Raw genomic sequence first — 144,179 nt, 5'->3', positions numbered from 1 at the left:
AGCTAATAATAGAGGATATACTAGGTAGTAAGCTACGCTAAGTAGTAGATACATCCTTCCTAATAAGGAAAGGTAGAAGAACAGGAGTTATAAAAACTGTACCTAGGACTATATCTCCCTATAAGCTAAGTTATCGTAGATGCCTTAGGCTACTAGATCACTTCCTAATTATAGACTCCCTTTAAGATACTATATCTTAATAAGTTTTATAGTTATAAGCCTATAATTCCGCGTAGCTTTAGCTTACTAGAAGTAAATCTTTTTTACGTAAAATAAAGCCTATAAAAGCCTTACGGAATACTAAATAGTATTAGTAGTGTTAAATAGGTATAGTATATATACGTATAGAAGTTAGGATAGGTAATAGGGAACGAGGAAGGACTAATATAGTATTCGATGGTATATAGTAGAACAGCTTTTAGTTATAAAGGTATCTTATTCCCTAGGATTAGAGACGTAGTCTCTTATACCTATATAGGGGGAATCTAGATCTCTAGCCCCTACTCCTTTCCCGACGCCTTAGCGGTTTTACCTACGTTTTACTATACGACGACGATCTCTATAGTAGTCTCGTACTAACGCTATACTAGTGTCTCGACTAATACGACATACCTACCGACCTATATTCGTAATACTCCTACTTAGGTTATAAGGTAGGGAACAATTATTCCTACTATACTAGCTATAGCTATTATACGAAGGTCTAGAACTAGGGACCGGCTAGTAGTTTAGTTAAACTATCTATAACTATCTCCTTATTACGGCGGCACTTAGGGTAGTCTATTATCCGAAGTAAGCCTAGATAAGGCTCCGCTAGTATAAAGCTTACGAGCTTCACGACCTCGTCTTTTACCTATTTAGGTATGCCGGTAGCGCGGGTCTAAGCGGGCCGCTTACGTAGCCGTAACACTCCTTAGTATTGTAGTACTCTACTTTAATCTTTCTCTACTACTAGAGGTGCCTAATATAGTTATAGGTAACATTAATATACTTAGATCTTTCGTAGATATAGGCGTCCTTAACTCAGGTTAGAGCCGCCTAATTGTCCCCTATAGGACGTACTAGCCGTAGTTCGTCGACGGTACTCTTATTAGCTAAGACTATTAGTTAGAAAGAGTAGTCTCCTACTAAGCCTAGGCATTTCATTTCTTAGAGAACGGCCGCTAGAAATATAGGACTACTTTATAGTAGCGTTTATTACTATAAACTCTACCTCTATAGTCGAGATTGCTATAGACTTCTACTTCTTACTTATCTAAGATATAGGGGTGCTATATACTAGCTAGATATATCCTAGGATTAGGACTCTATCTACTCGATCTATTATATAGTCGGAGTCCGAGTATCTAGTTAGGATACCGCCGCTACGCCTAAATATTAACCCTAGGTCGGGGAACGACCTTAGGTATCTCGAGACCTTCTTTAGTACTTTTATATACCGCTTTATTAGATCCGCGACATATGTGCTAGTTCTCCCGAGTAGGAAGGCTAGGTCCGGTCTCGTTATAGTTATTAGCTATATCTAGGTCCTATTATCGCTCTAGTAGTTATCCTTACTACATCTCTCGTCGTTCGGGGCTATAGGACGGAGATTATCGTAACTATCTATTAGCGAGAGTATTAGGCTTGCCTTTTCTTTTACTATGTCTATTTTAGTAAGGGCCTTACGGATATAATAGCCCTAGTCGAGTTTTAGGGTACCGTTACGCCTATCGCGGGTGATCTTTAGTCCTAGTAGTTTCTCCGGTTCCCCGAGATCCTTAATCTTAAAGTATTACGCGAACTACTTCTTGAACTATTAGATATCGGCTAACCTTAGTACTATAATAGGTATGTCGTCTATATAGATAAGTAGTATAATGTCTCTCTTAGTATAAGTTAGGAGACATAGGTCTACCTCGGACTAGTAGAATCCTATTTTGACTAACGTAGCTATATAGAGCTTTTTCTAGTCTCTAGCTACCTACTTTAGGCCGTAGAGACTCCGGAGTACCTTAAGGACCGTATTCGGTAGGGTTTCGACTCCTAGTAGGGGCTTTATATAGATGTCTTCGGCTAGGTAGCTTTAGGTAAACGCATTATTAACGTCGACCTAGTATATCTCGAGATCCCGCTCGTAAACTACTGCTATAAAGACCCTTAGGGTGTTATAGCGTACTATAGGTATAAATGTCTCTTCGAAGTTAACGCCGAACTTCTATAAAAACCCTCTTACGACAAGTCTTATCTTGAACTTTTCGATTGCTCCGCTAATAAGTCTCTTGACGTCGAAGACCTACTTTAAGGTAACTATATTCGCCCCCCTTAGAGCGATAGCTATTTCCTAGGTGTTATTACTTAATAATAAGAGTAGCTCGGTATTAATAGCGTCCTTCTATAAGTAGCCCTATTTAAGATCCCCTACCGTAGCCTTCTATATCTTCGGGATAGGTACTTCCTATTAGTAGGCGATACCGGGTCCGAATGTAGTAAAGGCGTATTCTTAGACTTCGTCGAATAGTTCCTCTACCGTAGCTATTAATATACGTTCGTCGGTATTAGTAAGTCTATTATTTACCTATAGTAGTTAGTAGAACAAAGCTATTATAGCTTTGTAGTACTTAGCCTTATAGTCCTAGTCCTAGCCGTAGTTATTATCGGGATCCCTAGGCCTTTTCCTCCGGACGATTAGTTCCGGTAGCTCCGGGGTTTCCTCGATCTTCTTATAGTCCGCGATATTATCTAGTCTATAGGGAAGTTGGATATAGAGCGGTCTTAAGACAGTTAGTCCTTTGTCCTTAGCCGTAGCGGGTTCGGTCTCTACGTAGGGAGTAGGGATTAGCTAGGTCGGTTCTTCTATAGAGGACTCGGCTACTTTAGTAGTAGAAAGTTAGGGAATTTTATACCCTATCTCGCTTACGTTACTCTCGTCGGGCCTAGGTATTATACTACCCGAGGATCGTGAGATTGCTATCGGGGCATCCGCTAGTCGCTAAACTAGTAGTAGTCGCGAGACTACCGGTAGTCGACCGACTAGCCTTCGTTCGAGTACCTTACTAGGTTAGTTTATAAAGGAGACACCTAAATCTAGATCTCCCCCCTTCTCGTTTTCGAACTAATCTACTTAGCTATACTACCTAATAGCTCGTATATCTAGCTCCTAGAATAACTATCACTTAGTCGATTGACCGTATCTAACGAAAATAGCTTCCTTACCCCGGTTTATTAACTTATCCTATCGTAGCCCTTTTAGATATAATTTCGGTTCTATATAAACTACTACCCTATAACCCTATACTCTTAGGTGATCCACCGTCGGTACTTTGCTAGTAAATGCTTCTTCCGGCGAAAGTTAGACACCGTTAAGTAACGGTCCGTTTAGTAGTAGGTTACGTATAACCGCCTATACCTCTAGCGCTTTAGGCTAGAATTCTACCGGTATCCCCGATTCCTTAAGCATTACGCGGATCGCGTTCTCCGATACCTAGATTAACATTTCTACTACTCCGTTTTGTATAGAGTTATAAGTATCCGTCGTATTGTATTAAACCCCCAATTCTTTCTCCTATTCTTTTAGAACTATTAGTAGCTTAGGTATATTGTCACTCCGTACTACTCTTACGTAGCATTTCGATACTTTCTCTATAGTTAGCCGCTATTGTCGTAGTGCTTACGGTGCGTCGGATTTGTTCTTAAGCGAGATCACCTACTTCTTTCTTAAGAAGTTATCTACGATCTCTAGCTAGTATTTAAAACCTAGCCTAGATGTCGTATTTTCGAAGGGTCCGTAGATATCGATAGATATAAGCGTAAGTCTTTCGTTCTTTCGTTCTACGATAGCGCCTTTAAACTTCCGTATATTCGCGATAGAGTATACCTTATAGTTATACTCGTCCGGAATAGGAATCGGGTCCTTCTTATTACTTACCCTATAGACGTTCCGGAGTAATCCTTTACCTAGGTATACGAATCTTCTATACTAAAGCTCCTACTAACCCTCGGTAGTTATCGCGGCTAGAGCTTCCTTATTAGAAATGCTACCCTCGGGTCATATCTCCGGGGCCCTATTATCTACCTAGTTTAGGGAGTTAGATATCGAAGATACTACCGGTACCCCCCCTCGTAGTACTGTTCGTACGATAGGCTTTCCGCTCTTATACTTAAGTATAAAGTTTAGAGGTTCGACATCGAATTGCTTACTAAACTACCTCTATAAAACTAGATTAACTCCGAGATTAGGAATAAATAAGACTTTCTCTAGCGCAATTTGTTTTCCCGTTAGTCCTCCTATAGTTACTATTCCTTTATAGAATATATCTAGGTACCCCCTACCGACTTTAATTACTTTCCTTCTCGCTAGTTTCCTAAGCGATCTGAATAGAGACTTATTGTCAGTTATATATAAGGAGGTATAGGAGTCTAGTAACTATTCGGAGGCGGAAAACTTACCTTTTACTTTAGTAGTAGAATAGGCGACTTCGTCGTCGTATATTTCCTCGGTATCGCTTTCTAGTAAGGTATAGGCTCGTACCGCCTTTACCTTTGTCTTATTATCGGATTGGATTCTCCTATCCTTCTACTGTCTCCTAGACTTCTTAAGGGCGTTTTAGGCTTTCTCTAGGTCCCGGACTAGCTCTTCGTAGGACTTCTTCTCCGGTTACTTCTAGGTATTCTTCTTTTTAATAACTCCTTTACGGAATCTAGTTCCGGGTACGATATAAATAGGTAGTTACTATCGTAGATAAAGTAGCCGCTCTTACCCCCTTGTCTCTAGGAGTATAGAGCGGTCTCGCCCTTGCTCTCTTAGATCCGTAATTCGTAGGATTTAAGTAAGGTTATAGCGGATTCCTAGCCTAGGTTTAGCTAGGCTAGGATAGTGTCCCTAGTACTAGCGTAGACGTCCGGGAGGCTACTTAGTAGGTGCTTAAACCTCCGGACGGGGTCCTTATAGTAGGCCTCTTTACTATCTGTTTTAGTAATCTATATAGATAGGTTACCTAGATATGTCTACCCTTATCTAATTATCTAATCGTCCGGTAGCTTAAACAATACTAGCTGTTTTATAAGCGCTACTACGTATACCTTATAGACCTTACTATACTTCTTCTATAGAAGTTTCTAGATCTCTTTCGTATCTCGTATATCTAAGATTTCTTAGTTATCCTCCTTAGACAAATATACTAAGATAGTATATCTCGCTATACCGTTCGCCTTTAAAGTGATCTTAGGCGTAACGGGTTCTAGGAGATTAGCCGACGAGTCGTCGATAACCTAGAATACCTCCCGGCTTTCGAGATAGTCTCGTAGTATAACGAACTAGCGCTTCTAGTTCTTACGAGTAAGAGTAGGGCCGACCTTCCGGGGGCCCTCGTAACTTATTAAGTCTTCTATAGTAAAGGTAGCCTTACATATATAGTAAGCTCTACTTGACTATAATAGTTAGAATAAGCTTAGACTCTCCGAGTCTATTAGTATATTACCGTACGGATTCTAGGTATAGGGTATAATACCCTACGTCGTACTTCCTTAGTATATCGATGTCCTATTAAGCAAACTCGGGCTTATAACCTATTAAACAGGTATAGTATATATGTATACAGAAGTTAGGACACGTAATAGGGAAGGAGGAAGGACTAATATAGTATATAAAGGTATATAGTAGAATAGTGTTTAGTACTAAAGGTGTCCCTACTATCGGTATAGAGACTACCTCTCTTATATCTATATAGAGGGACCTTACTCTAGTCCTAGTTCTGTTTTACTACGCCTTATCGGTTTTACCTATATCTTAACCTACGACGGCAGTTCCTCCGACAGTCTCGTACTAACTAGCTAAGCGACTTTAGGTCCTCTAAGTCGCTCCTACTATTTGTACGGTGTCTCGGTAGTATTACCGTACTATTATCTCGACTAAACTAGTATATACTAAGTTAGTCTTAGTACTATACGATATACCTACTAACCTATATTCGTAATAGTAGTTAAGTAGGAGAGCTTACTATATATCTAAGGCTAAGATAAACTACCCGGGGCTAGTAGGAGACTACTCTTTCTAACTAATAGTCCTAGCTAATAAGAGTACCGTCGACGAACTGAGACTAGTACGCCTTATAGGGGATAACTAGGCGGCTCTAACCTTGGTTAAGGATACCTATATCTACGAAAGATCTAAGTATATTAATATTACCTATAACTATATTAGGCACCTCTAGTAGTAGAGGAAGATCAAAGTAGAGTGCTACTATACTAAGGAGATAGTAGTAGATAGTTTGACTAAACCGCTAGCCGGTCCCTAGTTCTAGACCTTCGTATAATAGCTATAGCTAGTATAGTAGGAATAATCGTTCCTTACCCTACGACCTAAGTAGGAGTATTACGAATATAGGTTAGTAGGTATGTCGTACGGTACTAAGACTAACTTAGTATATACTAAGTTAGTCGAGATAATAGTACGGTAATACTACTAAGATATCGTACGAATAGTAGAAGCGACTTAGAGGACCTAAAGTCGCTTAGCTAGTTAGTACGAGACTGTCGGAGGAACTGCCGTCGTAGGATAAGATATAGGTAAAACCGATAAGGCGTAGTGAAACAGAACTAGGACTAGAGTAAGATCCCTCTATATAGGTATAAGAGAGGTAGTCTCTATACCGATAGTAGAGACACCTTTAGTACTAAATACTATTCTACTATATACCTTCGTATACTATATTAGTCCTTCCTCCTTCTCTATTACGTGTCCTGACTTCCGTATATATATATACTATACCTATTTAACAACTACTAGGGCATAGTAGACGCCCTTAGCTAGCGGGACAACCTAAGGAATAGTTAGCTACAAAATCCGCGGTTAAGCACCCCCCGAAGCTTATCTACTACCGCCTTACGAGGGTATAGAGTAGTATAGTAACCTAACTACGAAGCGAACACATCGGCCTCTAGGGGTACCTAATATAGAGGAAGGTTCTAGGATATACGAATACTAGCTACCCCTACGGCTATTGCTCCTAGAACGTACGGTACGTACTCCTCGTCTGTCCGAGGTAGTCGCTAGGAAGGGGGGAGTAGATAGCAAAGGCGAGGAACCGGACGATTAGGGCACTTCTTAACAACGCTAAGGACCTACGGCGTATTACGGACTAGATACTAGAGAAGGGCTGGCTAGAACAGTACCGCCTAGTAGGAGTAGTATAGGAAGAGAGGACACGACGTAGCGCGACAAGACCGGCTAGGAGCGGGGGCTAACGGGGTAGTGATATAGACTACGTACGTTCAGAGGGAAAGCTAATCTAGACAAGGAGTAGTCGGGGGCGGGAAGGGTTTTCACCTATTCGGGTTTCCCTTTGTATATAATAATAGATATATACCTATATAGGCCGGATAGGGTCCTAGAATAGGGGAATAACAAATCTATCTATCTATCTATTTAACAACTACGTTCGTCAGAATAAGCTTAGACTCTCCGAGTCTATTAGTAGCGTTCCGTATAGACTCCCCGAGTCTATTAGTAGTATACCGTACGATTCCTAGTAAAGAGTACGATATCTTACGTCGTACTTCCTAAGTATATTAATGTCCTATTAAGTAGACCCGGACTTATAACCTATTAAATAGGTATAGTATATATACGTATAGAAGTTAGGACAGGTAATAGGGAACGAGGAAGGACTAATATAGTATTCGACAGTATATAGTAGAACAGCTTTTAGTTATAAAGATATCTTATTCCCTAGGATTAGAGACGTAGTCTCTTATACCTATATAGGGGGAATCTAGATCTCTAGCCCCTACTCCTTTCCCGACGCCTTAGCGGTTTTACCTACGTTTTACTATACGATGACGATCTCTATAGTAGTCTCGTACTAACGCTATACTAGTGTCTCGACTAATACGACATACCTACCGACCTATATTCGTAATAAGTACTATTTAAATTAATTCTAGCTTTAGGCGTATAGTATTATATATCGACTAAATCTAAGAGGATATATAAAACTATATATAACTAGACTACTTAGCTCTCTTAAGAAGCGTTCCTTTTAACTTAGAGTTTTATATACCCCCTTAGCTTATACGCTAGAGTAAATAAGCTAATTGTTAAGATATAGTATCTTAAAGGGAGTCAATAATTAGGAAGTGATCTAGTAGCCTAAGGCATCTATGATAACTTAGCTTATAGGGAGATACCTTCTCTCCCCTTTAGCTTAGATAGATATCTAATATAATCAATATATTAGTTCCTAATATATTTCTATATACTCGTGCTATTAGTTAGTTAAAGATTGATCTCTTACTCTACTCTGCTACTATTAATCCGTACCTATTTAATAGGTTATAAGCCCGGGTTCATATAGGAAGAAGAGCAACCTATATTAGTAGAGGTTACTTATATCCCTTACTATTATAGTAGAAAACATCTAGGAATTAGAAGTCTACCCCGTCTGTCCTATTAAGAAGCTTAGTTCGATACTAAGTAATAGGTAACCTAGACAAGGGCTCTATACGGCTTACTTAAAGCCAATACCTTAAAGATACTCTATAGGTAGAACTGTATCGAGATACTATTAAGTAGGACTTCAAGTAAGTCATTTAAAGCTCTACTAGGAGAGACAGACCTATGTCCTAGCCCCGAGACCTTATACCGCTCCTTCTTTACTTTACTAAGCAGGCCTTAGTATCTATACCTACGAACTTTCCTATTCTATACTAGAAGCCTTAGTAGGATCTAAGCTACTACTTTAGAACATATACACCTTGTCTTATTACATCCAATCTATTATAGATTTATACTAAGAGAAGATAGAGGAGAAGGGAGGCAAAATCCTAATTCTTAGGAGGCACAATTAGAAGAGATAGTTTAATCTTTAGAGATATAAGATAGAGAGTCAATTAGTATTCTTTATAATTAATAACCTAATAGAAGTGTCTTTTAACAACATTAAGGGCAAGACTCTAGAACTCTAAGAAGAGGCTATAGCTAAAGAGACCCTTAATACGCTAATATAGACAAGATAAAATATAGTATACAACTTCAGTATCCTAAGTAGGATTATAGAAGAAGATGAATTTGAGCTTAAGGGCTTATATAAATCTAGAAGAGCTACTAAGAAGTAGGTGTATCTCTAGAACAAGTATAGCTAGGTACTACTAACCTATATTTATAAGCTTATAAAGCAATTTGTGACCTTTGAGATAAGTAAAGAGTTCACTATTAGATCTATATAGACATACCTAGTTTCTCTTAGAAAAAGGATTACTAATGTTAACCTAGAGGGTCAGCATTATAGGAAAGCTAATGTAAGGATGACTTAGCTCTTAAGCTTACTACTACCTAACTACTATATAGCTAGGGATACTATTATAGCTCAGCTAAAGATAGATTATAAAAGGACCTTAAAGATCCTTAAAGCTTAAGAAGCTAGATTAGATCCCTCTAAGGCTAAGTATAGTATAGTAGCTACCTAGGTCAAGCCCTTAGGTCTAGTAAGACTACTCTCCTGCCTTCTCTATAAGAAGGATCATCTGATCAAGGACTGCCCTAGTCTGTCTAAGGTAAGAAAGGTCCTTAGATCTTATTCCTAACTACTATCTTCCTAGAATATAATACATATTAAGAAGAAGAGAACTCTACTACCCACTTCAAGGAGGACACTAAGAGAGAAGTCCTCTATAGAAGAACTTAAGAAAATAGTAAAGAAACTCAGCTCTAATATACTATTACTCTAGAAAAACTAGGCCTAGTCTTATACCTCTAAAGTAAAGAAGACTAGAAAGGTTTTTCTACCTAAGAGTTACATAACTTATATAGCTCATCCCTAGAGACAATGTCTAATAATAATAAGTATAATAAAGTAGCTTACTCAACTATAGAAGTCTAAGGCAAATTCCCCTCGTTAGAGTAGTTACTTAACTCCTATACTTTATTCTATATAACTAACTAAAGCTGCCTCTTTAGATCTATAACTCCCTTAATAATCAAGAAATAGATCAAAGTAGGAGGTGGGTCTTTATTAGCTACTTATATTAGGAATGTAGAGATAAGTAGGAGAGCTAGTAGAAAAGTTGTTTTAGAAGATATCCTACTTATACCTAAGCTAGGAGTAAACCTAGTTTTATAGAACTAGTTTAGTAAGTAGTTTAGTGTTCAACCTCTATTATTTTCTCTTGTTTCCCCCTCTAGTAAGACTATCGTCTAGACAAAGCTCCTTAGGGGGGTTCTATTTATTAAGAAGATTTCTCCTCTCCTATAAGAACGGGTACATTACTTATTATATGCACTACTAATAGAGAATGTCTTTATAACTACTTAATTAGAGATCGACCTAAAGCACTAGGAGCTTTAGTATAGAAGATTTGTACACTTTAGGAAGAATTTGCTCTAGAATCTTTATAAGGTAATAGACTTGAAAGAACCTATTCCTATCCCTAAGGATAGCTTTCACTAGTATAGAGTATGTTCAATAGCAAAGATAAAGAAGTACAAAGGCAGAGTAATAGAGAGAAGATCTAAAAGACTTGCCCTTATATCTATTAATATATATGGCCTACTACTAATCTTAAGACTAGGATTTAAATACTAGCTTAAGATTGTTAATAACTTCTCTAGGAAGAAGTAAGCCTTTCCTCTTAGGAAAAGAGAAGATGCTCTAGTTGCTCTCTAGAACTAGAAGATCAAAGTAGAGAGGAAATTATTAGCGTAGCTAAAAGTAGCAAGGCTTAATAATATAAGGGAACTTATTATATTAGTAAAGTAGTAGGAGAAGGATTTAGGGATTAGGCTCGAGCCTACCAAGGTATATAACTCTCTATAGAATAGACTAGTTAAGAGGTCAATACAAACCTTGGAGGACTCTATAGGGGCAATGCTTAAAGAGGCTAAAATACCGGTTGAATTTTAGCCTAAAGCACTAGAGGCCCAAACTTATATAAGGAACAAACTACTAAATGGCCTAGATTATAATAGGTTTAAGGTTCTACTAGATAAGGCTTTTAATAGTATCAAACCGACTATTAACTATTTGAAAGTTTAGGGATATAAAGCTGTTGTCTATATAGACACAAGATCCTAACCTTAATAGGCAAGAAGTGACAAGCTAATAAATAGGGGTAAGAAGGTAGTGTTTATTGAATATATTAAAAACATAGCTAAAGTCTAGCTCTTTTAGAAACTAGACATAAGAGCTATTAAACAACATATATATATAGACTTCTCTAAGGACTAGCCTAGAGGTGATATAGGTCTTAATGTTCTAACATTAAATCTACTAAGTAGTGTACTAGCTAGGAAGCCCTTAGGAAGGCCGAGGAAGAACGTATCCTTAGGACAATCTACCTACTATTTAGGCGTCTATTAAAGCACCCCCGAAATAGATCAGCTAATTGAGACCCCTAAAGTCGCTTAGCCGAGAAAGCTGTTTATATAACTTCCCTAACCTCCGGAGAACGTAGGGGAATTTCAGAAAATCGATTAGCTAATTAAGACAAGCTCCCTAGATCCCTAGGAAATAGACGTTACTAGGTTATAAGTGACGGTCCCTAAATCATCCCTTAGAAAGAGAAAGGCTGACTATAATGTTAAGGGCTATGACATGAAATAGAAAGCCCTAAAATCTATAGTCCCTAAGCCTAAACTAACTACTGAAGTAAGAGAAGCAATAGACCTCTTAGAGAACCTTGCTGCTTTTTACTAAGCTTTCTTTATAGCTATACAATGAGTGGACAGTTCAATACTATAGGATAGCGAATTCCTAGAAGAAGTTAAGGAAATGGCCTTTATAGTAACTATAGAAGCTATTATATATAAGTAAGAGGTCCCAATTCCAAAATCCTACGAAGATGCTATAAATGACAAGAAATGGTGACATCTTTAGAAGGAAGCAATCCAAAAGGAACTAGATGCTCTATAGAGTAACAACACCTAGGAAAATTCTGTTCTACTAAAAGGAGCAAATCTAGTTATATCAAGATAGGTCTTTAATATTAAGAGAAGCATTAGTAGAGCTATTAAAAAGTTCAAGGCTAGACTAGTTATAAGGGGCTTTTTATAGAAGTTTAGTGTTGACTTTATAGAGACATTTGCACCTATAGTAAGATAGGACACCCTTAGGGTGTTTATAGCTATTATGTACAAGAAGGATCTTCATCTTTACTAAGTAGATATAAACAATACATTTATAGAAAGCACTCTCTATAAAGACATCTTTATATTACTACTACTAGAAGTTGAGCTTCTAGTAAACATAGTGTTCAAAATCCTTAAAAGCTTATATAGACTTAAGTAAGTAGCTAGAGATTAGAATCAACTCTACGTATTAAAGCTTAGAGAGATTAGATTTATATAGTCAGAAGTAGATCTATACCTACTTATCTATAAGAAGAGGGAGATCATAATCCTTATATATATAGATAACATTCTAATTACTATTCTCTAGTTTAAAAGAGAACTTAGTAAGATCTTTAAGATTAAAGATCTAGGTAAACCTAAAAAGATCCTTAGTATAAGAGTTATAAGAGATAGGAAGAGAAGAATCCTAAAACTTGACTAAGGACACTTTATTAGGAATAGCCTAGCTAAGATAGGAATGAGCTATAAGAAGGTAGCACCTATACACTTACCTATAGACAGCTATGAGGCCCTTAAACCTTCAAGCTATATAGATAAGAGGTATAACAAGGCAGAGTACTAGAGTATTAATAGTACTTAGATATAGCTAGTAACAATTATAAGGCTAGACATTGCTTTTGACCTAGGAAGGATAAGCTCATTTGTAAGTGACCTATCTACCTACTACATAAAGGCTTTAAAGAAGATCACTAGGTACCTAAGATTATACCCTAATCTAGGACTTTAGTTCTTAAAGTCTAGAAAAGGACACCTTATTAGATACTATAATTCTGATTATATAATAGATAAAGCAGACAGAGTCTTAATCCTTAGGTATGTCTTCTTCCTCTATAGGGCACTAGTTTCTTAGATAAGTAAGAAGCAAAAGTCTGTAGCAATATCTATAATAGAGGCTAAATATATAGCTATAAATATATATACAAAGTAGTCCCAATTCCTATCTTTACTACTAAGAGAAATGGATTGTCTAGAGTCAGTAGGAGGCTGTTTCTATTAACTAAGAATCACTAGAAACTAGGAGACTATATCAAATTTAAGACTAGTCTAATTAAGAGGTAATAATTAAGCTGCCCTCACCCTAGTAAAAGATATATATATTTATAACAAGTCGAAGTATATTAAGATTACCTATAACGCTATGAGGAAACTTTAGTAGAGGAGGCTTATTACTATTTAGTATACCCTAACCTCTAAGATAGTTATAGACGGGTTTATAAAACTAAAGACTAGTCTATACTTCTAGAGGTTTATAAGCTAGCTAAACCTGTTATAAAAAGGTCTAAGTACTATTAATAGGAAGTGAGTAGACTGTAAACTCCTATACGAGATAAGTAGGAGTGTTAAGATATAGTATCTTAAAGGGAGTCAACAATTAGGAAGTGACCTAGTAGCCTAAGGCATCTACGATGACTTAGCTTATAGGGAGATACCTTCTCTCCCCTTTAGCTTAGATAGACATCTAACACAATTAACACATTCGTTCCTAATATATTGCTATATACTCGTACTATTAGTCAGTTAAAGATTAATCTCGTACTCTACTCCGCTACTATCAATCCGTACCTATTTAACACTAATTATATATATAATAGTCTACTTTTAAATTACCCTATATAAGCTCGTATAATAACTTTCTATACTTCTAACGTAATAGTGATAAGCCTAACTAGCGCTTACTATTATTTACTATAATAAGGAAGCTCTAAAGTAGATTTTATATCGTTATAAAATACTATTATAACTAGTATAACGTGCTTTACTACCGAGCGGGCTACACTACCGAGCGGGCTACACTACCGAGCGGGCCACTTTTACTAAGAACTATACCACTTCTATAGATATAGCTATATAACTACTATTATAGCGTATATTGTCTTCAAACGAGGCCAAACTGACCTTAGCTGTCTAGGCCGAGAAACGCGACGCGATAATCACGAATCGACTTACTATAAAGGTATACGACGCGTCTCGAACTATACTAGGGTATCGATTGAATAGACGACCTCCTCGGGGTGACTACGAGCCTAATTCGAAGAAGCTTATAGAGCTAGAAGAGAGGGTGATACTTGAGTATATATACGAGCTAGATCTTAGAGGTTTTCCGCTATTAAAGGCTAGTGTACGAGCAATAGCCGATTTATTACTATAAGAGAAGGGTCTTAAGCCCGCTAGTCTTAATTAGACAGACAGGTTTATTAGGCGGCATCGTGAGCTAAAGGTTCGTATAACACGTAGATACGATCGTTAGCGAGCCCTAATAGAAGATCTAGACGTTATCGAGAAGTGGTTCTTACTTATACGTAATATAAAGGAGAAGTATAGTACCCTTAACTAGGACACCTACAACTTCGACGAGATAGGGTTTATAATAGGTGTCATTACGTCTTAGAGCGTCGTTACGGGTTTAGAAAGGCGTAGTAGAAAGAGGAAGGTCGTTTAATAGGGCAATAGAGAGGGAGTAGAGAGATAGCGTATTATATAGCTCTTATACGAAGCGAGATTAGTAAGCTACGTAAGTCTAACGAGGCCCTTATATAGCAGAAAGCACAAAAGCGCAAGTACATTCAGTCTAGAGGGTCTCTAACCTTCGATAAGGCGTCGCAATTAATACCTCTAGAGGATACTAGGAGGTAGGAAGTGAGTAGAGAGTCGCTAGATAGTGTTCGACTAGTACTAAGGCTACGACGCTATAAGCGATATAGCGAGTCGGGGTATAACGTACGTACCTATTAAGTAGACTCGCTAGATAGCGAAGAATCTAAAGAGGAATTGTCCTCCTAGTAACGATTCTATAGGATGTCGTCGTATTAAGATACCGTCGTAATTAAAGTAGAAGTAGTATAGTTCTTAGTAAAAGTAGCCCGCTCGGTAGTATAGCCCGCTCGGTAGTAAAGTACGTTAGTAGTACCTCTAGGCCTAGTAAACCCGCTATTACAAGACAGCCCTTTTACTTACTTTACGTACTACCCCGCGACATATCGACGTTATCGGCCGTAACTCCGCGCGCTAGCGCCCTTCCAATTCCTTTATCTATTCGCCTTCCCTTAGACCTCTTTAATAGCTCGTATAACTATATATATCTTTACCCGACTATACTATAGCCTCCTCGCCCGTAATACGACTAACTACTCTAGTAAGTAAGGGCGCGCCTAGTAACCTTAGAATAGCTTACGCGTAGGTATATATATTTACCGGTCCGCGGGCCGTAAAATATATACTAAGATCCTAAAAAATAATGAATCCAAAATTCTTAGATTCTATTAAGAATATATAGGTTATAGGGTCAATATTAGGTGCTTAGGGAGATTAGTAATTAGGGCTTTCTAGTTAAGTCATAAGTATAGCTGTCCCGCCTAAAACACCTATACTATTAACTAGCGATACTATATATAGATATTCGCTATCCTATTAGGTCCTTCTTTATTCACATAATCTGTAATTCCTATCTTCTACGGCTACGCAATTCGTGTCCTGTTCTTAATAGGTTATAAGACCGGGTTAGCCTTTAGGTCTTATAGATTAAAGTCGTAGTAGTTATTCCTCTATAATACTAGAAGAACGGGCAGACTAGAGGCCGCCTCCGCATTATATAGCAAGCTATAGCTCGCTATAGGTGTATATTAGTTGTGAAAGAGCCTAGTGAGGCACTATTAGACTTTGACTAACTTAGAGGGTTAGAAGAGAAGCCTATACTAATACCTTAGAAAGGTAGGCGAGCCTACTAGGAAGAGTTGCTCTTAGGACATCGCATTGTCCTTACTAACTAACTGTTCCGTCTAAGAGAGCCGTAGTGTCTTAGAACACCCTCCCCTAAGAGAGCTACAGACAGTGTCTTAGAAATACGATCCTTACGACCGACTTTCCTCGCTTTCTAGTAGACAGCTATTCTCTCCACTATCAACCTCGCGTTTGGTTCACCTCCTATCGATCCGATCGCGTACGAACGAATACCTTTCTTCTATAGGTAGCCATCCTGTCCTATATATAAAATCATAGAGGAAACCGGACATAGTACCCTTAGTAGGAGGAGAGTAGCACCTATCCTTACTAAGGACAACTAGAGGACATAGTTCTTATTAATATAAGACTATCTTGAAGCTCAAGATGTGCTTTAGGTTGTAGATAGAAGCTATCTATTATCGAGCACACCCAGCTCCTTAACACTATCTGAGTCATCAGATCCCTCACCTAGACTCGAAGAGTCAAGATACAGTCTAGTTAGGAGGAAAGCAAATGCAAAGGCAAGATATAAGATCTTTATCTGCCTTTTATAAGATGACCAAGATGAGGTGTTAGAGATGAGACAAGCTAGAGAGATCTAGCTCAAGATGAGGGCAAAGTACAGCAAGATTCATACTATATATACAATAGCAGTTGTTTAAGAATTGATCAACTTCAGAATGACAGATGGCATGACCATCAGACAGGCCTAGGTCCACCTTAGCAATCTTGCAAGAAGGATTGCTGAAGTTGACCTAGCAGAGGCTCACTACAGAGAGCCTACAAGGAAGCTGAAGCATCTGCTTTAAGCCCTGCCTGAGGTGTATCTTGAGACCAAGAACACCATCCTGGCCCAGCCAGGACTGTCATATGAAGATTGTCTACAACTGCTTGAGTCACATAAATCCAGGCTGGAAGTTGCATCTAAGGAAACAGCAATGTTTGTAGGAAGAGGTTTCTAGGGCAAGATCACCTGCCATCTCTGTGATGGTGATCATGTGATCAAGGATTGCCTACACCTCTCTGGAGCCAAGCATGCTGTCAGGAAGGACAAGCTCAACAGAGGAAACACCTCTGTTGCAAAGAGACAATCATCACCACCAAGAAGGAGGTCCCCATCCCTAAGCCTGAGGGACATCCTAGTTGTGATGGAGGACCTTATAAGGAAGGTGGGTGACAGCCAGAAGAAGAAAGCCTCATCCACTAAGAAGCCTGTAAGAGCCCATGCAACCCAGGAAGACTCATCAGACCCTGAGACACCATCAGAGGATGATGAAGTTGATGAGGTTGCCCATTCAACTGTGGAAGCCAAAAGCAAGTACCCCTCCTCAGAGTGGTTGCTTGACTCTTGTGCTTCATCCCATATGACTGACCAGGATTCACTTTTCAGGACCCTGAAACCTCTTCAGAAGAGGAAGTGGATCAAGGTTGGCGGTGGCTACCTACATGCCACACATGAGGGGAGTGCAGTGATGGGTGGTCCTTCTGGGAAGCAGATTGTCTTGAAGAATGTTTTGTTTGTTCCTGGCCTTGGAGTTAGCCTTGTTTCTTAGAATCAGTTCAGCCAACAGTTTGCTGTCTAACCACCCAGTTTCACCCTCAAATCCCTTTCTGGAAAACCTGTTGTCCAGACAAAGCTGAGAGGGGGTGTTCTATTCATTCAAAGTGTTTCAGAGCAGCTTGAAGCTATGCCTCAAGCATATGCCTCTCTACAGGAGCATGACTTGGATCTGTCCAAGTTAGGTACACATTTTGAGTGTGAATTAGAACAGGCTATGACTGCCACTGAGTCCCAGGACCAGTAGGAGCTATAGCATAGAAGATGTGCACACCTTAGCAAGGGACTGCTAAGAAACCTACATAGAGTCACTGACAAGAAAGATCCCATTCCTGTTCCTTCTGAACACCAGAACTGCAAGCTCTGCTCCCTTGCAAACATGAGGAAGTTCAAAGGACCTGCCACAGAGAGGAAAGGAGAGAGGCTGGCCCTCATCTCTATTGACATCTGTGGGCCTTTTCAAGGTGCAGTCTCAAGACTTGGCTTCAAGTACTGGCTTGAGATTGTAGACAACTTCTCAAGGAAGAAGTGGGTAATCCCTTTGAAGGCTAGGAGTGATGCTCCTACAGCTCTAAAGGAATGGAAGGTTCAGGTAGAGAACAGCTCAAGGTGTTTTCTATCTGCAATCCGCAGTGATGGTGCAAGGGAAATTCTTTCCTTGCTAAAACAGTAGGAGAAGGAGTTTGGCATTCAGATGGACACAACTGATGCCTACAACTCACTTCAGAATGGACCTGTGGAAAGGTCAATCCAAGCCTCTGAGAACACAGTGAGAGCTATGCTTAAGGACTCAAATATGCTAGTTGAATTCTGGCTAGAGGCCCTTATTGCTCAAACTGTGGTTAGAAATAGACTTCCAAATGGACCAATAACAGATAGTACTACCCTTTCACCAGAAGAAGCCTTCACTGGCCAGGTACCATCAGTTGACCATTTAAGAGTCTAGGGATGTAAAGCAGTGGTCTATACAGACCCGAGATCCCAACCTTAAGGCTTGAGAAGTGACAAGCTCATGAATAGGGGTAAAGAAGTTGTCTTTGTTGGCTATGTGGAGAACACCACAAAGCAATGGCTCTTCTAGGAGCCTAACATGAAAGCCATCAAAACACACGGGCAAGTTAACTGGTTTGAGAATGAGAAGGGGGGTGATATAGATCTTGGCATCACCTTCACAAACCAGTCAAGCAGAGCCCTAAAGAGAAACCCCGTTAGAAGACCTCCTGCTCAGGTCTCTAGTTCATCAATGCAGCCACAGCAGCTCCAGGCAAAGCCTCTGTTTGTGCAACTTCCCTAACCTCTAAAAGACATTAGAGAGTACCAGAAGATTGGAGTAGAGGGGACTCCAAGAAAAGAAAAGGAAGAGGAACTTGTTCAGGAGGATCAACCTCAACAGCCACCTCAGCTTACAGGCAACAAGAGGTCAAGGGGGGGTGAATATGATGGCTCTGCTGAGCATGAAGCTAAGCATTATAGGGCCTTAATTGCTCAGATGTTTCATCTTGATCCAACTATAAGCTAGGTTGAGGAAATCCTGAATGATGTGGAGGGATATGCATTTGCTGCTGTTGGGCAGGCCATAGCCTACCAGCAGGAAGTGCCAATCCCAAAGTCCTATAAGGAGGCAGTGGGAGACCCCAATTGGGGACATATGTGGAAAGAGGCAATTCAGAAAGAACTTATTGCCTTAGGAAGCAACAACACATTGGATCCAGTTGTACCACCAAGGGGTGCAAGCCTGGTTACATCTAAGTGGGTTTTTGATGTGAAAAGAATGATCAGTGGAGCCATTGAAAAGTTCAAGGCAAGACTGGTTGTAAGAGGGGTTTCACAGAAATATGGTGTTGACTTTGAAGAGACCTTTGCACCTACTGTTAGGCATGATACCCTTAGGGTCTTTATGGCTGTAGTATGTGAGAGAGATCTTGAGATGCACTAGGTGGATATGAACAATGCTTTCACCGAAAGCAGCCTTCTTGAAGACATCTATATAATCCCACCCCCAGGTGTTGAAATTCTACCAAATATGGTCTTCAAGGTCCTTAGAAGCCTGTATAGACTAAAGCAAGCAGCTAGAGATTGGAACAAGCTCTGTGTTGCCAAGCTAGAACAGATTGGATCCACCTAGTCCCAGGTGGATCCATGCCTACTCATCCATAGAGGAAGAGACATCATGGTCCTCACCTATGTGGATGACATCCCCATTGCAGCTCCAAAGCTGTCAGATGTTCAGTGGTTCAAGGCTGAATTTAGAAGAGTGTTTAAGATCAAAGATCTTGGGGAACCTAAGAAGATCCTTAGAATGAGGATTACAAGAAACAGGTCCTAAGGTACTGTGAAGCTTGATCAAGGACACTACATCCAAACTAACCTTGCTAAGATAGGCATGTCTCCAGAGAAGGCCACACCCACACTCTCACCTATAGACAGCTATAAGGATCCGAGACCTTCAGCTACTATGGATGAGAGGTGCAACAAACAGGAGTACCAGAGTTGCAATGGTACCTAGATGTGGCCAATGACAATGACCAGGCCAGACCTTGCTTTCCCCCTTAGAAGAATCAGCTTATATGTTGCTGACCCTTCAAAGCAACATCTTAGAGCTTTGAAGAAACTCTCTAGATATCTGAGATCATACCCAGACCTGGGCTTAATGTACAGAAGAGGAGGAGGTATTCTCCAGGGATACTCAGATTCTGATTATGCTATAGACAAGGCAGACAGAGTCTCAATCCTTGGACATGTGTGGTTCCTTTGTGGATCTCCTATGTCCTGGATGAGTAGGAAGCAGAAGTCTGTTGCCACATCAACAATGGAGGCTAATTTCATGGCCATGAATGCAGCAGCCAAGCAGTCACAGTTTCTTGCTGTAGTCCTTAGAGAGATGAGGTGTCCTGACCTGGTTAGAGAGTGTTCATTCCAACCTAGGATCAAGGCAAGCAAAAGTACTGTTGATGAGCTGAGACCCGTGAAGCTTATAGGTGACAACCAAGCAGCTTTGACCTTTGTCAAAGATGCCTATGTCCATGACAGGTCAAAGCATATTGATGTGGCATACCACTATGTCAGGAATCTCTAGTAGTAACGGAAGATTATAGTAGATTACTGCCACATAAAGGACATAGTTGCTGATGGGCTGACTAAGCCCCTCAATGGCTAGCAGTTTCAAAACTTTGTAAGGTAGCTCCAGCTTGCATAAGGGATTGTTTGAGACCTTCTGACCTGAGTGGGAGTGTTGAGAATATGCAGGTCATAGGGTCAACATTAGGTGCTTAGGGGGATTAGTAATCAGGGCTTGCTAGTCAAGTCCTAAGTGCAGCTGTCCCTCCTAAAACACCTACACTATTAACTAGCGAGACTGTAAATAGATACACGCTATACTATTAGGTCCTTCTTTATTCACATAATCTGTATTTCCTATCTTCTACGGCTACGCAATTCGTATCCTGTTCTTAACAGATTCCTATATTTTTACCTTATAGAGAGATTCCTTTATAAATCCTACCTCGCTACTAAGGTCGCTCCCGAGCTCTATATATCTTAGTAGTACCCCTATACACCCCCGCTACGTAATTGACCGCTAAATATTAACGAGATTTAACGCGTAAATTCCAGGGTCTAAAGGGGCCCTTAACTCGTTAATAGTATTACTATAGATAATAATAGAAGGTTAATAGATAGATAGATTATTCATTCGCCTGTTTTAGTGCCCTATAGCCTATATAGGTCTCTCGCTATTTAGGTCTATTTATATAGGTAGGAAACCCGATTAACGGATAAAAACCTCCTCGTCTTTACCCTCCTCGTTCTTTCCTATCTTGTCCTTTCGTTCTCCTTCCTTTAGGGTACGCTAGTGTCATAGTTATTACCCTATAACTACCTTGCCCGTAACCCTAGTAATGTCCTCCTCTCGATTCCCCTTCTCCCTTCTGTTTCCCCGGCTATTCTCTCTCTCTCTCTCCTCTCTATCTACCTTTCCGTTTCTACTACTAGGGAGAATCGCTCTAGGTAGTCCTCGTTAAGAATCTATCTTGTCACTCTCCTTATATCTTATCTATTCTAGATAATAGCCTAGTATTGCCTATCTCTTACCTTTACCCTCTACTAGCTTCTCCCTTTTACCTACTTAGTATAGTTCAGTACTATATACTCCGGGTTTTAGGTAAGGAAGGAATCGTATCTAGTAAGCTAGCTACGAGATAAGGTAATAAGTCCTAACCGCGCTTTCCTACTTATCTAGTACTACCGTATAGTCTCGTTTCGAGAGGTTAGCCTAGAGCAAAAGCTTCCCTCTACGCCCTCCCTTCCTATTTGCTCCTTAAGCTAATATCTACCTCTATAGGCCTAAGCCCTTTAGTGCTCTCTATTAACCGATATACGTATCCGTCCTCTCGGGCTATATAGATAGTATTAGCCGTCGCTACTAGTATATACTACGCCCTAGGTTTTGACGCCCTTCGCGTTACCGTAGCCTATCTCTAGAAAGCGGCCGTCTATACCTCGTAGGTTTGCTTAGGGCACATACTACGCCGGGTAGCGTACTCCTTACGTTTCTACCTACTAACTAATATAAAGTTCCTTATTACCCTACCCTCGATCCTTCCCGATTATAGAACTAATCTACTTATATTATACGTCTTTTCCCCGTCCTAATAGCCGTCTTTTCCTTACTTAGGCTATCGTCTTTTCCTCGTCGTAATCTACTATATTAGACTAGGTACGTTATATAGCGGGATAGGTAGTACCTTAGGTAAAACCCTCGTTCCTATACCGGGTACTTAATAGGCCCTTATAGGCTTTATCGGGTATCTACCTACCTACCGTATTGCCCGCTAGTAAACACTAGATTGTTTCGTAGTCCGCTCGACGCCGTCGTATAGTCCGCTTAGTTATTGTTCTATAGTCCGCTCGTCTAATATTCGTCGCTCGGCCCGCTCGGTTTACGGTCTCCGGAGGTAAAAATTCTATACTTATACTAGAGGTGTCCTATCGAGCGTATAGACCACGGTTCCGCGCCCTTCTTATACGTAGAAAGAAGAGGGACTCGCTCCCGATACGAGTATACGCTCGTCGGATAGTTTTTGTACCCGTTTTACTAGTAGTCCTCTATTCGCTACGGCTTCGCCTACGTTACGCGCCCGTCGCGCCTACGACGCTCGAGCGTAAGAATACTTAGCTCTCTCGTAGTAAGACGAGAGGTTCGTAGCTAACACTACGTATAGGTGATTCTCGTCGTCGACTAATAGGAGGTTAATAATAGTAAGGTTTACGATAATAGAAACCTTATAAGTAAGGTAAGATCCGATAAAAAGGGAGTAGATATATATAGTTTTCTATTATTACTAGATAAACTTCCGTGTATATATATATTATACCTAGAACCGTATACTATATTTGTCTCCGGGCTAAACACGACACATTCGAAAGCTCTTATTAAGGCTATCCTAACGATCTATAAAGTAGGCCACTACCCCTAAAATTAAGGGAGTTCTACCTTATTTAATTTGGATAGCTTAAAGTTCTCTTCACCCTATTTCTTTAGCTCTAAACGCCGCGGAGGTGCCTAGCTACATTAGGTAACTCCTAGGTAATAGTAGCCTAGGCTACGGTACTACCGGCGCCTACGGCTCTATAGGCGAAGCTCCCCTAAGACAACTAGTAGTAACTTATAGAGGACGTAAAAAGTATAGAAACTAACGATTAGCTCCTATACCGGTCTCTATAGATAATAATCACTTAGCTACGTACGGCACTAGTCCTATCGTATTACTAAGGGCATTGAGAAATAAGGACGACGTCTTAGGCGATTAGTAAGGCCACCCGGAATTAACACCCCTATAGCTAGGCATCGGTCGCGGCATCGATACTAGGCCCCCGCCTAACGTACGATATAGTCACGATCTGTATTGTAGCAAAGAAAGACTAGGCCGAAGTTATTAAGCTATCGAACAAGGAGCTCGCCTAACGAATTAACTAACTAGGGGTGGTCGTAGTGAACTAATAGTCTAACGGCACTCTATAGATCTATACTAGCTCTACTACTACTAGGAGGTACCTAGAGGCATAGCTATAGTAGGCATCTAAGGTTACGGTATTAGCGAAGGTCTTAACGAAGCAATTTACGATCCTAGTCTACGATATGCCTAAAGAGTTCGACCTAACTAACTAAGGTTACCTACGTGCTCTCTAAGAGGACAACCCGGTCACTCTTAACTCTCTAATCTAGAAGGCGACTTAGCTCTATAGGAAATGGCTAGAAGGTAAGAAGGCCTCGGCGCTAATCGTATAGCTATAAGACGCGAAAGCGGCGGATCTAGTAATAGAACAAGGCCTAATCTAGTAATATAGCCTTAAGATAGTAGAAAAGTACTCCTTATCCTTCCGTGTCCTCTAATACTTCAAATGCTAATAGTATAGACACCAAACCTATACGTATATAAATAAGTAGGCCTACTCGAACTATATAGGAGACTATATGTCTAGGGACTATATATCGGCTACGAGACGGTACGCGAACTGTCCGGGGCACTACCTATCGTATAGTACGGAATGCCTATAGCGGAAACTAGCGAAAAACAAGGCAATCACAAACAGAACCGTCGCCCTAAGATTCTACGGCGACCGTAAGGCTAGCCTATACCGGAACTAACTAGCGGCGGTCGGGCGTAAGCGCCCTAGGGCGGAGAACGATATAAAGGATACGTAACCTAGGGCGTACGGGAGGCCACGTGCTCTGCTAGCTACGGCGAGGGAATCTAACTAGGCCCGGCTGCCCTTTAGTATATAGCCGATAGGCGTAGACTAGGACGTATAGGGCAGTAGGACATAGGACGATATAGAGGAAATGATTGTCGATCCTTCCTAGGAAAGCCTTATATAGCCGTACCCTATAGCCGACGAAGTAATCGACTTAATAGCGAGTAACGTAATTGCCCTTAATACCCCGAAGGACCTAGGTACCTAGAAGAGAGGGGGACTCTAAGGCACGATCGACCTCTCCTAGATCTTAGATAGCTACTACTATATAGTAACCTACTATAGGATCGAATATAAACTCGAGGCGTCGTTAGACTATATACTAGTTAGGGTCGACGACGAGAATTACCTATACGTAGTGTCGGCTACAAACCTCTCGTCTAGCTACGAGAGAGCTAAGTATTCTTACGCTAGAGCGTCGTAGGCGCGACGGGCGCGTAGCGTAGGCGAAGCCGCGGCGAACAGAGGACCACTAGCAAAACGGGTATAAAAACTATCCGACGAGCGTATACTCGTATCGGGAGCGAGTCCCTCTTCTTTCTACGTATAAGAAGGGCGCGGAACCGTGGCCTATACGCTCGACAGGACACCTCTAGTATAAGTATAGAATTTTCACCTCCGGAGACCGTAAACCGAGCGGGCTAAGCGACGAACATTAGACGAGCGGACTACAGAACAACAACTAAGCGGACTATATAACGGCGTCGAGCGGACTACGAAACAATCTAGTGTTTGCTAGCGGGCAATGCGGTAGGTAGGTAGACACGCGACGAAGCCTATAAGGGCCTATTAAACACCCGGTATAGGAACGAGGGTTTTGCCTAAGGCACTACCTATCCCGCTACATAACGTACCTAGTCTGACATAGTAGATTACGACGAGGAAAAGACGATAGCCTAAGCAAGGAAAAGACGGCTATTAGGACGGGGAAAAGACGTATAATGTAAGTGGATTAGTTCTATAATCGGGGAGGATCGAGGGCAGGGTAATAAGGAACTTTATATTAGTTAGTAGGTAGAAACGCAAGGAGTACGCTGCCCGGCGTAGTGTGTGCCCCGAGCAAACCTACGAGGTATAGACGGCCGCTTTCTAGAGATAGGCTACGGTAACGCGAAGGGCGTCAAAACCTAGGGCGTAGTATACACTAGTAGCGACGGCTGACACTGTCTATATAGCCCGAGAGGACGGATACGTATGTCGGTCAATAGAGAGCACTAAAGGGCTTAGGCCTATAGAGGTAGATATTAGCTTAAGGAGCAAATAGGGAGGGAGGGCGTAGAGGGAAGCTTTTGCTCCGGGCTAACCTCTCGAAACGAGGCTACACGGTAGTGCTAGATAAGTAGGAAAGCGCGGTTAAGACTTGTCACCTTATCTCGTAGCTAGCTTACTAAATACGATTCCTTCCTTACCTAGGACTAAGGGAGTTCTACCTCATTTAATCTAGATAGCTTGAAGCTCTCTTTACCCTGTTTCTTTAGCTCCAAACGCCGCGGAGGTGCCTAGCTACATTAGGCAACTCCTAGGCAATAGTAGCCTAGGCTACGGCACTAACGGCGTCTACGGCCCTATAGGCGAAGCCCCCCTAAGACAACTAGTAGCAACTTATAGAGGACGCAAAAAGTATAGAAACTAACGATTAGCTCCCTTACCGGTCTCTATAGGTAATGATCACTTAGCTACGCACGGCGCTTATACTGTCGTATCACCGAGGGTAATAAGAAATAAGGACGACGTCCTAGGCGATTAGTAAGGCCACCCGGAATCAACACCCCTATAGCTAGGCATCGGTCGCGGCATCGATACTAGGCCCCCGCCTAACGTACGATGTAGTTACGATCCGTATTATAGCAAAGGAAGACTAGGCCGAAGTTACGAAGCTATCGAACAAGGAGCTCGCCTAACGAATTAACTAACTAGGGGTAGTCGTAGTAAACTAATAGTCTAACGGCACTCTATAGATCTATACTAGCTCTACTACTACTAGGAGGCACCTAGAGGCATAGCCACAGTAGGCATCTAAGGTTACGGCATTAGCGAAGGTCTTAACGAAACAATTCACGATCCTAGTCCACGATATACCTAAGGAGTTTGACCTAACTAACTAGGGTCACCTACGCGCTCTCTAAGAGGACAACCCGGTCACTCTTAACTCTCTAATCTAGAAGGCGACTTAGCTCTATAGGAAATGGCTAGAAGGCAAGAAGGCCTCGGCGCTAATAGTATAGCTATAAGACGCGAAAGCGGCGGATCTAGCGATAGAACAAGGCCTAGTCTAGTAATATAGCCTTAAGATAGTAGAAAAGCACTCCTTATCCTTTCGTGTCCTCTAATGCTTCAAATGCTAACAGTATAGACACTAAACCTATACGCGTATAAACAAGTAGGCCTACTCGAACTATATAGGAGACTATATGTCTAGGGACTATATATCGACTACGAGACGGTACGCGAACTGTCCGGGGCACTACCTATCGTATAGTACGGAATGCCTATAGCGGAAACTAGCGAAAAACAAGGCAATCACAAACAGAACCGTCGCCCTAAGATTCTACGGCGACCGTAAGGCTAGCCTATACCGGAACTAACTAGCGGCGGTCGGGCGTAAGCGCCCTAGGGCGGAGAACGATATAAAGGATACGTAACCTAGGGCGTACGGGAGGCCACGTGCTCTGCTAGCTACGGCGAGGGAATCTAACTAGGCCCGGCTGCCCTTTAGTATATAGCCGATAGGCGTAGACTAGGACGTATAGGGCAGTAGGACATAGGACGATATAGAGGAAATGATTGTCGATGCCGATAACTAGCCTCGACACGCTTAGCATTATCTAGTATAACGTTAACTATAGCAAGGATATAGTCTAGAACCATTTCCTATACGAGGCGGACCCGCGCGTCTACTACGTCCTTATAATCTAGGAGCTATAGATTAACCCGCACTATAAGAGACTAACGGCCTACAAGTTACTAGACTATACGATATGCCTACGAAGCGACGGTAGACCCCGTACGTGCTTCTATATTAGTAAGGACATACTAGAATCCGAATAGGAGGTAGTGTACTACGTAGACGAAGAAGGCGGGGGAGATATTACCTCCCTCTACGTAGGTAGCACTTGGATATACAACATATATATACAACCGCTAGCCTCGAGGTCTAGCCGCGACCTTAGGGTCTATAGACACCTAGATAGTACGCTTAAGAGACAAGGCTACTACATCGTAGTAGGAGACTTTAATATATACTACCCTTCCTAGGAAAGCCTTATATAGCCGTACCCTATAGCCGACGAAGTAATCGACTTAATAGCGAGTAACGTAATTGCCCTTAATACCCCGAAGGACCTAGGTACCTAGAAGAGAGGGAGACTCTAAGGCACGATCGACCTCTCCTAGATCTCGGATAGCTACTACTATACGGTAACCTACTATAGGATCGAACATAAACTCGAGGCGTCGTTAGACTATATACTAGTTAGGACCTCTATTACGATATAGATATAATATATACTAGCGAGAACCCCTAAGCTAAACTAGGGAAAGGCCCCCTAGCCTAATATCTAGGTATACCTCGACGACTCCGAGAGGCTAGTCTAGATCGCGTAGTAGTAATATAATAGTAAAGACGAGATAGACGAGGTAGTCTAAGGGTTAATAGACGAATTAGGAAAAGCGACCTTACTCTACGTCCCGCTTACCTAACTAACGATATAGTCTAAACTATACTAGACGCCGGAGTGTACTACGGTAGTAAGAGAAGTAAGGAGAGCCCGCCGGGTGTGGACGAGCAGCTATAGCGAGGAGGCCTAGAACGTATATCGGGAGGTATACTAATAGAAGAAAGCTATAATACGGAGGGAGAAAGTAGTCGGCTAGAGAGCTATAGTAGAAGAGATCACCGGCAAGCTAGCGAGGATGTAGAAGCTAGTAAAATGGGCCCGATAGGACCCTATATAGGGCCCCTCCTTCTTTATCCTAGCGCTATAATCGCCTAGTAGCCCGGTTAGTAACCCCGAGGCTAAGGCGCGTCTACTAGCTAGTAAGCTCTTCCCGCCCCTAGTCGAGGCTAATCTAAGCGACATAAATAGCTCTACTCCCCTAGCCCCTAGTATCGCGGTCTAATAGGAGGTGTCCGAGGGAGAAGTTACCGCTATACTTAGGAAGTTACCGGCGAAGAAAGCCCCGGGGCCGGATAGGATCCTAAACAAACTACTAAAGAAGTGTAGAGATCAACTAGCCCTAGTAGTCGTAGCGATCTTTAACGCCTACCTATAGACCGGACACTATCCGATAGTATTTAAACAATCGACGATAGTAGTCCTACGTAAGCCGTAAAAGGAAGACTATACGTAGGTAAAGTCGTACCGCCTAATTACGCTCCTTAACACTCTTAGGAAGGCGCTTAAGAAGCTAGTTATAACGAGACTCTCCGAGGCGGTAGAGGAATACTCCCTACTCCCGGACACCTAGATAGGTACGCGCCTATAGCGATCGACGCTATCCGTATAACGGTTTATAATCGTATTAATATAAAGTAGCTAGGTACGTAGGAAAGAGGAGCGCGAGGTGCGCCGAGGTTATATATAGCCGAGGCGCGCTAGTAACGCGCGGTTACGTGACCTATATACTAGCTGACTATTTACTAGGCCTAGGGCCGTAATACTACCCCCCCTTAAAAATCGCGCTTAGTCCCTTAAGCTCGTATTATCGCTACTACGAAAGTAGTATTATCCTCTATATCGTCATTCCTATTACTTCTATTATCTATTCTATCCGCTATCGTGTCGTCGTTACTACCTCGGTCGGTATTATCGTATCCTCCGCGGTAGCTAACCTAGCCTATATAAGTCGTGATTTCGTGCTTACCGTAGCGATTTACGAACTCCGCGATAGAGTTCGTTATAGCTTCTATTACTTATATTAAGGAAGAGCTATAGTACCTATTACTAACTAATATTAGCGGTATAGCTATAGTTACTAAGTTAAGGGAAGATTGCTATTCGCGTTAACGCTTATCTTATACTTACCTACTATCGGTTATCTTTCTTAAAGTAGCCGCCTACGGGTCTTTACTTATACTAGTCTTAGGCTCGTAGCTCTTAACCGGTAGTAGAGCTATAGGCACCTACGTAATTAGTATACGTAGCCCTCCTATAGTTACTAGGTTAGACGTAGCTATTAACGAAGCGTTTATAGTATCGCTAATTATACCGTCTTCGGGTATATCCTCGTTCGGAATCTAACCTAGTAGTAGTATAAAGCCGGCTAGCCTATCCTTCGTAGGATAGTTATAGTAGAAGTCCGCGATAGAGGCGGCGGTAGTATCTATTAACTCCTTAGCGGGCTCCTAAGTAGGCTTACTATGACTAACCTATCGTACTAGATACTCGTATCGTCTCTCCTTCCTTCTACTACGTAGCGCTAGTCCCGGCGGTAGCGTGCTCTTTATATCTAGTATCGTATCTAGTAACTAATACGTACTTATGTCGCTATTATCGTCTTCTACCTCTATAGGTACTAGTAGTAGTTGTACTTAGCCTAGTATCGGTTCGTATACCGGTATTAGTAGGTTAGCGTAGAAGCCGTTATATAAGTTACTTAGCGATCGCGGTAAATCTAGGCGATACGTATCGTGTAGTAGTACTTTAGTGATCGTATAAGGTCCGGTATAGCGGTAGTTAAGTTTCTTTAACGGGCGCTTAGTACGCTAGTTACGAGTACTAAGGTGTACTATATTACCTACTTCGTATCGTAGTACGATCGTATAGTATTTATTTGCGTACTCGGCTTACGACGCTTATACTATCTCTATCGAGTCTCTTAGTTTGTAGCGAAGCTCTATTATACGCTATACGAAGGCATTTACTAATTCCGCGTCTAGGCGTTATTTGTATAGGAGTAGCTATATAGGTAGGTTGAGCTCTATATCCGCGTATCTCGGATTCTTGCTAATATTAGCTATAAAGGGGCTTATACTAGTCGTTTTAGAGACATAGTCATTAGCTATAAATTCTACGAGCGGTAACTAGTCCGGCTAGTTATCTTATATATAGCTAATAAATACGCGTAGATATTGCTCTATTATCTTATTCGTATTCTCGCTCTATCTATCGGTCTTAGGATAATATCCGGTAGAGATCTTACGCCTAATCTATAGTAGTTTATAAAGGCGTCCCTAAAAGGCTAAAATCTATTAAGGTCCGCGGTCCGATATAATCGTCTTTAGTAATCCGTAGCGTAAGAAGATGTGCTTAATATAGACGTAGGCGATATATTTAGCTATTATTTCGAGGACTAGAATATAGTAGCGCTCCTTACCTAGTCTATTAGTCACCGTAAGCGCATTCTCGTACTATCGACCGTCGGCCGTATACTTCGCTCTAGGCAAGTCGATAACGAAGTCTATAGTAATATTATCCTAAGTATCGAAGGGGACGGGTAGTAGGGCTAAAAGTCCGTACTATAGTTCGTTAATACTACGGCTATTACGACATATCCGGTAGGCGCGTACGAAAGATCTAATAAAACGGGTTATCCTTAGCTATATATAATATCGTAATACGAGCCTACTCGTAGTAGTCTTACCTAGGTGTCCGGCTACCGGTATATCGTAAAAGGCTTTGACTGTACGTATATAGACAGTGTTCTCCTTATCCTCTATAGGTAGAACAAAGAGGCTATACCTACTATATCGGTTCTTAATATATATTATGCCGTCGACTAGTATTACGTGCTTGTCGTCTATCTTGTTCTTTCGGAGTAGTTTTACTAGTTCTCCTACCGCGAGTTAGGTAGTAGCTTCGACTACGTCATCTTGTTCGTATAGCTTACTAATGTCTACTACTAGGGCTTCGTCTATAACTACTCCTTCTACTTTAGATACGGATAGTCTTAGGATCTAGCTTACGCTAACCGCTAGGAAGTGTTCTAGTTTTAGTAGTACCCTATCCTATTAAGCATAACGCGGATCTAACTTATTATATAAGATAGCGTCTTAGGAATGTCAAGTAAGGCTATCTAGCTTCGCTCCTTATACTCCTAGTCGGTATACGATCTTAAAGAAGAACTATAACAAGAACTCGGCCTACCTAGCTTAGCGTCTATTTAGCTACTTAGATATTATAAAGTATTCCAAGTTCTTATAGTCGCTATAGACGAGCATAGGGTAGCCGCTTAGGTCGGTAAAGTTCTCGAAGTCTAGTTTATCGATATCGCCGGCTATTAGCTCTAGCTTCTATTCCTTAAACGCCTTAATAATTACGAGCAACTCCTTGTCGTAGATGTCGTAGTTACACTCCTACGGGCTCATCTTTTTCGATAGGTATACTATAGGGCGGGGATATTGTCCTCGTTATATTACGATAGGACTACTACGGTCATAAAGTCGCTTACGTTAGTCTCTAAGACGGTACGTCTCCCGGGGATAAATATCGCTAGTACTATTCCCTTAGCGTCGGTAAATACTTACTTTAGTCCTTCGAATGTATTCTAACATTCGTTTGTCTAGTACTAGGGGTTGTCCTTCTTATTTAGCTTTACTATAGGTAGAACTATCTTGCTATAGTCCTTAATAAAGCGTCGATAGAAGCCTAAGAATCTATTAAACGTAAGGATATTATTATAGTCTCCCTATAGAGTATATAGAAGGTAGGGATAGAAGAGCCTTAGAGTGCTTAGAAGTCGTTAAGAAGTAAAAGTCTAGCTTAGTGTATAAGCGCTAAGAATTATATACCCCGTAACATTTACTACGGGACCTAGCCCTCTAAATTTACTACTCTACTAAACCTTAACAACTTCACTTCGGCTCGTAACTATATAACTTACGGTACTCCCGCGAGTACCCGCGACTACGCTAGACCCTAGAAGAAGCTCGTAGAAGACTCGGAACGTAGGGCAGGTTAGAATAAGGTTTTGAGTAAAGCTACTAAGCGCGGCTTCGTACGGGTTAGCCCTATTAATACGGGGACACGTACTCGCGAGGGTCGCGTATAAATATCTAGCCTTCCCTAGGCCTCTCTTACTTTCTTCGTCTTTCGTTTTATGTAGCAATTATACTATACCCTTTATATCTATACTTCGTACCTACATTCTCGCTTTTATTCTTATATCTTATAGGCTAGGCTCTCGCCCTAATATTACGAAAGACTAACAAACCGTTAACTACTCGAGTTATCCTTATAGGTGACTACGCTACCGATAGAGGTGTTAACCTCGATAACTAAGACACTCTATTCCATTTTAGTAAGTGGGCTAATATCCCCTTCTCGAACGCCGCTACCTTCGGTACCTAGGTAAACGCTAACCCCGATACCGCCTACGCTCTTATTAACCGTACCGTCTCCTCTTTCCGCGAGACCGCCTAGTAGGTCGAGCAAGTAAACAACTAAGTAATATACCTTTAAGGTATTATAAACACCTTTTAGAACCTCGTCCCGTACGCCGATAATAACCGCCGCTAGTACTTCTCTAAGAAGGTTAACGACCTAGACAAGTTCGACGGTAATAAGAGTAAGTTTAAGGCATTTAAGACATAGCTTACTATCAAGCTATTAGCTAATACCGACCACTTTCCGTAAGAGAAGGATAAGGTTACGTACGTCTTCTCCCTCCTTCGGAAAGACGCCGCGGCTTAGGTATAATACTATATCGATAACGCTATATAGACTATCGGCTACCCGGACGTCCTTACCTTAATATAGGACCTCCGTACTATCTTTAGTGATCTAGACCGTAGAGCTACCGCCTAGAACGCTATCTACAACCTCCTCTAGAAGAACAAGAGCTTCGTAGAGTACCTCGCGGCCTTTAACCGCGATATCGGGTTTACCGGCTATAACGAAGAGACTAAGAAGAGTACTCTCCGCCGTAGCTTATTAGTAGAGCTTCTTCGAGCCCTCGAGGATAAGGACGTCGGTACTATAAGCTTCCGTAAGCTCGTCGAGACCTACTAGCGCCTCGACTCTAATATAAAATATACCGCCTCTCTCCTCGCTTCCCGTTCTTAAGGTCGTTAGCCTCGTAGTCCCGGAAGCTACTTCGCTACTCTACTAGGCGCCGCCGCTCCTACGGCTCTCTCTCCCGTCTCTATAGGTAACGCTATAGATCTTAGCGCTAGTACCGCCGTCCCTCGAGTCTAGGGCCTCGTTAACGGTAAGCTTACTCCCGAAGAGAAGCTTCGCCGTCGCTTAGCCGGACTCTATACCTACTACGGCGGTCTAGGCTATATCGTAGTTAACTATCCGTAGCTCGCTACGCGTAACGCCCGTAACCTAGTTTACGGCGCTATCGGCGCTATCTCGCCTACTCCTACTACTCCCGCTAAGTAGGAAAAAGCCTAGGTCTTCCTTATCGACGCGATAAAGACTAAGAATAACATTTACCGAAAGTAAAGAGAGGAAAGAAGTTGAGGATTAATATAGTATAGCTAGACCTATACGACGAGACGGGCAAGGACTACGCTTATAAACCGTTCGTTACGAATATAAATATCGGCTTAAAGAAACTCTCTTCTTCTAATCTCACTCTTATAGACACTAGCGTACTAGGCGAGTCTTTTATAGACTATAAACTCGCGACCTCTCTTAACCTCAAACCCTAGGAACTAAAGTACCCTCGTACCCTTGAACTCTTTAACGGTACGGAGACTACTACTAGTAAGATTACTTATATTATATACACGTCAATTACCCTCGGAGGCAAGCGTATGTCGATTACTAGCTTCCTTACGTCCCTACCGTATTAGAAGTTTATCCTCGGCCTCCCCTAGTTTAGACGATACTAACCTATTATCGACTAGACTTCCCTTACTATTAGCTTCCCTCTAGAAGCTCCTCCGGTACCTCCGCCTTCTCCGCCGCCTTAGCGCGGTCCTAAGTATACTAAGATCTTCTAGGTAAACGCCGCTACCTTTACTACTACTACTAAGTAGCCTAAAGCTTAAGTCTTCGCCGCCTCTCTCCGCGATATCGACATCGCCCTCGAGAAGCTCGATAAGAGGCGTACGCCTACCGACCCTACTACGAAGGTCCCTCCTTAGGCATACTACATCCTCTACGTATTCGATACTAAGGCCGTAGACGAGCTACCTCCTTATCGCCCTTACGACTATAAGATTAAGCTAGAAGAAGGTAGAGAGATATCGTTCGGACCGCTATATTCTATATCCCGAGAAGAGCTTATCGTCCTTAAGAGATACCTCGAAGATAACCTAAAGAAGGGGTTTATTCGAGCGAGCCGTTCTAGCGCTAGTAGTCCCGTTATGTTCGTTAAGAAGCCCGGCGGTAGTCTACGCTTCTACGTAGACTACCGAGGCTTAAACGCTATTATAAAGAAGAACTGCTACCTAATACCGTTGATTTAGGAGACGCTCGAGCGCCTCTCTAAGGCCAAGTACTTTACTAAGCTCGATGTCATTACTACGTTTAATAAGTTACGAATAGTAGAAGGATACGAGTATCTTATAGCCTTCCGTACTCGCTACGGGCTATTCGAGTCGCTCGTTATACCCTTCGGCGTTTATAACGGGCCTAGTACCTTCTAGAACTTTATTAACGACATTCTTTAGGAGTTCCTCGATTAGTTCTACACTGCCTATATCGACGACATCCTAGTCTATAGCGAGACTAAGGAGGAGTACCGCGAGCACGTCTATAAGGTCCTTTAGAAGCTCGTAGACGCCGGCTTATAGCTCGATATCGATAAGTACGAGTTTAAGAAGACCGAAGTCAAGTTCCTTAGTTTAATCATTACCGTAGACGGTATTAAGATAGACTAAGAGAAGATCGACGCTATCGTCGAATAGGATACTCCTACGAACGTTAAGGAGGTCTAGGGTTTCCTAGGCTTTACTAACTTCTACCGCCGCTTTATCTACGTATTCTCGGGCGTAGTACGCCCTTTAACGAAGCTTACGCGTAAGGGTAAGAAGTTTACCTAGACCGACGAATACTAGGAGGCTTTTGACTTGCTCAAAGCGAAGTTTATTAAGAACCCGCTTCTATAGCACTTCGATTTCGAACTAGAGACCCGTATAGAGACTAACGTATCCGACGGCGTAGTAGGCGGTGTCCTACTATAACGCCGCTCGCCTAAATCTCCCTAGTTACCTATCGCCTTCCTCTCTAAGAAGATGACCGCTACGGAGTATAACTACGAGATCTACGATAAGGAGCTTCTCGCGATCGTCAAAGCTTTTAAAAAGTAGCGCCCCGAGCTCGAAGGCTCTACTATGCCCGTCTAAGTAAGCTCCGACTATAAGAACCTCGTCTACTTTATAAAGAGCAAGCTACTTAATCGTCGCTAGGCCCGCTAGAGCGAGTTCCTCTCCCGGTTCAACTTTATAATCTCGTATACGCCCGGTAAGGCTAACTCGATAGCCGACGCCCTTACCCGCCGCCCTAGTAACTCTCTAGTTAATCGAAGAGGGGGCTAGCAAATCGTAGAGCAACAAGTTATTAAAGAGCATAACCTCTCTTCCGAGCTTCGAGAGTACCTATCGAACGGCTAGCCTATACTCGCCGCTTCCTTTACTACTCTCGTACTCGCTCCTACCTACCTTAACGAGAGTAATAATGAATCCGAGCCTAAAGAATACGCCTCGGACGCTAAGGACTTGAACGACGATAAAGAGGGCTTAGTAACGACCGACGGCTTACCCGAATTAGACTTTAAGGGGTTTAATAATAAGGAGCAACCTGAAGGCATTATAGCACGAGTACGAATAGCGTATAATACCGACCTAGGCGCCTAAGAGTTAGTTTAGGCCCTTAGATCTAGCGCGAGGACATTCCCGGGCTTCTCGCTATCCGAGTACGAGCTCTAGGAAGGTGTCGTCTACTTCCGTAAGAAGCTTTACGTACCGTAGCCCGAAGGCTCTAATATCCGAGCTAAGATTCTTCAAATCGTCTACGACTCCGCCTCTAGGGGTTACCTAGGCGTAGCTAAGACCTATAAGCTCCTCGCTAGGTATTACTAGTAGCCGTATTCCTAGAAGGACGTCCGCCGCTACGTACTAAACTACGCTACTTACCGAAGAGCTAAAGCTAACCGCTACCGCCCCTACGGTCTCTTATACCCTCTCCCGGCTCCTAATCGTCCGTAGAAGCACATTACTATAGACTTTATTACCGATCTTCCTTACGGTAAGACCTTTAGCGGCGTGAAGGTAAAGGCCCTTCTAGTAATCGTAGACCGTTACTCTAAGGACCGGTATATAATCCCGTACTAGAGTATAACCGTAAAGGAGACTACTCGCTTATTCTACGAATTCGTCTAGCGCTTTTAAGGCCTCCCGGATATTATCACCTCTAATAGAGGCTCCTAGTTCATCTCGTACTTCTAGAAGCGTCTATATGCTATCCTAGGCATTAAGTATAACCTCTCGACTAGTTTTTAGCTACAGACCGACGGCTAGACCGAAATTACGAACGCTATCCTCGAGTAGGTCCTTCGTTACTTCGTCGACTACTACTAAAAGGATTGGCCTTAGTAGATCCCTACGGTAGAGTTCGCTACTCGTAACTAGGACTCGGAGACTACTAGCTACTCTCCCTTCTATACTACGAGAGGTTACTACCCTCGTATAGGTATAGAACTAGAAGAGCCTCTCCCGCCTACCGAAGACGTAAACGAGTAAGTAGTAGACGAGTTCGCTACTATACTCTTATAGATCTATAAAGAAGTCTACGACGAGATAGTATACGTATAAGTAATCTACGAGGATCAAGCTAATCGTCGTCGCTAGCTAGCTCCCGACTACTAAGTAGGCGATATAGTCTACCTTAACTCTAAGAACATTAAGACGGACCGCCCCTCTAAGAAGCTGAGCTAGAAGAATCTAGGTCCTTTTAAGATCACCGAGCGTATTAGTTTATACGCCTACCGTCTAGCTCTTCCTACGAATATAAAGATCTACGACGTCTTCTATCCCGTACGCCTTCGGCCGTCGGCTAAGGACCTATTCCTAAACCAAAACTAAGATATACTAGGTCCTCCCGATGAAGTAGAAGTCGACGAGCCTATTAACCTACCTTCTAACGACTATACCGTCCGTAAGATCCGGGGAATCCGCGTAGAGCCTAACGACGTTAAAGGACTACCGCCGATTAAGTATAAAGTCGAATAGTAAGGTTACCCTAAGTAGGATACCTTATAGGAACCTATCTAATATATTATCTTTAATCATTAAGTAATCGAAGAATACTACGCCCGCGTAGACGGCCTAGAAGTTAATATTGGTAGGCTCTTCGAATCTAAGCTCTTCGACGGGGCTTACTAATAGTATATCGACTATAATATTAGGCCTAGGCCTAGTACTAAAGCTAAAAATCCTCGATATATAGAACTACTACGGCTTCGTAGGAACTTAGCTTTGTTCGGGAGGGCTACTATTATAGTCTCCCTATAGAGTATATAGAAGATAGGGATAGAAGAGCCTTAGAGTACTTAGAAGTCGTTAAGAAGTAAAAGTCTAGCTTAGTATATAAGCGCTAAGAATTATATACCCCGTAACATTTACTACGGGACCTAGCCCTCTAAATTTACTACTCTACTAAACCTTAATAGACTTACTTCGGCTCGTGACTATATGACTTACGGTACTCCCGCGAGTACCCGCGACTACGCTAGACCCTAGAAGAAGCTCGTAGAAGACTCGGAACGTAGGGCAGATTAGAATAAGGTTTTGAGTAAAGCTACTAAGCGCGGCTTCGTACGGGTTAGCCCTATTAATACGGGGACACGTACTCGCGAGGGTCGCGTATAAATATCTAGCCTTTCCTAGGCCTCTCTTGCTTTCTTTGTCTTTCGTTTTATATAGCAATTATACTATACCCTTTATATCTACACTTCGTACCTATATTCTCGCTTTTATTCTTATATCTTATAGGCTAGGCTCTCGCCCTAATAGATATCCTTTACGTTAGTAGGAGTCCCCTATTTACGTATCGCTTAGATCTTAGCTAGGTCTATTAATACGCTATCCTTACCGATAATCAATCCGAGGTACTTAGTAGACTAAGTATAGAACTCGTATTTAGAGATATCGAGCTGAAGGCCTGCCTTACCGTACTTACGGAGCACCTTCTTTATATACTCGATATGTTCTTCGAGCGTGTCGCTAAAGATCAGGATGTCGTCGAGGTACGCGGACGTAAAGTCGTCGAGGAACTCTCTTAGAGTATCGTTAATATACAATTGAAATGTCCCGGGTATATTATATAGTCTAAACGGTATTACTAAGCACTCGAACTAGCTATACCGTGTCGTAAACGCCGTAAGCCATTCCGACCCTTCCGCTATACGTATACGGTTAAAGGCGGCGATAATATCTAGCTTAGTAAAGTACTTCTTCCCTATAATACGGTTGAGTATGTCCTATATTAGGGGTATAGGATACCTAGATTTTATCGTACGTTCGTTTACCTATCTATAGTCGATATAAACTCTAAGTCCTCCGCTAGGTTTCTTAACGATAAGTATAGGTAAAGATACGTCTACCCTTCCTTCGTATCTACGGATACCCTTCTAGGCCAATTGTTCTTAGACCTAATAAGCTATTACCTCGTCCTCTTGGTTTGATATACGGTAAGGTCGGCTAAAGGGCGGAGTCACGCTAGGCTTCAGTTTGATCTTATAGTCGATACCTAGCCTATACGGTAGGAGCTCCTTCGTATCTTACTTAGAAAAGACGTATATAAACTCGTAATAGATAGGTAGGAGGTGATCCTTCGGATCGATTGTCTCCTCCTTTTTCTTTATAAACTTATTAATATTAGACTATACGTATATCTTATAAGCGGATAGTGTCGGGCTAGTACGCTACGGTACTAGTACGAACGCCGCTACTCGAGTATCTAGTCGTTCGATAGTCTTGTTATCGGATAGTATCCTATAGCTAGTATCGGGCCTATATACTACTACCTTACGTATATTCCGAGTACTTATAGTATAAGCTATTAAAGGGTCCGTTACGCGGAGATCCTCTAGTTACTATTGTTCGTTCTTATCGAAAATGAACATTATATATACTTTGGCTCCCTTTTGCCTAGCTATTCTGTCGATAGCCGCTTCGCTAACTTCCTAGATACCGATATCCGGTAGTGTCGGTACGGGCGGCGTCTCGGTCGATATCTCGGGCTTAGGTCGTTACTTTATAATCACGTCGGAAGTTATAGTCTAGACTAGATCTCCTTTATTGTCTTCTTTAACAGTGGCTTGATATAGTGATCGGGTCTTTAGAGCTACTTCGAAGCTTTGCTTAGTAATTATAGGCTCCTACTTATCGTTAATACTCTATACCTAGACTAGCTTACCGCTCTATAGGCAATATTCCTTATAGTACTCCGAGTCGAGGGTTATTATACTAGAGGCAAAGTGGATACCTAGCTAAAGTTTATCGTAGTAAGGTCTACCTAGTACTATATCGTATTCTAGATAAGTAACCTAGAACGTTCTCGTTTCTCTATAGCTATTACTAAGCGTAAATTCTATAGTTATACGGTGTTTGATTATTTCCGTAGCTATAGACCTATTAGCTAATCTAAGTACTAATAGGTTATTAAGCTTAGTTAAGGGTAGGTTATGTTTACGCGTATAAGAAGAGTCAATATAATCTAAGTTAGTACCGTTATTAAGGAAAGTCAACATATATTACCTATTAGCTACGCCCGGTATTACTAGGTATAAGCTAATAACTAGGTTATATTCTATTTCTACTATCCTAAGAATATATAATAATAGCTTAAGTCCTTCTAGTAGAGGCTCTACTAGTAGTGCTTCTCTTAATTCTTCGTATAACTGTTCTTATTTATGTCTACTTACTTCTATACTTAATTAGTAGACTACGTATTTCCCGCCGGTAATTCGACGACGTTAGTACCGCTAGCGTTAGTACCTAGACGTGTCGGTATTTCGTACTCGAAGAGCTCGTAGGTACGCTACTATAAGCGGTGACCGGGCTTACGGCACTTCTTATAGAGGCTCTCGCGTATATAGCGAGTATTCTCGGCTTCGTCTAAGGTCTTACCGAGACTACTCTTAAAGGGCTTAGGACGGGTCGACTAGGCCTTACGAGGTGGCTTACCGGGAGCTACGCCTACTAGCTTATCGTCCTTATCCTTACCGTTCTTCTTATCGTCCTTCTTATTATTCTTAGGCTTCTTATTACGGGGGTAGAGGCTGTCTAAGATCTTAAAGTCTTTATTAGCTTAATAAAGGTCGTCGATTATATCGCTAAGAGAGGTTAGCTAATACGTTAGATACTTATTAAGGTAGCGGACTATTAGCTTACGTTATAGATAGTCTATCGCGTCTTTACCCTTTAGGCCTAGGATGTTTACGTTCTAGCGCTACTTTAGGTAGAAGGACTAGAAGGTGTCCTTACCGTCTATCTTTAGAGAGTATATACGCTCGTAGGCTCGGCCGATAGGGTTACGGTCACTATAGCGATTAGCGAGCTCTTGAATTAGGTCGTTAATGCCCTTATATAACTTCTTATTACTCGTAAGGACGCTAGAAATAGTAGGAATCTTAGGTCCGACCAACTCCTACGCGTCGCTAGGAGAAGTAAGGAGGTTATAGACGAACTTTAATACTACCTTCTTATTACGGAAGACCGTATAGTCGACGATAGTCTCTAACTCTAAGAGGAACTTCTTAAGGGAGGGTCCTAATAGCTTACTATTGATAGTACTAATAAACTTCTCGGGCTTATTAATACCGCGCTAAGTCTTAAAGGGCTAGCTTAGTTTAGTATCGTACTTAACTAGAGACTCGAAGTTATATACCTACTTCTTCTTCTTAGAAGAGCGGCGATAAGTACGGGTATCGCTATCCGACTCCGAGTCCTCCTCTAACTCTAAACCTTTAGATAACGGGTCCGAGTCGTTATTATCTAGCTTACGAGAGTGTTTCTTAACCTTCTTAGTTACTCGTCTGCCTTCCGCCTTATTATCCTTACCTCTTAAAGAGTCACGACCGTTCTATAGTACGCGGCGTTATAACATTGCGCGAGATAGCGACGAGCGTACCCTAGACCTACTATAATCCTCGAGTTGCTTCTTAAGCTCGTCGACCTGGTTTTACTAGGATTGATTTAGCTCCTAGATGTCGTTCTAGTAGGTTTGAGCCTCTGTCTTATATATATCGAGGTCTGATTTAAGTGCCTTAATCTTAGAGTCGTTGTCGTTAAGCTATTATAGGGCTTCCTTAGCTTACTTCTTTAGAGACTCGTTTTGTACTACGAGTACGGCGCTAGAGGAGGATTTAGGTTAAGTCTTTAGGTTATCGAGTTCCTACTGGACCGTAACAAGCTACTACTTAGCCTAATTCATCTCTACTCGTGCTATGCCTAAGTCCTTCTAATATATATCGCGGTACTTAGTAGCTTCCTCTATCTTAGTCTTCTATATATCGCGGTCCTTAACTAATATATTATACTCGTTACGTATCTACTATTCGTAGCTCTTCTATTTCCCGAGTTCCTACCCTATATTGCCTAGTTATTCGTAAAGGATAGTAGCTATCTATATTATATTCCTATACTCTTACTCGGCGCGGCGTAGGATAAAGTAAATAGCCGCTACTATCTCGGGATCTTATATTAGCCTAACGAGCTAGTTAGCGTCGAGTTAGAGGAAGTTATTAACTAGGATACGGAGGGTTTTCGCGACTTATTATATTTCTTCTCCTTCACCTTCCTCGGTCGCGCCGTCGTTATCGTAGTCGACTACTACTATAGCTATACCGTTAACTTCTTAAATCTCGTCGTTAGTAAGGAGGTCGTATAAGTTGAACTTAGTAGGTAGGTAGGTAACTAGGCGCTATAAGTTCTCGAGTCTCTACTAGACGGCGTCGTCGGTAGCCTACTACTATTCTTATGTTTGTCCTTAAGTCTATATATTAAATATAGACTCGCGCCGTACTACTAGGCGTATAGCTAGTAGCGAGCCTCGCTATCCTTAGGGTCGTACTATATTAGGTACTACTTAGCCTAAGGTAGTCTCTTATACTACGTCGTACTCTTCTATCGTACGCCGCGATTTCTTATCGCGGTTATTAATAATCTACGCTCTTATAGATCCCGTCGTAGCTCTTCTACGGATATAGAGACCTAGCTAAGTGTAACGGTTTATAATCGTGTTAATACAAAGTAGCTAGGTACGTAGGAAAGAGGAGCGCGAGGTATACCGAGGTTATATATAGCCGAGGCGCGCTAGTAACGCGCACTCACGTGACCTATATACTAGCTGACTATTTACTAGGCCTAGGGCCGTAACAATCCGCGATAGAACTTATTACCTCTTAGGGAAAGGCTATCTAGTATAAGAATAGGGACAAGGTAGTATCCTTACTTAGTCTAGACATATCGGGAGCCTTCGACTATATATTATACCCGCGGCTACTCTATATCCTAAGGTCCAAAGGACTCTCTAAGTAGCTTATTAACTTCGTACGGTCCTACCTCTAAAACGGTAGTACGTCGATCCTAGTCGGTTAGTATAAAAGCCTATTTTAAGTAGTCTATACTAGAATCTCGTAAGGCTTAATACTAGTACCTATTCTATTCCTCTTCTTTATAGCGACGCTACTCCTAGCCCTAGAATCCTAGAACACCGCTACGAGCGGCTTCGTAGACGACACGAACATCCTAGCGTAGTCTTCCTCGACTAAGGAGAACTATAGGCTACTAGAAGAGAAGCACAAGATCTACGAGGACTAGGCTAGGAGGTACGGGGCTCGGTTTACCCTAGAAAAGTACAATCTAATACACTTTACGCGCCGGCTACGGTTCTATAATATATAAGCTTCTATCTAGATATATAGGTATACGACTAACCCGGTAAATTAGCTTAGGATCCTCGGACTATAGGTAGACCCGGCGCTACGGTAGAGGTAGTACGTATAGGCAATATTACGGAAAGCTAAACAGAATATAGCATTATGCTAGAGGCTTACTACGTCTATATAGGGGGCGGACTTTCGGTAGTTACGACTTCTATATACGGCTATTATACGGCTAGTCCTTACCTATAGTAGCTAAGTATAGTCCTTAGGCGAGAGGGCCTACCTATTAAAGGGACTCGAAGAGACAAAGACGCGGACTAGAGTAAAGGTAATACCTATAGCGGACGAGGACTATTTATTCGACAGCCCTTATTAAGGCGAGTAATCTACTTAAGTAGTAGCGACCCGCCTACGCTAGCGGCGGCGTAATCGTGGTATAAAGAACCCTAAAACTAAGGTTCCGTTCCCCTAAAGATAGACCCTAGAGTTACGGAGTTACGGAGGACAACTACCTAATTAGGAAGCGCGACCCCGAATAGTAGCGAAGGATAGTAACTAACGAGAGCTATAGCCTTACGAATACTCTATACTAAGAGTCAAACCGGGGAACAGACTAAGGGAAAACCTAGGACACAAGCTAAGGCCTACTATATAGTAAGTAGAGGCTAACGACAAACAATATAGCGTAGACGACCCTATATACGGAGGCGGAAGACTTGCTAGGGGATAGCGAACACCTAGCCCGGATATATAAGAACACTATAGTATAGCTACTTGGAGCGCTAAAAGCGCTATTACACTAAATCCCGAAAACAATCTAATAAGTAACATAGAAGGTAGCCTAGAGACTAACTATATAGGTAATAGTAGTAGTAGGTAAGAATCAACCCCCTCCGAAGGCAAGTAAGGCGGTACGCCTATATATTACTAATCCGGCGGAAAAATAAGAAATCGTAGCCCTAATAAGCAAGGAGATTGTCGATAGAATCGGCCAAAAGGAGGTAGTTAGAGCGAGGGTAGAGGCAACAGGCGTAGTAAGACTCTTTACCGTATAAGAGTCTAATAGACGAAAGCTAGAGACCTATAAGGAGTGGACTACTAAAGTTACGAAGTCGGTACGAGTCTCCTACTAACAGTATACCGTTATCGCCTACGGGGTCCCTAGGACATTTAAGGTCGAAGACCTTCCCTACCTCTAAGTATAGAACTAGAACACCTCCCTAGGAGTACGACTAACGAAGGCGGTATAGCTATATAAGACAGTAGACCGAGAAAAGACACACTTATCGCTTATTATCTAGGTAGAGACAGCGGAACAAGCTAACTAGATACTAGACAATAGGCTATTCTAGAACTACGAGAGAATAGATACGGAGATCTATTAGAGTAGCTATAGGGTACTACAATGCTTCCAATACTAATAGTACGGTTATATAGCCCTAAAATGCGGGGAGAAGACCCTAAGGTATCCTTACTACGTAGGCCTATACTAGGGAAGGCAATGCCTAAAAAAGGAGAGTAGGTGTATATACTACGGTAGAAGGCACCTAGCGTATTTAAGCTAATGCCTAACTAGAATAGTAGCATAAGAACGAGCGAGACAAGTAAGGATTTCTATACTAGCTAGGTACCCCTAACGGTAGTAGGAGGGATCTACCGTATATAAGGGCTTCGAACCGAGCAAAAGGAAGAGGGTAGAAGAGACGAACAAGGGAACCTAACCGTAAACGTATCTACCTCCCGGTAGGCCTCGATACCTTAACCGGGCCGCTAACGAACTAGGCCAAATACGAATCTTTAGGGCGCCCTAGCGGCCCTAGGGCTAGCCGGACAGCGAGATATAGGCTTAGGAGATATAGTAGGTTAGTACGGAAATGGACCTCACGGATAACGAATAATACTATACGACGACATTACTATCGTATAGTATAACGTAAACAAAAGTAGGGACAAGGTCTAGCGCCACTTTCTATAAGAGCTAGACCCGGTACGGCACTACGTTATCGCGGTATAGGAACTATAGGTCAACCCCTACGAAGGACTCCTAGCTACTTATAATGACCGGAGATACTATATCGTAATCGCGGGCTAACGAGGCGTTATCCCGAGGACATATATATACGTAAGCAAGACTATAGACCTTAAGTCGTAGAAGGTTATACTACCGTAGTAGGGCAACCTAGGAGACATAATATCAATCTAGATCGACACGACACAAGGCCCTATCTAGATCTACAACGTTTATAACCCGCTACCGCGGGGTCGGACGAGTAGGGAACTAGGAACCCTCGCCTACCTAGAGCGGACCCTAAGCTAAGACATAAAGCAAGTACTCCTCGGCGACTTCAACCTCTACTACCTACGGTAGGGACTCGAATTCACTCCCCCGTACGCGTTTCTAGGGGAAAAGCTACTAGATATAACCGTACGCTACGGAATGGCCTTAGTAACACTAAAGGGAATAGAGACGTAGAAGGCCCGTATAAGTATAAGTACGATCGACCTATACTTTCTATTACGAGAACTTAAAGAGAGACTAGTCTAATACCGACCGAACTACGCGCTAGAAGCCTCCTTAGACTATATCCCTATCTAAACGACGCTAGGGGTGAAGGCGATAGAGGAGCTAGTAAGCGAACTACGCCGTAACTAGAAGAAGGTACGCTAGGACGATATAAGAGGCTTCCTAATAGCGAACCTACTATAGTATAGAGAACTCGAGACGACAGCTTAGCTAGATCAAGTAGCGGAACAGATTACCTCGGTTATATAGTAAGTAGCGGAACAATATACGCCGTTACTCCGGCCCTTAACGTAGTAGAAGGCCTTCTAGACCCCTAAATGCTCTACGAAGGTAAGGGAGGCTAGAAGGGCAAGGCGACAGTAGACGAAGGAGCATACCTAAGAGACGTAGGAGCAATACTATCGCGCGACATAAGAGAAGAAGGAATAGATAAGACGCGACAAGCTATAGGACTAGAGAGCGACGATCGGGCTCGTTATAGAAAACCCGGAACAGATATAGAGACTTACTAAATAGGCACGACTACCTAAAGAGCAGCAAACCCCTCACTTCCCCCTAATTGTAGACCGCGAAGGGATTGCCTAGGCTACGCCCCGGGGCAAGGCAAAAGCATTAGTCGACCATTTCCTTTCGACGTAAGTAGAGGTAGACCTTACGGATATCGACCCGAGTATATACCCGGAACCCCTAGACATAGATTAGGCGGTTAGCTCTAATATAGTAATAGGAGTTATAAGTAAGCTAAAAGGACGGAAAGCCCTAGGCCTAGATAGGATACTAAACATACTACTAAAAGAGTATAGAGAAGAGATCACGCCGAGCCTAGCAAACCTATTTACCGCGTGCCTACGGCTAGGGTATTACCCGAAGCCGTATAGAGAGTCTATAACAGTAGTACTACGTAAGCTATAGAAGGAGGACTATACTCAGCCCAAGTCGTATAGACCAATCGTACTTCTAAATACGATAGGGAAGGTCCTAGAAAAGATAGTAGCCTAGAGACTTACGTAGCTAGCCGAGGACAACTACGTACTCCTAGTAACACAGATAGGGGGAAGAAGCTAGCGATCGACACTAATAGTAATAGAGCTAATTACGGAGCAAATTCAGACCCTCTAGCACTACGGTAGGAACCGAGCGGCGTCCTTACTATCCCTCGACATCGTAGGAGCCTTCGATAACGTCTTATACTAAAGGCTAATATATATCCTATAGCAGAAAGGCATCCCCTAGTAGGTAACGACGTTCGTCTACTCCTTTCTCTAGGGACGGACGACATACCTAGTCCTAGGAAGGTACACGTCCGACCCGGTAAAGGTAGAGACTAGAATACCTTAGGGATCTACTCTCTCCCCTATCCTGTTTCTAATATTTATGTCTGATCTAATCCCCCTACTCACCTCTCCGTAAACCTTAGTATCGGGGTTCGTAGACGACATAAACATCCTAGCCTAGTTAGACTCGACAGAAGAGAACTGTCGCCTCCTCGAAGATAGGCACAAGAAATGCGAGGAGTAGGCAAAGAAGTATAGTGCCTAGTTCGCCCCTAAAAAGTACTAACTTATACACTTTAGTAAAGCGAGAACACACTATAATATAGAGGCAGCGGTAAGAATCTAAGGCTACGAGACAAAGCTATTAGCGGAGCTACGAGTACTAGGGATCTAGCTCGACCCGAAGCTAAGCTAGAATGTATAGGTTAAGAAAGCCTAGAGTCGAGCACAAGTTAACGAAGCCTCGATAAAGAGACTTACGGCATCTATATAGGGAGCAACATTCGATAAGGCAAGAGTAATATATAAGGCGATCGTTAGACTAGCTATACTATACGGGGCATAGATTTAGGGAACAGGAGGCGTAGGTAAGCCGATCCCGAAACGGATAGAGCAACCCTTAAATAGGATATAGGTAGGCAACCTACGTAGGGTACTAGGCGTATATAAGACAACGTTAATAAGCACGGTAGAAAGGGAGACAGGAATACTACTAATCGGCCAGTATATCCGGGGAATAAGAATTTAATACGCGGTAAGGACGATAGGTTACCTAGTATAAACTACGATCTAGGAGGCAAAGAATAAGATAGAAAGCTACTACCGGAGAGGGGCCGGACATAGGACAAGCTAAAAAGAGGATGACCTTACTACCTTTACGGCTATATAGACAAGTACCGAATGGCTAGCACGAAAAGAGGAGGAGCGTAGGACTCGCTAGGCCGGCGGGAGCAAGGCTAAGACCTAAAGCCTAGCGGAATAGATAGCGAGCTGCCTATAGGAGTAGGACTAGAAAAGGAAGCCCCCTAAGACAATAGGCCCGATAGCGCTCCGAGCCTTCTAGAGACACAATTACTAGCTATATAGGGACCTGACAAGGGCCGAGGCAAGTATAGCGATCCAAATCAGGTCCGAACACATTAGGTTAAGGGCCTACCTATTTAGAAGACGCGTACTAGACATCTATAGCCCAGCCTACTAGTGTGGCTACCTATCGTAAAACCTAGAACATATACTACTACGATGCCCGTAGTAGGCGAGAGGTAGGGGAAATTGGAGGCACTAAGCGGGAAGGAGAGACTATAAGTCAATTATTAGGGACAAAGGCAACATTCGCCGAATCTCTCGGTAGATACTATAGTAGGGATACCTCTAGTAGTTTAGCCTCGCTAGCGAGACGGAGGAGTAGATAGACAAGAGGCGGAAGCTAGGGGGTAGTAGATAGGGTAGTCATTAGGGTAGGCCTATGACACTAGCGTACCCCTAACAAGGGAAAATTAAGACAACAACTAGGAGGAAAAGACAGGCGGGAAGGAGGAGGGGTTTTCACTAATACGGTTTCCCCTCTATATATACGAAAACAAGATAGTATAGCTATATAGGCCAAAGGGCACTATAACAGCTTAATGAAATATCTATCTATTAAAGGGACTCGTCGCGCCGCTAGCGAAGATCTAAAACTAATGCCTAAGGAAGGTTACCGGGGTATATAAGTCGATACTAATAAGGATACTTAAGTACAAGACCGCTATACCGCCGATCGACCTATATATCTAGGGACTACGGACCTCCTACTTAGGCAAGTCGGTACTATACCTAGTATAGAAGGTTATCGCTAGTATAGTCGTAAGGGTCCGCGAATTAGTACTAGCGTATAAGGGCATTCGACCCGGAAACGAGCCGAACTACCGGGTAAGGGACTAATAGCTAGTAATACGATAAGGTCGTAGAGTATATTATGTCCCTAGAGCCTCTACGCGTCGAAACACGATATAATCGAAAGCCCTTATCGAGGCTATTCTAACGACCTATAACGTAGGCTACTACCCCTAGAATTAAGGGAGTTCTACCTTATTTAAGTTAGATAGCTTAAAGTTCTCTTCACCCTATTTCTTTAGCTCTATAGCCCTAAACGCCGCGGAGGTGCCTAGCTACATTAGGCAACTCCTAGGTAATAGTAGCCTAGGCTACGGTACTACCGGCGCCTACGGCTCTATAGGCGAAGCTCCCCTAAGACAGCTAGTAGTAACTTATAGAGGACGTAAAAAGTATAGAGACTAACGATTAGCTCCTATACCGGTCTCTATAGGTGATAATTACTTAGCTACGTACGGCGCTAGTCCTATTGTATTACCGAGGGTAACAAGAAATGAGGACGACGTCTTAGGCAATTAATAAGGCCACCCTAAGTCAACACCCCTATAGCTAGGTATCGGTCGCGGCTTCGATACTAGGCCTCCGCCTAACGTACGATATAGTTATAATCCGTATTATAGTAAAGGAAGACTAGGCCGAAGTGGCGAAGCTATCGAATAAGGAGCTTACCTAGCGAATTAATCAACTAGGGGTGGTCGTAGTGAACTAATAGTCTAACGGTACTCAATAGATCTATACTAGCTCTACTACTACTAGGAGGCACCTAGAGGTATAGCTATAGTAGGTATCTAAGGTTGCGGCATTAGCGAAGGTCTTAACGAAGCAATTTACGATCCTAGTCCACGACATGCCTAAAGAGTTCGACCTAACTAACTAAGGTCACCTACGCGCTCTCTAAGAGGATAACCCGGTCACTCTTAACTCTCTAATCTAGAAGGCGACTTAGCTCTATAGGAAATAGCTAGAAGGCAAGAAGGCCTCGGCGCTAATCGTATAGCTATAAGACACGAAAGCGGCGGATCTAGTAATAGAATAAGGCCTAATCTAGCAATATAGCCTTAAGATAGTAGAGAAGCACTCCTTATCCTTCCGTATCCTCTAATACTTTAAATACTAATAGTATAGACACCAAACCTATACGTATATAAACAAGTAGGCCTACTCGAACTATATAGGAGACTATATGTCTAGAGACTATATATCGGCTACGAGGCGGTACGCGAACTGTCTAGGGTACTACCTATCGTATAGCGCGGAATGCCCGTAGCGGAAGCTAGCGAGAAATAAGGCAATCACAAACAGAACCGTCGCCCTAAGGTTCCACGGCGACCGTAAGGCTAGTCTATACCGGAACTAGCTAGCGGCGGTCGGGTATAAGCGCCCTAGGGCCGAGGACGATATAAAGGATATATAACCTAGGGCGTACGGGAGGCCACGTGCTCTACTAGTTACGGCGAGGGAATCTAACTAGGCCCGGCTCCCCTTTAGTACACAACCGATACGCGTAGACTAGGACGCGTTAGGTAATAGGATATAGGACATTATAGAGGAAATGATTGTCGATAACGATAACTAGCCTCGACACGCTTAGTATTATCTAGTACAACGTTAACTATAGTAAGGATATAGTATAGAACCATTTCCTATACGAGGCGGACCCGTACGTCTACTACGTCCTAGTAATCTAGGAGCTATAGATTAACCCGTACTATAAGAGACTAACGGCCTACAAGTTACTAGACTATACGATATACCTACGAAGCGACGGTAGACCCCGTACGTGCTTCTATATTAGTAAGGACATACTAGAATCCGAATAGGAGGTAGTGTACTACGTAGACGAAGAAGGCGGGGGAGATATTACCTCCCTCTACGTAGGTAGCACTTAGATATACAACATATATATACAACCGCTAGCCTCGAGGTCTAGCCGCGACCTTAGGGTCTATAGACACCTAGATAGTACGCTTAAGAGACAAGGCTACTATATCGTAGTAGGAGACTTTAATATATACTACCCTTCCTAGGAAAGCCTTATATAGCCGTACCCTATAGCCGACGAAGTAATCGACTTGATAGCGAGTAACGTAATTGCCCTTAATACCCCGAAGGACCTAGGCACCTAGAAGAGAGGGGGACTCTAAGGCACGATCGACCTCTCCTAGATCTCGGATAGCTACTACTATACGGTAACCTACTATAGGATCGAACATAAACTCGAGGCGTCGTTAGACTATATACTAGTTAGGACCTCTATTACGATATAGATATAATATATACTAGCGAGAACCCCTAAGCTAAACTAGGGAAAGGCCCCCTAGCCTAATATCTAGGTATACCTCGACGACTCCGAGAGGCTAGTCTAGATCGCGTAGTAGTAATATAATAGTAAAGACGAGATAGACGAGGTAGTCTAAGGGTTAATAGACGAATTAGGAAAAGCGACCTTACTCTACGTCCCGCTTACCTAACTAACGATATAGTCTAAACTATACTAGACGCTAAAGTATACTACGGCAGTAAGAGAAGTAAGGAGAGCCCGCCGGGTATAGACGAGTAGCTATAGCAAGGAGGCCTAGAACGTATATAGGGAGGTATACTAATAGATAAAAGCTACAATACGGAGGGAGAAAGTAGTCGGCTAGAGAGCTATAGTAGAAGAAATCGCCGACAAGCTAGCGAGGATGTAGAAGCTAGCGAAATGGGCCCGATAGGACCCTATATAGGGCCCCTCCTTCTCTATCCTAGCGCTATAATCGCCTAGTAGCCCGGTTAGCGACCCCGAGGCTAAGGCGCGTCTACTAGCTAGTAAGTTCTTCCCGCCCCTAGTCGAGGCTAATCTAAGCGATATAAATAGCTCTACTCCCCTAGCCCCTAGTATCGCGGTCTAATAGGAGGTGTCCGAGGGAGAAGTTGCCGCTATACTAAGGAAGTTGCCGGCGAAGAAAGCCCCGGGGCCGGATAGGATCCTAAACGAGCTACTAAAGAAGTGTAGAGATTAACTAGCCCTAGTAGTTATAGCAATCTTTAACGCCTACCTATAGACCGGATACTACCTAACGGCATTTAAACAATCGACGATAGGGGTCCTACGTAAGCCGTAGAAGGAAGACTATACGTAGGTAAAGTCGTACCGCCTAATTACGCTCCTTAATACTCTTAGGAAGGCGCTTAAGAAGCTAGTTATAACGAGACTCTCCGAGGCGGTAGAGGAGTACTCCCTACTCCCGGACACCTAGATAGGTGCGCGGCTATAGCGGTCGATACTATCCGCGATAGAACTTATCACCTCTTAGGTAAAGGCTATCTAGTATAGGAATAGGGACAAGGTAGCATCCTTACTTAGTCTAGATATATCGGGAGCCTTCGACTACGTGTTATACCCGCGGCTACTCTATATCCTAAGGTCGAAAGGACTCCCTAAGTAGCTTGTTAACTTCGTACGGTCCTACCTCTAAAACCGTAGCACGTCGATCCTAGTCGGTTAGTATAAAAGCCTATTTTAAGTAGTCTATACTAGAATCTCGTAAGGCTTAATACTAGTACCTATTCTATTCCTCTTCTTTATAGCGACGCTACTCCTAGCCCTAGAATCCTAGAACACCGCTACGAGCGGCTTCGTAGACGACACGAACATCCTAGCGTAGTCTTCCTCGACTAAGGAGAACTATAGGCTACTAGAAGAGAAGCACAAGATCTACGAGGACTAGGCTAGGAGGTACGGGGCTCGGTTTACCCTAGAAAAGTACAATCTAATACACTTTACGCGCCGGCTACGGTTCTATAATATATAAGCTTCTATCTAGATATATAGGTATACGACTAACCCGGTAAATTAGCTTAGGATCCTCGGACTATAGGTAGACCCGGCGCTACGGTAGAGGAAGCACGTATAGATAATATTACGGAAAGCTAAATAGAATATAGTATTATACTAGAGGCTCACTACGTCTATATAGGGGGCGGACTTTCGGTAGTTACGACTTCTATATACGGCTATTATACGGCTAGTCCTTACCTATAGTAGCTAAGTATAGTCCTTAGGCGAGAGGGCCTACCTATTAAAGGGACTCGTCGCGCCGCTAGCGAAGATCTAAAACTAATGCCTAAGGAAGGTTACCGGGGTATATAAGTCGATACTAATAAGGATACTTAAGTACGAGACCGCTATACCGCCGATCGACCTATATATCTAGGGACTACGGACCTCCTACTTAGGCAAGTCGGTACTATACCTAGTATAGAAGGTTATCGCTAGTACAGTCGTAAGGGCCCGTGAATTAGTACTAGCGTATAAGGACATTCGACCCGGAAACGAGCCGAACTACCGGGTAAGGGACGAATAGCTAGTAATATAATAGGAAGGTAAGAAATCGTTTATAGAGTAACTCTAGAAAGAGAGGTAGAACAACTAGGGTGTAGGGTATAGTAGACGCCCTTATCTAGCGGGATAACCTAAGGAATAGTTAGCTACGAAATCCGCGGTTAAGTACCCCCTAAAGCTTATCTACTACCGCCTTACGAGGGTATAGAGTAGTATAGCAACCTAACTACGAAGCAAACATATCGGCCTCTAGGGGTACCTATTATAGAGGAAGGTTCTAGAATATACGAATACTAGCTGCCCCTACGGCTATTACTCCTAGAACGTACGGTACGTACTCCTCGTCTATCCGAGGTAGTCGCTAGGAAGGGGGGAGTAGATAGTAAAGGCGAGGAACCGGACGATTAGGGCACTTCTTAATAACGTTAAGGACCTACGGCGTATTACGAACTAGATACTAGAGAAGGACTGGCTAGAACAGTACCGCCTAGTAGGAGTAGTATAGGAAGAGAGGACACGGCGTAGCGCGACGAGACCGGCTAGGAGTAGGGGCTAACGGGGTAGTGATATAGACTACGTACGTTTAGAGGGAAAGCTAATCTAGATAAGGAGAAGTCGGTACGGGAAGGGTTTTCACCTATTCGGGTTTCCCTTTATATATAATAATAGATATTTACCTATATAGGCCGAGTAGGGTCCTAGAATAGAGGAATAACAAATCTATCTATCTATCTATATAATAGCCGGTCTATAACGACACGTATACTTAAACTAAGCTCCGATCTCTAGTAGGGGATCGCTAACGTATAGCTATAGTAATAGAAGATCGCCGCGTTAGATTATAAAATTATCGCGGATCGACTATACGTCGATAAAGCCTTATATATCCTAGCCTTTTAGAACCTCCGTACCCGGATAGTACGCAAATACTATAATAGTAGAGTAGCTAGCTACTAAGGTATAGTAAGGACTTTTAATCTACTATAGAGGCAAAATCTCTTCTAGCCTAGTATAGTAAGTCACGTCGTAAGATACGTACGATACTACCTAATATATAGGCGCTCGACTCTATTAAGACTAATAAAGTAAGGCACCCTATCTCTATACTATACGCCCGGTTACGAATAGAAGTATATTGTAGTAGACTTTATCGTCGACCTACCCGCTAGTCAAGATCCCGATACTAGACTAATCTATAAATATATTATAATAGTTACTAATATACTAACTAAACGCGTACGGCTACTCCCTACTAATTACTTAAACGCTAAGCACGCCGCTACCTTATTCTATTAGTATATATTCCCCGTATACGGCCTACCGGAGATAGTCGTAAGCGATAGAGGTATATAATTCGTTAGTACGCTCTTCCGTAGACTCTACGTAAGGCTTAGTATCTACTAAAATCTTTCTATAGCCTTCTATCTAGATACGGATAGGCAATTAGAACGTACGAACTAAGTACTTAAATAGTATATCCGCGCCTATACTAACTATTAGTAAGATAACTAGGTCGAGTTACTACCTAACGCCGAGTTCGCCCTTAATAATTACGAGTCTATAAGTACCGGAATGACTCTATTCTTCGCCGACTCTAGCCGCTACCCGCGGATAGAGTTTAGTAGCCTAGCTAAACTATAAGTTATAGCTCGGGAAGTACCTAACGTCGAGGCCGCTAACGCGTTAGTTAATAATATATAAGACACTCAAGTATAAATACGGCGGGTCCTCGAGTCTATACGCCGCGACCGCCTAGACGAGCTACGCGACGTATATACTTTTACGTAAGTACGAACGGCCGAAGCCGTAAATACTCGGCGAGCGCTAGTACCTACCTACTAGCCTAACGATATAGTTCTACTAGATACCTATGATATTAGGACTATACGCCTAGGTCGGAAACTCGATTATAAGTTCCTTAGGCCGTTTCGAGTCGTTAAGGCCGTAGGTAGACGCTCGTATAAACTCGAACTTAGCGATAGGATACAAGTTTATAACGTGTTCTATACGAGTAAGTTACGCTACGTAGTAACCGAAGGGATGCCTAGATAACGTAAACTACTACTAGCGCCCGTAATCGTCGAACGCGAAGGCTAGGTATTAGAGGAATATAAAGTAGAGGATCTATTAGATTCCAAGATTAGGTATAACGATATATAGTATATAGTTATTTAGAAGGATCGTACGCGGAGCTAGGCTAAGTAGTTAGCCGTACTACCTAGATATAAAGAACTCGCGATCGCGTTCTACTAGCGATACCTAGATAAACCTAAGCCTATCTTCGACGGACTCGATTAGCTAGTAACTTAATACGGGCTAGCGCTAATCCTCGGACCGTATATATAAACGCGGCATGACTATAGCTTCCTTAATAAAGCTCTCGAAACTAGTACCGGCATTAGTACTAGCGATAGCCCCCTATACGCTCCGAGTATTAAACGTAGAAACGTCGTAAAAGCTCCTTATTCGAGGAGGGGCGGGTACTATTACGAGACAGCTCTTTTTACAAACTGCCTTATAATATAGTATCGTCGGCCGTACGCCCGCGCGCTAGCGGCTACTAGTACCCGCTAGCTCGATTTGCGCGACTTTATCTTCTCGCGCTTCTCGCGCTCTCTTAGATAGCTCGCGTAACTATATATGTCTTTGCCCGACCCTATTTTAGCACTCTCGCCCGTAACAATCGCCTATAATATCGCCTATAACGGTAATAGGTACCTCGTCTACTTCTATAATCTAGATACCTATAGACACTTCTAGTTTACTATTAAGAATAGGGATTAGTAATCGGTATTAGCTTACTTTAATAGCCTACTAAGTTTTATTAACTTTATTAGTCGTAGGTTCGTATACTTTTATAGTAATAACGAGCCCGCTATTAGGAAGGTGTTTTGCTTAGTTATTAATAATAACAAGATTAAATAGTATATAACCGCGGAATACGCGCCTACATAGGACCTAGTAGAAAGAGCTAGAGCTCTAATTATTACTATAAGTAGAACTATTTATATCTACGTACGATTACCGGAAAAGCTTTAGCTAGAATATACTATAGTAGCGGTATATATCCTCTAGCGATTCTCTATCTAGTTAAAGGGCTAGAAGACCCTATTTAAATTAGTAATAGGACGAATTCCGAACGTAGGTTATATAGTAGTATATAGCTCCCTTATATACGTGTTTATCTATAGACTAGATTAGCCTAGTAAGAGTAAGAAACTCTAAGAGAGAGCGCTTATAGGCTACCTTATAGGATACGACTCTACTAATATCTACCGCGTATATAACCTATTAAAAGATAGGGTTATACGAGTTAAGGACATCCTCTTCGATAAGACTACGTTCTATAACCTATTACGCCTAATAGTAGGGTATACGACCTCTATTAAGAATATCGTAATAGCGGACCCGGCTAAAGAGCCTAAATAATACTACGATCTATATATCGCTTATTACGAGTAAGATATAGTATAGACCGAGGGGGTAGAAGAATAGGCTTAGTAGCCGTATATCTAATAACCTCGAGACGCTTACTAAAAGCTCCTTAGATAAGAACTATACTAGCCGTAATACCGCGAGTTAGTAATATATAACTAAAAGGACCGGCAAATCGAGTACGTAACAGATCACGTGACTTAAGACAATATATAGTAGTTAGTATATAATACTACTAACTACTATAACACTCTATAGTAGTATATAATAGATACCAATGTTATAACAGACTTCTACTTCCTACTTATCTAGGACATATAGTATAACCGATATACTTAAGTACAACGGATTGAAAAATGGCGACGACGACGGCAGTAGACGACCAAGAGCAAGGGGGAGACGAGTGGAGGACGCTCTGCAAGAAGGCGGAAGAGATGGTAGCGGCAGAAGAAGGGAGGTTTCCGGAGAGAGCACTGAAAGGAGTAATGAGCGAACTGCTCGGGGGACTGAAGGCGCTCAAACGACAAACAAGCACTACGATCAACATGGCAATCGAGGCAGCAACACGAAACGCAAGAAACAACCCTCAAAGAGACCCGAGACAGACCTAGGGCCTAACGACCTAGGCAACAATCGCGAGCCAACCCACCCCCCCTCAAAGCACAGTACTACGAGTCTATATTACGGACCAGAAAGAGAAGGAAGAGATAGGAAAGATGACCGGGAGGGAGATAGTCGAGAAGATCGGAGTAAAGGGAATAGTAGGGGCAAGGGCAGACAACAAAGGGGTCAAGCTGTTTATAGCACACGTACAGGACAAGAAGGCCCTCGAAATAAACAAGGAGTGGACACTAAAGATCGGGAGCACAGCGAAAGTCTCCCATCAACAGTACATAGTAATTGCGCATAGGGTCCCACGAACCTTTGATACACAAAGGGATACACCAAACCTCCAGAGGCAAAACCAGGTAACAGCACCAGGACTACAGATCACAAAGACAGCGTGGGTCAAGAAGAAGATAGAGGAGGGCAAGAGGGCCTCCTCGCTGATCTTATGGGTTGCAACACCAGAGCAAGCGAACAAGGTCTTAGACTAAGGGTTGTACTGGGACTTTGAGAGGCTGGATGTAGAAATCTATCAGAGCAACCACAGAATCCTTCAATGTTTCAACTGTCAACAGTACGGACATATTGCCCCAAAGTGTAGCAAAGCCACACCAGTCTACTCACACTGTGCTGGTGATCACGCGACCCAAGAGTGCCAAAAACGGAAGGAGGACACAAGATGCGCAGCATGTGGGAGAAAACACCCGGCATGGTCAAACCAATGCCCAGTTAGACTATCAGCCCAGTGGAGAGCGCGGGAAGCAAGGGTAACAACACCAACCAGGTTCCTAGTAGGTGAACAGAAACAACTAGAGAGAACCACCCACCCGAATAAGAGACCCCGGCCACAAGAGGAGCCACAAATAGTGCCAGCAATAGGGAGACCAACGTTCTTGTACAAGGCAGCGCAGAGCAATGGACAAATGAGAATCAACCAAATGATAGGGAGCCAACCCCAAAGGGAAGAACAGGAGGAGGGACGGGAAAACCAACAGCAAGACCAATAGTAAGACTAAACGGACCTAGACACAAACATGTCCTGATGCCTCACACTAACAGACTATCAATCATTCAGTATAATGTGAACAGAAGCAAAGACAAGGTCCAAAGGAGCTTTCTACAAGCCTTAGACCCGGAGGAACACCACATTATAGCAATACAGGAACCATAGATCAACCCATACTCTAGGATTCTATCAACTGTGCGAGACCCGAGATACCACGTAGTAATAAACAGAACCGAGGGAGTCCCACGAACTTGTATCTATGTCAGTAAGAAGGTACTAGCAGAGGACTGGCAGGCCTGGCCGAGAACCGACAGGGATATCACCACAGTGCAGCTCAAAACAACTCAAGGCCAAGTCCTGATCTATAGCGTATACAACCCACCTCTAGAGTCCAGAAGCAGCACACAACTACACACGCTAGGAAGGCTCCCGGAAGCAATAAACCAACAAAACCACAACATCGTGATAGGAGATTTCAACCTCCACCACCTAAAGTAGGGATCGGACTTCACCCTAGCACACCACTTCTTAGCAGGGAGGCTCATTGGTCAGATGGAAACAGCCCGAATGGACTTGATCACGCTAAAGGGAACAGAAACTTGGGCTAGAAACAACAGTTCTAGCACGCTAGACCTATGCTTCATGTCCTACGCCTTAACACGACGGGTAGAAAGCTGCACAGTTAATGACCAACTAGAGTCCTTATCAGACCACTATCCAATCCAAACCGACATCCAACTCATAGTTAAGGAGGAGAGGGAACCTGAGAGGAGGCTCTGCTAGAAGCAGGCCGAGTAGACACTAGTACAGCAGCGGCTAGAAGGCGAACTAGAACAGGTGAACATTGACAACATACACACAACGGAGGGGATTGACCAAGCAGTGGAGCAGCTGATAGAAGCTATGCAAAGGGCAGCCCAGGCCCATATACCTGAGAAGAGATGGTCGCTATACCAGAAGCCATACTGGACACTAGAGTGCATAGCCAAAGTCGAGGAGGCAAGGAGAGCAAGAAGGAGATGGGAGCAACGACGCACCCAAGCAAACTGGGAAGCCTATAACAACGCGTGTAAAGCAAAGAAGGCGCAGATCAGAAGAGACAAGACGCAGGAGTAGAGGTCAACTGTAGGGATGATCACAGAACACCCGGAACAAATCTGGAGACTAGTAGAATGGGCTAGGAAACCAGACGAGGAACGAAACTCCCCGCCCTAGTTTCCCTCAATAGAGGACCAAGACGGGGAAACGCAAACCACTCCGATAGGGAAAGCGAAAGCATTCGCAGACCACTTCTTCGGGACTTAGGTAGAGGCAGACCTAAGTAACATCCTAGGGACACACATTCCTCCGCCAAGGGAGGCTAACTAGCAAGTATCTGCTATAGAGATCGGAAACATTATCAAGAAACTGAAGGGCAACAAAGCCCTAGGCCTAGACAAGATCCCTAACTGTTACCTAAAAGCTAGCAGCAGCCTTATCACTCCAGTGCTTGCGCCAATCTTTACCTAGTGTATGAAGCAGGGGTATTGCCTAAAGGCCTTTAGGCAATCACTGACTTGCGTCCTAAGGAAACCCTAAAAGGAAGACTATACCAAGTTGAAGTCATACAGACCAATTGCGTTGCTGAACACACTAGGGAAGCTCCTAGAGAAGGTCGTGGCTATAAGGCTCACCGGAATAGTAGAAGAACACAACCTCCTCCCGGCAACGCAAATGGGGGGGAGACAAAAGAGATCTACCCTCATAGCAGTCGAACTGATCACAGAGCAAATCAGACACATCTGGCACTATGGCAACAACAAGGTAGCCTCACTGCTTTCACTAGATATATTAGGGGCTTTCGACAATGTGTCCCACGCAAGGCTCCTACACATCCTTAGAATGAAAAGTATCCTAGCCTGGATAGTACACTTTGTGCAGTCATTCCTTAAGGACAGAACAACCCAGATCCTCCTAGGGTCCTTCAAAGCCCCGTAGACCCCAATTGCGAACACGGGCATCCCACAGGGCTCTACACTCTCCCCAATTCTGTTCCTCCTCTTTATAGCCGACCTGACCCCACTCCTAGAAACAGCAAACACCTTAGCATCGGGGTTCGTGGATGACACAAATATCCTAGCGTGGTCGGGGTCCACAGAGGAAAACTGCGCACTCCTAGAGGAGAGACATAGACAATGCGAAAAGTGGGCAAGAGAGCATAGGGCAAAATTCGTACCGGACAAGTACCAACTTATCCATTTTAGTAAGGCAAAGACAAAACACAACTTGGCAGCACTAGTAAAAATCTAGGGGTTCGAGACCCATCCTATAAGGGAACTCAGAGTCCTTGGGATATGGCTAGACCCGAAACTCAGCTAGGGACCACAAGTGAAGAAGGCGTAAGCGAGAGCGGACACTAACAGACAATCAATCGAGAGACTCACTGCGTCAACCTGGGGGGCGACCTTCACAAAGGCCTAGACTATGTACAAGGCCATTGTCAAGCCCGCAATGCTATATAGAGCAGCAATTTGGGCAGCGGAAAAACACATCCCGAAGAGAATTGAGGACCCCCTCAACAGAGCGCAGGCAGCCTGCCTAAAGAGAGTACTAGGGGCATACAAGTCAACCCCTCACAGGACAATGGAAATGGAATCAGGTACAGCCCCTATCAGGGAGTACCTCCAGGGCATGAGGTGTCAATACGCAGAGAAGACATCAGCATACCCAGCCCAGGGAACCATCCAAGCAGCTACTCAAAGGATAAGAACCCAGTGGGAGAGGAGGAGAAGACCCAACCGGCCACACATGATCCCATAGAAGGAAGCAGACCTAAAAACATCACAGGAAATCCTAGCAGCCCTTGAACAGAGAGAAGCTTTGAGGGAGCAAGCTAACACAGGGGACAAAGGGAAAAAGAAGCAAAGCCAAGCAGAAAGGATCGCAGGTCACCTATAGGAAACGCGTTGGAACCAAAAACCGGTGAGGCCAGGAGCCCTACCAGCGGCCAGGACCTTCGGGAGGTATAACTACCTTATCTATAAAGACCTGAAGAGGGCGGAAGCAAGCATAGCTATCCAGATTCGCTCTGAGCACATTGGGCTGAGAGCATACTTGCACCAAAGAAGAGTCCCAGGATACGATTCCAAACGTTGCCCCTATGGCTACCTATCCCAAAACCCGGAGCACATGGTGCTGAACTGTACTAAGTGGGTAAAAGGGAGAAGCCAGTGGAGGGCGAAGGCAAGAGACAGGCAATACCAGGCCATCATCCAGGACAGACAAGATATAAGGAGAGTGACAAGATGGATCCTTAACGAGGACTACCTAGAGCAATTCTCCCTAGCAGTAGAAACGGAAAGGTGGATAGAGAGGAGGGAGAGAGAGAGAAGAGCCGGGGAAACAGAAGGGAGAAAGGGAATCGAGAGGAGGACATCACTAGGGTTACGGGCAAGGTAGTCATAGGGTAACAACTATGACACTAGCGTACCCTGAAGGAAGGAGAACGAAAGGACAAGACAGGAAAGAACGAGGAGGGCAAAGACGAGGAGGTTTTCATCCGTTAATCGGGTTTCCTACCTACACAAATAGACCTAAATAGCGAGAGACCTGTATAGGCCATAGGGCACTAAAACAGGCGAATGAATAATCTATCTATCTATCTATATAATAGATACCCTTACCGTAGAAGACCGTAAGGAGATTATAGATAATACGGACCCTAATCGCGAGCTATATCTATTTATATTTATACTACTAGAAGACGCGTTAATAAATAACGCGTCTAATATACTACTCTTCCCCCTAGAGCTAGAGCTCTATACACTAGAGGAGTCTAACTATATAGTTATAGAGAATAGAAAGCGCCTACGAACGGCCTACTTCTACTATATACTATACTAGATTATAGTCGCTAATATAATTATCGGCTAGATGTCCGGTATACGACCTAGAATACGCGCCTATCGCGAGAAGAGCGATCGAAGCCCTATATGAAGAGGTAATAGCCCTCTAAGGCGTATTAATACTACTACCTCTATATACCGCGATAACCTTCCGCCCGAACCTTCTAACTACTAAGCCGCTATAAAATACCGCTTCTCCTAATAGTAGATCGAAGCTATAGCTAAGGAGTTTACTAAAGCCCTAGTAATAGGCATATTTAGATAGGTAATAAAGGAAGAGAAGGATTAGGATACTTAGTAAGAGGAGGAACTTTAGCTACTACTACCGCTAAAGTAGGTATATAAATATAAACTAGACGAGTACGGTATACTAAAGAGCTTTAAGGCTAGGCTATACGTAAGAGGCGATTTATAAGGAACATACTTAGATATATACGCCGCTATACTACTAGTAAGATGTTCCGCCTCTACTATACTATAGCTACGAGCTTCGACCTAGAAGCCGAACAATTCGATATTATTAACGCCTTCCTAAACTCGGACCTACTATATACTATATATCTATAACTATCTCCTAGAATCGATAGGCTATCCTATAGACACGCCCTTAAGCTAGTTAAGGCCCTCTACGGTCTAAAGGAGTCCCCTTTATTATAGTATAACTCCCTAACCGAGACGCTAGCCTCCCTTAGACTAGTACCCCTATCGGACTCCGAATATATCTACTATAACAATAAGGTTATATTCTTCTTTTACGTTAACGACCTAGTTATACTCTACTACCGTAAGTATAAGGCCTATACTACTAATATTAAGTAGCGGCTACTTACTAAGTACGAGATATACGAGCTTAGTAATCTCTCCTAGTTCCTAGGAATTAAGGTTACGCGCGATAGAAATAAGCGCTTACTATAGCTCTCTTAAGAAGACTATATTAAGAAGCTAGCCGCTAAATTTAGTATATCTACAAATATACGTAAAACGATAGTACTAGTAGATTAACACCTTAATTAGACCGTTCTAGAGGGTTATTAACCCACCTATATTGCTATCCTTACGTACTAATAACGTATAGGATCCCTTAACTTTGCCGCTATATATACGCGGCCTAATATCGCCTTTTTCTTATCTATACTATCGTAGTATCTAACTAAGCTAACTAAGACATACCTTAAGCTTATAGATTAGTACTTACGCTATCTCCTAGAGACTAAGAACCTCTACCTTATATATAGCGCTAGTAAACACATTACTAGCCTTTATAGCTAACTAGAACACCTCGGTAGTAACTATAAGTTCTTTAGATAGAGTATTAGACGCGTCCTACGGCATAAATAATGATAGGACTAGCTTAAATAGCTAGGTCTTTATACTGTTCGATAGACTAGTAGATTATAAGGCATCTTAATAAATTACTATTACTGAGTCCTTAATAGAGGCTAAGCTACTCGGGCTTTCGTAAGCCGCCTTAGAGCTTATATAGTAGGAACGAGTCTTCGCTAAGATATACCTTTAGTTTAATTAGCGTACCTCCTTATACTACGACAATACGTAGACTATCCGCCTTGTTAACTAATAAGAGCAAAAGCTTAATACGAAGCTACGCTACGTTAATATCTACTACTACTAGCTCCGATAGCGAGACTAGCGCGGAGACATTAAGATTAAGTATCTTAGTACTAACGACATACCTATAGACGGGCTAACTGAGCTACTTCTACTATAGAAGTATAAACACTTCGTTAAGCTACTTAATATAGCTAAGGAAGGCGTATACCTACGTACCTTAGTACCCTCTATAGCCGTATTAGGAGGTAATAGGCTAATAGACGCCTAAGAAGCCCGTAGTAGCGGCCTTACCTTATCTCGAAACGAACACCGAACGGCTTTATCTTTACGGCCACCTCTCTAGAAGCGCTAGTAGGTGTAAAATACGGCTACTAGTAGCTACTAATATTATAGACGATAATAAAGCTAGGGTAAAGTATCTACTATTTACCGGTACGGCCCTAGTACTATTATTAACAGGTGTTTTTTAGACTCCTATTAGCTAATAGCGTAAGGGCGAGAAACACCCCTATTACTAGTAGTAGCGTACGCGCGCGCGATAAAAGTAGCGCGTCTAATTAGAACGCGAGAAACACCTCTAACTTACTACTAGCAATAATACTACTACCTTATTACTATATTATCCGCTACTTTCGCACCTTATATATAGTACACACTTGCCTAAAATAAAAAGGTATCACTACTCTAAGGTAATGACCTTTAAAAGTATAGAAAGTAAGGCACCCTAAAGGTACCTTTTTAACTTTCCGATACCGTTACTCCGGTATTACCTATTAGAGCCCTATTATACCTTATATAGTATAAGTACTATCGTAGACAGCCTAGTACATTCTTATACTCCCTAGGGCTAGAGCGAGCTCTCTTACTATTTGCCGGAGCGGAATAACTTAGTATAGAGTAATTATCGGACAATTTAATAAGTTAAGCGGACGATAATATATATTTAAGTATACGATAGGACTAAGGCTACCCCTAGATTGAACTTAGGACCTCTAATGTTTGCCGGTAGGTAAGATAATTATATACTTAAGTAAAAGTCCGTATAACGGGACTATTACCTAAGCTATCTTACCGGTAATAGTTATATAATCTATACTTTATTATATAGGTAATAATAGTAGTAGTGAAAGTAAGGAATAAGGGAAGGGGTATAAGGCTCACCTTACTTACCTTAGCTTACTTTACTTAAAATAGCTAACTTACCCTTACTATAGTAGTAGTAATACCGAGGGCCTAACGTTACTACTATAGGTAGGGAGGTAGTTATAATAGGGTATACGCGATTATATAGGAATTAGCTCATTTACTCTAGCGTACGAGCTAAGGGGCTATGTCGTAATCTATTACGGCCGCTCCGTAAGTAAAGGATTCGAATCTGATCACGTGACCCCGGGTCACGTGACCCGAATGACTAAGCTCGGCCCGATACCGACGCCCGACGTCTCGGCCTTTAAGTATAGGCCTCGTTCTTAGACTCTCTTCTCTCTTTAGCTATCGACTTTGTTAATAATATACCCTTACACTCTCGTACTATAGTCTCGTAATACGATCCGAGCGTATATATAGGTAATATCCTATTATTAAAACTTAAGGCTACGTACGCTAAGAATTAGGTAACTAATTAGTTACCTATAGCCTCTTTAAGAGCAACACCTATCTATTCTAGATAGATATATACAATATATAACCTGCTTTAAAAACATCCTATATAAGCCCGTGTAATAACTTCCTATACTTCTAACGTAATAGGGTATAATAGATAGTTATTATAACTATATAGTCTACTCGAGTTATATAATAAACTTAAATTACGTCTTCTAAGTCTTAAAATGGCGACGACGACGGTAGTAGACGACCAAGAGCAAGGGGGAGACGAGTAGAGAACGCTCTATAAGAAGGCGGAAGAGATAGTAGCGGTAGAAGAAGGGAGATTTCCGGAGAGAGTACTAAAAGGAGTAATAAGCGAACTACTCGGGGGACTAAAGGCGCTTAAACAATAAATAAGCACTACGATTAATAGGGCAATTGAGGTAGTAATACGAAACGCGAGAAACAACCCTTAAAGAGACCCGAGATAGACCTAGGGCCTAACGACCTAGGTAACAATTACGAGCTAACCTACCCCCCTAGAGTATAGTACTACGAGTCTATATTACGGACTAGAAGGAGAAGGAAGAGATAGGAAAGATGACCGGGACGGAGATAGTCGAGAAGATTAGAGTAAAGGGAATAGTAGGAGTAAGGGTAGATAATAAAGGGGTCAAGCTGTTTATAGTATACGTATAGGATAAGAAGGCCCTCGAAATAAATAAGGAGTAGATACTAAAGATCGGGAGTATAGCAAAAGTCTCCTACTAATAGTATATAGTAATTACGTATAGGGTCCTACGAATCTTTAATATATAAAGGGATAACGTGCTTTACTATCGAGCGGGCTATACTACCGAGCGGGCTACTTTTACTAAGAACTATACTACTTCTACTTTAATTACGACGGTATCTTAACACGACGACATCCTATAGAATCGTTACTAGGAGGACAATTCCTCTTTAGATTCTTCGCTATCTAGCGAGTCTACTTAATAAGTACGTACGTTATGCCCCGACTCGCTATATCGCTTATAGCGTCGTAGCCTTAGTACTAGTCGAACACTATCTAGCGACTCTCTACTCACTTCCTACCTCCTAGTATCCTCTAGAGGTATTAATTGCGACGCCTTATCGAAGGTTAGAGACCCTCTAGACTAAATGTACTTACGCTTTTGTGCTTTCCGCTATATAAGGGCCTCGTTAGACTTACGTAGCTTACTAATCTCGCTTTGTATAAGAGCTATTTAATACGCTATCTCTCTACTCCCTCTCTATTGCCCTATTAAACGACCTTCCTCTTTCTACTACGCCTTTCTGAACCCGTAACGACGCTCTAAGACGTATTAACACCTATTATAAACCCTGTCTTGTCGAAGTTATAGGTGTCCTAGTTAAGGATGCTATACTTCTCCTTTATATTACGTATAAGTAAGAACTACTTCTCGATAACGTCTAGATCTTCTATTAGGGCTCGCTAACGATCGTATCTACGTGTTATACAAACCTTTAGCTCACGATACCGCCTAATAAATCTGTCTGTCTAATTAAGACTAGCGGGCTTAAGACCCTTCTCTTATAGTAATAAATCGGCCATTACTCGTATACTAGCCTTTAATAGCGGGAAACCTCTAAGATCTAGCTCGAGTATATACTTAAGTATCACCCTCTCTTCTAGCTCTATAAGCTTCTTCGACTTGAGCTCGTAGTCACTCCGAGGAGGTCGTCTATTCAATCGATACTATAGTATAGTTCGAGACGCGTCGTATACCTTTATAGCAAGTCGATTCGTGATTGTCGCGTCGCGTTTTATAGCCTAGACAGCTAAGCTCAGTTTGACCTCGTTTAGAGAGAATATACGCTATAATAGTAGTTGTATAGCTATATCTATAGAAGTGGTACAGTTCTTAGCAAAAGTGGCCCGCTCGGTAGTATAGCCCGCTTAGTAGTAAAGCCCGTCATACTAAACCTCTAGAGGCAAAACTAGGTAATAGTACTAGGACTATAGATTATAAAGATAGCGTAGGTTAAGAAGAAGATAGAGGAGGGCAAGAGGGCCTCCTCGCTAATCTTATAGGTTATAATACTAGAGTAAGCAAATAAGGTCTTAGACTAAGGGTTATACTATAACTTTAAGAGGCTAGATATAGAAATATATTAAAGCAACTATAGGATCCTTTAATGTTTTAGTTATTAACGGTTTGGACATATTACCCTAAAGTATAGTAAAGCTATACTAGTCTGCTCCTACTTTACTAGTGATTACGTAACCTAAGAGTACTAAAAACGGAAGGAGGACATAAGATATATAGTATATAGGAGAAAACACCCGGTATAGTCAAACTAATGCCTAGTTAGACTATTAGCTTAGTAGAGAGCGCGGGAGGTAAGGGTAATAATACTAACTAGGTTCCTAGTAGGTAAATAGAAACAACTAGAGAGAACTACCTACCCGAATAAGAGACCCCGGCTATAAGAGGAGCTATAAATAGTACTAGTAATAGGGAGACTAACGTTCTTATATAAGGTAGCGTAGAGTAAGAGACAAATAAGAATTAACTAAATAATAGGGAGCTAATCCTAAAGGGAAGAATAGGAGGAGTAACGGGAAAACTAATAGTAAGACTAAACGGACCTAGACACAAATTTGTCCTAATGCCTTATACTAGTAGACTGTCAATCATTTAGTATAATATAAACAGAAGTAAAGACAAAGTCTAAAGGAGCTTTCTATAAGCCTTAGACCCGGAGGAACACTATATTATAGTAATATAGAAACCGTAGATCAACCTATACTCTAGGATTCTATTAACTATACGAGACCCGAGATACTACGTAGTAATAAATAGAACCGAGGGAGTCCTACGAACATATATCTATTTTAGTAAGAAGGTACTAGTAGAGGACTAGTAGGTCTAGCCGAGAACCGACGGGGATATTACTATAGTATAGCTTAAAACAATTTAGGGCTAAGTCCTAATCTATACCGTATACAACCTACCTCTAGAGTCTAGAAGTAGTACATAACTATATACGCTAGAAAGGCTCTCGGAAGTAATAGACTAACAAAACTATAATATCGTAATAGGAGATTTTAACCTCTACTACCTAAAGTAGGGATCGGACTTTACCCTAGTATACTACTTCTTAGTAGGGAGGCTTATTAGTTAGATAGAAATAGTCTAAATAGACTTGATTACGCTAAAGGGAATAGAAACTTAGGCTAGAAACAACAGTTCTAGCACGCTAGACCTATACTTTATATCCTACGCCTTAATACGGCGGGTAGAAAGCTATATAGTTAATAACTAACTAGAGTCCTTATCGGACTACTATCTAATCTAAACCGATATCTTACTTATAGTTAAGGAGGAGAGGGAATCTAAGAGGAAGCTCTACTAGAAGTAGGCCGATTAGACACTAGTATAGTAGCGGCTAGAAGGCGAACTAGAATAGGTGAATATTGACGATATATATATAACGGAGGGGATCGACTAAGCAATAGAGCAGCTAATAGAAGCTATATAAAGGGCAGCCTAGGCCTATATACCTAAGAAGAGATAGTCGCTATACTAGAAGCTATACTAGATACTAGAGTATATAGCTAAAGTCAAGGAGGCAAGGAGAGTAAGAAGGAGATAGGAGTAACGACGTACCTAAGTAAACTAGGAAGCCTATAACAACGCGTATAAAGTAAAGAAGGCGTAGATCAGAAGAGATAAGACATAGGAGTAGAGGTTAACTATAGGGATGATTATAGAACACCCGGAACAAATCTAGAGGCTAGTAAAATAGGCTAGGAAACTAGACGAGGAACGAAACTCCCCGCCCTAGTTTCCCTTAATATAGGACTAAGACGGGGAAACGCAAACCACTCCGATAGGGAAAGCGAAAGTATTTATAGACTACTTCTTCGGGACTTAGGTAGAGGTAGACCTAAGTAATATTCTAGGAGTATATATTCCTCCGCTAAGGGAGGCTAACTAGTAAGTATCTACTATAGAGATCGGAAATGTTGAGAATATATAGGCCGTAGGACAAGCATATAGATGTAGGTGTGTTATATAACTAGATCACGTGACTAGGGTTTGCTAGCCTATAGGATAGTAAACATCCGGACACCTAGCATCTACCTATACTAACACTAGCGATACTATATATAGATATACGCTATCCTATTAGGTCCTTCTTTGTCTTTTGTATAATCCGCCGTCTTCTACTACTACGTAACTCGTACCTATTTTTTAGGAAACATTATTAAGAAACTAAAGGGTAATAAAGCCCTAGGCCTAGAGAAGATCTATAACTATTACCTAAAAGCTAGTAGTAGCCTTATTACTCTAGTACTTACGCCAATCTTTACCTAGTATATAAAGTAGGGGTATTGCCTAAAGGCCTTTAGATAATTACTAACTTACGTCCTAAGGAAACCCTAAAAGGAAGACTATACTAAGTTGAAGTTATATAGACCAATTGCGTTACTAAACACACTAGGGAAGCTCCTAGAGAAGGTCGTAGCTATAAGGCTTACCGGAATAGTAGAAGAATATAACCTTCTCCTAGTAACGTAAATAGAGGGGAGATAAAAGAGATCTACCCTTATAGTAGTCGAACTGATTATAGAGCAAATCAGACACATCTAGTACTATAGTAATAATAAGGTAGCCTTACTACTTTTACTAGGTATATTAGGGGCTTTCGACAACGTGTCCTCCGTAAGGCTCCTATATATCCTTAGAATAAAAAGCATCCTAGCCTAGATAGTATACTTTATATAGTCATTCCTTAAGGACAGAACAACCTAGATCCTCCTAGGGTCCTTTAAAGCCCCGTAGACCCTAATTACGAACACGGGCATCCTATAGGGCTCTACACTCTCCCCAATTCTGTTCCTCCTCTTTATAGCCGACCTGACCCTACTCCTAGAAATAGCAAATACCTTAGTATCGGAGTTCGTAGATAACACAAATATCCTAGCGTAGTCGGGGTCTATAGAGGAAAACTACGTACTCCTAGAGGAGAGATATAGACAATACGAAAAGTAGGTAAGAGAGTATAGGGCAAAATTCGTACCGGACAAGTACTAACTTATCTATTTTAGTAAGGTAAAGACAAAACACAACTTAGTAGTACTAGTAAATATCTAGGGGGTCGAGACCTATCCTATAAGGGAACTTAGAGTCCTTAGGATATAGCTAGACCCAAAACTTAGCTAGGGACTATAAGTAAAGAAGGCGTAAGCAAGAGCGGACACTAATAGACAATTAATCGAGAGACTCACTACGTTAATCTAGGGGGCGACCTTTATAAAGGCCTAGACTATATACAAGGCTATTGTCAAGCCCGTAATGCTATATAGAGTAGCAATTTAGGCAGCGGAAAAACATATCCCGAAGAGAATTAAGGACCCCCTTAATAGAGCGTAGGTAGCTTACCTAAAGAGAGTACTAGGGGTATATAAGTCAACCCCTTATAGGACAATAGAAATGGAATTAGGTAAAGCCCCTATTAGGGAGTACCTCTAGGGCATAAGGTGTTAATACGTAGAGAAGACATCAGTATACCTAGCCTAGGGAACTATCTAAGTAGCTACTTAAAGGATAAGAACCTAGTAGGAGAGGAGGAGAAGACCTAACCGGCTATATATAATCCTATAGAAGGAAGCAGACCTAAAAACATTATAGGAAATCCTAGTAGCCCTTGAACAGAGAGAAGCTCTAAGGAAGCAAGCTAACATAGGGGGTAAAGGGAAAAAGAAGTAAAGCTAAGTAGAAAGGATCGTAGGTCACCTATAGGAAACGTATTAGAACCAAAAACCGGTGAGGCTAGGAGCCCTACTAGCAACTAGGACCTTCGGAAGGTATAACTACCTTATCTATAAAGACCTAAAGAGGGCGGAAGTAAGTATAGCTATCCAGATTCGCTCTAAGTATATTAGGCTAAGAGCATACTTATACTAAAGAAGAGTCCTAGGATACGATTCTAAACGTTACCCCTATAGCTACCTATCCTAAAACCCGGAGCATATAGTGCTAAACTGTACTAAGTGGGTAAAAGGGAGAAGCTAGTAGAGGGCGAAGGCAAGAGATAGGCAATACTAGGCTATTATCTAGAATAGACAAGATATAAGGAGAGTGATAAGATAGATCCTGAACGAGGACTACCTAGAGCAATTCTCCCTAGTAGTAGAAACGGAAAGGTGGATAGAGAGGAGGGAGAGAGAAGAGCCGGGGGAACAGAAGGGAGAAAGGGAATCGAGAGGAGGACATTACTAGGGTTACGGGCAAGGTAGTTATAGGGTAATAACTATAACACTAGCGTACCCTAAAGGAAGGAGAACGAAAGGACAAGACAGGAAAGAAGGAGGAGGGCAAAGACGAGGAGGTTTTCATCCGTTAATCGGGTTTCCTACCTACACAAATAGACCTAAATAGCGAGAGACCTATATAGGCTATAGGGCACTAAAACAGGCGAATAAATAATCTATCTATCAATCTATCTATATAGTCTACTCTAAGTAATACGGGTACTAAGAAAAAGAGGATAGAGGATTATAATAGCTATACTTAAGGTAAAGTATATATTTTGGGTAACTTAATAGAGACTTATATAAGTAAATAATTGCTAAAAGCGAAAGTATTTTAGGTAAAGCCGCCTTATATATAGCGGAACCTATACGTCTAGTGGAGGAGAGAGGGAGGGTAATATAAAGGGCGAGCCCTTAGACCTTAGTACGGGCTAGGCCCGTACTCCCGACCGTAGACTTTATCGTAGCGCCCAATAGTTTTTATACTCTTTCCGTATCGAACTTACTATATACTATAACGAACCTTAGTATATACGTTATTTACCTAGTAATAACCTATAGCTCAAGGAAAAAATTGTTCGCTATTATATATATATACGTTTCTTATATACTCGGAGAGATATTTACCGCGCCGGGGCTAAGAAGCGAGCTAATTAAATAACTATAAGTTGTTTTTAGCTAATTAGATAGTAGCTCGAATTTCTTAGTAATAGATTTCGTCCTAAGACCTATACTACTAAGTATAGACCTCTCTCTTTACGGCGCTTCGAAGGTAGGTAATAGAGTCTAATTATTATTCTCGCTCCGGGGCGCTTAGAGGGTACGCTCGAGTACTCGTAAGCTCGTACGTCATAACCCTTACCGCGCGCCCTTTACTTAATAAGGTATAAAAACTATGTTATTTAGAAGTAATACCTTATTAGCGCTTATATAGAGTAAGTTAATACCCTAAATTAGTTATTGTAATCTCTCCTTCTAATACTTATAAAAACCTTATACGCTATAACCGTTATCTCACGCTATAAGGTTATACTATCTTTTTATACATTCTTAGCAACATAGCTAGTCGACAGGGACACATAGTTGAGACACGAAGTTGGACCGTCGCTCGGTCTATCCTTTTGCAGTTACATAGGGGTCTAAAAGGCGCATATATGATATCGCTTTGTCGGTAAGGCCGGTGGTGCATCGAAGACCGGGGTGAGGCAAGGCTTGCAATCAGTTTTGTGTCGTGTTTGATCTCGTTCGGAGTCGTACAGCCTCTTCGTTGGAGATGCGTGGCCACAAGTAGATGAATTATAGCCAAGTGGCCACGACTTGAACCACCGGGTGGCCATAGTGTGGCCACAACCTCACTCAGCTTAAGGAGGCATAAGGACAGTCCGGAAGGCGATCTCGAAGGCTAAGGGAGGTCGATATTAGGCACTAAGGCATTAATGATCCGTGCCTAGGCTATAGCCATAGTGGACGAATATTCAGCCTCATGTTCACAGTGTGGCCACCAGAAGTGGACTAACTTGTGATGGTGTGGCCGACATCCCTACTCTTCGTGCAGCGGAGTCACATTCGCTTTTAGTGCCCGCTGCCACCGACGCCGGCTGATTTGCTGAGATCCTGGATTTTGCTGGGATTTCGGGAGAGGAATGTGACTCCGCTGCACGAAGACGCTGTATAGCACCGGACGCTATTTGGCGGCCAGACTTTGATGGGCTGTGCATACGGCCGGATTAGGGTCCTGTAGCCGTGGTATACTTTGAGCCTCCATGTGGTCGATTCGGAGCCGCGGTCAGGCTTCGATCAATCCAGTATCATGCGAGCTGGTTGAAGACGTGGCGCACGATGGAGCGAAGAACAGATCATGCAAGCGGCGGCGTTGATCAGGCTGTAGCCCTTTGAGTGGTGCGATATCGATATACTTTTGTTGTTGCAGGCATCCGACGACTTTACGAATTCGGCGATAGTACCACAGTCGTAGACAGGAAAGTAATACGTTAGTAATGATCTCACTCTTGAAGTACGGGCACGTGATATCTGCGGAGAACCATGTAAATTGCGATGGTATAGAGTCGCATCGCCGTGGCCGACCGCCGTGGCCGACGGCCATGGTGTGTACATGGCATGCGTAGGATTCAGTTTAGGATTCGGTGCGAAGCGAGCGGAGCTCCGTCCCTTGTTACCAACATAATCTGTTTCGTCTTCCAGGCTATAGTGAAAATACCTTTATGCGTAGGATGGACGATATTCCTGCCGATGTGGTGCCTCGTTGGAAGCCAAATCTTATCTGTTCACCGGTGGTACGCTGACCGATGCTGAAGGAACATCCTTACAGGTCGTTGCGGTCATGTGATGCTCTGAGTCCACTGACAAGAAGCAGGGGTACTATCAAACGAATGAAATCCCGATCCAAGCAGTAGTAAGAGTGACTGGAAGAGGTCAAAGTAATGATCTGGAAAACCACGATGAAGCCTTGGTCCTTGGCACCGTAGAAGATGGGCCCATTCCAAGAGCGATGTGACAGAGCAATCAAGGGTGCGAACATCATATGAGACTAAGGTGCCTGGGACAATAGAATGAGGTCGCGTGGTTCGATGGTCTCGAGCACATCTGTCAATATGGAATCTGACGCGCTGGACTAGTGTCGATGGCCACGATGTGATGGGGAGGGATGAAGAGCCAGACATCACCCTTCAAATGTCCGGCCGAGCAAAGCGATCCCCATAGACTTGCATCGATGACTCTTGACAGCAAAGGTGGCTGCCGCACCCACACAGAGTGACAGCGACTTGAATGGCGTGGAGCGCTGCGAGAATTTTTGGAGAGGCCGCTGCTGGTGAGTAAGGTGCACCTCAGCGCATCAACGCTTGCATGCTTCCAGATGTTGCTGCCATCCGGTGGCAGCCCAATAAGTGCTTAAGGAGACCGTGCTAACTCGCAGATGGAGGCACATTGAGGATAGAGAACTGGCGAGGGGCAGGGTTGCCACCAACTTTGTGCTTCGTGTGACCTCGTACATTGACGACTCGTTTGGCCGTGAGTTTCTGATGGGATAGTCGGTGCTTGTCATGGCGAATAAGATCCACTTGTATTGTACATGTGGCGTTTTCTTTGTCGTTGCCCTTGCGTGTATGGCAACAACCCTGGTGAGCTGATCGGAGAATCCGCTTGGCAAAGAGCGGTATAGGAGGCCCATAGACACGAGTCATCATCTATATCCCGGCTGGGGTTACTTGGTGCCAAGCGTGTCTGCCGCTCAGACCTAGAACTGAACCTACAATGCCCCTGGGTACAGCATTGTCTCACGATGGTGTGACCATCCACCATCGTAGTGTGAGCAGGATCACGATTTGAGGGAAATGTTGCTGGAAAGGGTGCCGCCGCGCAGATTATAAGAGTCGACGAATTCGCTTGCTTTCTCAGACGAACAAATCCATCGAGATTGTTGAGACCAAGTCCTCATTGAAGTTCCAACACACCCGTGCCAATCTTGCACTTCTCTCATCTTGCCCAAGCGGTCTGCGTTGCCTACTGGGTTGGCAGCACGCTCGCTATTCCTCCCCATATCGTTAGAGACAACTCTGTACAGCAACGAGATGCAGCGGCGTTAGAAGAAGAGGCCAGCGGTGATGTATTACAAGGGCGCGGCAGCGGCCCCTCTCCAGGAATCGGGCATGGCGGTTTGGGCAAACTTCCCGCATTACAAGAGCGCGGTAGCGGCCCCTCTCCCGGAGTCGGGCATGGCGGTTTAGGCAAGCCTCCAGCACTGCAGGCACGTGGAGGTGGACCATCTCCCGGCGAGGGTAATGGTGGCAAACCTCCAGCTCTGCAAGAACGCGGCAGTAGTCCATCTCCAGGAATTGGACACGGTGGCGTTGGTAAACCTCCAGCACTACAAGCATAAGGCAGCGGTCGGTGGCGTTGGCAAGCCTCGAGCACTACAAGCACGAGGCAGCGGACCCTCTCTTGGCATTGGACACGGTGGTTTTGGCAAACCTCCAACGCTACACGCAAGAGATTCAGAGGACCTCGTCGTCGGCGTCTAGCACAGTCTGGCTGTCAGCTTGAACCCGCGAGGTTGAGACCTGGGAGGAGCGCGGTCTTGTTGCCGCTCATCAAACAGACCGACCGTAGGATGAATTACAGGTCGTCAAGTCCCTGGATATTCAACCAGATCGGATGGTGTCATGACTCGGTGTACGGTTGCTGCATGATTGGCCATATTCGTTGGGGAAACGAGCAGAGAGTCGCTTGCTTCATGAAGATTGTGTTAGACACCTTGGCGCAGAACTGGGCCTTGTTGCACGTAAGCTGTTTCAAAGACAGCCGCATAGGCTCCAGTGGATAGGTACATCTGTATGTGTCGTATACATTCTTTCAGACGCCGCGCAAGTTCCGAAATAGTGTCATGTTCCGCAGTGTCCGTGAGTACACGAAGGCTGTTGCAGCAGTGCTGAGAGTAGTACTGCCAAGTGCTGGTAAGTCTGCAAGATGAGGCTACGTGTAGGAGCTGCGGCAATATGGGATGTTGATGTTGATGGCGATGGTGACAAAGATTCGGACGTGAAGTCAAATTCTGCCAAGAAAATGGTGTTGCGCGGTACTGCCGTGCAATGGAATAGCAAAGTGACGAGCTGAGCGTGCAATATTCAACCTCGGTTGTGCTACACTGCCAAGACTATTCTACTTGTACACAATCGTCTACGCTATTGCTGTTGACTGCTACAGTCGCTATTGCTGTTAACTGCTGCAGTCACTGTTCTTCTGAGCCTTCTCTGGGTTGTCCTTCGCCCATTGTGCCCTACGCCTAGCATCAGCAGCAGACCTATCACGCTCTGCCTGTTCGATAGTGCGACGACGAGACTCTTGTGCTCTTGTTAAGTCCAAGTTTAGATACAACCAATCTCTCTCTACGCGTGGACGAACACCGTAGTGGGTGTTCAGCTGTAGATCAGTGAGTGGCGTCCACTACGGATTGCTAGCAGTGCTCTCCTTCATCATTTCCTAGATATCGCGTTCACTGAACGGCAAAGCAGCAGCTTCATCACGTTCACGTTGTAGCCTATTGAGCTCGGCCTCATCAAGCAACACCTACTATAGTGCTAGGTCTTCATTCTCCCACTCCTCGAAGACCTCACCCTTAACGAGCTGCTTGAACCTAGCTCTGTCGGCTTCACGACGGTCGTAGTCCGCTTATCTCATCTTCGCGAGACCGGACTTCGGAGCACTGAAGTGGTCCTTGTCGAAACCCTCGTCGAATAGTAGTCCCTTCAGTGATGTAACACGAGATGCTATAACGTAGGATAGCCTATCAGCGAAGTCCTTCTTGCTAAAGTTAAGGACAGCTTTCTCTATAGTAAGGCCTTAAGCCTTGTGGATAGTGACTACGTACGCAATAGTAACAGGGAATTGAGTACGTAAGCAAGTAGTCCGCCTAACCTTATATTTACGGCGCACCCTAAAGATAGGCACAACCTTGCGTATTCTTCCTAGCTGTTCAGCTTCACGGACTGAAGGACCATCTCTATCGCTAGCGGCGATGTAAGCTTCACGGTCAAAGTCGTACTTGTCAAAGCGGACAAGCAGACATAATAGAGGATCAGTAGCCGGATCGTCGCTATCGGCCTATACTGTCGCGATCCGAGCGTGCACATGGGCAACATCCCATCATCAAAACTTGAGGCCACGTACGCTAAGAATCAGGTGACTGATTAGTCACCTGCAGCCTCTTCAAGAGCAACACTTGTCCATTCTAGATAGACACATACAATACACAACCTGCTTTTGAAACACCCTACATGAGCCCGTACAATAACTTCCTACACTTCTAACGTGATAGTTATGAGCCCGATTAGCGCTCACTAATATTCGCTACGACAAGGAAGCCCTAAAGCAGAGTTTGCGTCGTCATAGCACTACTACTACAACCAGTGCAGTAGTATCCCCTAGGCCTAGTGAACCCGCGTGGAACTTTCACTAGCCTACAACCCATTTTGTAGTTATGGCCACTACCGAGACGCCGGTAACTACCGGTGCCCTACCTTAGGGTACCGTGGTTCTAAAGAGCCATGACCAATAGGACAAGTTTGACCGTTAGCTAGAGCTCTACGCAGAGTCTTTAAATGTCTAGAAGTATGTAGATCCTTACTGACTAAGTAACGAGCCAATAGAGCCTACTTACTTGACGTTTGAGGAAATCTAACAAGCGTACACGGTAGGAGACGCTACATTAAGAGATCTTATTAAGCTACGACAAATAGACGTAGACCGAAGGTAACGGATGTACGACATCTTTGCTACTACGCGATCAAAGCTCATTACCTACCTTATCCGTACGACGACAGAGCTAGGGCAAGAGCTAATGCACGGCCAGAACACCTATAGAGCGAAATACTAGGCTCTTAAGGATCAGTATAGTCTAGACGATATGCTACGTAAGCGGTAGCTTACGCTTGAGCTGTCTAGGCTTTAGAAGGCTAGCGTACGTAGAATCGATAACTAGTGCTTAGACTAGTTAGTTTTGTAGACTAAGATACTTAAGTATAACTACGCCGAGTACGACGACCTTAGTAGACACTTCCTACTTGCTATTTAGTAGAAGCAGGCTCTAGCCTACGGTACTTCTCTATATAACGAGTGGAAGCGTGACAAAATGTCACTACAAAAGCTTACTAAGCGTTACCTCGAATAGATACGCGACACCGTACTAGTAATAACTAACGGTCGATCAGTCTTCGTAACCTTCTCCGGAGAAACCTTAGTAGAAGCAGAGGATGAAACAGTACCTATAGGTGCTAGTTAAAAGGAGGGTGACCGTAGTAGTAGCCGTGGTAATAACCGTAGTAATAGCCGCGGTGATAAGGGTCGTAGTAGTAGCCGCGGCGACAAGAATAAAGACAAGGACAATAATAGGCCAAGCGGCTACTAGAACATCACCGGCGAGCCTAAGGACACCTGTTATAAGGGCCTGTTCTTATACGATGTGATCAACCCCGATAAGCGCCTAGTAAAGGATCAGCGCTTAGAGTAGTAGAAGAAGTACTAGAAAAACTTTATTAACTACTACTTAAGCGACGACGGCGAGCGTCTACTTAGCGTGTTGAATCGTAATAATCGTAAGGACTAGGAACGTAACAAGGCTATTGCTAATACGAAGAAGGCATTACTAAGCGATAAGGGCTTTATTAGCCTTACTGTACTTTCTAGCTTAATTAGCAAGTTAAGCGTCAACTTTAGGGATTGCTAGGTGTATAATAACTGTTCAGACACTTATATAATCAATCATTATGACTAGGAGGGTGTAGAGTTTATTATAGAGCGCCTTACCACCTTAGAAATCTAGGCTAGAACAACCACCTTTCCAATTATAGCGTTAGGGCGTGTTTATATGTCAATTAGGGGCCATTCATTCACCTTACTAGATATGGCTTACTGCCTAGGCTTTTATATAAACGTCATCTCTTACACACGTATAGAAAGAGCCGGACTCTAGTAGCACGGACGTAGTAATTCAATATAGTATAACGACACTAAATTGATAGACCTACACCGCCCTACTAGTACAATCCCTTTCTTCAAGGTAGTTACACCACCTAAGTCACCTATCATTTACTAATAGCCTATAAAAGAGGGCCTAGTACTGCCGAGGGTCACTAAAAAGATACGTAACGCGCACTTTATTAGCACTATTAGCAGGGGTACAAACATCGGCGATAAACCTACTAATAGCGTAGCATCTCTAACTGCTTAAGAGGATAGTGACCGTACCGTTCTCGTAGTCATAAACAGTACTAGGGGCACTTAAGGTGTAGCTACGTCTAGTAGGACCCCTATTAAACACCGAAAGCTCTCTAGCCGCTAGTAGTATTAAATCTTTAGTCACATTAGCGCTGAACGTATTAAGTAGTTGCCGCTTAGAGTTAAGGGGGTGATTATTAACGATAGTCTAAGCGTACCCCTTACTACACATTGTAGAGCATATAGGCTTAGCAAAGCTTATAAGGTGTACAATCGGTCTCAGCCTATTAGGGTAATGACCCTATACGGCCACATAGCTATAGACTTAGTAGAATTCACTATCGCCTATAACGGTGATAGGTACCTCGTCTACTTCTACGATCTAGATACCTATAGACACTTCTAGTTCACTATTAAGAACAGGGATTAGTAATCGGTATTAGCTTACTTTAATAGCCTACTAAGCTTCATCAACTTTATTAGTCGTAGGTTCGTATACTTCTATAGCGATAACGAGCCCGCTATTAGGAAGGTGTTTCGCTTAGTCATTAATAACAATAAGATTGAATAGCACGTAACCGCGGAATACGCGCCTACGTAGGACCTAGTAGAAAGAGCTAGAGCTCTGATCATCACTATAAGCAGAACTATTCGTATCTACGTACGATTGCCGGAAAAGCTTTGGCTAGAATGTACTATAGTAGCGGTATATATCCTCTAGCGATCCCCTATCTAGTCAAAGGGCTAGAAGACCCCATTCGAATTAGTAATAGGACGAATTCCGAACGTAGGTTATATAGTAGTGTATAGCTCCCTTGTATACGTGTTCATCTATAGACTAGATCAGCCTAGTAAGAGCGAGAAACTCTAAGAGAGAGCGCTTATAGGCTACCTTATAGGATACGACTCCACTAATATCTACCGCGTATAGGACCTATTAAAAGATTAGGTTATACGAGTCAAGGACGTCCTCTTCGATAAGACCACGTTCTATAACCTATTACGCCTTTTAGTAGGGTACACGACCCCTGTCGAGAACATCGTAACAGCGGAACCGGCTAAAGAGCCTAAACAATACTACGACCTATATGTCGCTTATTATAAGCAAGACATAGCATAGGCCGAGGGGGTGGAAGAACAGGCTTAGTAGCCGTACACCTAATAACCTCGAGACGCCTACTAAAAGCTCCTTAGGTAAGAACTACACTGGCCGTAACACCGCGAGTCAGCAATATATAACTAAAAAGACCGGCAAATCGAGCACGTAACAGATCACGTGACTCAAGACAACATATAGTAGTTAGTACCTAACACTACTGACTACTACGACACCCTATAGTAGCAGATAATAGATGCCCTTACCGTAGAAGACCGTAAGGAGATCATAGGCAACACGGACCCTAATCGCGAGCTATATCTATTCACATTTACACTACTAGAAGACGCGTTAATACATAACGCGTCTAACACACTACTCTTCCCCCTAGAGCTAGAGCTCTACATACTAGAGGAGTCTAACTATGTAGTTATAGAGAATAGAAAGCGCCTACGAACGGCCTACTTCTACTATATACTATACTAGATCATAGTCGCTAATATAATCATCGGCTAGATGTCCGGTATACGACCTAGAACACGCGCCTATCGCGATAAGAGCGATCGAAGCCCTACACGAAGAGGCAACAGCCCTCTAAGGCGTGTCAATACCACTACCTCTATATACCGCGATGACCTTCCGCCCGAATCTTCTAACTACCGAGCCGCTATAAAACACCGCTTCTCCTAACAGTAGATCAAAGCTATAGCTAAGGAGTTTACTAAAGCCCTAGCAACAGGCACATTTAGATAGGTAATAAAGGAAGAGAAGGATTAGGATGCTTAGTAAGAGGAGGGACTTTAGCTACTACTACCGCTTAAGTAGGTATATAAATACAAACTAGACGAGCACGGCATACTAAAGAGCTTCAAGGCTAGGCTATACGTAAGAGGCGATTTACAAGGAACACACTTGGACATATACGCCGCCATACTACTAGTAAGTATGTTCCGCCTCTACTATACTATAGCCGCGAGCTTTGACCTAGAAGCCGAACAATTCGATATTATCGACGCCTTCCTAAACTCGGACCTACTATACACTATGTATCTATAACCACCTCCTAGAATCAATAGGCCATCCTATAGACACGCCCTTAAGCTAGTCAAGGCCCTCTACGGTCTAAAGGAGTCCCCTTTATTGTAGTACAACTCCCTAACCGAGACGCTGGCCTCCCTTAGACTAGTACCCCTGTCGGACTCCGAATACATCTACTATAACAACAAGGTTATGTTCTTCTTTTACGTTGACGACCTAGTTATGCTCTACTACCGTAAGCACAAGGCCTATACTACTAACATTAAGTAGCGGCTGCTTGCTAAGTACGAGATATACGAGCTCGGTGATCTCTCCTAGTTCCTAGGAATCAAGGTTACGCGCGACAGAAACAAGCGCTTACTATAGCTCTCTTAAGAAGACTATATTAAGAAGCTAGCCGCCAAATTTAGTATATCTACGAATATACGCAAAACGACAGTACTAGTAGATTAACACCTTAATTGGACCGTTCTAGAGGGTTATTAACCCACCTCTATCGCTATCCTTACGTACTAATAACGTATAGGATCCCTAAACTTCGCCGCTATACATACGCGGCCTAACATCGCCTTTTCCTTATCTATACTATCGTAGTATCTAACCAAGCTAACTGAGACACACCTTAAGCTTACAGATTAGTACTTGCGCTATCTCCTAGAGACCAAGAACCTCTGCCTTATATATAGCGCTAGCAAACATATCACTGGCCTTTATAGCTAACTAGAGCACCTCGGTAGTAACCACGAGTTCTTTAGAGCATCGGACGCGTCCTACGGTATGAATAATGACAGGACCAGCTCAAATGGCTAGGTCTTTATGCTGTTCGGTAGACTAGTAGATTATAAGGCATCTAAACAAATCACTATCACTAAGTCCTTAATAGAGGCTAAGCTACTCGGGCTTTCGTAAGCCGCCTTAGAGCTTATATAGTAGGAACGAGTCTTCGCTAAGATACACCTTCAGTTTAATCAGCGTACCCACTTGTACTACGATAACACGCAGACTATCCGCCTTGTTAACTAATAAGGGCAAAAGCTTGATACGAAGCTACGCCACGTTAACATCTACTACTACTAGCTCCGATAGCGAGACTAGCGCGGAGACATTAAGATCAAGTATCTTAGCACTAACGACATGCCTATAGACGGGCTAACTAAGCTGCTTCTACTACAGAAGCATAAGCACTTCGTCAAGCTGCTCAATATAGCTAAGGAAGGCGTAGACCTACGTACCTTAGTGCCCTCTACAGCCGTATTAGGAGGTAACGGGCTAATAGACGCCTAAGAAGCCCGTAGTAGCGGCCTTACCTCATCTCGAAACGAACACCGAACGGCTTCATCTTTACGGACACCTCTCTAGAAGCGCTAGTAGGCGCAAAACACGGCCACTAGTAGCTACTAATGCTATAGACGACAACGAAGCTAGGGCAAAGCATCTACTATTCACCGGTACGGCCCTAGCACCATCATTAACAGGTGTTTCTCGGACTCCTATTAGCTAATAGCGCAAGGGCGAGAAACACCCCTATTACTAGTAGTAGCGCACGCGCGCGACAAAAGCAGCGCGTCTAATTAGAAAGCGAGAAACGCCTCTAACTTACTACTAGTAACAACACTACCACCTTATTACTACATTATCCGCTGCTTTCGCACCTTACACATAGCACACACTTGCCTAAAACAAAAAGGTGTCACTACCCTAAGGTGATGACCTTTAAAAGTATAGAAAGTAAGGCACCCCGAAGGTGCCTTTTTAACTTTCCGATACCGTTGCTCCGGTGTTACCTATTAGAGCCCTATTACACCTTATATAGTACAAGCTCTGTCGTAGACAGCCCAGTACATTGCGCTACTGACTAGTATCTCATACTCCCTAGGGGCAGAGCGAGCTCTCTTACTATTCGCCGGAGCGAAATAACTTGGTATAGAGTAATTATCGGACAATTCAATAAGTTGAGCGGACGACAATATATGTTTAAGTATACGATAGGACTAAGGCTACCCCTGGATTGAACTCAGGACCTCTGATGTTTGCCGGTAGGTGAGATGATTATATACTTAAGTGAAAGTCCGTGCAACGGGACTATCACCTAAGCCATCTCACCGGCAATAGTCATACATTCTATGCTTTATTATATAGGTAACAATGGCAGTAGTGAAAGTGAGGAATAAGGGAAGGGGTACAAAGCTCACCTTACTCACCTTAGCTCACTTCACTTAAAACAGCTGACTTACCCTCACTATAGCAGTAGCAACACCGAGGGCCTAACGTCACTGCTATAGGTAGGGGGGGTAGTTATGACAGGGTGCACGCGATTATATAGGAATCAGCTCATTCACTCTAGCGCACGAGCTAAGGGGGTGTGTCGCGATCCGAGCGTGCACATAGGCAACATCCTATCATCAAAACTTGAGGCCACGTACGCTAAGAATCAGGTGACTGATTAGTCACCTACAGCCTCTTCAAGAGCAACACTTGTCCATTCTAGATAGACATATGTAATACACAACCTGCTTTTGAAACACCCTATATAAGCCCGTACAATAACTTCCTACACTTCTAACGTGATATATACTACGTCGTCTAAGTAGCTAGTAGCTCTATTTACAAGTCTACGCTCGACCTATATATTGGTTACTAACATAATACGACAGCCGAGTAAGATAGGTACGGCTATATAAAGATCGCTACCTTGCTCGAATATCGCGTCCTTTGCGCTAGACCCGGTACAGTCTACCTATAATAGCATAATCGCTTTACTAGACTCTCGTATTCTAATATAGTTATAGAGCTTGACTTCGTCCTTACGTCTATACACCCGGGTAGCGTTATTAAATATACTAGGGTATAACCGTAGTATATCCTTATAGTACCGATTACGTATAAGTAGTCTCTTCTACTAATTATTAGTTATAGCGTAATGTTATAGATCTTCTAGTATCTATAAGAAATTAACGTCGCCTTACTATCGAACAAGCTGTTTTAACTCTAGAGAATAATCAAACAATCGATATATATTCCGCCCGTCTACTTTAGCCTATATTAATACCTTACTACTAAATAGTACTCTCTTATTAACCGGTAGTAGTTACTAAAAGTCTCTAAACAGAAGGACTACTAAGCTACTAAATAGTAGTAATATACGGGCTTTGATCTCCTTTAAGCGTTTGTCGATATAACTAAGCATCTTTACGCTAAGTATAGACTTCTTATTAACTACGATAACGTGCTTTACTACCGAGCGGGCTATACTACCGAGCGGGCCACTTTTGCTTAGAACTATACCACTTCTATAGATATAGCTATACAACTACTATTATAGCGTATATTGTCTTTAAACGAGGCCAAACTGATCTTAGCTGTCTAGGCCACAAAACGCGACGCGATAATTACGAATCGACTTGCTATAAAGGTATACGACGCGTCTCGAACTATACTAGGGTATCGATTAAATAGACGACCTCCTCGGTGTGACTACGAGCCTAATTCAAAGAAGCTTATAGAGCTAGAAGAGAGGGTGATACTTAAGTATATACTCGAGCTAGATCTTAGAGGTTTCCCGCTATTAAAGGCTAGTATACGAGCAATGGCTGATTTATTACTATAAGAGAAGGGTCTTAAGCCCGCTAGTCTTAATTAGACAGACAGGTTTATTAGGCGGTATCGTGAGCTAAAGGTTCGTATAACACGTAGATACGATCGTTAGCGAGCCCTAATAGAAGATCTAGACGTTATCGAGAAGTAGTTCTTACTTATACGTAATATAAAGGAGAAGTATAGCATCCTTAACTAGGACACCTATAACTTCGACGAGACAGGGTTTATAATAGGTGTTAATACGTCTTAGAGCGTCGTTACGGGTTCAGAAAGGCGTAGTAGAAAGAGGAAGGTCGTTTAATAGGGCAATAGAGAGGGAGTAGAGAGATAGCGTATTAGATAGCTCTTATACGAAGCGAGATTAGTAAGCTACGTAAGTCTAACGAGGCCCTTATATAGCGGAAAGCACAAAAGCGTAAGTACATTTAGTCTAGAGGGTCTCTAACCTTTGATAAGGCGTCGTAATTAATACCTCTAGAGGATACTAGGAGGTAGGAAGTAAGTAAGTAGAGAGTTGCTAGATAGTGTTCGGCTAGTACTAAGGCTACGACGCTATAAGCGATATAGCGAGTCGGGGCATAACGTACGTACCTATTAAGTAGACTCGCTAGATAGCGAAGAATCTAAAGAGGAATTGTCCTCCTAGTAACGATTCTATAGAATGTCGTCGTGTTAAGATACCGTCGTAATTAGAGTAGAAGTAGTATAGTTCTTAGTAAAAGTAGCCCGCTCGGTAGTATAGCCCGCTCGGTAGTAAAGTACGTTATACTAAATATACTCGAAGAACTTTGCTAGCTCTACTAACTTTGCTTTAGATAGTCTAGTAAACGCGCCCTAAATAGGAATCTTAAATAGGCGGTATATAGTCTAGCTATTGATACTAAAAGCTACGACACCTATAGGGGCATATCTTAAGATAACTAACCCTAGGTTAGGGTAGCTAGCCTACTTAGCTTTACGCTAGAAGTACGCCGAGATTATACGAATAACATAAGGCTTATCTATACTAGTACGGCTATCGACGTTAATCCGTAAAGGTATAGGCTTCTTATTCTAACGAATCTTCTAGTAGTAGCCGAGGCCTACTTTATATAGTATCTTTTGCTCGTAATTTAGCTTGTCGTATTAAGCTTACGATTGTGTCTAAATAGCGAGCTCTATAGGGTATTTTGTAATCTTATTAGCCTACTAATCTTGACTAAGGGTATAGATGTCTAAGCTAGTATATTTACTAACGTGTTTAGTCTAGTTATAAGACTTGTCGATATCGCGTACTCCTAAATCGTTAGTATCTTCGGTACGTACACTACGAAGAATGTTTAGAAGCTCCTTTACAAGATTATTCTAATAAACCTTATCGCGTTCTTTAGGCTTATCTTCCTCTTCGTACGCTAGGGTAGTATTAGTAACTAGAAGGGGATCGTAGTAGTCGAATAGATAACTATAATTGGTCTTATACTATTTAAGAGCGCTAATAAAGTTAGTAAAGGGAGGTAGATCGTCTAGCTAATCTTTAAACCGAACACAGTAGCGAGGGATATATTATAAACGGATTATATTAGGCTAGGTATACTTACGTATATTGCTCTACTTACTCCGGATCGTATTAGCGGTAGTAAGGCAAAAGTTAATAATAAGATCTAGTATATCTTTAAGGAGTGGTTTAATCTCTCTTATATTGTCTAGGTTATAGCGTATTAATAGTATCAATATAGTCTCGTCCTTTAGGTAATCCTAAGTATTATTACACCGAGATATATACTTCTTAAGCTATGACTTATCCCTCTTAATAGTCTCTTAAGTACTATCGCTAATATTAATAAGCGAGCTCTATTCTTCTAGAGGACGATAGTTAAGGGTTATTAAGATATAGTATCTTAAAGGGAGTCAACAATTAGGAAGTGATCTAGTAGCCTAAGGCATCTACGATGACTTAGCTTATAGGGAGATACCTTCTCTCCCCTTTAGCTTAGATAGACATCCAACACAATTAACACATTAGTTCCTAATAACTTGCTATATACTCGTGCTATTAGTTAGTTAAAGATTAATCTCTTACTCTACTCCGCTACTATCTACCCGTACCTATTTAACAAGGGTGATAATAGTTCGCGAGTTAATAACTAACGGCTCCGATAGTAAGATATAGTATACCTCCTACTATAAGAAGTCTCGCTCTCCGATAAACTTATTTATAGCTCGCTTAATAACAGATAGTAGCGTTACTTATAGATCGTCTTTTAAAGAGTATATTAGCTCCTTTATTATATCCTTATATAATTACGTAGGAACCTCGTACTTTGTAGCGTACTTCGCGAGGTAGACTATAATAGCGTAAATGTCCGTATAGGGACTAATGTCCGTATTTCCTATCTAAGTAAACGTTATACCGCGGTTATAGTTATTTATACGCGGATCTTAAGAAGGTAAAGTGCTGAGTAAGTCATTATTATCGGTATTAGGGTCGACGGTCTCGAATTTATTACGCGGCTCGAATATCTAGTACTTACTATTACGGTTCCTCGATATAACCGCCTCCTTATACTCCGGCTTAGGATATCTAAACCGGTACTTACGAGGCCCGTTAGGGCTACTTGTCTTTCGCTTAAGACAGTATAATATAGTATACTCTACGTATCGCTATATCCGGTTAAGAATATTTAAAAAGTTAGCTTAGGTATTCTCTAGGCTTAATCTATTTATAGCTAAAGTAGTGCTCTTAGTAGCTAGTACTAAAGTACGTCCGGGCTTAGGATTAATAGCTTAAACGTATTAAGCCTATAACTATACAAATTGCTTATAGTTAGCTAGATCTTCTATATCGAATACTAGAAGGCTATTAGTCTAAATAAAGCCGTAGATATATACACTGCCTCGCCCCTACTACTTAACGCGAAACTAATAGTCGATAATATTAAATTTTGGCTTAATATAGGCCTCGAAGAAGATCTCGAAGCGGCGTATAATATAGTAATCTACGATATAGGGAAGGTCGCGTAGATTACTACGGGCGATACGCGCTTTGTCCGCTAGAGTACTATTTAACTACTCCTAGTAGTTCGGGTAGTATTGTATTAGAGAGTCCTAGTATAAATTAGCCGCGGAGAATGTTAAGAAGAGTAATAGTATACCTAGCGTATAGTAGAAAGCCTTAAGCTAATAAAGTATACCCTTCTAATAGGCGCGTATACTACGAAGTATAGTATACTAGCGGATAATAGACTAGATAATAGATTACGCTATTAGATTAGACTATATAGTAAACGTAGCTTAAAGTTAAGCGCTAGTTAGAGAAGCTTACTATAGATGTTACTTAACGTAGTATATTAAATATATATATATTATTCATTAAGCTATTATAGTGCCTCCTAGCCTATATAGCTGTTCTACGTACTTCTATCTTTCGAAGGGGAAACCGCTCGCGGTGGAAACCCCTCTCCTCTCCTATACTACTATTGTTTATTGTTTACCTTCCTGCTTTCCTTATAGAGGGTATACTAGTGTTATAGGCCTGCCCTAATGACTACCTTGTCTACATCCCCTTAGTCTCCCTCCTCTTCTCTATCTACTCCTCCGTCTCGTTAGCTAGTTTAAAATAGGTAAGATATCCTTATCTTAGGACCTAACGTACTATCCTCTATACGTCGCTCTTATTTATAACGATCGACTAGTAGTCGCGTCTAGCTACTCTCGCTCTCTATATACTCCGCCCTTCTACCTACTATAGGCACCGTACGACTATATATTCCGGGTTCTACGACGGGTAGCTATACTCGTACGCTAGGTCATCTATGTCTAGGACGTTCCTCCTATATAAGTAAGCCCTAAGCCCGATATATTCGGACCGGATTTAGATTATTACGCTTACTTCTACCCTTATAAGGTCGCGGTATAGGAGGTAGTTATGTCTCTAGAAGGTTCGTAGGGCTAGGGGGCCTATTCTCGCTAGCGGGTTACTATTCTATTCCTATTCCTATAGGTAGACGGCTACCTACTCTACGAGGCTCTAGGACTTTCCCTTACTCCCCTTCTTTTCCCGGGTTCTTCGTTCCTCCTCCTCTCTCGCTAGCTACTCCGGCGTTCCTTATACTTTCCTAAATACCCGTAAGTCGTCCCGCTTCTAACTCCTCCTTCCGTACGGTCCTATATATAGCCGGCTATATCTCTGTACGATTCGTGCTGTCTTATCGTAGATAGTTTGCTATACTAGGTACCCTATCGTCTTCGCCGTATATTAGATCCTTATCCCTTAGATATAGTAACGGATAAGTAGTGTCCCGGTCTCTATCTCGGCTACTCTCGTCGGTGTAGTCTTATACGCTCCGAGAATTCTTCTTAAGTTGCCTACTTAGGTTCGATTAAGAGGCTATTCGATCCGTCGCGGTACTAGCTTATCGACTCCCCCCGTACCCTAGATTTATACCCCGTAAAGTATCGCTAGTCGAACGATTACTTTATATATTATTCTTACTTTGTCGAAGGTCGCCCCCTACGTTGACTTAGTAAGACGTGTTATTAATGCCTCGTTTACTTGTGCTCTATTCTAGACCTTCTTAATCTATAGGTTCTAGCTTAGCTTCGGGTCTAGCTAGATTCCTAGTACTCGGAGTTCGGGGGAGGGCTTCGTCTCGTATCCCTAGATTATTATAGTTACCTATATATTATAGTAGGTCCTCGCTTTACTAAAGTGGATCAGCTAGTATTTCTCTAGGGCAAAACGGACGCCGTAGCGTCTAGCCTAGTCCTCGTATACTCTATGTCTCTCCGTAAGTAGTCTATAGTTTTCCTCCGTTATCGCGGACTAGGCTAGGATATTTATGTCGTCTACGAAGCCTAACGCCGAAGTCTAAGGGGACGTAAGTAAGGGGATGAGGTCGGCTATAAAGATTAGGAACAGGATTAGGGATAGCGTAGATCCTTATAGGATTCCGGTCTCTACGTATACCCTATCGGATTTATACCTCCCGAGGACTATTCTCGTAGTCCACTCTTTAAGGAAGGAGTATATAAATTTCGTGGCCTATACGGGGACTCTCTTCTATCGGAGTATATAGAGTAGTCTTTCGTAGGAGACGTTATCGAATACTTAGGAGATATCTAGGGAGAGTAGCGATACTATTCTATTCCGTCTATAGTACTAGAGGGTTTAGATCTATTCGGTTATTAGTTCTATTACCGTAAGGGTTAAGCGGTTACTTCTCCCTCCTATCTATATCTCCGGGAGGATGTTGTTCTCCTCGACTAGTTTTATAAGTCTCTAGGCTACTACCTTCTCTAGGATCTTCCCTACTATATTTAGGAGCGTAATCGGTCTATATAACTTAAGCCTATTATAGTCTTCCTTCTATAGCTTCCGGATAACTACTGTTAGGGAGTCTCTATACGGCTTCGGATAGTAGCCTTTCCGTAGACAAGTAGTAAAGAGCTTAGCTAGGCTCGGGGCGACTTCCTCTTTATATTCCTTTAGTAGGAGGTTTAGGATTTTATCGGGCCCTAGGGCCTTTCTTCCCTTAAGCTGTCCTATTACGGCCTTAACCTCGCCTAGATAGACTATCTAGTATATATCTAGTAGTTCTACGTACGACGTGCCCACTATATCCGCTAGGTCCGCGTCGACTTATATTAAGAAGAAGTAGTCCGTAAACGCCCTCGCTTTTACCTCCGGCGTTAATCTTAGCGTCCCCGTTATATCGACTATAGGCGGGAAGTAAGGCGTCTTCTCTGTCCCTCTAGCTCTCGCCTACCTCGCTAGTTACTATATCTAGTTAGGATTCTCTATTACGAGCCCTACCGTCGTTCTCTAGTCTAGCTGTTTATCCCGACGTATCTAGGCTTTCTTAGCTTAGCTAGCCCTTTAGTATACGTTCTATATTACTTATATATACTCCTTCGTCTACTCTCGTCTAGCCCTCCTCGCCTCCTTTACTCTTTCCGCGTACGCCGGGGTCTAGAATAGCTTCTGTCTTTAAGAAGGTCGAATGTAGGGTATATACTAACGAGCTGCCTCCTATACGACTATTGTTATCCGTTCGGCTTCTTTGTCGAGCTCGGCTTCTTATTCTACTTCTGTTCCTACTTCTAGTCCTATATTTACTCTATTATCGTGTAGTCGTACCGCTAGTTCACCTCGGATTTCTTCCTACGGGGCCTTCTTCTAGTTTAGGCGTAGCTCCGCTATAGATTCCTCCTCGACTCCTACCTCGATTATTGTCTAGATCGGGATGTAGTCTAATCCTACTTCGAGTAAGAGGTACGGGTAGTACTTGTCTAGTCTCGTTACTAGCTCTCTCGAGAGGAAGTATAGGTCAATCGTACTTACGCTTAATCTCGCCTTCTACGTCTCTATACCCTTTAGGGTCGCTAGTTCTATATCGCGGCTCGCGGTGATTTCTAGTAACTTACCTCCTAGGTATACGTATAGGGGGGTAAAGTCTAGACCCTAGTACGGGTAGTAAAGGTTAAAGTCGCCTACTAGGACTTAGTATATATCCCCTTGTTCGAGTATCCGGTCTAGCGTAGCTAGCGTTCCTAGGTCTCTACTCGTTCGTCCTTATAGGGGAGGGTTATAGACGTTATAGATTCGGACGGTTCCCTAGCCTATTACTATTTCGATTGTCGTTATATCCCTCTAGTAGCCCTCCGGCTATAGTACGACCTTCTATACTTCTATACTAATAGCCTTACTTACGTAGGTATATATTCTTAGGGTATGTCCTATACCCCTACCAATTACCGTATAGTATCGTTAGTCGTTATAGGTTACCGGTTTACTTATATATAGGTTAGTCTAAGGTTCCTATAGCGCTACGACGTCGTACTTTTAGTAGTCGAGTTCTTATAAGAAGTAGAGTTAGACCTTATCTTTGCTTTTATTAACGTTATACTATATAATAGTAAGGTTGTCCTATACTACTATTACGGGCTGGCTAGGATAATGTCTATAGGGGTGCTCCGGGCTTAGGTAGTGCCTACGGTTATTATATCTTCCTCTTAGGTTAGTAGGCCTTTAGCCGGTAGGGGTGTTCTAAAAATCCGTATCTATCCTGTCTCGTTTACTACCCTATTTAGCCCGCTTAGCCGTCCTAGCGGCGGGTACGTACTCGGTAGGGTACCCCTTATTACCTCCTCCGTTCTCTTTCTTTTTGCCGCCTTAAAGCCTTTATATTAAGCGCTATCTTACTACGGGATAGGGTATCTCGCTAGGGTCGTTATTTGTGCTTAGTTAGCCTTCCCTTTCGCGGCGATCCGGGTTAGGCATTGGCTTGAGTACGCCGGGTATTTCCGGCTATAGTATACGTACCTTACTTCTTCTCGTAGGCATTACTTTCCCTAGTATAGGCCTACGTAGTATAGGCACTTCGGGGTCTTCTCCGTACATTTCGGGGCAATATGTCCGTACTATTAGTAGTTAAAGCATTAGAGTACTCTATAGCTACTCTAGTAGATTTCCGTATTAAGACGTTCGTAGTTCTAGTATAGTCCTTTGTCTAGGACTAGGTTTGCTTATTCCGTATTTACTATCTAGACGATTAATAAGGAGTATGTCTTTATTAGTTCGACGCTTCTATATAGCTAGACGGCCTTAGAGAAGCGTACTCCTAGGGATGTGCTCTAGTTCTATATTTATAGCTAGGAGAGGTCGTTTTCGACCTTAAAGGTTCTAGGGACCCCTTAGGCTATTACTATAAATTGTTAGTAGGAGACCTTCGCTAACTTTGCTACTTTAGTTATCTATTCCTTATACGTCTCGAGTCTTTATCGGTCTGTCTCCTATACGGTAAAAAGCCTTACTACCCCCCTTAGCTCTACCTTTGCTCCTACGATCTCCTTCCGGCCGATTCTATCTACGAGCTCCTTACTCGTAAGGCCCTCGAGTTCCCTTTTCTCCTCCGGGTCTATAACGTAGACTCGGATCGCGTTATTAGTCCTCTAGGGCTAGGCCGGGTAGTGTCCCGCGGCGATTATAGCCTACGTAGGGTTCTTCTATTATATTACGTACTATATAGTCTAGTAGATTGTTCTTAGGGTCTAGTGTTCGAGTGCCTTAAGTACACTAAGGAGCTACGCGATTGTATTTTTATATACTCGGGCTAGGTATTTGTCTTCGTCTAGTATTACCTAGGCTTCTTTATATAATTCTATCTACGCGGAGGGGCCGGGGGCGGCTAGGGTTCGTTATACTTTTCCTAGGCCCTTAGCTTATTATCGTTAGCCGTTGTCTTACTATTGCTAGGTTAGTTATTAGCTTAGCTATTAATAGGTTAGTTACTACTAGCTAGGTTCCTATATCGTATCCCCGTTTATAGAGATTTAGGTGTCCCTCGCGAGCTACCTAATACTCGCGAGTTAGACTTAGGATCTAGTCTCTATATCGCTACACTTTAGCTACGGCTAAGGTTAGAAGTTGCCTAAATAGGTAATTTACCTCCGCGGCTCCGTAATTTTAGGGTCCTATCGGATAGGAGGTAGATTCCTATTTTCTAGTCGCTTTCCGTAGTAATTACGCGGCCGCTAGTATAGGCGCGCTGCTCTTATTCTCGTTAGGTAATAGCCTTAATAGGCGCTTTCGAATAGTACGTCGTACGAGTCCCTTAGTTAAGTATCGCGTAGGTACATCTAGTATATTAAATAGCTACGGGCCTATTACCTTATCTATATATTAAAGTAAGCGAAGCGGAAGGTCGGATTAGATATAAATCGGGTGTCTTTATTAAGGAGTATCTACTATATCTACTATAGAAAGGTGACCCTACCCTATCGACTATCTACGTTATACTCCGCTTAATCTCGATAGAATAGCTATAGATACGAGAGAGATAGTACTAGCTTTCTCTTATACTCTAAGACCGGGGTACTACTAAGAAGAGGGTAGGTTATAAAGTATATAGGTCCTATACGAGGATTAACGCTATCTATTACGAATATAGGTTAGTAGGCATGTCGTACGGTACTAAGACTAACTTAGTATATACTAAGCTAGTCGAGATAATAGTACGGTAATACTATTATAATACCGTACGAATAGTAGGAGCGACTTAGAGGAACTGCCGTCGTAGGATAAGATATAGGTAAAACCGATAAGGCGTAGTAAAATAGAACTAGGACTAGAGCAATATCCCTCTATATAGGTATAAGAGACGTAGTCTCTATACCGATAGTAGAGAGACCTTTAGTACTAAGTACTGTTCTACTATATACCTTCGTAAAAAACAAGACACATTCGAAAGCTCTTATTAAGGCCATTCTAACGATATACAAAGCAGGCCACTACCCCTAGGACTAAGGGAGTTATACCTTATTCAATCTGGACAGCTTGAAGCTCTCTTCACCCTATTTCTTCAGCTCTAAACGCCGCGGAGGTGCCTAGCTACATTAGGCAACTCCTAGGCAATAGTAGCCTAGGCTACGGCACTAACGGCGCCTACGGCCCTATAGGCGAAGCCCCCCTAAGACAACTAGTAGCAACTTATAGAGGACGTAAAAAGTATAGAAACTAACGATTAGCTCCCTTACCGGTCTCTATAGGTAATGATCACTCAGCTACGTATAGCGCTTATACTATTGTATTACCGAGGGTAATAAGAAATAAGGACGACGTCCTAGGCGATTAGTAAGGCCACCCGGAATCAACACCCCTATAGCTAGGTATCGGTCGCGGTATCGATACTAGGCCCCCGCCTAACGTACGATGTAGTTACGATCCGTATTATAGTAAAGGAAGACTAGGCCGAAGTTACGAAGCTATCGAATAAGGAGCTCGCCTAACGAATCAACTAACTAGGGGTGGTCGTAGTGAACTAATAGTCTAACGGCACTCTATAGATCTATACTAGCTCTACTACTGCTAGGAGGTACCTAGAGGCATAGCTATAGTAGGTATCTAAGGTTACGGTATTAGCGAAGGTCTTAACGAAACAATTTACGATCCTAGTCTACGACATGCCTAAGGAGTTTGACCTAACTAACTAGGGTCACCTACGCGCTCTCTAAGAGGACAACCCGGTCACTCTTAACTCTCTAATCTAGAAGGCGACTTGGCTCTATAGGAAATGGCTAGAAGGCAAGAAGGCCTCGGCGCTAATAGTATAGCTATAAGACGCGAAAGCGGCGGATCTAGCGATAGAATAAGGCCTAGTCTAGTAATATAGCCTTAAGATAGTAGAAAAGTACTCCTTATCCTTTCGTGTCCTCTAATGCTTCAAATACTAATAGTATAGACACCAAACCTATACGTATATAAACAAGTAGGCCTACTCGAACTATATAGGAGACTATATGTCTAGGGACTATACATCGACTACGAGACGGTACGCGAACTGTCCGGGGCACTACCTATCGTATAGTACGGAATGCCTATAGCGGAAACTAGCGAAAAACAAGGCAATTACAAATAGAACCGTCGCCCTAAGATTCTACGGCGACCGTAAGGCTAGCCTATACCGGAACTAAATAGCGGCGGTCGGGTATAAGCGCCCTAGGGCCGAGAACGATATAAAGGATACGCAACCTAGGGCGTACGGGAGGCTACGTGCTCTGCTAGCTACGGCGAGGGAATCTAACTAGGCCCGGCTCCCCTTTAGTATATAGCCGATAGGCGTAGACTAGGACGTATAGGGCAGTAGGACATAGGACGATATAGAGGAAATGATTGTCGATGCCGATAACTAGCCTCGATACGCTTAGTATTATCTAGTATAACGTTAACTATAGCAAGGATATAGTCTAGAACTTTTTCCTATACGAGGCGGACCCGCGCGTCCACTACGTCCTTATAATCTAGGAGCTATAGATTAATCCGTACTATAAGAGACTAACGACCTACAAGTTACTAGGCTATACGACATACCTACGAGGCGACGGCAGACCCCGTACGTGCTTCTATATTAGTAAGGACATACTAGAATCCGACTAGGAGGTAGTGTACTACGTAGACGAAGAAGGCGGGGGCGATATTACCTCCCTCTACGTAGGTAGCACCTAGATACACAACCTATATATGTAACCGCTAGCCTCGAGGTCTAGCCGCGACCTAGGGGTCTATAGACACCTAGACAGTGCGCTTAAGAGACAAGGGTACTACATCGTAGTAGGAGACTTTAACATATACTACCCTTCCTAGGAAAGCCTTATATAGCCGTACCCTATAGCCGACGAAGTACTCGACTTGATAGCGAGCAACGTAATTGCCCTTAATACCCCGAAGGACCTAGGCACCTAGAAGAGAGGGGGACTCTAAGGCACGATCGACCTCTCCTAGATCTTAGATAGCCACTACTATACGGTAACCTACTATAAGATCGAATATAAACTCGAGGCGTCGTTAGACTATATGCCAGTTAGGACCTCTATTACGATATAGATATAACGTATACTAGCGAGAACCCCTAAGCTAAACTAGGGAAAGGCCTACTAGGCTAATATCTAGGCGTACCTCGATAACTCTAAGAGGCTAGTCTAGATCGCGTAGCAGCAATACAATAGTAAAGACGAGATAGACGAAGCAGTCTAGGGGTTAATAGACGAAATAAGAAAAGCGACCTTACTTCACGTTCCGCTTACCTAACTAACAATATAGTCTAAACTATACTAGACGCCGGAGTGTACTACGGTAGTAAGAGAAGCAAGGAGAGCCCGCCGGGTATAGACGAGCAGCTATAGCGAGGAGGCCTAGAACGTATATAGGGAGGTATACTAATAGAAGAAAGCTATAATACGAAGGGAGAAAGTAGTCGGCTAGAGGGCTATAGTAGAAGAAATCGCCGGCAAGCTAGAGAAGATATAGAAGCTAGCGAAATGGGCCCGATAGGACCCTATATAGGGCCCCTCCTTCTCTATCCTAGCGCTACAATCGCCTAGTGGCCCGGTTAGCGACCCCGAGGCCAAGGCGCGTCTACTAGCTAGCAAGTTCTTCCCGCCCCTAGTCGAGGCTAATCTAAGCGACATAAACAGCTCTACTCCCCTAGCCCCTAGTATCGCGGTCTAATAGGAGGTGTCCGAGGGAGAAGTTGCCGCTATACTAAGGAAGTTGCCGGCGAAGAAAGCCCCGGGGCCGGATAGGATCCTAAACGAGCTACTAAAGAAGTGTAGAGATCAACTAGCCCTAGTAGTTATAGCGATCTTTAACGCCTGCCTATAGACCGGGTACTACCCGATAGCCTTTAAACAATCGACGACAGTAGTCCTACGTAAGCCGTAGAAGGAAGACTATACGTAGGTGAAGTCGTACCGCCTAATTGCGCTCCTTAACACTCTTAGGAAGGCGCTTAAGAAGCTGGTTATAACGAGACTCTCCGAGGCGGTAGAGGAACACTCCCTACTCCCGGACACCTAGATAGGTACGCGCCTATAGCGATCGACGCTATCCGCGATAGAACTTATCACCTCTTAGGTAAAGGCCATCTAGTATAAGAATAGGGACAAGGTAGCTTCCTTACTTAGCCTAGATATATCGGGAGCCTTCGACTACGTGTTATACCCGCGGCTACTCTACATCCTAAGGTCGAAGGGACTCCCTAAGTGGCTTGTCAACTTCGTACGGTCCTACCTCCAAAACCGCAGTACGTCGATCCTGGTCGGCCAGTACAGAAGCCCATTTCAAGCAGTCCACACTGGAATCCCGTAAGGCTTAACGCTAGTACCTATTCTGTTCCTCTTCTTTATAGCGACGCTACTCCTAGCCCTAGAATCCTAGAACACCGCTACGAGCGGCTTCGTAGACGACATAAACATCCTAGCGTAGTCTTCCTCGACTAAGGAGAACTGTAGGCTACTAGAAGAGAAGCACAAGATCTACGAGGACTAGGCTAGGAGGCACGGGGCTCGGTTTGCCCTAGAAAAGTACAATCTGATACACTTTACGCGCCGGCCACGGTTCTATAATATATAGATAGATAGATTTGTCATTCCCCTGTTCTAGGACCCTATCCGGCCTATGCAGGTATATATCTATTGTTATGTACAAAGGGAAACCCGAATAGGTGAAAACCCTTCCCGCCCCCGACTACTCCTTGTCTAGATTAGCTTTCCCTCTGAACGTACGTAGTCCATGTCACTACCCCGTTAGCCCCCGCTCCTAGCCGGTCTCGTCGCGCTGCGTCGTGTCCTCTCTTCCTGCACTGCTCCTACTAGGCGGTACTGTTCTAGCCAGCCCTTCTCTAGTATCCAGTTCGTAATGCGCCGTAGGTCTTCAGCGTTGTTAAGAAGTGCCCCAATCGTCCGGTTCCTCGCCTTTACCATCCACTCCCCCCTTCCTAGCGACCACCTCGGACAGACGAGGAGTGCGTGCCGTACGTTCTGGGAGCGATAGCCGCAGGGGCAGCTAGTATTCGTGTATCCTGGGACCTTCCTCCATGATAGGTACCCCTGGAGGCCGATGTGTTCGCTTCGCAGTTGGGTTGCTATGCTACTCTGTGCCCTCGTAAGGCGGTAGTGGATGAGCTTCGGGGGGTGCTTGACCGCGGATTTTGTAGCTGACCATTCCTTAGGTTGTCCCGCTGGCTGAGGGCGTCCACTATGCCCTACAACCTGGTTGTTCCACCTCTCTTTCCATAGTTGCTCTACAAACGATTTCTCACCTTCCCATTGTGTTGCTAGCTGTTCGTCCCTTGCCCGGTAGTTCGGCTCGTTTCCGGGTCGAATGCCCTTATGCGCTGGTACTGATTCGCGGGCCCTTGCGACTGCACTGGCGATGACCTTCTGTACTGGGTACTGTGCCGACTTGCCTAAGTAGGAGGTCCGTAGTCCCTGGATGTATAGGTCGATCGGCGGTATAGCGGTCTCGTGCTCAAGCATCCTCGTTGGTGTCGACTTATATGCCCCGGTGACCTTCCTTAGGCATTGGTTTTGGATCTTCGCTAGCGGCGCGACGAGTCCCTTCGATGGGCAGGCCCTCTCGCCTAAGGACCACACTTGGCTGCCATAGGTAAGGACTGGCCGTACAATAGCCGTATATAGAAGTCGTGACTGCCGGAAGTCCGCCCCCCATGTGGACGCAGTGAGCCTCTGGCATGATGCCATATTCTGTTCAGCTTTCCGTAATATTGCCTGTACGTGCTTCCTCCACCGTAGCGCCGGGTCCACCCATAGTCCGAGGATCCTGAGCTGATTTGCCGGGTTAGTCGTGTGCCCCTGTATCTGGATAGAAGCTTGCATATTGTGGAACCGTGGCCGGCGCGTAAAGTGTATCAGATTGTACTTTTCTGGGGCAAACCGAGCCCCGTGCCTCCTAGCCCAGTCCTCGCAGATCTTGTGCTTCTCTTCTAGTAGCCTACAGTTCTCCTCAGTCGAGGAAGACCACGCTAGGATGTTTGTGTCGTCTACGAAGCCGCTCGCAGCGGTGTTCTGGGATTCTAGGGCTGGGAGCAGCGTCGCCATAAAGAAGAGGAACAGAATAGGTGCTAGCGTTGAGCCTTGCGGGATTCCAGTGTGGACTGCTTGAAATGGGCTTCTGTACTGGCCGACCAGGATCGACGTACTGCGGTTTTGGAGGTAGGACCGTACGAAGTTGACAAGCCACTTAGGGAGTCCCTTCGACCTTAGGATGTAGAGTAGCCGCGGGTATAACACGTAGTCGAAGGCTCCCGATATGTCTAGGCTAAGTAAGGAAGCCACCTTGTCCCTATTCTTATACCAGATGGCCTTTACCTGAGAGGTGATAAGTTCCATCGCGGATAGCGTCGATCGCTGTGGGCGCGCACCCATCTGGGTGTCCGGGAGTAGGGAGTGTTCCTCTGCCGCCTCGGAGAGTCTCGTTGCAACCAGCTTCTCAAGCGCCTTCCCAAGAGTGTTAAGGAGCGCAATTGGGCGGTACGACTTCACCTGCGTATAGTCTTCCTTCTGCGGCTTGCGTAGGACCACTGTCGTCGATTGTTTAAAAGCTATCGGGTGGTATCCGGTCTGTAGGCAGGCGTTGAAGATCGCTGCAACTGCTGGGGCTAGTTGATCTCTACACTTCTTTAGTAGCTCGTTTGGGATCCCATCCGGCCCCGGGGCTTTCTTCGCCGGCAACTTCCTTAGTATAGCGGCAACTTCTCCCTCGGACACCTCCTGTTGGACCGCGATGCTAGGGGCTAGGGGAGTAGAGCTGTTTATGTCGCTTAGATCAGCCTCGACTGGGGGTGGGAAGAACTTGCTAGCCAGTAGACGCGCCTTGGCCTCGGGGTCGCTAACCGGGCCACTAGGCGATTGTAGCGCTGGGATAGAGAAGGAGGGGCCCTGTGTAGGGTCCTGTCGGGCCCATTTCGCTAGCTTCCACATCCTCTCTGGCTTGCCGGCGATTTCTTCCACTGTGGCCCTCCAGCCGACTGCTTTCTCCCTCCGTATTATGGCTTTCTTCTGTTGGCATGCCTCCCTGTATACGTTCCAGGCCTCCTCGCTATGGCTGCTCGTCCACACCCGGCGGGCTCTCCTTGCTTCTCTTACTACCGCAGTGCACTCCGGCGTCCAGTATGGTTTGGACCATGTCGTTGGTTGGGCAAGCGGAACGTGGAGTGAGGTCGCTTTTCTTATTTCGTCTGTCAACCCCTGGACTGCTTCGTCTATCTCGTCTTTACTGTTGTATTGCTGCTGCGCGATCTGGACTAGCCTCTTGGAGTCATCGAGGTACGCCTGGATGTTGGCCCAGTGGGCCTTTCCCCAGTTTGGCTTAGGGGTTCTCGCTGGTGTGCGTTGTATCTGTGTCGCAATAGAGGTCCTGACTGGCATGTGGTCTGACGACGCCTCGAGTTCATGTTCGATCCCACAGTAGGTTACCGTGTGGTAGTGGCTATCTGAGATCCAGGAGAGGTCGATCGTGCCTTGGAGTCCCCCTCTCTTCCAGGTGCCCAGGTCCTTCGGGGTATTGAGGGCAATTGCGTTGCTCGCCATCAAGTCGAGTACTTCGTCGGCTATAGGGTGCGGCTGCATAAGGCTTTCCCAGGAAGGGTGGTGTATGTTGAAGTCTCCTACTACGATGTGGCACCCTTGTCTCTTGAGCGCACTGTCTAGGTGTCTGCAGACCCCTAGGTCGCGGCTAGACCTCGAGGCTGGCGGTTGCATGTATAGGTTGTGTATCCAGGTGCTACCCACGTGGAGGGAGGTAATATCGCCCCCGCCTTCTTCGTCTGCGTAGTACACTACCTCCCAGTCGGATTCTAGTATGTCCTTGCTGACATAGAAGCACGTGCGGGGTCTGCCGTCGCCTCGTAGGCATGTCGTGTAGCCTGGTGACTTGCAGGTCGTTGGTCTCTTATAGTGCGGGTTAATCCATGGCTCCTGGATTGCAAGGACGTGGTGGACGCGCGGGTCCGCCTCGTGTAGGAAATGGTTCTGGACTATATCCTTGCTATGGTTGACGTTATACTGGATGATGCTAAGCGTGTCGAGGCTAGTCATCGGCATCGACAATCATTTCCTCTGTATCGTCCTGTGTCCTACTGCCCTGTGCGTCCTGGTCTACGCCTATCGGCTGTGTACTAAAGGGGAGCCGGGCCTGGTTAGATTCCCTCGCCGCAGCTAGCAGAGCACGTGGCCTCCCGTACGCCCTAGGCTGCGCATCCTTTACATCGTTCTCGGCCCTAGGGCGCTTGTGCCCGACCGCCGCTAGTTGGTTCCGGTGTGGGCTAGCCTCACGGTCGCCGTAGAATCTTGGGGCGACGGTTCTGTTTGTGATTGCCTTGTTTTTCGCTAGTTTCCGCTGTGGGCATTCCGCACTATACGATGGGTGGTGCCCCGGACAGTTCGCGCACCGTCTCGTAGTCGATGTACAGTCCCTAGACATATGGTCTCCTGCACAGTTCGAGCAGGCCTGCTTGTTTGTGCACGTGTAGGTTTGGTGTCCATACTGTTGGCATTTGAAGCATTGGAGGACACGAAAGGATGAGGAGTGCTTTTCTACTGTCTTGAGGCTGTATTGCCAGACCAGGCCTTGTTCTATCGCTAGATCCGCCGCTTTCGCGTCTTGTAGCCATACTATTAGCGCCGAGGCCTTCTTGCCTTCTGGCCATTTCCTATGGAGCCAAGTCGCCTTCTGGATTGGAGAGTTAAGAGTGACCGGGTTGTCCTCTTGGAGAGCGCGTAGGTGACCCTGGTTGGTTGGGTCAAACTCCTTAGGCATGTCGTGGACTAGGATCGTGAATTGTTTCGTTGAGACCTTCGCTGATGCCGCAACCTTAGATGCCCACTGTGGCTGTGCCTCTAGGTGCCTCCTAGCAGTAGCAGAGCTAGTATAGATCTGTAGGGTGCCGTTAGACTGTTGGTTCACTGCGACCACCCCTGGTTGGTTAATTCGTTGGGCGAGCTCCTTGTTCGATAGCTTCGCAACTTCGGCCTGGTCTTCCTTTGCTGCAATGCGGATCGTAACTGCATCGTGCGTTGGGCGGGGGCCTGGTATCGATGCCGCGACCGATGCCCAGCTATGGGGGTGTTGATTCCGGGTGGCCTTGCTAATCGCCTGGGACGTCGTCCTCATTTCTTGTTGCCCTCGGTGATACGACAGTACAAGCGCCGTGCGTAGCTGAGTGATCATTACCTGTAGAGACCGGTAAGGGAGCTGATCGTTAGTTTCCATGCTTTTTGCGTCCTCTATAAGTTGCTGCCAGTTGTCTTGGGGGGGCTTCGCCTGTAGGGCCGTAGGCGCCGTTAGTACCGTAGCCTGGGCTGCCATTGCCTAGGAGTTGCCTAATGTAGCTAGGCACCTCCGCGGCGTTTGGAGCTGAAGAAACAGGGTGAAGAGAGCTTCAAGCTGTCCAGATTGAATGGGGTAGAACTCCCTCAGTCCTAGGGGCAGTGGCCTGCTTTTTATATCGTTGGAATGGCCTTGATAAGAGCTTTCGAATGTGTCGTGTTTTGGCGCAGAGATCGATGATTCCGTCAATTTCTATAATATATAAGCTTCTATCTAGATATAGGGGCATACGACTAACCCGGTAAATCAGCTCAGGATCCTCGGACTATAGGTAGACCCGGCGCTACGGTAGAGGAAGCACGTATAGGCAATATTACGGAAAGCTAAACAGAATATAGCATTATACTAGAGGCTCACTACGTCTATATAGGGGGCGGACTTCCGGCAGTCACGACTTCTATATACGGCTATTATACGGCCAGTCCTTACCTATAGTAGCCAAGTGTAGTCCTTAGGCGAGAGGGCCTACCTATCGAAGGGACTCGTCGCGCCGCTAGCGAAGATCTAAAACTAATGCCTAAGGAAGGTCACCGGGGCATATAAGTCGATACTAATAAGGATGCTTAAGTATAAGACCGCTATACCGCCGATCGACCTATATATCTAGGGACTACGGACCTCCTACTTAGGCAAGTCGACATAGTACCTAGTATAGAAGGTCATCGCTAGTGTAGTCGTAAGGGCCCGCGAATTAGTACTAGCGTATAGAGGCATTCGACCCGGAAACGAGCCGAACTACCGGGTAAGGGACGAATAGCTAGTAATATAATAGGAAGGTAAGAAATTGTTTATAGAGCAACTATAGAAAGAGAGGTGGAACAACTAGGTTATAGGGTATAGTAGACGCCCTTAGCTAGCGGGATAACCTAAGGAATAGTCAGCTACAAAATCCGCGGTTAAGCACCCCCCGAAGCTTATCTACTACCGCCTTACGAGGGTATAGAGTAGTATAGCAACCTAACTACAAAGCGAACATATCGGCCTCTAGGGGTACCTATTATAGAGGAAGGTTCTAGGATACACGAATACTAGCTGCCCCTACGGCTATCGCTCCTAGAACGTACGGCACGTACTCCTCGTCTGTCCGAGGTAGTCGCTAGGAAGGGGGGAGTAGATAGTAAAGGCGAGGAACCGGACGATTAGGGCACTTCTTAATAACGCTAAGGACCTACGGCGTATTACGAACTAGATACTAGAGAAGGGCTAGCTAGAACAGTACCGCCTAGTAGGAGTAGTATAGGAAGAGAGGACACGACGTAGCGCGACGAGACCGGCTAGGAGCGGGGGCTAACGGGGTAGTAATATAGACTACGTACGTTTAGAGGGAAAGCTAAACTAGATAAGGAGTAGTCGGGGGCGGGAAGGGTTTTCACCTATTCGGGTTTCCCTTTATATATAACAATAGATATATACCTATATAGGCCGGATAGGGTCCTAGAATAGGGGAATGACAAATCTATCTATCTATCTATCTATCTATATACCTTCGTATACTATATTAGTCCTTCCTCCTTCCCTATTACGTGTCCTAACTTCCGTATATATATATACTATACCTGTTTAATAGGTTATAAGCCCGGGTTTGCTTAATAGGACATCGATATACTAAGGAAGTACGACGTAGGGTATTATACCCTATACCCGGAATCCGTACGGTAACGTACTAATAGACTCGGGGAGTCTACTATACGGAACGCTACTAATAGACTTAGGGAGTCTAAGCTTATTCTAACTACCGTAGTTAAGTAGAGCTTGCTATATATCTAAGGCTACCTTCGCTATAGAAGACTTAACGAGTTACGAGGGCCCCCGGAAGGTCGGCCCTACCCTTACTCGTAAGAACTAGAAGCGCTAGTTCGTTATACTACGAGACTATCTCGAAAGCCGGGAGGTATTCTAGGTTATCGACGACTCGTCGGCTAATCTCCTAGAATCCGTTACGCCTAAGATCACTTCGAAGGCGAACGGTATAGCGAGATATACTATCTTAGTATATTTGTCCGAGAAGGATAACTAAGAAATCTTAAATATACGAGATACGAAAGAAATCTAGAAACTTCTATAGAAGAAGTATAGTAAGGTCTACAAGGTATACGTAGTAGCGCTTATAAAACAGCTAGTATCGTTTAAGCTACCGGACAATTAGACAATTAGACAAGGGTAGACATATCTAGGTAACCTATCTATATAGATTGCCGAAACAGACAGTAAAGAGACCTACTATAAGGACCCTATCTAGAGGTTTAAGCACCTACTAAGTAGCCTCCCGGACGTCTACGCTAGCACTAGGGACACTATCCTAGCCTAGCTAAACCTAGGCTAGGAATCCGCTATAACCTTACTTAAATCCTACGAATTACGGATCTAAGAGAGTAAGGGCGAGACCGCTCTATACTCCTAGAGGTAAGGGGGCAAGAGCGGCTACTTTATCTACGATAGTAACTACCTAGTTATATCGTGCCCGGAACTAGATTCCGTAAAGGAGTTTGTTAAAAAGAAGAATACCTAGAAGTAACTAGAAAAGAAGTCCTAGGAAGAGCTAGTCCGGGATCTAGAGAAGGCCTAAAACGCCCTTAAGAAGTCTAAGAAACAGTAGAAGGATAGGAGAAGCCAATCCAACAACAAGATAAAGGCAAAGGCAATACGAGCCTATACCTTACGAGAAAGCGATACCGAGGAAATATACGACGACGAAGTCGCCTATACTACTACTAAAGTAAAAGGCAAGTTTCCCGCCTCTAAATAGTTACTAGACTCCTATGCCTCCTTACATAACTGACAATAAGTCTCTATTTAGATCGCTTAGGAAACTAGCGAGAAGGAAAGTAATTAAAGTCGGTAGGGGGTACCTAGATATATTCTATAAAGGAATAGTAACTATAGAAGGCCTAACGGGGAAACAAATTACGCTAGAGAAAGTCTTGTTTGTTCCTAATCTTGGAGTTAATCTAGTTTTATAGAGGTAGTTTAGTGAGCAATTCGATGTCGAACCTCTAAACTTTATACTTAGGTATAAGAGCGGAAAGCCTATCGTACGAAAAGTACTACGAGGGGGGGTACCGGTAGTATCTTCGATATCCGACTCTCTAAACTAGGTAGATAATAGGCCCCCGGAGATATTATACGAGGAAGCTCTAGTAGCGGTAACTACTAAGGATTAGTAGGAGCTTTAGTATAGAAGATTCGTATACCTAGGTAAAGGATTACTCCGGAATGTCTATAGGGTAAGTAATAAGAAGGACCCGATTCCTATCCCGGACGAGTATAACTATAAGGTATACTCTATTACGAATATACGGAAGTTTAAAGGCGCTATCGTAGAACGAAAGAACGAAAGACTTGCGCTTATATCTATCGATATCTACGGACCCTTCGAAAATACGACATCTAGGCTAGGTTTTAAATACTAGCTAGAGATCGTAGATAACTTCTTAAGAAAGAAGTAGGTGATCTCGCTTAAGAACAAATCCGACGCACCGTAAGCACTACGACAATAGCGGCTAACTATAGAGAAAGTATCGAAATGCTACGTAAGAGTAGTATAGAGTGACAATATACCTAAGCTACTAATAGTTCTAAAAGAATAGGAGAAAGAATTAGGGGTTTAATATAATACGACGGATACTTATAACTCTATACAAAACGGAGTAGTAGAAATGTTAATCTAGGTATCGGAGAACGCGATTCGCGTAATGCTTAAGGAATCGGGGATACCGGTAGAATTCTAGCCTAAAGCGCTAGAGGTATAGGCGGTTATACGTAACCTACTACTAAACGGACCGTTACTTAACGGTGTCTAACTTTCGCCGGAAGAAGCATTTACTAGCAAAGTACCGACGGTGGATCACCTAAGAGTATAGGGTTATAGGGTAGTAGTTTACGTAGAACCGAAATTATATCTAAAAGGGCTACGATAGGATAAGTTAATAAACCGGGGTAAGGAAGCTATTTTCGTTAGATACGGTCAATCGACTAAGTAATAGTTGTTCTAGGAGCTAGATATACGAGCTATTAGGCAGTATAGCCAAGTAGATTAGTTCGAAAACGAGAAGGGGGGAGATCTAGATTTAGGTATCTCCTTTACGAACTAACCTAGTAAGGTACCTAAACCAAGGCTAGTCGGTCGACTACCGGCGGTCTCGCGACTACTACTATAGCGACTAGCGGATGCCCCGATAGCAATCTTACGATCCTCGGGTAGTATAATACCTAGGCCTAACGAGAGTAACTCCTCTATAGAAGAACCGACCTAGCTAATCCCCGCTCCCTACGTAGAGACCGAACCCGCTATAGCTAAGGACAAAGGACTAACTGTCTTAAGACCGCTCTATATTCAACTTCCCGGTAGACTAGATAATATTACGGACTATAAGAAGATCGAGGAAACCCCGAAGCTACCGGAACTAATCGTCCGGAGGAAAAGGACTAGGGATCCTAACGATAACTACGGCTAGGACTAGGACTATAAGGCTAAGCACTATAAAGCTATAATAGCTTTATTCTACTAACTACCCTAGGTGAACAATAGACTTACCGATACTAACGAACGTATATTTATAGCTACGGTAGAGGAACTGTTCGACGAAGTCTAAGAACACGCCTTTACTATATTCGGACCCGGTATCGCCTACTAATAGGAAGTACCTATCCCGAAGATATATAAGGCTACGGTAGGGGATCCTAAATAGGGCCACTTATAGAAGGACGCTATCGATACTAAGCTGCTCTCGTTATTAGGTAATAATACCTAGGAAACGGCTATCGCTTTAAGGGGGGCGAATATAGTCACCTCTAAGTAGGTCTTTAACGTAAAGAGACTTGTTAGCGGAGCAATCGAAAAGTTTAAGGCAAGACTTGTCGTAAAAGGGTTTTTATAGAAATTCGGCGTTAACTTCGAAGAGACATTCGTACCTATAGTACGCTATAACACCCTAAGGGTCTTTATAGCAGTAGTTTACGAGCGGGATCTCGAGATATACTAGGTCGACGTTAATAATGCGTTTACCTAAAGCTACCTAGCCGAAGACATCTATATAAATAGCCGAAGACATCTATATAAAGCCCCTACTAGGAGTCGAAACCCTACCGAATACGGTCCTTAAGGTACTCCGGAGTCTCTACGGCCTAAAGTAGGTAGCTAGAGACTAGAAAAAGCTCTATATAGCTACGTTAGTCAAAATAGGATTCTACTAGTCCGAGGTAGACCTATGTCTCCTAACTTATACTAAGAGAGACATTATGCTACTTATCTATATAGACGATATACCTATTATAGTACTAAGGTTAGCCGATATCTAATAGTTTAAGAAGCAGTTCGCGTAATACTTTAAGATCTAGGATCTCGGGGAACCGGAGAAACTACTAGGACTAAAGATTACTCGCGATAGGCGTAACGGTACCCTAAAACTTAACTAGGGCTATTATATCCGTAAGGCCCTTACTAGAATAGACATAGCAAAAGAAAAGGCAAGCCTAACACTCTTACTAATAGATAGTTACAATAATCTCTATCCTATAGCCCCGAACGACGAGGGATATAGTAAGGATGACTACTAGAGCGATAATAGGACCTAGATATAGCTAATAACTATAACGAGACCGGACCTAGCCTTCCTACTCGGGGGAACTAGTATATATGTCGCGGATCTAACAAAGCGGCATATAAAAGCACTAAAGAAGGTCTCGAGATACCTAAGGTCGTTCCCCGACCTAGGGTTAATGTTTAGACGTAGTAGCGGTGCTCTAACCGGATACTTAGACTCTGACTACGCGATAGATCGAGTAGATAGGGTCTTAATTCTAGGACATGTCTAGCTAGTATACGGTACGCCTATATCCTAGATAAGTAAGAAGCAAAAGTCTATAGTAACCTCTACTATAGAGGTAGAGTTTATAGCGATAAACGCCGCCGCGAAACAATCCTAGTTCCTAGCGGCTATCCTCCGAGAGATGAACTGCCCGGGGCTAGTAGGAGACTGCTCTTTCTAACTAATAGTCCTAGCCGATAAGAGCACCGTCGACGAACTAAGACTAGTACGCCTTATAGGGGATAACTAGGCGGCTCTAACCTTAGTTAAGGACGCCTATATCTACGAAAGATCTAAGCACATTGATATTGCCTATAACTATATTAGGCACCTCTAGTAGTAGAGGAAGATTAAAGTAGAGTACTGCTATACTAAGGAGATAGTAGTAGATAGTTTAACTAAACCGCTAGCCGGTCCCTAGTTCTAGACCTTCGTACGATAGCTATAGCTAGTATAGTAGGAACAATCGTTCCTTGCCTTACGACCTAAGTAGGAGTGTTATAAATATAGGTCAGTAGGTATATCGTACGGTACTAAGACTAACTTAGTGTATACTAAGCTAGTCGAGACAATAGTACGGTAATACTATTATAATACCGTATAAATAGTAGGAGCGACTTAGAGGAACTACCGTCGTAGGATAAGATATAGGTAAAACCGATAAGGCGTAGTAAAACAGAACTAGGACTAGAGCAATATCCCTCTATATAGGTATAAGAGACGCAGTCTCTATACCGATAGTAGAGAGACCTTTAGTACTAAACACTGTTCTACTATATACCTTCGTATACTATATTAGTCCTTCCTCCTTCCCTATTACGTGTCCTAACTTCCGTGTATATATATACTATACCTGTTTAACACTATCTATATTAGTAGCTATACCTCCTTAAACGCGGGCTTAAAGCTACTCGAAGTCTATAGTATCTATAGTGAAGTCTAGTACTATTACGCTTTCTAGTCCTAATATAACCTAACCGGCGGGTACGGCTATAACATTACTAAGCTTATACTGTAGTATAGCAATACGATTAGAGACATCCTCGCCGTCCTTACTATTAGGAAGACGATCGAGGTTATACTAGCTAATTATAATGTTACGATAGCCTAGATAATTCTCTTTTAAGAAGACAAGCTACTAACGGACAATAGCCCGACGGACCTTAAATTTATTCTCGAATTGACGCTAAGTATAATTGTTAGTAGCGTGACTTAGTCTAATTATAACTATTCGAAGATCTTCTAGTAGTAGTAGTAGCTCCTTAAAGAGAGAGCCTTAGTCCCGAGGGAAGTAATAGATATAACCCTTAAACTTGTACTAGACGCCGCGTACTTAATATACATTAATAAATATATATAGTCTTACGATAAGCTTCTTCTTAATAAGCGTAAGCTCCGGAAGACCGTCTATAGTAGGTCTAGGTCTAGGGTCTATATTATTGTCCGAGGCTATAAGATATAGTAAGTCTAGTGCCTTAGCTCTATCTATAGAGATATACCGGCTATATACTCCGTAGCTATTAATATTAAAATGAAAGTAGTACTTATAATAGCGTATATATAGTGTTAGGAACCGCTATACGTTATTATAACTCGGGCTTAGATCTTTATAGGGATGTCTTAATTAGTTATAAAGGTAGTAGTCCTAAATAGTATATAGTATATACTTGAAATGAGTTAAGCACGAGGCTCCTATCTACTTATAAAAGAGCGTCGTCTATATAGTGCTATATCTTAGCGTAACTTAACTAGTCCGATCAGTTGATCTGTCCTACTCTCTCTACTCCCTCGGAGATCACCCTAGAGCTTAGAGAGCGATCTCGTCCTATAGGTTTCTTTACTCTTATTGCCTAACGAGTAGTTAAAGGTTCTCTACGAATCAAACCGTAATATATAGCTTCATCTTTTCTTCTTCTAAGTAAAGGCGTTCGTGTATAGCTTGTTAGTAACCGTAGTCTATATTACCTAGTACTATACTATTAAGGTCGTCTATTAAGGTAGGCTTAGTATACTCTATAAGACCTACGAGTTAACCTATAGAGGTAGGATCGAAACGCTAACTACGACGTTATAGTTATATAGCGCGGCCGCTAGTGTCTTCCTCGTCATCCAATTCATTGCTACTAATACCTCTACCGGTTAGGCTAGTAATAGTTTGGTAGCTAAGATAAGTAGTAGTATTCTCGACCCTATTATAGTCGAAACTCGTACGTACGGCTTAATAACTTCCTACGATATACTACTTATGCTCTATTGCCCGAGTTAGGTCCATAATGCCGTCCTTATAGAATATATAGAGATCTTCTTAAGCCTTAATATCCTTTATACGAAAGTTACGGTATCGAGGATACTAGTAGTAGTAGTATAAGTAGATAGGGCCCTTCGGAGCGAGGGCTAGAAGAGTAGAAGGCTTCGTTTCGAGAGCACTACTAGCTGTCCGGGTACGATAGTTATGTGTTGATTACTAACTAGCGGGACCTTAAGTAGTAGGCCGTATATTATTTAGTCGAGCGGTATTCGGCTTCGTATTAGGAATAGGCTTGCTACGACATAGCTAGCACTTGTTAGCCTACTTGTAGTTCTTCTTACTCCGGTAGTCAATAAAGTACTCGTTGCTACGTGTCTACTTATACTGTCTACCACACTTATACGTACCGGGGGAATAGTCATGCCCTAAGGGACAGGAGGCTAGTCCGTCTGATCTATCTAGTTCGCTATGATGTGCGCGCTGTTCTAAGAGATAAGATGTGCTGTAAGACGAGACGAGACGGGTCGCGAGTTGCAGTGCGAAGGTGATGTAGGAAGAAGGAACAGGTTGCCTAAAGAAATGAGGTTTGACTACAAAATTTGCGGTGGACGGGTACCTACGGTAGGAGACGCGTTCTTTGTTCCCGGTAAACACGAAAAGAACGCGCTACACGTCATTATTCATGACTCACTGCCCGCATTCAAGGCCCACTGTGAGGTGAATGCTTTCACAACTTGCCGCTGACATTATCCACGCAACACCACCTGTTTTACGCAACACGTAACACCACCTCTTTTGAGCAACATCACCTCTTTTATGCCAGCTCGAACCCCTCATACCGCTTTGAGTCGTACACGTCGCGCTTATCGATGGTGTCGTAGCCTGTGAGATGGTTATTGCCCGTCTGTTGATGGAATACTGACTTGCTAGTCGGGCTTCTGGCTTGCCAGCCGGGCTGCCTGCAGCAGGCTGCACATACTTCGCCAACCTCACTCGAGTGCTCGCAAGCTCGCACGTCGTTACGGCGCGAAGTTGCGCGGTGCTATCGCATCTACAATACTGCAAGCTTGAGATGAAGCGTGAGGTCGTTGAAGCCTCAGGCTCTATTCGGATTGATTAACGACCAATGAGAAGACGGCTTGGCACTTCCCTCACCTGAATATAGCACAGATCACCCTTTTCCGCCGAGGCACCATCTCTGCTTCTACATACACATATCCCACACGACCATGACCATCGACACCATCAGATCAACCATCTCAAGGACTCTCCCGCAAGTGCATCCGCCGCATGTGAACCCTCACATTGTCCTGCCGGCTGAATACACGACTGCACCCACGCGACTCACACGCTACACTAGGATTATGCTTTGCCTCGTGCCTTTCCCGGTCTTTCTTGCTCCGACCGGCAACCTGGATATCCGCACGACCAGGCCAAATCGCCGTTCTGCCAACCGAGCTGGGCCAGGTCTGAGTCTCTCGCAGAGCTGTCTGCTGACTGAGGTGATTGATCACTGCTGATCCAGGATCCGCTGTCGCAGGCTTCTGGCAGGATCAGGCCACATGTTGTCGACATCCGTTCTTCGTACTGGTATTGGTCGTGCTCGGTGCTCTGAGGCGTGCCGGCGAAGGTGGAGTTGAGGGACGCACTTTGCCATTGCAATTCATGAGCCCGCTGCGTACAGTCCTCTAGCATCACTTCGTTCGCGAAAGAGAGCCAGCCCGGAAGCTCTGACTGGACACATAATGAGTTATGTTCGGAGTCGAACATGTTAAGCCATGCGCCCAGGTATTGCACTTCATCTGGTACTGCGTTTCGTGGTGTGGATGGACTGTCGGTACGATCGTTCAAGCCGGGTATTGTCGGATTGAAGATAACGCCGAACCCTGCAACGTCCTCTTCGTACCACTTCGGGGATGGTGGCTTTGGAGATGCTTTTTGGGCCTGCTCTATTGACATGGCGAGTATTGAAGATCGAGTGCGGCGTTGGTAGGAGCCACTGCAGTGTTCATTGAGCATTGACGACGAACGCTTGATCAGGTCTCCGAGAGCCCTTGAGTCGTGCCATGGAGACGGCACATATATGCACAACACAAGCGTATGTCTGTTGCTTGTCGACGGCATGAGTCCAACCCTCTGCCACCCGCGCCTCAGCTCTGTGCAAGAAGATGCTTAAACCGAGAATAGGGCTATTCCTTCGGAGTTGTGCAGCATCTTTACCCCATCGTACGTCGAACCCAGGCCACCAATTGGTCAAGGTCTTGCCCGCGCACGTCGCGTGGCGGCTTCGTGGGCGTCCTCAAATTCAAGCATAAATTGTCGATCGGCAAGTCCAGTTAGGGGACCGACGAGGCCTCCTGCAGCTTGTGCAGCAGGCATTGACAGACAGAGGATCCCGCTTCACATGATGCAGGTCCTGGAGCAATGTCGAAATCAAGCACCTGAACACTCCTAACCCACTAGTCGGAAGGATCATTCACTGTGCAGCCACATGGTTAAAACTAGCCGAATGCAGAAGTAGGCCTTAGCGCTACCTGATCCGAGCTAGCGTAGGATTCATTTTGGCTTGGCAATGTACTGCAGTACTTCACCAGCTGCCATCAACACAGACACGCTTCCTGCTTCCGGCAGCAGGTGTGTGGAGCCTTGTATCCCCACATGGTCACGCACAACGTGCCACGAACACAAGATCTAGCGGCTACTGAGAGTGGACCACGGAGGAGCTACACCAAACCCCAGCTTCAGTGAGATTTTACCCAGTGTAGGCTCAACTTGACGGGTTCTTGATCCGCAGCTCCGACCAGAAAATGCGCTCGTGAACGAGCCACAGCTTTTACAAATCAACTTCAAGACCAAATACATGCCCTTCAGCGCACGTCCGCTGGCCTCCAATGGACACCATTGTACGAGTTGGCCAATACAAGAAGAAGCGAGAGGTATGGGAGGCCTTACAGTCACACCGAATTTCTACGTCTTGCAGCAAAAACCGACTCTGGCCCCAGATGACAGACTCACTCAAAACAGATGCTCTTACCTTGACGGCCACAAGGTCCGTGGCAGGGCTGGGCGAGATGCACGAGCTGTGAGGCTCGCTGTCGAGGACATTGAAATCTTGTTGTATTGCCTGTGGTACATTCGACACACCTCATTGCTAGTCACTGTGATGATCCAGTGCAGTGGGGCAGGATTTCGAAGCGTTGCACTCCTGCTATACCTTCGCTACCCTGGACATGGCGGGCCGTCTGCTCCGGCCGCTCGAAAGTTGCTTCATCCTTCAGACCAGTAGAACAGAGCTCGTGGTAGAGCCTGCCTTTGCTGCAATCGCCAATGCTGACCTTGATCATCTGACATCGAAGGCCGTCTCGCAGACCACACTGCTTGCACATTGGATGCGCTCTGTGAGCTGCGTCAATCAATCAGCACAGATACAAGGGGCAATCATCCACGGCTGATGTAAAGTTGCTTCTTACAACAGCTATCATCTTCGCAATGCTCCATGCTATTGTACACACGTTGGGGCGTCGGAGTACCATGCGAATCATGGCCATTCTGATGGGATGTCAGCGGGTAGATGGGATGACTCTCAGATGAATACGGTGGCGATCTTTGAAGAGGTTCAGCGTAGTGAAAGCAGCAGTGAGACTCACATGCAAAGACCAGAGTCAAGGATGATCTGTGCGTGCCAAGAGCCGCTATCAGTGACTCTCGCTTATTTCAGTGATGCGCCTTCTTCAGGATGTCTCACATAGATCACACCGAAGATCACTGAACACCGGCGCAGAACCACCACATCACATTGGTGAACGCCCAGCTACACTGAAAGGTATTCTACTGGCGACCTGCACCTTTTTAGCAGTGACTGATGATTCCTAGACTCTCAACACGAAATTGTGTCCGAGACTTCATCATGGCGGACTCTTCACAGCAGCTCCTCGATGTGTCTCGCAAGAACGAAGAAGCCGTATCGCCCGCAGCAGCATCGACCAACGCCAGTTCTCCCCTACCATCTGGATACAAGCCACCGACTGTCGAGGAAGAGCAACCCAGCAACGAAGCAACAGTCGCACCATCTACCGCGGCCGCCCCTGAGGCACAAGCAGCTGGAGATTTGCCTATTGCCGGGGCTATAGAAGACAAAGCAGATCGAGTGGCAAAGATCATGGCTATCGAGGACAATGACGAGATATTCAAGGCCACGGAAGCGATGATGCCCAATCACGACGTTTTCATGGCATGGGATGCGCAGTTCGCGGGGATGAAATATCGAAAGACAGCCAAACGCGCCAAGTATGCAGACATGTACAAAGCACTTCAAGAATCGAAGCTGGAGCATATTGATGAGGACAAGAATGCATACCGGGACTTGCGTTGGCAAGCGCAACAGCGAGCAAGAGCACAGGGAATCGAGAGCAATGCTAGATACAGTCGCGCGAAGTTGTGCACCCCGGAAGAGCATCGACTTCTGGACATCTATGGACAGCGAGATGTGTACGTTCAGGAGAGACGGTTTGCTGGGGCAGGAAGATGCGGCGGAACAAACACTGATTTGTAGGTCGAAATGCTCTGCGCCCCTGCGGTAACCGTATCAGTCGGCGATCACTACCTCGACCTCTTGAGAAGAAAAAGTCTGTTGATGTCAAGCGCTTGCACGGCAGCAGCAAGACTCACGACTGTCCTCTTTGAGAACGGTCAAGCAGACCTGCTTGGGCCATAAGCGTAGGTAGGACATGTCTGAGGGGTTGACTGAGGAGAGGCTCCAGCGTAGCCAATGCTTCATTGGGCATGCATAAACATATGCGGTACGTGTCTCTAGTAAACGAAGTCAGTCTCAGTCTAGCTTCGTCTCATCGATATCATCGCATGTTCCTTGCACTACTCGCAGCATAGAGCCAGCCCGACTCAGCTGGCTAGTGGAGCCAAGTAATTGGTGAGTCCAGACACAATGAAGGGAACACTCTGAGGTTCCAGTAGATATGGAAGCGTATGTGAGTTCAACCAACAGGATATCATGTGTAATGACTTCAGACTCCGAAACTGACATGCACACTCTGCGTATCGCAACAAACATAGAGGGCGGGGAAGACACTTAAGGCGAGAAATATCGAGGAAGTTACGAAGCACATGAAGAGGCAGGAGCGATCACAGAAACAACAAGAGCCACCGTCTATAGAAGCAGGATATGTACTGCTGGAGCATCTCGAGTACCTCAGCATCTGCAGCCTATCTTGACTCAAGTCATCACTTCCCACCAAGATTCCTCCTCAAAGCCTCAATCTCCTCATCCCCCAGTCCACAGTGCTTCTTCATATAACTCTCACTCCCTCCAAACTCTTTCTCAATCATCTCCACAGTCGCTAGCATATTCTCCTTCTTACTCGCAACCATATTCATCACCCCGTCTCTGTTCCCTCCCAACGCCGGATTGTTCAGCAACCTCTCCACAAACACCGGCTTGAAAGGCTCCAGCCCTACATCCGTAAGACTATACTCCTCCGCAATCTCTTCCTCTCCCTTTCCCACTAGCATAAACAGCAACGCGACCAGCACTCCCGTCCGATCCTTTCCAGCTGTGCAGTGCACTAGACAAGGAGTAGGATTGGCTTGAGCCAGGTGCTTGAAGATGCTGGTGTATGCCTCTGGCGCCGCGAGCAGAATGTCATAGTATGCCTTGACGAAACCCTCAGAGCCCGTACGCGTGTAATGCTGATACCGCAGTCCAACCTGTTCAGGCCCATAGTCTTTCGCAGCGAAGACTGGAGTCCAATTGCGCTTCATGCCGTGAGCAGCGAAGGGGTCTTGGGCTGCCACTGCGACGCCTGCCCATTCGGGGCCATCGCGTTGGATTTCGGGTGTGGAGCGGAGGTCGAAGATGGCTTTGATGCCTGGGACAGGGTTAGGAGAGGTATGTGGTGGTGGAGGAGAGGGCTGGTGCATACCGGACTCACCTTTCACCTACCTAGTTCCTGGTTCATCTTTGTGAGGCCGTTCTCGGTGGCTTTGCCAGGGTCGGCCGACCTGAAGACGAGACCGTGGCGCACGAGGCTACCATCGCCAATGTCGCGGAAGTTGGCGATGCCTTTGACATTGACGAAGGGTGGCGGGAGTGTTCGTTCGTCCATGTTTGCTTGTGAGTGCAGTGACGAGTAATAGGAGGAAGTGGATGTGGGACGTGGTAGAGACGTAGAGACCAGCCGAGGTGTCCTGAGGAGGATCAGTGAAAGCCGTCAATTGCCGCTTTGTCAGAACAACATTCACTCACGGACAGCAGAACCATGAAATCTCGTCGATGGTGTGCGTCCCGCCATGCTTCGGTCATTACAAAAGATGATGTCGTACATTCTATACATTATGACAGTCCCAATCAGGACCTTCCCATACTGAATCTACTCCTCAACGTCGGCGACGCCAACATCTCAAATGACTGCGTGAATTTCCCCCTGCTCAATCTCGGACTGCTCACATCAACATGATCACCCGTATCATCTTGACTCTCCATGTAGTAGTGTCCACCCGCCTCTTCCAGCTTCCAACTGACACGATATTGCTTGCCCTCGGGCCCACACCCGCAACTGCCCGCCAACTTCTCACTCGGCGGGCTGTTGACTGCCAACGCAAAAAGCACTTCCGGCTGACTGAAGTCCGTATACCAGTCTCGATGCGCGATGAAGTAAAGGAGCACTGCGACATTGATGACAACGACCGCAACCAGGACGATGTAGAAGCCTTTCTGGTATGCCATGGCGCCTCCTGATGCGTATTGCTGGACACGTAGCATAGCGTTGAACCATTGGCGGTCGCCCTGGATTGTCGCCAGAGTATAATTCCACAAGGTCGAGCTATTGAAGGCAAGAGGTGCATCGGTGATGGACTGGAGAAGAGTGCTACCTGCCAGCACGGCGATGGCCTCAGCAGTGGAAGGTGTTTGTGCTGATAAGTTCGTTGAAGTGACGATGAATTGGCTGAGCAGTCTGGCGTTACTCGCATTCGCGTCGTTCGTTCCAGCGCTCAGAGATAAGCCTATGAGAGGGTCAGTGGATCTGCTGTGGGCGTTACCCACAGTTGTACATACTTCTTGCCCACTCTGAACCGATGTTTGGCCAGTCTTGGTTGAGCGTCGACATGCCGTCTTGTGGGTTCCTAACGTTCCTATTGTACCGCAGGGGGTCGTCTGTCTCGCAGACAGCCTCCAACCGACCACCACTACTACTGGCACTGTATTCTGACGTGCAATTTGAAGTCAGCCCAACACTCAACTGGCACATCGCGAAGTTGCTCCCGTTATTGGCAGTGGTCGGAGTCCCTATAAAGTCAACATCATCACCCTTTGCAAGCAGGTAAAGTGAGGTGCGACCCCAACCAAGACCAGTGGTATCGTTGAAGATCGTGTTGAAGTTGGTGGGTCTTTTGGAGAATACTGGTGGATATCGTGAAGGTCCTATAATACATAAAGCTGTTAGCTACGCACTGAGTATACATGGCAGCGACCCAGTAGCTGAGCTTTAACGTATAGTGTAACAAGAGCATGCTTTCGCCAAGTCTGCTGGCTTTCACGTACCATATTTCTCTCCCCATCTGAATATCTCGCCGAGCTTGGTATCCGACTGTTTTAGGTACAGGTCGGTATCATTAGGATAAGCGTAGCAATGGGGCCAATTTGACCATCTCACTGTGTCGCACTCTGAAGTGTAATTTGGTGCCGACCAATCCTCATACACGAAAGGTTTCAGATCATTTCCAGTCATCGTGACGCACAGGACGTTTATTATTGGAGATGGCAAGCTGCCCTTGATATTGTACTGAGCGCCTTCGACTTCGCTTGGCTGCATGATTGCATTCTCCGCGTCCTCTGCTGCAGCGAGCAGTCCTGTGTGGGGCACCGCCATGGTGACATTGTTGATGTAGTATGTTGTTCCGAGTGGGCTCGCCTCGGTGGTCACATTCGTCATGTTGATCCAAGGAGCGATTACCGTGGTGTTGTCGTTGAGCAACGCATATCCCTTAGGTCTATACTCCGGAATGATAGACCCGTTCCCGTATATAGTTGCAATGTCTGACCAGGAACTTAGATAGCTGTAGTAGTTGTGAAACGCCATAGAAGCATGTTGCATCTGAAGACAAGTAGTGTCGCGGACTTTGTCGTTTCCCGCGGTCACAGGCGACTTGCAGGCAGGTCCAATATAAAGCGGGTTGGCGAATTGTGTCTTGACCAGAGCAGAAAGCGGCCGAGTTTCCCAACGTGGAAACTTCAGCTGTGGCTGCACAAGTGCCGTAGCTGCAGATGTATAGAGTATTGCCATGACAGCGGCAATGAAAGAGACCACACCGAGTACGGTCGGGCCAGCGTAGCGTACGCTTTCCCATTGCGTAAGCATCGTTCCGGGCTGCATGAGCCAATTTCGCATGCTCAACTCGGCCAGAGTCACCCCAGCTCTCTTCTCCTTCTTGTAGGCACGTCGCGCCAAAGCCTGACCCACGAACGCCACTACCACCGTCACGAAGGACAACTCGATGAGCTTCGCGAAGAAAGATGTAAGGAAAGCTGCTGATGACGGTGTAAGCATGCCGCCTTTGCTGCGTATCTTTCTGCCAAACCTGGGCCCTGTTAGGGCGACAATCAGGAAGATTGCAGAGAAGATGGTGCTGAAGACCGCAAGCACGAGGATAGTGATGGACACGCAGCTTGTGAAGCGTGACCGTTTCACTCCGTGTGTGGTCTGACAGTTGTGATGGGCTTCAAAGTCTTCGTATCGAGACTTCACAGACAGCAGGCCTGCATCGGACTTTGCATAGATTGACTGGGCGCCCGACTGCAGAGATGTCCGCGACTCTCTGGCCAGGTTCTTGGCGCCCTGATAGGAAGTATCACTGCCAAAAGACTGATTGAAAGTGCTGCCGCTGAGCACTCCAGTCGACGGCGCGGACATCAAAGGTGTACCAACGCTTGTCGCTCGTTCCCTGGTTCGTGAGAAAGTGCCAGATTCACGCCCAGGTGGTGTCTCCATTCCGCTAAGTTTGGAGGGCGGTGTAGCGCTCGTAATACCAAGTCCATGACTGCGGCCGGCACCATTGTTCAAGGGCACCGAAGAGATCTCGTCCGTATCCGTGATGTCTTTCGCCACGGCGTCGTCCTGGAAAGACACACTGGGAACTCTTGCGTAGCCTGGTCGATGCCGTGCTGTAAATATTTGTGCTGGTGATGGTACTGCAGTGGGTGGTGTATCGATCGGTGGTGTAGACTCATTCAGGAGCCCACGCTGCTCGGGCACAGACATAGTCACGGCGTTGCGCACGCGTGTGCGACACAATGATGTCGAAAGTGGTCTCGTGTCCAATGCGCAGCTACCCGAGCGTGTCCAAGGCAATTTGTGCGGGTATCCGCAGCCTTTCCAGGATGTTTCCTCGCTCAACTCGAGTATGTGAAACCGTTCGTAACGGAATGAATAGCGAAGGACCAGTTCGAGTACAGGAAGAGACAATGTGCAATGACAGCGCGCAAGGCGGCGCAGGTGGGTAACGCAGTCCACAAGGCCTCAGGCGCAAAGAGCCTCAACCACACCCATCGAGGCTCGTGGCGTGCAGTCGTGCAGCAGATCGGGGGCTAGATTAACAGGCCGAATGCACACAAAGTGTACGTACCCCCAGAGGCCTGATCCGGAGCAGCAGCCAAGATGGGCGAAAGGTCAAGTCGGCACGAGCTGTGCTTGAGACACGCATCAAATAGCTGCAAGACCTCGCAGCTCAGCCCACGCGATAAGGTACACCAATCCCACAAGGCTCGACCATTCGCTTAGGCGCTCCTCATCAGTCAGCAGGAAGACCGGTCAGGAGGCTTTTATCGTCCTTTTAGCGTTGACTTTCAGTGTCTTCTGCGAAAGGTAATAAGGTATCTTTGCATATGCTTGACTGTGAAGAGGTCTGAAACATAAACCATATTGTGAACATACCATCAGCCCATTTCGTCCAACAGGACCGTCGCTGCGGGTCCAATGAGCACAGAATAGGTCTATGGCTGAGAGCTGAAGCGCTAAAGACGCCACAAGGAGAACTTCCATCTCTCGTACTGGCTGTACAGCAGCTGTGTGGGTTGGGGCCGAAGTGTGTTGGTCGTCTAATGCAGCACGGCAGGGTCGCCTTGAATAGAAGTCCCGAGATGAAATCCTTCGGGAGGGTCATCGCCACGCGGCGGCCATCCTGCCATCCTGCAACTACCCGTGATATCGTACACGTGATGTGAGGCGCTCGTTCATCAGTGAAGTGACCTGTGGGTCAGTCGTTGGATGGCGAAGTAGGTGGGAATGATGATGAGCTGACGTGAAGTCAGACATGTCGTTGAAGGAGTGTTTCATCATTTGCTCTTTCCCGGGTTGAAGCCAACGCCAAGACCTTCGCTTGCTCAGAAGTAGTGTCACAATTAACGGTCTAGAGTATATAGATAGATATTTCATTTGCCCGATGTAGTGCCTCTCGGCCTATGCGGGTCTGGAGCTATGGAATACCTAGGGTAGGAAACCTGCATATGCAAGTGAAACCCTCCCTCCTCTACCTCTGGTTTGTTGCTGTGAGTGATCTGCTCTCTCCTTCCACCAGGGTGCACTAGTGTCTGGGGCTGAGACTCCTAGACTACCTTGCCTGCTACCCTGAGCTTTCACCTCTTCCTCCTCCTCCTCCTCCTCCTCCTCCTCCTCCCCCTCCTCTTACTGCTGCTGCTGCTTCCCTCCCTTCGATCCACCTCTCTGTCTCTTCAGCAAGGGAGAATTGAGCTAAAAACTTTTCTGATATAACCCATTTGACCATTCTCTGCAGGTCTTCCTGACTGTTAACAAGGGCCTTGTATCGTCTGTCCCTTGCTTTTGCTCTCCAGATCTCTCTTCCCCTTGACCAGTCTGGGCAGACAAGCAGCATGTGCTCAGGGTTTTGGGAAGGGTAGCCACAGGGGCATGCCTTTGTGTTGTATCCTGGGACTCGTCTTTGATGTAGATATGCTCTAAGCCCAATGTGCTCAGAGCGAATTTGGATTGCTAGGCTTGCCTCAGCCCTCTTGAGGTTGGTGTAGAGGGTGTAGTTGTATCTGCCAAACTGTTGGAGAGCTGCTGGTATTCCTGGTCTCTGTGGTTTGATTCTCCACTGTTTCTCCCAGAGAAGTCCTACGATCTGTTCAGACAGTGTCTGCTTCTTCTTATCTTGTTTGTCCCTCTGTCTGCCTGTTCTCTGTTGAGCCTCCTGTGCTTCAAGCTAGGCTTAGAGAGTGTAGGCTTCTTCTAGGTCTGCCTTCTTCTAGGGGGTTCTTGCTGGTCTTGCTGGTGTAGAGGGGTCCCTTTGGAGTCTAATCTTTACGGCTGCTGCATCAATAGCACTCTAGACTGGGTAGTCTGATGTCTTAAGAGCATACTGGCATCTCATCCCAAGAAGATAGTGTTGGATTGGTGGTGTTCCAGACTCCATCTCAAGGGTTGTTGTTGGGGTGGACTTGTATGCTCCCATCACCCTTTTGAGGCATTGGCTTTGGACTCTGTTTAGGGGGGCTTCTATCCTCTGTAGGATCTTCTTGTCTGCTGTCCAGATCTGGGCTCTATATAACATAGCTGGCTTAACAATGACTTTGTACATAATCCTGGCTTTCTCGAAGGTAGCTCCCTAGGTGGATGCAGTCAGTCTCTTAATAGATTGTCTGTTCTGGTTTGCCCTTGCCTGTGCCTTCTTGACTTGGGGTCCCCAGCTGAGCTTTGGATCAAGCCAGACTCCAAGCACTCTCAATTCTTGTTAGGGGTGCGTCTCATGGCCCTAGATGTTGATGGATGCCTGCATGTTGTGTCTTGTCCTAGCCTTGCTGAAGTGGATGAGCTGATACTTGTCTAGTGCGAATTTCACTCTATGTCTCTTTGCCCACTGCTCACATGTTTAGTGCCTATCTTCTAGGATTCTGCAGTTCTCTTCTGTTGATTCAGACCAAGCTAGGATGTTGGTGTCGTCTACGAAGCCTGAGGCAGATGAGTTGGGAGTTGTCAGGAGTGGGATCAAGCCTTCTATGAACAGGAGGAAGAGGATTGGGGCCAGTGTTGATCCTTAAGGAATGCCAGTAGAGATTAGTGAGGGATCTGATTTGTATGTGCTAAGTAGAAGGCTTGTGCTTCTTCCCCGAAGGTAGGACTTAGTAAACTAAACTATCCAGTTTGGTAAGCCCTTTTGTCTGAGGATGTATAGCAGTCTAGGGTGTGACACATTGTCAAAGGCTCTAGAGATGTCCAGGAAGAGGAGGGTGGCTACTTTGTTGTTCTTCTGAAGCTAGAGTGTCTTGACCTGTTCAGTGATGAGTTCAATTACTGAGAGGGTAGATCTCTGCTTCCTGCCCCCTATCTGTGTGTCTGGGAGGAGGTGGTAGGTCTCCACAAGCTCTGTCATTCTGATTGCAACCAGCTTCTCTAGGACCTTCCCAATTGTGTTGAGCAGGGCTATTGGTCTGTAGGATTTGAGCTTTGTGTAGTCATCCTTCTGGGAATTCCTGAGAACATAGGTCAGGGACTTCTTGTCCTCAGTTGGGCAGTATCCAATCTGGAGGCAGCCTGAGAAGATGTTGGCCAGCACTGGTGCAATGATCTCCTTGCAAGCCTTTAGGAAGCTGTTGCTGATCCTGTCTGGTCCTGGGGCTTTGTTTCCTGGGAGCTTCTCTAGGATGCTAGCGATCTCTATAGGATCTACTGATGCTCTTTGGAAGAGGGGGGTAGGCAGCTGTGCCTCCCTGATGTCACTAAGGTCTGCTTCCACCTGGGCTCCAAAGAAATGCTGTCTAAAGCCTTCTGCTTTTCCCTGCATTGTGGTCTGTTTGTTGCCTTGTAGATCCAGAATGTCTGGAAACTGTGGCGAGGGGTTCCTATCCTGTTCTGATTTCCTAGCCCATTTGGCCAGCCTCCACATCTGGTGTGGGTTCTTTGTCAAGATCCTAACTGTTGCTCTCCAGTCTTGGAGCTTGTCCCTTTTGATCTGGATCTTCTTTTCTTGGCAGATCTTGGTGTATTGGTCCTAGGCAGTCTGAGTCCTTTGCTGGACCCAATTTCTCCTTGCTCTCCTAGCAGCCTTGACTTTGTCTCCACAGTCCTTGGTCTAGAAGGGTTTCTGGAACTGGGAGTGCTTCTTTGCTGGGATTACTTGGATAGCGATGTTCTGAAGGATGTGTGTGAAGCTGGCTGTTGTATAGTTGATTCCCTCCTCGGCTTGCAAGTTCCAACAGTCCATATGTTCGTTCTCCAGTTCGTCAGTAAGTCTCTCTTTGACCTAGGTCCAGTCAGCTGCTTTCCAGTTTGGTTTGTCTTCTTGAGGTTCCTGTTGTTCTGCCTTCTAGTGGAGGCTTGTCTGAACTGGGAGGTGGTCAGATGAGGACTCAAGCTCCAGGTTTGTATTGCAGTAGAGAAGTCTTGCTGCTAGGTTGGCTGTGAGGAAGCAGAGGTCTATTGTGCTAGTGCTGTTCTCTGCAGCCCAAGTCTCTGTGCCTTTTAGAGTTGCTAGGCTCATATGTGCCAGCTCTGTCATCCCAATCAGTCTTCCTGCTAGGAAGTGATAGGCTGGGATAAAGTCTGAGCCCCAAGCTAGGTGGTGGAGGTTGAAATCTCCAAGCAGGATGTGTTCTCCGGGTTGTTAGAGGGCCTCTGGGATTTGTTCAAGGGTCGCCAGTTTAATGCTGCTCCTAGAGTCAGGTAGGGGGTTGTAGGCACTGTGGATTGAGATCGGTCCTTGGTCAGTTTAGAGTCTGATTGTGGTAAAGTCTCCAGTTGTCTGTTCCACTTGTTTCTAGGAGTCTACACTAAGCAGTTTGCTCACATAGATGCATGTGCTTGGTGTTGTCCCTCGCTGTGTGATTATAGCTAGGTGGTATCTCCTGTCTTGGACTGTTGCTGGCCTTCCTGAATGTGGGTTGATCCAGGGTTCCTGCGAAGCAACAATATGGTGTCTGTGGGGGTCTAGGGATTAGAGGAAGCTCCTTTGCACCATGTCCTTGCTTTTGTTGACATTGTACTGTATGATGGTAAGTTTTGGTGTGGAGATCATTCCTCAAGGTCCGTTTGGCTGTCCTGTGTAGCTGGTGGTTCCTGGTCCTGTTCCTGGATGGTTTGGGTGATCTGGGGGCCTGTGCTTGTGCTCTGGGAGCCGCCTGTGGTTGGGCCAATGTTCAAGCGTGTTTGGGTACTGTCCCTGCCTGCTACTTCAATCCCTCTGGGTCTCCCTGGGCGTGGGTAGGGTGGTGGGACTGGTGATCCTCCAGTTCTTGTCCTCTTGTTGTTGGTGTTGGGCCTTGTTATCGCCTCAGGTTGGGGCTCCTGGCCTGTTCTGTATCTTGGAGGTGTATTGACCCTTGCATCCCTTGCTCTTGTCCTTTCCTTGATCCTTACTGGGCAGTCAGTAGACCAAGCTGGGTGAGCTCTGCCACAGCATGCGCATCTTGCATTCTGTTTTGGGGCTGCGCAGTCTTTGACTTGGTGGCCCTGGGCACAGTGGGAGCAGGTGTCTGTCGTCTTTGTGCACTTTGCTGCAATGTAACCATATTGCTGACATTTGAAGCATTGGAGCACCCTGTGGCTGCTGTGAAAAATCTCTGTCATCAGGTTCTCACACTCCCAGAAAAGGCCCCTGTCAAGAACCCTGTTTGCCTGTTCAGCTGTGTTGACCCAGATGATTAGAGATGATGCTGTTTTGCCTGGGTCTGCCTTCCTCTTAAGCCAGGTGGCCTTTGAGATCCTTAGCCCTGGGCAAGTAGCCTGGTTCTGGCCCTGCAGTCTCTGGAGGTCTTCTTCCACCTTGAAGCCCTTTGGCACACTGTGCACTACGACTGTGAACTGCTGTTGAGAGACTCTGGCTGTCTTCCCAATCTTTGTTGTCCATGCCCTCTGTGTTTCAAGGTTCTGTTTGTCTTGTGCCTGGGCTGTGAACAGCTGGAGGATGCCTCCCTTCCTTGCTCTTGCTCCAACCACCTCCGGCCTGCCAATCCTAGTTACAATCTCTCTGCCTGACAGTTGTTCAATCTCTTCCTGTTCTTGCTTGTCTGTGATGTGGACCCTGAGGGTGGTCTTTTGGGAGAGCTGGTGGTTGGGGCCTGCCTGGCCTACTATAGAGGCCCACGTAGGTTTCTGCTGGGTGTTTCTAGCAGCAGCCTGGATTGCTACCTTCTCTGTCAGTGTCTTGATGCTGTTGATGGCTTTGAGGCCTCCAAGCAGCTCTGTGATCATTAGTTTGTAGGCTCTTGCGGGGTACCCTCCCTCTCCAGACATCTCCTTTGCCCTGTTACACAGGTCTCCCCATTCATCATCTCTCCTTCCTCTGTCCCTGCCTGATTTCTCGTCCTCTGGTCGCGTTTGTGCGGTCATCGTGTTCGTTCTAATATTTTTCCTATCTATATATAATATTAGGGTCCTTCGGACTATGGTCTAGAGTATATAGTCATTGCGCGTGCTCATTCACGATCTGTAGAGATATATCAGAAGGCTTCGTGGTTTCAAGAACTACCTCCATGATTCCACAGCTTGAACCCACCAGAAAGCTGACGCTGAAAGACACCTTTCGGATCATACTTCCTACTCACTTTCCTCATGAACTCGACATTGTCCTTGCCATAACCCTTGATAGGATCCTGCCACTTCTCCGCATAGTTCAAATACAACCAGTCGGTAGCAACCCCATGCTCCTCAGCCAACCGTTGCCGCTCCGCGAACGCTTTTTCCCACACTTCCTTGACCAAAACATCATTTTCCGCCCCCGCCCACTGCATATTCGGGTCCGCATTCACGACGTATCCATCCTCAGGTCCAATACCGAGGACGTTCCCACCCGTGGCAGCGGAGCGAGACGTCATGATGGGATGAAGAGGTTGGAAGGCCATAAGGCCGGAGAAGTGAGGGATCTGGTGAAAGAGGTAAGTCATCGCTTCGTCGAAGATGTCGAGGAGTGCAAGCATAAAGGTTGGGTCTTTGTTGACGCGGAAGTTCATATTGATGAGGACGCGACGGGGGATAAGGGATTGTCTTGACTGGCGACGCTGGAGAGGAAGGTGTGGAGGGGTTGGATGGCGAGGGTGTTGTCTAGGGATGTGGGGTTAGTGGTGTTGTGAGGGGTAGGTGTGTTTGGATGAGGGGGCGTACTTAGCTGTGGAGCGGCGTGCGCGAGTTTGGAGAGGAAGGGTGGGATGGTGTTGGTCGTGGTGTTGCTTGTTGATACTTTGGTATGAATGAGCCAGTTTGATATGCTTCTTGTTACACTGTCGTCTGCCTGCTTCTGCCAGCTGAATAGGAGCAGGTATACTGAGTATGGGTCATATTGCTCGATTGGAGTGCTCGCCGTTTCCGCGAAAGCAGTCAGAACACTGGTGACGTGATCGGCGTCGTAAGTCACAACCCCCTGGAGGAAATCCCCACCTGGGAACACTTTCAAATGAAAAGCTGTAACAATGCCAAAATTGTTGCTTCCACCCTTCAAAGCACGGAACAGGTCAGGCTTGTTAGAGGCCGATATCGTTTCCAATGTTCCATCGGCCATTACCAGCTCAAAGGAAATCACAGTGTCACAACCCCAGCCATAGCGTTGAGAGAAGAAGCTGAATCCTCCACCAAGAATGAACCCCGATACGCCCACGGTAGGGTAACGGCCGCCAGCGACGTGGAGACACAAGGCATCCAGTTTGTCGTATACGTCATCCCAGCGAGCTCCAGCACCGATGGCGACAGATGTTCTATCAGATGCCACGATTGTCTCGTTTAGCTGGGAGAGGTCGAAGGTGATACCAGTGTCGGTGTTTGCAGCGCCTGACCAGCCAGTGTGGCCTCCTCCACGGACGGCAAACTTGCATTGGGACTTGCTGAGGAGACCGATTGCAAGAGCTACATCTTGGCCCACTGTTGCGGTGAAAATGCAGTCTGGCTGAAGCTTACTCGCCTCTGACCAGTACCCGTTCAAGAATTGCTCGTATGTTGCATCGCCCGAGTACGATAGATGCGGAGCGAAGTCGTTCGCAAGAAGCTGGCAGCAGCTGTGCTCTTTGGTCTGAGGATATGCATGAGGAGAGGAGCTAGACTGACTGGTATTGTTAGGTTCCTGGGCGCTATGCACAAACTCTACTGCACCAGCCAGTAGAAACATGCCAAAAAGGGCAAACATCTTGTCGGAAGAACTGGTGTGATGGGAAAGAATGGCCGTTCTGCCAAAGCGACATTCATCTTGTGTTTAAGTCAACGAGCCTCGTAAGATGAATACCACACGCACCTCGAAAGCGTGAGCGGAGACCCAAGTAAGTAGGTAGCACAGCTGGAGGTGTGTGACTTCGGCGGTCCAGATGGCTGCATACGTATACTCGTCAACAGCATAGTCACAGCGCGCGAAGCGGTGGTTTACCAGCACCGGACCAACGGATCGAGCTCCATCAGCGGCACAGAATCTGTACATGGCGACGACTGTTAGAAATGGCTGTTCTGGCTGGCTTGGAAGCGCATTCGCGTCATGAAGATGCCTGATGGTAGGCATAGAATAGAGTGCCTCTCTCCATGTCGATTACGAGTAGACTGCAATGCTTCCTGGCAATTTGAGGCTGAGGCGTTGCATGCCGTTCCGAGTGGTGTCGTGAGAGCTGCGAGGAGCCATGATGAGCTATGATGAGCCATAATAGCCATGATGAGCCATGATGAGCTCCTGACTGCCTTCGTGAACGTCATAGCGTTTCGCTGGGACAAACGAATTTATGCTTGTTAGAATATGGCACTGCCTGCTTGGCCTGCCGCATGTTCTCATGCCGTAAGTCATCGTTTGCCTCGTACCACATCACCAGAACCTAAACGAGGCGGGTCGCAAGTCTCGCATCTCGCAGTCCGCGGGTTCCAGACGGCGGACGCCGCACCGGCTCATATCTCATCACAGCGCGACGGGGGCAGATGCAGGATCCACGTCTGTCAGGCGGTAAGGAGTAGGCTGTGAAGTCTTGAACGATGTCGGAGTCGATGAGACGATGAAGGATGTGGATGATGGTGTTTTGCAAGATTCAGTTGCAATTGGAACTTGAGGGTCCAGGACCTTGTTCGCCTGAAGTCTGACCCAAGCCCAAAGCGTCTGAATTGCTGAGATCAGACTTCTTGTCAACACAACACACGTGATGCTCTCTTTCCCGCATCAACATCACAAGGCTGGGACGCCCCGAGACAGCAGCATGAAGCGTTATGGCTTACATATGAGAGCAAGAGAGACGACTACACATGGCTGCCACGACGGAATACCTGGATCAACTGTCACACGTTCCCATCGCGTCGTCGCTACGGGGTCGAATGGCTGCATCCCACCGTGACCACTCTCAGTCCCATGCAGCAATTACTGCTCTGATACTGGCCAAGTCGTGAACACTATGAAACCGTCTGATCTCTGCCCACCCGCTTCTAATCGGTGCTGCCTCTTCGCCACGAACCGAGCCTTTTGAATATCGCTCAATCGCAATGGAGCCATCATGCCAGGAACCCGTGGGCGAGGCTCTGGTCTCGCAACAACGAGAGCCGGGCACTGTTCTCCTATCCTGAATTCCGCCGAACTCCGTATCTGTGATCGCAAAGCTTGGCATCTCGGCAGGGACTGATGCTTCGGCGTCCGCGGGCCCCGCGCCTTGGTCGAGTACAAACAACAAATACGACGATGGGGTTTCGTTATGTGGGACTTATACGCTTTCCACCTCTCGTGAATGAGGTGCTCGCTCTGTCACAGCCACCAGACCCCAGGAACATCGCGGCAACCACGCTTCTCCTTGGTCAACGACAATTCCAGAAGCCATTGCAGAAGGACAGCCAGCATCGTCTGGTCGTCAGTCTGTGTTTTGCAGGGCGCAATCTAGCATCGACATGTCTGGAGCAATGGGACTTCTCGGACGCACGAGAAGTATCGATCAAGAACGTATCGGACACCAGGAGACTGCGTCGAGCTCAGATTCTGAGTTGAACGATAAGGTTCAACCTGACCAGGAAGTGGATCGAGATCGTGCGATTTGTGAATTGGTTCGAAGATTCACTTCTCAGTCCGAGGCCTATCCATCTCCCTTTCAAGCAGAGGACAGCTCTCTGGACCCAAGAAGTGAAAAGTTCAGAGCGCGAGATTGGGCCAAGTCTTTCTATAACCTCCGCTACGGCGACCAAGGATCCATCCATCGTGTAGCAGGTGTTGCTTTCAAAGGCCTCGATGTCTGGGGCAGCGGATCTCCGACCGACTTTCAGCCTACTGTCGGCAACCATATATTGAAACTACCATCGATCTTTGGCCGCGGCTTCGAGAAGATCAACATCCTGCGCGGTATCGATGGCCTTGTTCTCCCCGGCGAGCAGCTTTGCGTCCTTGGTCCTCCTGGTTCGGGCTGCTCTACATTGCTCAAGACCATCGCTGGCGAGACCTTCGGCTTCCAGGTCAATCCCGAATCGTCACTGAACTACCAAGGGATGACCCCAAAGGACATGAAAACGGCATTCAAAGGCGAAGCGGTCTACACTGCAGAAGTGGACGCACACTACCCACAACTCAGTGTTGGTACGACTCTCTACTTTGCTGCGTTGGCTCGTGCACCTCGGCAACTTCCACACGGAGTCACTCGCGCTCGCTATGCCGAGCACCTCCGCGATGTGGTAATGGCCATGTTTGGAATAAGCCACACTGTCAATACACGCGTTGGCGACGATTTCGTGCGAGGTGTGAGTGGCGGAGAGCGTAAGAGAGTCACAATTGCCGAGGCTGCTCTGAGCTTTGCCCCAGTCCAGTGCTGGGATAACGCAACTCGAGGCTTAGACTCAGCAAACGCAGTGGAATTCTGCAGAACGCTCAGAACCCAGTGCGACGTCTTCAACACCTCCAGCTATGTTGCCATCTATCAAGCACCGCAAGCCGCCTACGATGCCTTTGACAAGGTCACCGTGCTATACGAAGGCCAGCAAATCTACTTTGGACCGGCACAAGATGCGCGTGACTATTTCCAGAACCTTGGCTTCATTTGTTTAGAATCGCAAACGACGCCAGACTTCTTGACATCCATGACTTCGGCATCTGAGCGCAGAATTCGTCAAGGGTACGAGAATAAGACACCGCGGACTGCAGACGAGTTCGCGCGAATATGGAAGGAAAGTACTCAGAGACAGATTCTATTGGCCCAAATCGAGGAATACAACAAGCAGTACCCTTTGAACGGTTCCCACAAGGACAGCTTCGCTCTGTCGAGGACTCTCGAGAAGTCGACTAAGCAACGGCAGAGTTCGCCATACACGCTTTCGTACTGGAGACAGACACAGATTTGCATGTGGAGAGAGCTGCAGAGATTGAAAGGCGACCCAAGTGTTCCGCTCGCTATGCTGTTCATCAATTTCTGCGAGGCTCTGATTGTCGCCAGCATCTTTTATAACCTGCCGCAAACGACGTCGTCTTTCTTCAGTCGTGGTGCTGTGTTGTTCATGATCGTAAGTAACAACCCGAATCTTGAACGGAGAAGTCACTAACACAAGTACAGGTTCTGCTCAATGCCTTTGGATCCCTACTTGAGATCATGTCACTGTATGCTAAGCGGAAGATCGTTGAGAAGGTGACCATGCCATGCGAGCATCTGATGAACTACGACCAAATGCTAACGTCTTCTCATAGCACAACCGGTACGCGCTGTATCATCCAAGCGCGGAAGCGTTGGCTTCGATGATCATGGATATGCCTTACAAGCTCACAAATGCTGTAATTGTGAACTCTACGCTTTACTTCATGGCAAACCTGCGACGCGAACCAGGCCCCTTCTTCTTTTTCTTGCTGATCGCATTCAGCATGACGATGGCCATGTCTATGTTCTTTCGACTCTTCGCTTCCATGACCAAGACGCTAGCGCAAGCTCTCGCGCCGTCCGCAATCATCTTGCTCCTGCTCGTCATGTATACGGGCTTTGCGATTCCGGTGCAATATATGAGAGGGTACGTCTCTCGAGGTCTTGGACGTCATACAGCGCTAACATGGTGGCAGATGGGCAAGCTGGTTCAGATGGCTTAATCCAGTATCCTATGGATTTGAAGCTGTCATGGTCAACGAGTTTCACAATAGACAGTTTCCCTGCGCTGCTTTCGTCCCCACAGGGAATGGTTACGAGGAAATCGAACCACTACAACGAGCCTGCGCGGTACAAGGCGCTGTGGCTGGCGCTACCTCCGTGAGCGGCACTGCTTTCGTCGAGACTGCCTACGGATACGAATGGGGCAACCGATGGAGGGACTTTGCCATCATCGTTGCCTTCGCGATTGGATTATTCATTGCTCACCTGGTCATGAGCGAGCTGGTAGCTTCAGAAGCTTCGAAGGGCGAGGTTCTCGTCTTTCGTCGATCGAAGATGCGGAAGAGAGGTGTTCGGCATCGTGCAGACGAAGAGGCCGGTAGCACCTCTTGCCAAAAACTCGAGAAGCCATCTGAAAGTAACGACAACTCCACGGAGGATGTCCAAAAACAAGTGTCAATCTTCCATTGGGAGAATGTCAACTATGAAGTCCAGATCAAGGGCGAGACGCGGCAGATCTTGGATAGTGTTGATGGATGGATTAAACCTGGAACTCTCACTGCTCTTATGGTATGTTGTCTTGAATGTTGATAACGTGATGACACTGACACTTTCAAGGGCGTGTCCGGCGCTGGCAAGACCACGCTTCTCGATGTGCTAGCAAGTCGAACGACAATGGGTGTCATCTCAGGAAACATGCTAGTCGACGGAAGAGACCGCGACGGGTCATTTCAGCGAAAGACCGGCTATGTCATGCAGCAAGACATTCATCTGGAGACCAGTACCGTACGTGAGGCTCTGGAGCTGTCTGCTATACTACGACAACCTCCGGAGTACACACGCCAGGAGCGGCTTGCATATGTGGGTCATGTCATCAATCTCCTGGAAATGAGCGAATACGCGGACGCTGTTGTCGGGTTTCCAGGCTCGGGTTTGAACGTTGAACGTAAGTGATGCATCGAAGCCTCTGCGTCGGGCAATGCTGATAAATCTAGAACGCAAGCGGTTGACGATAGGCGTTGAGCTCGCTGCACGACCCAAGTTACTACTCTTCCTGGACGAGCCGACCTCTGGACTGGACAGTCAGACGTCCTGGTCCATATGTGACCTGATGGAAAAGCTCACCCGCAATGGACAGGCGATCTTGTGCACTGTACATCAACCCTCCTCACTACTCTTCCAGAGATTCGATCGTCTCCTTCTGCTCGCCAAGGGTGGTCGAACAGTGTACTTTGGTGACATTGGCCAGGATTCCCATATTCTGGTAGACTACTTTGAACGGAACGGAGGCCCCAAGGTCTCTCCTGGTGCTAACCCTGCAGAGTACATGCTTGCAGCCATTGGAGCCGCGCCGGGAGCAGCTACTGCGATTGACTGGCCGTCTGTGTGGAGAGAGGTAAGCCTGACTGACATAAGTAGTCTTTCACTGCAGGAGCAATCGGCTGACTAGTATCCTTTGATAGAGTCCAGAATTCGCCGCGGTACAGGAAGAATTGGGACGACTCAGAACACTTGCCAACCAGCCATCTGTCGGCATGTCATCTTCCGATGGCAACCAACAGACTTTCGCGGCGCCTTTCTGGACACAGCTGCACGTCGTCACCAAGCGTGTCGCCCAGCAATACTGGAGATCGCCAGCATACATCTACCCCAAAGCGGTCCTCACAGTAGGCGGCGCAATTCTAATCGGGTTCTCCTTCTTCAAAGCAGACAATACTCTGCAAGGCCTCCAGAACCAGATGTTTGGCGTGTTCGTCTTCTTGTTCGTCATCATCCAGCTCATCTTTCAGATCTTCCCGATGTTCAGTATGTTCACTCTTCCAAATTTCAGCATGAGCTTTGCTGACATTCGATGTAGTTATCCAACGCACCCTTTACGAAGCCAGAGAGCGACAGTCGAAAACCTACGCGTGGCAGGCGTTCATGTTATCGAACATACTGGTGGAAATGGCCTGGAATGCCGTAAGCACAACTCCCCCTAAACAATTCGCATCCCATCTAACTCGCACAGCTCATGGCAATCTTCTGCTTCCTCGTATGGTACTACCCCGTGGGCCTCTACCGCAACGCCGAATGGACAGACGCCGTTCACATCCGCTCCTTCCACACCCTCCTCCTCATCCTCGCCTCCTTCCTCTTCGCCAGCTCCTTCGCCCACGTCCTCATCGCCGGAGCCCCCGGCGAAGAAATCGCAGGCGCACTTGGTGCTCTCTTCTCAATCATGCTATACGCCTTCTGCGGAATTCTCGCTAGTCCGGACGCTTTGCCAAGGTTCTGGATCTTCATGTATAGAGTCAATCCCTTTACATACCTCGTCTCCAGCCTGATGGCGACGACGATCGGCCAAGCACCCGCGTTCTGTGCAGAGAGTGAGTTCCAAGTGTTCGATGCACCGGCTGGCCAGACTTGTGGAGACTATCTGAGTCAGTACATGGCCGCGAATGGGGGCTATGTTCAAGACCCGCAGGCAGTCGATGTGTGCCGGTATTGCCGCTTGGATAATACAAATGAGTATTTGGTTGGTATTAACGCCACTTGGAGTACTAGATGGAGGGACTTTGGGCTGCTTTGGGTTTTCATTGGGTTCAATATCGTTGCGGCAATCTCTTTGTACTGGTTGCTGCGGGTGCCGAAGAGCCGGGGGAAGCGCAAGGCAGCCTGAGCTAGGTTTGAAATCAGTTATCTGAGCCTGAATTGAGCGAAGGCGATAATACTGTATGGTTGCAGACACATATCCACTAACCCGCACAAGAAATAGAAGTCTGCGCACAGGAGAGATTTCCATTGGCAAAAACGACCTGATTTAATCAGTCCTCCATTGCCTGCTGGAACATCTACCTCTATCTCCCCTACAGAGCAAAGCCTCAAGCTCGTCACTGCTCCGCCAGACTGAATTCTACCTAGTCTTGGCCGCTCTGAGCCCCGAACTCATCTTCTGAACTTCTTCCTCCTTGACAGGCCGCACAAATCCCTCTTCGCCATCGACAGACTCCTCAAACTCAGAGTCCTCGTCCTGCGTAGGAGATTCGCTGCCCGTGGTTGAGGTACCTGAGGTCTTTTTGGTACTGGATGCCTCCATTGATGCGCTCTCCTTGAGCTTGCCTTTGCCATTGGCGCAGTTGGCACGATGATTGCCAGAGCTCGACGAGGGACCAATTACCGTTTGCCGATTCTCTCTGCCTTTGAATGAAGGAGAGCCTGCCTCGTCTTCGGCATCCAAGCTGTCGACGATCTTGATGTTGCCGTTTTCGGCTTTCTCTAGACTGCTGTAGCGCCGATGTCGTTGCGTTTCTGTGCTGTTTGGTTGTGGGATCGGTCTTGAAGGTCCGATGACCGTCACTCTCCTACTATCCTCCCAATCAGCCAGGTCATAGACCTCTGAGTCTGTGCCACGATCGTCGGTAGAGGATGAGAGGCGTTTGGGTGATGCGGAATGTCCTGCCGATGAGTATGCTATCGCGGCTTCGGCATCTTCCCTAAAGCTGCGCATCTCCTCCGATAGCACACTTGCGGCATCGTCATCTTCCGTGATGCTGCCATGTCGAAGGAACTCTTGGACCACGGGGCTGCGGACCCGCTCGTGCTGTTCTGCGCGGCGACATTCGTACGCATTGTAAGCATCGTCTGCTTCCTTCTGAGTCTGGGTTGGCGTGCTTGGGTGTTGGCGGTCATACTGCTCTCTTCGCAGACGCATCCTGTCCCAGTCGCCACCAAACTGCACGACAGACGCTTGTTTGCCGTGCAGGATGAAGCGCGGCTTGTCACGCTGCAGACCTGGCGTTGCTTCTTCGACATCTTTGTCGAGATGACCTGCAGAGCGCACAGTGCTATCGCTGTCTTTGTTGCGTCGGTGTTTGTGGGTGTGATCGCGATGGTGGCCATCACGCAAGGTCTTGTGTAGACTTCTCCGGACGCCCTTGTGCTTACTCTCCGGCGACGTGCCAAGCTGTGGGTTATCGATGCTGGGCATCCTGGGCGAGGCTTCCTGCGCCGGTCCCATCGTGGACCGAGCAAGCAGCTTCAAGTCCTTCTCGTCCAGATTGGGATCGTCTTCGTGGCTGGTCTCAGGAGGGTTGGACGAGTGTGTCCGCTGAACCCGAAGCACACTCGAAGTCGATGATGATGAATGCGTCAGACTGCCGCCTGCCCTTTTGCTGGCGGGTGTTGACAGAAGCGTGCTCGAGACAGACGGCCGATGCTGATCTCTAGCAGCGACATCCAAGCTCAATGGAGGCAACTGCCACCCTTCTTGCTGCTGACCATTTGTCGAGCCAGAGGGCGATTGGAAGATGTCTCTGCTAACCGTGTCGACAGACTCCGCCGTAGAAGGCCTATCGTTCATCTGCCTCGTGGTCGGGCTTTGAGGCGGACTTCTCACACGCTGCGAACTCAGTCGAGACAGCATCTTAGGTTTGTCCTTCCTCGCAGACTCTGCTTCAGCCTGCTGCTGGGCACGTTCGGCGGCAAGTTTGTCTAGCTCGGCTGCTGTCATGCCGTCCAGCCGCACGTCCATGGCAATGATGTCTCTATGGCACTTCATCCGCCACACGTCTCGTCGTGTCCAGATGATAGCAGCATTGATCCTCCCTCCCGCACTTCGCACATCGTCCCTCGTCTTGTCGGCAATCGGCGCCAGGATCTGAAGATGCCGTGCGTCTCGAAGAACTCTTTCCAGCTGTCTGTTAGTAGCTGCGACTTGGGTCTCAAGATCAGCAATCTTCTGAATCATAATCTCTCTTCTTGCTGCCATGACCTGCTTCTGCAGTGCCGGGCTGAGTCCACGACTGGTCAACGTGACCTCTCCCATTCTTGTTTGTATCGATCTGGTGGAAGTCGTCGAGTCGAGCCTACCAAGGTCGCGGTTGCGTGTATCTTCTTCATTCCCAACCATCCCTCTAATTCTCACGCCAGCGGCACGGAACGCCGCGGCATAGTTGATCAGGCCGAGCCACTCGTTGAGTTCCGACTCGTTGTCTGCCAGCAGGGTTTCTTCCTCGGCTCCGGGTCTAACGAAAACGAAGGCGTTCTTATGCTTGTCGTAGGTGGAGTCGATGAGAGCCACAGCGTTGTCTGTTTTGATAAGTGCATCTGGCTTGAAGTTCTGTAAAGGTGGCTTGAAAATGACGGGCGTTCGAGGTTGGCCGGGCTTCTGATGCTGCTTGAATTGATGCATAAGTCCTTTCGCCCAGTGTGAGTTCTTGAACAGGTAGAGTTGCGAGCCAGTCAAGACAGCGCCCCATTCTTGCCATGGGCGCTTAGTCTTGCTGCGTTTCGCAGATTTCCGCCACAACGTTCCCACTTTCGTTACCTTGAGATCGACAATGCCTTGCTGTGTCTCTGTTGGGTTGGGAGCGCCGTTGATGACCTGGCTTTCATAGGCTGCAGGTCTGCTTCTCGCGGATATGATCTGCAAGACTCCTGTATGGGTAAAGGCTCGCTGCAAGTAGTGCATATCTAGCTCACCCTGGCTGCCCCGATAATCGTATGGGTCGTCCAGCATCATGACATCTTTGATGGGCGGGCGTAGCTCGTCGAGTCGGTTCTCAACAAGCAAGTTGTAAGGATCAAGCGGTCCGGAGGGCTTCTTCGCGACGACATCTGCTCCAGGTATAGCACTTTTCAGTTTCCCACCCTTGCCCGTGGGCCTGAACGACAGCACTTTCTGGCCGTTGATATCAACGTCTTCGTCGTAGTGTACAAATGGCGTATAGCAGATGTTGTCGTAGATGCAGCTCAGGATGTCTCCAGACATACCTTGCTCGCGTAGATTCCTCGTGTACTCTTGCTTTGTCATCTTCTTCTTGACATTCTTGTTGAAAGCGTCGGTGTGCAACATCATGATACTGAAGGCAACAACATAGGCGACGTCCGAGCTAGGGAAGATGCCGGGATTGCATTCGTGATATCTGTCGGCAAAAGCTTGAATGACTCGATCCACCTGCTGCGTCTCCACGGGAAGCTCTGCCTCGAGCAAGAACTTACGGAAAGACATGTCGATTGGCTCGCCAAAGAAGGGAAATCTCCTGGTGTAGCTCCTAAGCACCGCCATTGAGAATGGGTCTGCCGAGCGGGATAGGATCGTAGCGATGACGGACCTGGCGACAGCAGCTTCTAGACGCTCCAAGTACTTTCCAGGAGTATCACCCTCTTCTCGCTCGGGTATGACCAGCGCTTCGCGACTGATGGCAAACGAGTTGGATTTGCTACGCGTCCCGGGCGAGCCATGACGAGGCGAATGCGGCTCCGAGCCTTGTCGAAAGCGTGATAGACTCAAGAATCCGCCTAGACTCGATCTTCCGGTCGTTGAAGTTGAGTTCCTACCGCTAGCAGAGAGCGAAGGTGGTGTATCGACATCGCGAGAGCTTCGGCCAAAGCTACTCGCCGTGGATGCCCTGTCCCGCATGCCCAACCTCATCGGTGGTTGCAGAGGCGATGATGAAAGAGAGCTCTGCGATTGTCGCGAGTTGTGTCGATCCAAAGGATGTCCGAGATCAGAGAATGACATGGATTTGTTCGTAAGCGCAGCATTTGAGGGAGGAGCTGACTTCGCGTGAAGTCGTGCCTTGGCAGGACTCGTCTCGGTATGTCGTCTCTGTAGTGCCGACTCTTGTTCTGTGGTAGGAGTGCCGTGGATCTCGGGCGTATTAGATTGTGTAGATGCGCGATGAGTGGTGGGACCGTCGTCGTCCCGTATATCTGGGGGCGGAATCTTGATGGGTACTGGAAAGAGAGAATTACGATTCGGATTCCGCCGGGGTAACTTGAAGAAGGTAGTATGCGTCGATACCGTATGCGTGGTGGTGGTTGTAGATGCGTAGATCTGGCCATCGCCCGAACTGCCATTGCTGCCATCGGAGCGGGACGATTCGGAGAGCCGTGGATCGGTCAGGCGCGACACGGGAACGGCAAGCGCAGAGGTGGACTCGTCGCCATACGAGGGAGGAGCTGTGGCTGCATTTTGAAGGTGCATCGTGGAAAGTCGGTGCAGGTCCTCAAGCCCACTGTTCTTGCCGCGTCGCCATCTCAACCCACTCCGTCTTTCTGGCTTATGTTCATGCATTGACATGCTCGGACTCTGCATCCTTCTCGACGACGCTCTCTTGAACAACGACGGCCGGACGTGCCTCTGCTCTTCGTGCAACGCATTGTCCATCGTCGGCGCCGTCTTCACAATCTTGGGCACGACCCCATTGTCCGCGGTGACAGTCGGTATGGGCGGCATGTCGTTGTGCTCCTCTTCCACGGCCAGCGCGTCCAGTCTCGCCCTTGCAGCCAAGTGCGACTCGGAGTAGTTGCGAAACTTGATGAGATTGAAGCGTTTCTTGCTGCCCTCATCGTCCGTGCTCGGCTCCACAATGTCGTCCGGGTGGAGCTCGTGCGACAGTCTGGAAAAGGTCGACTGGCCATAGTCGGAGACGGGGCGGATGGTCGAGTCGGGAGAGATTTCATTGGCAGTGAATGGCCTCAGGGATGGCTGTTTCTGCGCGCGTGTGTGCTGATGACTATGTTGGTCGTTGGCAAGGTCGAGGATGCTCCTGCGCTTCACCAGCAGCGGCATGACCGGCACGCGGGACTGCTGAGGGGTGGAGCATTGGAATCGGGCGAGTGTATGAAGTAGAGTACTGTACGATGGTGGTGATGAGGGAGGCTGCAGTTCAGGCACAGGATTCCAGTTCCGAGCTTGTGGTAACTGGAATGCTCTTTGTGAGGCCGTCGCTGCCGCTAACGTTAAACCTGCCGCACGATGCCTAACCCGTTGCAAAGTGTGGCGTGCAGGCCGCAGGGTTTAAGTGGCTAGTGAGGCGAGATACTTGGACAGCGTGTGAAGTGTAGCAGATTGCAGATATACCTCCCACCTCTTGTACCGCCCATACGATCTGAGATATGAGGCGGGCAAGCGGGCTTGCATATGCAGCTATCTACGGTATGGCCTCCCTGATCAGCATGCTGCAGAAGTTGACCTCAACAAGGACGCCGTGAAAAGCCTAGGATGCCGTGAAAAGCCTCGGCCGCTGCAGCAACCAATTCCTGGTCACTCTCACCGCGACACTCGATATAGCTCTTGCGCCGAATCTCCAACAGTTCCATACAACACATCCTACACGTCAGAGAGATACACTTTCCGACCGCGCGTCGCAGATGTCGCCAAGGAACGCACGTAAGATTACACAGTGACACTAGAAGTCATGTCCATCGTTCAACGGTCACGTGAGATGTCATCGAAATTAGATTCCGAAGAACTGCCATAAGCTTAAATTTTGTGGGGCCATACTGGAATCTCAAGAACGTAGCATCTTTCACCTTCGTGGTGCAGAGGAACGGCTTTGCAGCGTTATTTCCTGGGAAGTATTGCCAAAATTCCATTGTCAGATACGTCGGGGGCTGGTCGTCCATTTACGGCTGCCCTGCAGTGCCAATGCTTTGGATTTCATCAGTTGCTCTTTCAACCCTTCTCTCAGGGACGCCTCGTCAATACCGTATGGGATGCGGTAGCCACATACAGGACGTAGACCAGTCCACTGACCAAGATCGAACACATGAAGCGCTGACGCAAGTCCTCCACAGCAAGGGCCCGATGCCGCTGCACAGGCTCTCCTTCTAACCCTACCTCCCAAGTCAGGCGTATTGCTCCGGCGGAAGCTTGCCGAGGGTCACGTGTGACCCTAGCAAGCTTCTTGGCGGAGCGCCTGAAGCAGCCGGGTTCAAACGTATTATCTTTAACACTATATTAAAACACCTTATGTTGAATAACATAATAACTATATAAAACACGGTTATATACTTATAGGCTTATACCTCCGTAACATTACGGCGTATAATATAAAAAAAGAATCGCATTAATCGGGTAAAAACTATAACGTACTTTACTACCGAGCGGGCTATACTACCGAGCGGGCTACTTTTACTAAGAACTATACTACTTCTACTTTAATTGCGACGGTATCTTAATACGACGACATCCTATAGAATCGTTACTAGGAGGACAATTCCTCTTTAGATTCTTTACTATTTAGCGAGTCTACTTAATAAGTACGTACGTTATACCCCGACTCGCTATATCGCTTATAGCGTCGTAGCCTTAGTACTAGCCGAATACTATCTAGCGACTCTCTACTCACTTCCTACCTCCTAGTATCCCCTAGAGGTATTAATTACGACGCCTTATCAAAGGTTAGAGACCCTCTAGACTAAATGTACTTACGCTTTTGTGCTTTCCGCTATATAAGGGCCTCGTTAGACTTACGTAGCTTACTAATCTCGCTTCGTATAAGAGCTATCTAATACGCTATCTCTCTACTCCCTCTCTATTGCCCTATTAAACGACCTTCCTCTTTCTACTACGCCTTTCTAAACCCGTAACGACGCTCTAAGACGTAATAACACCTATTATAAACCCTGTCTCGTCGAAGTTATAGGTGTCCTAGTTAAGGATGCTATACTTCTCCTTTATATTACGTATAAGTAAGAACTACTTCTCGATAACGTCTAGATCTTCTATTAGGGCTCGCTAACGATCGTATCTACGTGTTATACGAACCTTTAGCTCACGATACCGCCTAATAAACCTGTTTGTCTAATTGAGACTAGCGGGCTTAAGACCCTTCTCTTATAGTAATAAATCGGCTATTACTCGTATACTAGCCTTTAATAGCGGGAAATCTCTAAGATCTAGCTCGAGTATATACTTAAGTATTACCCTCTCTTCTAGCTCTATAAGCTTCTTCGAATTAGGCTCGTAGTCACCCCGAGGAGGTCGTCTATTCAATCGATACCCTAGTATAGTTCGAGACGCGTCGTATACCTTTATAGCAAGTCGATTCGTGATTGTCGCGTCGCGTTTCGTAGCCTAGATAGCTAAGGTCAGTTTGGCCTCGTTTAAAGACAATATACGCTATAATAGTAGTTATATAGCTATATCTATAGAAGTGGTATAGTTCTTAGTAAAAGTGGCCCGCTCGGTAGAATAGCCCGCTCGGTAGTAAAGCACGTTATAAGTAGTAAATAGTATAGTAAAAAACGCGTATAGCATTCTATATCTACCTACTACCCCTATATATATAGTATTTATTTACTACTACTACTTTCTATCTTTATAAGTATACGCTATCTATCTTTCTATCGCGCTCGATAACCTCTATATATTATATTAGTCGTAATCCGCTTTCTTTTATATACTTTAAAGCCTCTAGGCAAACTAGTAGGGTCTAAGCTAAGCCTAACCGACTATTATAAGTAAACGCGACCTACTACTATACTTCTATACCTTTAAAAGCGCGTAATTCTTCCTATCTTCTATACTCTTAAATATACTACTATCGCTATCGTTATAGGTCGAGATAAAGGCCGCCGTCGGGGCCTCTAGAATAGTAAGTTCTAGAAGGGTAAGGAGTAGGATATATAGTAGTAGTAATAAGCGCGTATACTACGACTAGTAGTAACTCGAGAGGCTCTAGACTTTAGCTAGATAGAAGATAACCTACTACCGATACTACTACTAAGTAATACGCCGACTATTAACTTTCTTAATTACTTCTACGCCTATATAGATTAGATATAACGGTTTATAATCGTATTTATACAAAGTAGCTAGGTACGTAGGAAAGAGGAGCGCGAGGTACGCCGAGGTTATATATAGCAGAGGCGCGCTAGTGACGCGCGGTCACGTGACCTATATACTAGCTGACTATTTACTAGGCCTAGGGCCGTAATACTACCCCCCCTTTAAAATCGCGCTTAGTCCCTTAAGCTCGTATTATCGCTACTACGAAAGTAGTGTTATCCTCTATATCGTTATTTCTATTACTTCTATTATCTATTCTATCCGCGATCGTGTCGTCGTTACTACCTCGGTCGGCATTATCGTATCCTCCGCGGTAGCTAACCTAGCCTATATAAGTCGTGATTTCGTACTTACCGTAGCGATTTACGAACTCCGCGAAAGAGTCCGTTATAGCTTCTATTACTTATCTTAAGGAAGAGCTATAGTACCTATTACTAACTAATATTAGCGGTATAGCTATAGTTACGAAGTTAAGAGAAGATTGCTATTTGCGTTAACGCTTATCTTATACTTACCTACTGTCGGTTATCTTACTTAAAGTAGCTACCTACGGGTCTTTACTTATACTAGTCTTAGGCTCGTAGCTCTTAACCGGTAGTAGAGCTATAGGCACCTACGTAATTAGTATACGTAGTCCTCCTATAGTTACTAGGTTAGACGTAGCTATAAACGAAGCGTTTATAGCATCGCTAATTATAACGTCTTTAAGTATATCCTCGTTCGGAATCTACCCTAGTAGTAGTATAAAGCCGGCTAGCCTGTCTTTCGTAGGATAGTTATAGTAGAAGTCCGCGATAGAGGCGGCGGCAGTATCTATTAACTCCTTAGCGGGCTCCTAAGTAGGCTTACTATAACTAACCTATTGTACTAGATACTCGTATCGTCTCTCCTTCCTTCTACTACGTAGCGCTAGTCCCGGCGGTAGTATACTCTTTATATCTAGTATCGTATCTAGTAACTTATACGTACTTATATCGCTATTGTCGTCTTCTACCTCTATAGGCGCTAGTAGTAGTTATACTTAGCCTAGTATCGGTTCGTATACCGGTATTAGTAGGTTAGCGTAGAAGCCGTCATATAAGTTACTTAGCGATAGCGGTAAATCTAGGCGATACGTATCGTATATTAGTACTTTAGTAATCGTATAAGGTCTAGTATAGCGGTAGTTAAGTTTCTTTAACGGGCGCTTAGTACGCTAGTTACGAGTACTAAGGTGTACTATATTACCTACTTCGTATCGTAGTACGATCGTGCGGTATTTATTTGCGTACTCGGCTTACGACGCTTATACTATCTCTATCGAGTCTCTTAGTTTGTAGCGAAGCTCTATTATACGCTATACGAAGGCATTTACTAATTCCGCGTCTAGGCGTTGTTTGTATAGGAGTAGCTATATAGGTAGGTTGAGCTCTATATCCGCGTATCTCGGATTCTTACTAATATTAGCTATAAAGGGGCTTATACTAGTCGTTTTAGAGACATAGTCGTTAGCTATAAATTCTACGAGCGGTAACTAGTCCGGCTAGTTATCTTATATATAGTTAATTAATACGCGTAGATATTGCTCTATTATCTTATTTGTATTCTCGCTCTATCTATCGGTCTTAGGATAATACCCGGTAGAGATCTTACGCTTGATCTATAGTAGTTTATAAAGGCGTCCCTAAAAGGCTAAAATCTATTAAGGTCCGCGGTCCGATATATTCGTCTTTAGTAATCCGTAGCGTAAGAAGATGTGCTTAATATAGACGTAGGCGATATATTTAGCTATCATTTCGAGAACTAGAATATAGTAGCGCTCCTTACCTAGTCTATTAGTTACCGTAAGCGCATTCTTATACTATTAACCGTCGGCCGTATACTTCGCTCTAGGCAAGTCGACAACGAAGTCTATAGCGACATTATCCTAAGTATCGAAGGGGATAGGTAGTAGGGCTAAAAGTCCGTGCTATAGTTTATTAATACTACGGGTATTACGATATATCCGGTAGGCGCGTACGAAAGATCTAATAAAACGGGTTATCCTTAGCTATATATAATATCGTAATACGAGCCTACTCGTAGTAGTCTTACCTAGGTGTCCGGCTACCGGTACATCGTAAAAGGCTTTGACTATACGTA

General features: G+C 45.1%; 8 protein-coding genes across 8 annotated transcripts; 3 read left to right on the top strand and 5 right to left on the bottom strand.

Moving 5' to 3' along the window:
• Nucleotides 1-74,973: 74,973 nt before the first annotated feature.
• Nucleotides 74,974-75,203, top strand: CLAFUR5_20209 (uncharacterized protein; the record flags this gene model as incomplete). The annotated part of the gene is made up of 2 exons (XM_059463046.1): nt 74,974-75,012; nt 75,072-75,203. 2 exons carry the CDS (start codon nt 74,974-74,976, stop codon nt 75,201-75,203), a joined length of 171 nt encoding a protein of 56 aa, XP_059319005.1.
• A 36,643-nt stretch (nt 75,204-111,846) lies between these two features.
• Nucleotides 111,847-112,443, bottom strand: CLAFUR5_05912 (uncharacterized protein; the record flags this gene model as incomplete). Its single annotated transcript, XM_047905060.1, has 1 exon — nt 111,847-112,443. The coding sequence occupies one exon, from the start codon at nt 112,441-112,443 to the stop codon at nt 111,847-111,849; it is 597 nt and encodes a 198-aa protein (XP_047762354.1).
• Nucleotides 112,444-114,391: 1,948 nt separating this feature from the next.
• On the top strand, nt 114,392-115,036 carry CLAFUR5_05911 (uncharacterized protein; the record flags this gene model as incomplete). The annotated part of the gene is made up of 1 exon (XM_047905059.1): nt 114,392-115,036. One exon carries the CDS (start codon nt 114,392-114,394, stop codon nt 115,034-115,036), a length of 645 nt encoding a protein of 214 aa, XP_047761539.1.
• A 686-nt stretch (nt 115,037-115,722) lies between these two features.
• Nucleotides 115,723-119,756, bottom strand: CLAFUR5_05910 (uncharacterized protein; the record flags this gene model as incomplete). The annotated part of the gene is made up of 6 exons (XM_047905058.1): nt 115,723-116,366; nt 116,441-116,685; nt 116,744-116,790; nt 116,945-117,501; nt 117,554-117,919; nt 118,040-119,756. 6 exons carry the CDS (start codon nt 119,754-119,756, stop codon nt 115,723-115,725), a joined length of 3,576 nt encoding a protein of 1,191 aa, XP_047761540.1.
• Nucleotides 119,757-125,965: 6,209 nt separating this feature from the next.
• CLAFUR5_05909 (FAD-dependent monooxygenase sdcF) lies at nt 125,966-126,424 on the bottom strand (the record flags this gene model as incomplete). Its single annotated transcript, XM_047905057.1, has 1 exon — nt 125,966-126,424. The coding sequence occupies one exon, from the start codon at nt 126,422-126,424 to the stop codon at nt 125,966-125,968; it is 459 nt and encodes a 152-aa protein (XP_047761777.1).
• Nucleotides 126,425-126,453: 29 nt separating this feature from the next.
• On the bottom strand, nt 126,454-127,620 carry CLAFUR5_05908 (FAD-dependent monooxygenase sdcF; the record flags this gene model as incomplete). The annotated part of the gene is made up of 2 exons (XM_047905056.1): nt 126,454-126,548; nt 126,609-127,620. 2 exons carry the CDS (start codon nt 127,618-127,620, stop codon nt 126,454-126,456), a joined length of 1,107 nt encoding a protein of 368 aa, XP_047762229.1.
• Nucleotides 127,621-129,335: 1,715 nt separating this feature from the next.
• CLAFUR5_05907 (ABC multidrug transporter F) lies at nt 129,336-134,159 on the top strand (the record flags this gene model as incomplete). Its single annotated transcript, XM_047905055.1, has 9 exons — nt 129,336-130,928; nt 130,979-131,050; nt 131,110-131,423; nt 131,473-132,067; nt 132,116-132,443; nt 132,493-132,893; nt 132,961-133,303; nt 133,356-133,459; nt 133,509-134,159. The coding sequence occupies 9 exons, from the start codon at nt 129,336-129,338 to the stop codon at nt 134,157-134,159; spliced, it is 4,401 nt and encodes a 1,466-aa protein (XP_047761786.1).
• Nucleotides 134,160-134,393: 234 nt separating this feature from the next.
• Nucleotides 134,394-139,055, bottom strand: CLAFUR5_05906 (uncharacterized protein; the record flags this gene model as incomplete). Its single annotated transcript, XM_047905054.1, has 1 exon — nt 134,394-139,055. One exon carries the CDS (start codon nt 139,053-139,055, stop codon nt 134,394-134,396), a length of 4,662 nt encoding a protein of 1,553 aa, XP_047762232.1.
• Nucleotides 139,056-144,179: the final 5,124 nt, after the last annotated feature.

This window comes from Fulvia fulva, chromosome 5 (genome assembly GCF_020509005.1).
Source record: "Fulvia fulva chromosome 5, complete sequence".
In the NCBI taxonomy this organism is placed as follows: Eukaryota; Fungi; Ascomycota; class Dothideomycetes; order Mycosphaerellales; family Mycosphaerellaceae; genus Fulvia; species Fulvia fulva.
This window is presented reverse-complemented; position numbering and strand designations above follow the sequence as displayed.